At 33.0% G+C, this 144,179-nt stretch overlaps 1 protein-coding gene across 1 annotated transcript; it reads left to right on the top strand.

The window, feature by feature from the left end:
• Positions 1-46,519: 46,519 nt before the first annotated feature.
• On the top strand, positions 46,520-99,764 carry LOC129005682 (superoxide dismutase [Cu-Zn]-like). Its single transcript, XM_054434649.1, has 6 exons — positions 46,520-46,603; positions 63,828-63,852; positions 87,611-87,686; positions 89,889-90,092; positions 95,583-95,833; positions 99,388-99,764. Exons 3-6 carry the CDS (start codon positions 87,621-87,623, stop codon positions 99,488-99,490), a joined length of 624 nt encoding a protein of 207 aa, XP_054290624.1. The 5' UTR covers positions 46,520-46,603; positions 63,828-63,852; positions 87,611-87,620; the 3' UTR covers positions 99,491-99,764.
• The last annotated feature ends 44,415 nt before the right edge of the window (positions 99,765-144,179 follow it).

The raw sequence follows: 144,179 nt of genomic DNA, 5'->3' as shown, positions 1-144,179 counted from the left end.
ATGTTTACTTAATATCTTTTTTAAAATCTAACTTTTTGGAAAAAGGTAAAAAAACAGATTTCAGTTATTTAAATGTAGGTACCCAAACCATTGTGCTCATATTATTATGCATTACGCTAGAAACATTCATTTACATTGATGACGTGGGAGTGAAAACATGGAACATGGAACAATATCGAATGTTCATAACAATATTGTTTGATTTCCATATTCCGTTTAGAACTGATGATTGTAGCGCTCCGATGAACATTTGGAGGAATCAAAATACAATGACAATAACCAGAGTATTGGAACTAGCTTGAAGACTACGTTGTAACAAAAGCTAATATGTACCATTGAAAGCAACAGCATAGTACATTGTAACAACAATGAATATCTTCACAAACAGGATTATAATGTGTACTACGAATAAAATTGAAACTCTGTCCAAATCAATAAAGAATATTACCATATTACAAAGTAGAACAATTCATTAACATGTTATGTTTATATGTTTAGTAGCTTAGTATTTAAATGCCATGAGAAAAACCACAATATCTGTATCTAATTGGAGTAAATTTTGTAAAGAACCTTTTAGCGACCTATCTAATGAAAAAAAAAAAAAAAAAACAATATACAGCTCATTTTACTTAATCTTACCTTAGTACTACAGTAACATTGGTTCCACACTGAAACCACAGCCAAAACCGCAGTTTGGCTCACCTCGAATCGCGATTTGTTGTTTACCCATTCGATGGCAATCCACATACTGCTGCATTTTATAGTAAGGCCCATGAGGTAGCATATTCGTCAATAAGCAATAAAACGTACACTGTTACATTATTTAAACAGTAAATTCCACATGGACCTAACATTCATTTTACAAACATTTGTTATAAAATAATTTGTTGCTAAAGAATTTTAAACTATCCAAATACAAGATTATCTAGCTGAATAGAAAGGATAAAATGTCATTTATTACATACATTTCCGGGAGTACTTCAATACAATATAAGTAACTTTTCATCCCTAGCCAAGATAATATCACGTTAGTTATAAACTATAGGAGAGATGAGAACGTTCAAAAGGTTTTTCTGTTACTTAGCTACATACTTTGATTTTGTAGGCCTGGATAATGAAGCCCCAATCTGAGAATGCAACAATTAATTGTAAATATGTCAAAAGAGCAAAACATCATCATAAACATTCTGAGCTACAATGTTTTAAACAGTTCTTCTGATAAAATTGAAAATAGAATAATTATTGTTTGTTCAGCGCAGGTACTCATACATTTTGAATTAATTCCTAGAGATTTTAAAACTTCATTTCTTCCATTAAATTAGTTAACCACGCGCATTATACTCTTGCACCCCTAAGCTCTAATTATGTTCATGTATAGGCAATGGCGGTTGACAGTTAGTTGAAGGTACGGTGTAATCTATTTCACAAAAGCTGCTTACTCTAATTGACATAATCAATACACATTGCTTATAGGGGTGCTAGGCTAATTAATGGCGTGCATTAGGCAAAACAAACTTTGCCTCAACAGCACAATTATCCGCGTTAATGTGGCGTTGTTAATTATTCTTATTCAATTACATCCCATTATATCGAGCTAATAATCAACCTACTAATTTTCTTTGTGTTTACATAGATTGTATCAGCGTTTTTCATGCTTTTGTTAGCTTTTGTAGAGCACTAATTATTTTTAATGATTCGACGTTATACTATTAATAGATTTTTATTATTGTTAAGGGCAGTTTCATATTAAATGTTCCCTACCACGTAGATCGGTCCACTGAGAGACCATAAAATGTTTACAGTCGGTGACTTGCTTATCACAGGACGTCCACGTCCAAACACCGCTAAAACACGAGACGACTCTCATTTTGGCGGTCGTTGGAATCAGTATTTTACCTGCTCTTGTTGTGTTCTCACGCTCGCTGACAAATTTATACGATGACGTACCACTTAATCCTTCTTTAACTCAGAGCTGTAAAGTTGATTGTCTTATACAGTTAGTTTTACAATTTTAACTCGTACAATGGTAAAAAAAAGGTAGCAAAACTAACTGTCACTGAAACGAAGTGTTGAATTTAATATTACTTTGAAACACTCCAATATTTTATCCACGTCGCTGTACATAGGGTTTCGTCTATGTTTTTTTTTTGCAATAAAACAATATCAACTACAAACTGAGATGCGTCTTTGGTTGAATTATAAAAACAGTAATTTACTGACGTTATTTAAAAACTATTTTGGAGTAATTTTTACCCTACTCATTCTCCTGATTATAATAGCTATTAAAAAAAAAAAAAAAAAAAAAAAAAAAAAAAAAAACTAAAACTAAAAGATAGGTCTGCAGAAGCACAGGGTTTACGTCTGTTTTTTCTAAACAATGAGATATTTCTAAGCTCGTAGTTCTTGATATTAAGCTTTGTATGATTTTTCTGTTGGATTAGAATAAAATAATTTTATCATCGAAACGAAAGGACGGCGATTGAAAGTCATGCCAAGTTTAGAACTATTCTAACAACAATACACCTCTCTTCTCGCTGTTGCGGTTGCCCGTGCTCTTGAGTAAGATGCTTGTGTCAACAACAACAAAGGTACCGGCAATTTAATATAATTTAAGTTTTTGAACCTGGTATAGGCCTATACAAGAAAAATCCCATCTCTCACTTCACTGATCCAACTCGTCAGGTCCAGTAAAAATATACGAGATCTCTAGAGTGAAATTGTTTTAAATGGTATTCACCTTATCTATAAAAGTGTCCCGGTGGATAAGTGGATTCAGATCATTAGGCCTCAGATCAAACGACGCGTGTAGTTTGAGGGGCGAGCTTTAATTAAGCGTAAAATAATGAACGGATGGATAATCGATGATATTCTATAAGCTTTGGACAGGCCCGGTGTGTGTGTGTGTGTGTAGGTCACTCATACTAACGCCCACCTATACTCGTCAGTTAGCCTCTATACTTTGTAATTCGCAATCACTTTTCCAAGCCGCTTCGAACAGTCTGTATTCAAATGCATCTCAGATCCAACACTTATCTTTGCCTCTTGTCGGCTGTTTGCATAGTATAAACATAAACAGAGGTGGTGTTTCCAGTTCAGGTGCTGTAATTTGATGTTAAACAGCCTTCGCTTCCGACACTGGGTGTCGTCCGCGACTCGTCAACCTAGTCTGAATCCTATCTTATGATTATTTGTATCATTTTAAACAGAACTCATAGCCGAAACGTCATTCTTCCATGATTGTTTCCAAAACTTCAATATGTAACAAACTAAAATGCATTTTGTCATAGCTTGCCTCAATTGAACAGTGTTATGTTATTCTGATTCCGGGCTAAAAAGTTAATAAATCTCTCTTTATCGAATAAATAGCACAAATCTACAACAAACGGAAAACCCTATTTAATGTCTATTGTATGTAGCCGTTCGTATTTTTATTTTTATTTATAAGGTTGAGATTTACTCTGAATTTTTTGAAGCATCCGTGAACTATGTACTGAAAAAGTTCCCATTAACCATTACCCATTATTAATCTAGCACAATAAAAAAATAACAGCCATTAGATAAAATGATGACAGCATTTTACGCTTTTAAGCTGGAAGCAGGTTATCAGAAGTAATGCAAGTATAAAAGTCTGGAGATATCCTAACTTGATAAGTAGCAGGTGAGATATGAGCTCTCTGGTACTACGTCTCTCAGTCAGAGCTCAAGTCTCTCTTGTTATTCCATCTTCACAGATTTGCATAGTAATTTCATTTTGCAAACTTTCTTAAATTAAAACTTTAATGTCAACAACAAAATGAAACAAAGTAAAAGCCAGTGAGTATAGTTTTTATTGATCGGTTTCGCATATAAATTACGTCTATTGTTTTATTGAAACGAAAAGAAGAGAGAGGAAAACTAGCTTTTTATGCACGTAGCTATAATAGTTTTAGGTAGAAAAGGATAAACTTCTGTACCAATTGATATGCGGTAAATTGTCATTTACAATATTCTTGGGGAATTAGCATAACATTGTATATTGAGAAATATGAAACAATTTAAATATCACCTTTCATCAGTGTATGTATGTATTGAAAGATTATTATACTACTCACTCAGACTAGTTAACTCTTAATAACTCTTAATAACTCTTTATAACTATTAGTAAATCTCTTAAATATAGTTTTTTTTCCATTTTATTAAAATTTTTGTTTTAAACCAAGGTGTATTTAATTTATCAAGGAAAATACTGTTAATAAGTTATGTTATTTTGTAAGCTAATTAATCCATAGTTCATTTGTTGGCTCATAAAATAACTCTTGACAAATGAATCACAAGGAGAGGAGCAAGCTGGTCTAGTGGTAGAGATTTTATCTAAGTAATAAAGCTGCGACCCCTTTAACCTAGCCTGAAGTAATATGGAAAACATTTCCAGGCTAGAACCAAGAGGATTAAAATAGAATCATTATAGATGCATATATTCACACTGTATAATGGGAGTTCAAACGCATCATTTGGACAAAAGCATTGTCATAACCCTGCATTATCCGTACAAATCCATCTTTGACAGCAATGTGCATGTGGTTCAATTGAACAATATTAATTAACCCTATGAGAATATTCAAAATAGACGTAACAATAAACAGTTTGTCACAGCCGGAGTAAAGGGTTTTCACCAATACTGACGCAGGTATAATTATAATATACAGTTTACATGTTAAAGATACTATTTCTCGTTATACCAATTTCCACATGCCTTTGAAGTTTAACCAGTTTGATGTATAATAAGGGACCAACAGACCATGGATAGATCTCACTCTGAGAAAACAATACAGGATTTATGTGTTTGTATTTTTGTTCCCTTAAGAAAATATAAGTAGACAGACACACTAAGCTATAAAGCGAACACAGTACCTTTTATACTAACCCTGTATCCACATAAGTAGAATAAAGCTGTTTCTATGCTAAAGTAGATTATAACGTTTCATTATTAATCAAATTTTAAAATATACTTTAATTGTAACACTTATTAAAATATTTATGCTTTGTCAATTATTCATACTACAGTACATTAATAGAATGTGAACGATAGTTTTGTTATTTTCTATACATCCTTGTTTTGGTATTAAGACATGTAACCGCAACTATATTAAAACAACGACATAGTTTTGACTTCACTTTAGACTTAGCAAGTGTCATAGTACTAAAAGTAAGGAAACCGCAATTCTAGCAGAATTTTTTACTTTCGTAATGTTTAAGACAATTCAAACGGTACCTTTATTGTTATTAAATTCAATCGCATGTATTAAAACGTGCGGGGATTTATTCAACGATTCTGTTTAGTTTCTTCTGTTGAAAGAAAGTTATTTTTAAGAGAAAGGGAATGTCAGAACCATAATTGGTATTGTGGTTTTCAGCAAGTTAGATATTAACTTTATATTTTTTTTAGTCTAGCATTCGCTGCTTACATTTAAAATTTGATTTACTATTTAGTTCAAGTAACAGCAGCAAACATTTGGCATAAGTTGGGTTTTCTTTTCCAAGTAAAGGCTCTTTTATTCTACAAGACCGATTTTCATAATTTTTGTCTTAAATTTAAGGTATTACTCGACCAAAAAACATAAATAAGATTTTTACAAATTCTAACTTCAATTAATAAACCATTTCTATTTATATAAGAACCTTCAGTGAAATACCAGCTTTCATTTGAACTATCGATTATTAAGATCGAACGTACCTGAAGCAAGCTGCTGAATCACGAATCAACAATAATTATAATTATTTTAGGACTTATCTGCAATCCATGATACGTAACTCAATTTCTATTTTATTTATTTTATATGTCTTGGTTTTTGAATACTCCTAGAAATAAAGGTTCTTATTTGAGATATTGGTAATTTGAATCAGTTAAGTTCAAGGTACTGCACGACATAAAAAAAAAAAACACATTTCAGCTCTGCGGAGCAGCACAGGGTTCTCTAGTTTATTCTGAAATTGTGTCCTTAATTATAGGAAATGATGGAGATTCGATCACCGTTGCCGTATCAACCTAGGCTCATCCCCTGACTTTTGAAAGTTAATTTCTTTTGGTAACTTTGATTTATAATTTGTATAGGCTTTATTAAGACATAGACGTTTTTCAAAACCAAGATTTTCATGTACACGTTTTTTTAACAAGATATGCACGCACATGTTTTAAAATTTCACATGAGATAATAACTACAAACTTTGCTAATTACGCTTGGCTATCCAATTTACCGATCACAATTTTCAATTACTACTACAAGAATTAATGTTTTAGAGGTATCTACTTCTAAATCATTCTGCGTTGATATTGCAAGTACACTTTCCTATTGTAAAATACGATGACATTCATTAAGTGACATAATAATCATCATCAATCTACTAATACTTAAGTTTTTATGTAAACTCAAAAATTGACACAACAGAAACGGATATTGAACATTTCAGTAAATTAATTGGTTTAGATAATTTGGGACACTAAACTATGAAGCAGTGTAGAGAACGTTTTAGTGAGAAATTCCAATCCAGTTCATACTTCGCAAAGAATGAACTCTAACACCGATCAAGTATACCACTTTGTGATGCTACGAGCCGTCTAATATACGAGCTTATGATTGATTATAACTCACACCACACGGATATCGGTTGATTGGATTAAGTCGTGATTACTAATTAACATAATTGTATTACTCTACTAATTGCCATTCAAGAGTGGTGAGTGAGTGGTTAGCATTATTAATAGAGAGCGATTTCATATAAGCTTTAAAATTAAGTAACGTTGGTTGTAACTGCTTTTTAAAATATAGTAGCTGTTAGGTTACTAAAAACTTTCTTAAAATAGGGTACCATTTTAGGTAAAATGCAACCTTTCTTCCGATACGTTTTTCACTGAAGAAATGTATTAAACTGGTAAAATTACTATCCTTTACGCTTGTTACAATATCAACAATGCTTGCAAATATGATAAATCTTTTTGCTAAAATTTCTTAAATCAAATTATAACGATTAGGCTACAGATCTTAACTAAAACGTAGTTTCGTGACCAGCTAATTTAAGCAAAACACATTTTAATTATATAATCATATCAATGTACTAAGAAAGTTCGTTTGGTGTGAATCCTAGAATAAAGGTGCACGCACTGGGAACAAGGTGTTCTTTTGCAAAGAAATAATACAACAAAAAGCCAAATTTATAACTTTTATAATGTTCATATTTTTAAATCAATATAAACTTAATTTAATATTTTAACTTATTCAGTATGAAAGCTATACTGCGCCATTTTATTTCCAAGAATAAACCCGATGCTCGTCTGTTTGAGCAGTTTTACTCCAGTGTTTGCAATAACTGTGTTTTTACAAAAGAGGATAACTCCCTAGACCCTGTTGCTTGGTTACAGACCTTTAAATACGTGAATAAAGGTCCAAAAACTATTTAGTATTCATTCTATTAATGGGAGAAATAAAATAAAATGACCCTAGCAAAAAATCGTTCATGCATTGAAATGGAATACAATGCATAGAATCTACCTAGTTTAGATTTCCTTGGTCCTCATCCCTCGAGGTTATCTCAAACCAAGTTTAGGACTAATTTTGATAAAGCCGAGAACCATGTAAACACAGCCATATTTCTACAAAGTTGTGAAAGGAGAAGAGCAATGTCCGCCTTAGGACCGCGCCTTGTTTCTAACTTCAGAAGGTCTAAAGGGATCAACAGAAGCACTTAATTTATTAATACTGTATATAGTTTTGATACTAGCGTGTACAAAATTATTTATAAGAAAATATTATTATTGTAAAATTTGATAACTTAACTTAAGGTTTTCCCAGTTTTAAACTTGAAGATAAGTATCTTAGTTCAAATAAAAAGTTTAAGTTGAATAAAGAATTGAACAATAGATAAGAAATAATAAATCGAAAGAGAAGAAGTATAAGCTAAATGAACGGTGAGGGTTTTGGTGTTATGCAATTTATTGTAATGTTTTTGATAAAAATACAACGAAACTTAGTATATTGTTTGCACACTCAGTACGTATAATCGTTCTACTATCACGAAAAGCTAACAAATAGAATACACTCTACTTGTAAGATTGGTGTTTATATATTTAAAGTATAATTATTTGAAATCCGAAGTAAGTGATATTATACAATACTATCTCCTACGAATAAAGTGAAAATAAAAAATAATGTTAAACCTACAATAAGATGTCAAAAACGGCTGTTATGCATATCTTATAGATATGCATACTTCCATGTTGTATAACATAGTACAAATTTGCATAAATAAGGGTATTGGACAATATTTAGTTGAATAAAAATCGCAGAATCCTTGAAATCATGAAGTAGTTTGCTTCATTGCCCTTTTAAACTAAAACAACAAAGCCTAATTTAATGCATAAATGCCGAGCCATTATTGTAGTTTTTGGGAGCTTTTTGAATGCAAACAATAACGGGAATCTGCGTGTGAATGCTGCAATCGGCATTACAGTTATTGTGGCCGACCTGAGTATTTGGGGATGATTGTAAAAGCGACTGGTGGAAGTAAATGAACGGCGCCCCTGGGGTTTAAACATATTGTTTTATCAGAGTTTTGGAATGAGTTTACAATTATAGGATATGTGTGTCGAAATCAAATTGAATATTTATACTGACATTAATCATAGTGCATGGTTTAAAAGCGTTTGATTTAGCATAGCTGTACTAATTTAAAGTTATAATGTGTAGTAAGCCTAAAAAGTAGAATATTTAGTAATTGGAACACAAAAATAGCTACAGTATTATTAAAGTAAGTCAGTTAAAATCTTAGTGTTGAAGTCTTAACGTTAATTGTAGTTCACATTCACCCAAACCTCAAATGATTGTATAAATATCATTCGTGTTTCAATGCTAAGATCGATTCATTCCACTTCTGTATCACGAAGGTGTCGTATAAAACCAAAATGTAAAGATCGTAAGGCCAATCACAGAGTATGCACTGCACTAATGCGGTAATAAAAACCGAGTTAGTGAAAGTAAAGAATTTGTTGTAACATTCTTACTACTTTTATTTAACGAGTTTCATTAAATTTTACTTTACTTTTGATATTCCTAGTTTTAAATGCTGTTTACAAAACACTCATTTGGTTTTAAACGTCATTATGAGAGTATGAACCGTAGGTGAGGGACTAGATGAGGGACTAGACCACCACGACCACGACCACGGATTGATCGGTCTTGTAACCAACCACAATGTAGTTACGAATGAGTGGTGGTGGCAGACGAACATTAAAATAATCACTGACTATAAAGTCAATATATCACATAGACCTACTACGCTTTCTAACAATGTAAATGATCACTTTCGCCACAAAGTAGAGTTATGTTTGACAAACCACTACACATGGAATTTATTTAAATCTACTTACTCGATTTTATGTTTTTATGTTTACTCTAGGCTATTTATAATTATTATTTTCTGGATATTTATACAGTTTTATTCATTTGGCACAAACAAAGGGATGATCTTAGGAGCACAGAACAATTCGTTACGTTCAGTTAATTGGACTTAAGTTTGACTTTAAGATATATAACCTTGTAGAGTTTTATACTTGATTTGATTATAATTTTCTAGGTATAGTCTTAACGTTTGATCTAGCTTAATTGAGGGGATTAATTAATTAAGGGGATTAGTGCGCATGATTCCGAAACAACACGAATAATGCAATACCCATTTGTTTTATTATATTTTAATATTATAAGATAATTTTGCGATTGTGTCACAAAACAGCAGCCTTATGTTTGCTGCTGAGAGCACTATGTTGAGTCCACTAAACACCGTAACATTTTATACTCACCATCGAGAGAATATCATTAATGGGCTTCGACTAAAAGGGGAAATTATGTGTCACTTAAGGGCACCAATCTTATTAGTGCGTGGTTATCAACCTTAACAAAAACGATGAAGATTTAAATTTTTATTTGCAAATATAGACGAATCGATAGTATTTACATTTTCAAACTTGACTAGTTCAACCCTGATTTTAATATGAACACAATCCTGCATTTTACATAGCGTTACTCCCCGTGGGGCGATATTGTTACACAATAATTATTTATTACCAGACCTAATTAACATACACCAACTATAACATGAGCACGAGGCCTTGGGCTGATCTCCAGGGATGGACGTGTTGCGTGCTCTCCACTAAGTTAAATCTTGTACTTAACAATATAAATAAAATCTATTATTAATCAATGTCATATTACCTAAATATGACCTATATATTACCTTAATTATTTGATTTTATCCTCTTAAACCTGTAGCTTATTTAGTAAATTTCACATTCAGCAAAAAGAAAAATTATTCTTATTTCTCCCACCCATCGGTTATAAAATATAGCCCTATTGTTAATTACTACAATAATTTCATCAACGTAAATATTTTACCGAAAAATAACATACAACCAGCAGGTTTTAATATGGTAGCTTTTATAAAAATTACCACTTCACCCATTCCATAGTTCAAGACCTTTACACTCTTACCATTCGTTATTATAAAAAAAACCCAAAAGTAAAATACACAGCAAAACATTTACCATTGATTTTAGAAACAAATGGCATAACCATTGGGTAGCAATACACGACCATTTAATTATTAGAAACGTACTAAAAGATAATGTAATTATGCCTTAGATTCAACAATAGGAAGTGAATTGTAGAAAATACCCAGGGATAGTGCCTAAACACTAGATAGCATATAGCTTACTATTCTAAATTCTTTCTTCTTATTCTATCTCAAATTCTTTCTCTAAAATAACGGTGCATTCCTTGAAAAAAACATTTCCTCGTAAGAAAGTGTGGATAACATGTAGTTTTTGTTCAATTATGGTTTCAAAATATGTAAACTAACATTGCGCTCAAAACCAGCCCCATCCGACTTTAGAAAAAGGATTTTGCTCAATTTTTGTTTACCTCCATTAAATTCTAAAAATGATACCAAACTTTTCCATTACTATCCAAATAATCACGATTAGGCATATTAAACGTCTAATTTATACAGTTTTGTAAATCATTCATAATTCCACAACTACATGTTAGGTTTGGTCAAATACTGTATGCTACTATGAATAGGCTATATGTTATGTATGGGTTTAATTTTATACCTCTTACACAATTTTTCATCTATAGAAAAGTCAGTACAGTAAAAAAATAATAAATACCGTAGTGGTTAACTGATAAGCAACGCTAAGTTAAATATGTTTGAAAAGTAGAAGAATGACATAATAAAAAAATTACTGAATGCATTATTCTCATTTTAACACTTTCATTTTGAGAAGGCTTACGAAATTCATACAAGTAGAAAAGCCTGGTGAGCGTACAACTTGATTTGTTGATAAGGCGTCGCGCCGGTGAGAAATATGAGATTTGTGCGGCCCTGCTCTATTTCAGCCGACCCTGATTACAGCGATGTCTCTGCTTTGCATATTTTAAAAATAGAATCGACTTTTAAATAATATTTATAATATTTCGTACAGTCCCATGTTTAGTTGTAACTGTTGTAAGACTACTTGCGTAGAATGTAAAACATTGTCCTTCATTAACTTTCGCATACGGTCTTCCTGTACCGACTGTTTCTCTAAAGTGAAGAAGCTATTGCTGTAGTTCACACGTAAATACCAAGACACGGGTCCCAGAGGCTAAAACACTATCCTTTCAAACGTTTATACTTGTACATAAATAAACTAATAAAAATCAAACCAAATGTAGAAAAACAAAGACCTGAGGGAGGATCTTAAAAATAACTTTCTTTAGTTCAGAAGAAAGCTTAATTATCAGTCATTTGCACTGTATATAATTCGTATTGTAAATGTTGTGAAGATTGAAATAATTACCTTTATTTTAACAATAAATGTCATTCTTATATAGTAATATACCTTTTCATAAAACTACAATTGTTAAACATACATCTTAAGTTTTATTTTATCCTCATACTGTGGGAGTTGGAAACCTAAAATAGTCATTATTTAATCACCATCATATATTTATCGTGTAGTATGAAAGATAATTTTATTAAACACTTGGACACCCTTTAAATATATAAATATGTGTGTGTCAGTAAACACGACAACTGAAGTAATTTGGGTCCGATTTTAATGAAATTCAGCATGAATGTGTAGAGCTGAATTAAACCTGATTGAGTTCACGAACCAGCAAGATCAGGTAATGGGAAAGGGTGTTTTTGGGGTTTTGGAAAGTAATTAGGGTTCTTAAATGCTAACCCCTAAAACATGAAAATCTCCCATTTCCATTACAACTATTACAGCTGTTGTGAAGATAAACAAGTTTGCATATTGAACCATGTAAGATTAAGGTAACGGAGAAAATTCTAAAAATACTGTGCATTTACCATTTCGATGTCATTTTATAAAGAGGAAAGAAAAGTAGTTTGCTAGTCTACTGATATATTTTGATGCAATTTGCCAAATGTGTTTATTTCATCTTATACTACGGAACTAACATGTATTAAAAAACACGGTTCCTCTTCCCCGTAGCAGCAAACCTCATTCTCGTCAAAGCTAATGCGTTTTTAGGGAATACGTACGACTAATTGTTTGTGAAAATATTGTAGCTAAAATCCAATCAGAAAAATTCAAGTTTGCTTAGTTCACAGGTTTGCTGCGGCGAGGGTATTTTTATATTGTTACTGTATGAGCCCTGTGCATTGTGTATTTATACATGTAATATAGTGTTTGAAAGTTCTACTAACCTGTTTAAAAATGTTATCTCAAGCTTCGTGGCAAGATATTTCGTTTGAACCGCCTGTTTAAATCATAAATTCGCAAATTTTACAATACAATTAAGATATATATATATATATATATATTTCGTTTATTAGGCTTTTTTGTTGCTTGACAAGTTTTCTAAATTATTTCATTTTAAAGCAAGGAAATTTTGAGAAATAACGTACGAAAAATACAAGTGACAACTGTACACTGAATTACTTAATTGATTGTACCTTTATTGTAATAATATACCTATAATACATCTATAAAAAGTTACTATTTAATGTTTTTTAAATATTTATTTTACCCAAGGAAACTAAGTTTAAACAAGTTAATGCAAATAAGCGTTAACAGCTACTTAGATATGCGTGAACTAACAAGTAACTTAGGAAAGCTAGTGTAAGTAACTTTGTTGTTTACTTGTATGAAGTTGTACAATTGTAAGTGAACCTTCATCAAACAATTCATGACAACTGAGTTCAAAACAACGTTACAGACTTGAGTCTCGTCACTGACTAGAGCAAACTTGATTTCAAGTTTAGACTTGCTTACTTAGGCCTACATGTAAAATACCTCACGGTGCGGCGCCAAGTTAATCAGTGTTTTTTTAACTGGAGCTTTTAGGTCAAAGATATACTTAATACTTTTATTTATAATGATAAACTAGACATATTATTAGTAAAGAAGTAGATGTCCAGGTCTTAACTTAGCAATCCTAGTATTGTCGATCCGATCTCATTTTTGAACCCGAAGGTTCATCTTCAGTCGGGATCTAGGTCAATGTTAAACTTCCATTGTAAATCAATGGTTCTAAACCGATATTTGTACTAGAATTTAACGAAGAAAATCGTGAGTAATACATAGCATATGTAAACAAGTTGTATTTGTTTATTGATGCAGCTTAGTCAGGAAAACCTGTTTGCCTCCCAACATAATGGCTTATACAATTTGTTATTTTTTCTACTCTGTAATAAAAAAAGAAAACACTCTTATTCAGTTTCTAAAGATATGTGAACCCTGTCGAGTTATTTAGGAGGGTGTGAAGAAACTTTGTCTATCATCGCTCCAAACCCTGGGAATAACACTGGACCCCTAGTGTCGTACTCACTGTGTCAAATGATATATTACCCACCAAATACTGACAGACACTTATTAAACAGCTGTTTTTGATTACTCAAACCCCTTTATATCCTGTTACCGAGAGCAGATATAAACAATAAAAACACATGACATAATCATTATAAGACTGCAAAGTTTTCTTTATATATTTTTCATGAATACATGAATTAATGAAAGTGGATCTAGCTTTTGAAGGTTTAAACATTTTAAGTATAATAAATTTTAATGATATAGCCTATAATGGTTTTTATGTTATATTATGTGAAAAAAGCATATAAAAATTAGTAAAATAAAATTAAGATTAATTAGAATTATTAAAAGGTACTTTTGTGTTATACGGAGGCCACTCTTATACGTTACGTTGCTTATGTTATGTTGTGTTATCATACATTTTTTATGTCTCATCTGGTGTCGTATGATTCATAACGAAACTAGAAAAGTGATAACCCAACCTAGCATAACTGTAACATAGCTGTAAAATAAGTGGCCTCCGTATAATACGAAAGGGCCTATTAAAATATAATCTAAATATATCTAGTAAACCTTAACCAGATATAAAGGTTTGAAAATCCTAATTGACGTACATTTTAGCGAATTTCCCATATTACTATAATGTCTCGGGGTAAAACCTGGTCTCAGGATCGATGTACTTTTTTAATATTCCCTGTCCCTAGTTGCTAAATCTTCCATGCATTCAAATTCATGACACTCTTCCTAAAGTAAAAAAACCGTCTAGACCACCAGAATAAGATTTATAAATCTATAAAATCTGATGACATATGATAATATATCATCCGATTTTGATACAATTTTGTACAAACGTGTATACCTACTTTTATACGGACGAGTTCGCGAACCAGCATGATCAGACTACGGGTTCATGGGGGTGAAATGATCTTTCTACATTTTCCCCCCTCAAAACATAAAATTTTACGAATTCTATGAAACTAAAGTTTAGAGCTTAGAAAGCCAATAATATTAAATATTGATGCGTCGTTGTGCACCTTATGGTCACTGAATAAATTCCAATAATTATTTGGGGAAATCTTTTTTATCAAGTTCGAATGCGGCAAATTTATTTATTTCCCACTAAGTTTTAATTAAATTAATAAATCGCACTTTACTACCTTCCTTGGAGCAGCAAATCTAGGTACTCGTTATAACCAATTATTTTATATGAAGAAAATTTACAAGTATAAGGAAATTATAAAATTTTAGTGACAAGCGACGACGGAGATTCGCATAGCCTGCAGGTTTGCTGCGGCGGGGGTATTTGTGTGTAGTTTAATAAAGTTGAAACAAGGGATTAAATGCAAAAGGGATAATGGTGTCGCCGTATCAAAGAAATAACGAGCAAATGTTTGAACTGGACATTCAATTTTCATGTAATTACAATTTCAGTGTTTGTATTTAAAGGACTTGGTCTCCTTCAACATTTGTCATAAAATAATGGTTATTTGTAAAAGCATTATTAATTGTTACAACATTTGTTTGTTTATAATCAAATATCTTGTCATAATGTTACATATAGTATGATGTTGTTAGATTAACTAAGCTAATTAGAAAAACCTAGATCTCACCATAAATCACTACACCACAGTCATAATGGCATTGTCTTTTAAAATGACAAAATAAGGACTTTGTTCCTGTTTACATCATACAAATTGAACCTTTAGTATCTTGAAAACTGTTTATTCAAGAAAATAACACGCAACGAAATAACCGTGGTAGTCAATTGTTGTGGTAGTAAATATTAGGTAGTCAATTGCTATTTATGTTTTAATAAAGTCTTGGTATTACCGCCATTTTAAAATAGCTCTTTATTTACCAATTTTTTTGTATAGTTGAGTTGACTTAAATCAATACCAACCCCAAAATTAATGGAAGCTAAGTAAAATAAAACAAAGCTAAACAAGTATTAACAAACGAGTAGTAGATAGCATAATCATTTGATAATGATGGGTTTATATAAGTTAAATTGTGTACTTCTGAAATTACCTTATTATTAAAGTTGTGGAACTAGGAAACTATGGACTGCTGGAAAGGATGTATGTTTTTGAACGTATAACAATAAAATATGGGTGTGTAGCATTTGTGTAGGGATACCGTAGAGAAAAGCTTTCAAGCTTTCAAGATGGACTCAATGGTTTGAGTGAGATTGATTGTTATTCAAATATTGAAGGGGAATAAAATCCTCGGTCTGTGATTTATTACTTTGGAATACATGTATGAAGTATAATCCAGCGGATTCATTTCAAAATCACAGAAAAACAACATTCCGATCTTAGGACAGTCTCATAACATAGCCAAGCTACAAAACAAAATATAACTACTCATTGTTATAAAATTAATTTTAAAACACGTTTAAAAAGTTATAAGCACATTTTAACTGCTTATCAATTCTTGGGGGGTAAATGTTTTATTTACATATATCAATGATCCATCTGGGTCAATGCATTTATAACATTGCTATTTTGTTATAAGTAATTGCGCCATAGTTTGCTTCAATAAATTTCATGGCTACTTGCAATAAAACACTATCATAATTACATTAGGCTATGTAAAGATTTCAGTGTTGTATAATTGAGCGAAGCGAACGAAGCTCTTATACGTCGACTCTTATGCATTTCGTAATACGCAAACTCCTCCTAGACGGCTGAATCAATCGTTTTCAAATTTGGCATGGTGATAAAGACCATATCGGTGAGTACCAACATCTATATGGCATTAAAAAAGTCTCTCAGGAATCTGCCCCACTGGGTCTCAAAGTTTCAACGTAATCCTTATATATGCAGTATTTGTGACATAAACAAAGACATATGATCAGCTGTTGACTTTTGAATGCAGTAGATAAAGAAATAGCTGATAGCATTATTCCAATGATATTAGAACAGAAACGGTTTGGATCATAAATACAGGGTGAGTTTCTACTGACCGTGTTAACTTCGCCAGTGGGTTCTACTCACTAAAAGGAACAAAACAGTTCCTATAAACCCATGTCCGATTTTCGACCGTTTGGCTGTTTTGGGGGATTTTGTGTTTTTCTTATTTTATTAGACTTTGCTCCACAATTTATGTAACAAAAACTTAACCAATTACTTTAGAGAGTTATAGTTAAAATCATTGGAAAAAACATTAAATTTGCTATAAATCAAAGGTTTCATTCAACAATTATACCATTACATAGTCCACGTTATAACCAAAATAAAGTAAAAATGTCATTAAATTAATTAATTACGATAATTTTCATGGGCCTCCTTTGATACATAAACCTGCATTTATGCAATGTTGAAATGCATAAAAAACTTGGCATTTTAATAATCTTTCAAATGATATGCTATTCAATACTATTATTGATATAAACCAGTGAGAAATTACTAATAAACTACAATAAAACACGGTTTACAGATTTTGTTTTTGCACAGTTTTACTGTTAATAATAATTACTGTATACTCCATGATGTATTTTATTGAACTATCTGATAAAATTTGTACATTATTTTAACTTTTAAATATTTATTAAAATTATCTGAATTAATAAAATGTATAAACTCTAGGTTTTTCACATTTTCAAAGATGTAGTGTGTTTGATTCTTAAATGTTGTGTAATTAGTTTTACCTTGAGCTTGATTAAGTCAGCTTTTATTGATTTGTCATCTAGGGAACTCAGCTGCTTGACCATACCTTGTTGAGTAGAAGGGTTAAAATATGGAGCCTTTTACCAATCAAGATTATGCCAACATGATGAATACAGTAATTATTATTAACAGTAAAACTGTGCAAAAACAAAATCTGTAAACCGTGTTTTATTGTAGTTTATTAGTAATTTCTCACTGGTTTATATCAATAATAGTATTGAATAGCATATCATTTGAAAGATTATTAAAATGCCAAGTTTTTTATGCATTTCAACATTGCATAAATGCAGGTTTATGTATCAAAGGAGGCCCATGAAAATTATCGTAATTAATTAATTTAACCCTTCAAAGCCCAAGTTTTTTTGAAAATTTTATTTTTTTGTTTTTCTTATAAAAAAGTTTAAGTTGGTTGCTTTTATGATGTTTACAACCAAAATAAAGTATTATTCTTAGTTAGAACACTATAAATATGAAAAAAAAACGTTACCATATGGTTACGCTGGGCCTATGTGTTGGGAATATTGGGTGTTGAAGGGATTTGCTATAAATCAAAGGTTTCATTCAACAATTATACCATTACATAGTCCACGTTATAACCAAAATAAAGTAAAAATGTCATTAATGTTCTTTCGAATGATTTTAACTATAACTCTCTAAAGTAATTGGTTAAGTTTTTATTACATAAATCGTGCAAAGTCTAATAAAATAAGAAAAACACAAAATCCCCCAAAACAGCCAAACGGTCGAAAATCGGACATGGGTTTATAGGAACTTTTTTGTTCCTTTTAGTGAGTAGAACCCACTGGCGAAGTTAACACGGTCAGTTGAAACTCACCCTATATAATCAAATGACGACACTAGCTTGAGGTCCGTGATGTAGGAAGTGGTGAAGGAAGTAGTAAAGGTGAGCAGTCTGGAGTGTTGAAACTGTTTATGACGATTAGATTAAGGTATCTGCATTCCTAAAATCCCATGGGAAGGGAGGAAAACAGGTCCGCGTCGTAGGAAGTGGCGAAGGAAGTAGTCAAGGCGAGCTGTACGGAGTGTGGGAACTGTTTATGACGATTACATTAAGGTATATCTGGCATCTGCACTCCTAAAATGCTGTTGGATGGGAAGAAAACAGGTCCGTGACGTAGAAAGTGGTGAAGGAAGTAGTAAAGGCAAACAGTCCGGACTGTGGGAACTGTTTGTGACGATTAGATTAAGGTATCTGCAATCCTAAAATGCTCTGGGAAGGGAGAATAACAGGTCCACGACGTAGGAAGTGGCAAAGGAAGTAGTCAAGGCGAGCTGTCTGGAGTGTGGAAACTGTTTATGACGAATAGATTAAGGTATCTACAATCCTAAAATGCTATGGGAAGGGAGGAAAATAGGTCCGCGATGTAGGAAGAGGTAAAGGGAGTAGTAAATGCAAGCAGTGTGGAGTGTGGGAACTGGAAACCGTTTGTAGCAGTTAGATTAATGTATCTGCAATGCTGAAATGCTAAGTGAAGAGAGGGAACCAGGTCCACGACGTAGGAAGTGGTGAAGGAAGTAGTAAAGGTGAGCAGTGTTGAATGTGGGAATGGATTATTGTTGTTGCAATGCTAAAATGCTATGGGAAGAGACTGTATACTGTAGGTTAAAATTATTACGAAGCCCGAATCGATACATATTTTCGAAATATGCAATTGTTTATACAATCGAAATTTACAACTGAGTTGACAACAGCTGATTTTTACTCCATAGAGGCTAAAAACGATTTTTACTCCCTAAAGAGTAAAAATTCTACTTTAGACCCACAACGCATGCATTAAAAACGACTGTTTTTACTGCAGAATGGCAATAACAATAAACCCTTGATGACTCCGCTCAATTTTGTGGGTGCCTCTGCGAACGCCACCTAGTTATAATAATTATAGTTATAATTGCTTACGCAGTATTTAAGTAGTATTTAGTAGCTTACAGCATGTTAATTCATTTGAACTTTAAACGGAAGATTTATTATCATTAACTATACATTGCATTAAAGAATGCGTTATCAAATGCTTCTAAAATTTATATATATTTCAGTAAGTTATACAATCGAGTGGTTTTTAAGAGTGGCTTTCTTATGTTATTTATTTATTTATTTATTTGTATACGGCAAACACCATTTTACATTTAACATTGCAATTTGTAGTACAGATGGCCAAAAAAAGATTACATAATAATACATGCGACCATTACAACTATCTCCCATACCTACACACTCAATTAACAAAACACAGTTTGAGAAAATAAATATATGATAAATAATATCACAGCAAGTGGCAATAAAAACTAGTTAACATGCAGGAACAATAATACTATAAATAATAACGAAGTAGAGACTAAATATAAGCAAACCCAAAAATATGAAAAACTACAAAATAAATACATAGTATGGCGGCAAAAACAGCAAATTTACAGAAGCGAACAAATAAAACATACAATTGTTCGCATAAGTTTTAAGTAGTGGGTGTTTATAAAACCCACTACTTATTTCATTGCAATTTTGATGAAAATATTTTTATGTTTTGTTACAGGTATTTCCTTGGGCTCATATTCCTCCATTCTAAGGTACACTACCAACTAATCGATTTTAATCTAGGCCTACTGATTACCAATTAAAGCAGTTCTTTACAGAATCACTAAAACATAAATTTGTAATACTACATGGGTTATGGCAATAAAGTTGTCATAATAATGTTCAATATATAGGATTCAAACAATATTCCGTATTATTTATTGAATTTAATTTTAGCAGTACTCTGAATTTTATATTCTTTCTTTGAGAACCAATTTTTCCCTTAGTTTCTCTTTAATTCGCTTTTGAAGAATTACGTTAGCACATAATTACGAAGGTTAAAGTAGCAATACACATTAATGTTTTAATGGATATATTCGTTTTTGCGCTTTTAAACAACCAAATACTGTATTACATTTCAATAAAAATTCCAGCAATAGAGTCGATGGTTGGATTGTGATTGATTGTTATTCAAATATTGAAGGGGAGAAAATGTAGATCTTGCAGCAAGTGATTTATTACATTGGAATATATTTCGTTACCTGAATGAATAGAAACCTTTGAATCACTTTCAAGAGAGAACCAACGATCGTTACAGACAACTAATGGACTCCTTCTTTATGCATTCTGCCTCAATTTTATGATTTAATTTAACCAAAATAATATTTTATCTGAATATAATTAATACATTTATTTTTATAAATACACATTTATTCTTAGAGTATGACAATAACCATGACCTATTAAGATTTTAGACTTATTTTAATCCGAATATGAACAAGGGTTGTGTGTTGAATCATTGACTATTGGATACCGAAGCAGATATCCCGTCTATATAATTTTAACATTGGAATGAAATGTCTTGTTTGGAGCAAGATGCATTTTGTAGCCTTTTTACTGACGATCAGCTGTTGATTGAGCCAGGTAAATCTATAAAAAGTCAAGGACATCTGAGTCCAGTTTCGATCTATCAATAAGCTACAGGATCGAACCGACGGCCTTCTGATTGCCATACAATCACTTGGCTATTTAGCTGTGCTATTTCGATAACTTATTTAGCTCTTTAAGAATATTAGCTAATTGGGCAATACCTGACGTTAGGGTTAGCTGGATTCGTTGATCTGTAAATAACAAAACTTAAATAACAACAAAAATTACAGTTATGTGATAGAGTGTTAGCTTTGATCCTATGCTCATTGCGTCAAGCTCCATAATACTTTGCTACGTACGTACTTAAGGGTTTTTAAGTTGCGGCGGCAAATGCGGCAACACGCGTACTGCGTCGTCTGGGTTTGTCGTTTTTACACAGCTGATTCCGATTGGCAGGAATTGTAATGGCGAATGCCATCGAAGTTAACTACCCTCATCAAAACGAGCCCAGAACGTGACGCGGGCTAATGCGATGCAAACCGTCGAGCGGCGCTCGGCGTCCAGTGGTGGAGATTTATCGCTGCGGCCACGACGAGGCGAGGAAAGTGATTGCAAATTACAAGGGAACTGAACTGACCCGACGAGACTGAGAGAGAGGTGCATACGGGGTCATTAGGGACGGTGACCTCGTACACGCACGCGCATACACGAGCACGCTCGCACTCGGACAGGTGCTGGAAACTATGGGTAAAGAGTATCGAGTAAAGTTAAACACAGGTTAGCTGATTTTGAAACTATCAATAGCATTGCTAAACAATTTTTTGTATAGTTTTAAGTTCTAGTATCCACAACCTCTATACAATGCAATTGGTTGACATTGGCACCAGATAGAAAATGTAGGTTCTAGGGAAGAAAGAAAAACCGGTGTTGCTTAGTAGCCTTTAACATTTGTTCGATATGTGATGCAGTTTTATTTATTGAAGAGTTGTTATCAATTTTGAGAATATCCTTAAATAAAACAAGCCAGTTATATTGTTGGTGTGTAATAAAACTCTGAATTGAATACAGTATGAATAACGATGATATTTCATTTCAAAATCCTTACTTTATTGACGGAGTCACTGAAGACTACATGGCTGTCTATTCTTTACTCCCGCCGCGTTAATTATTTCTAACCATAAGATCATGTCATTGTTTACTAATCAGACAAGAACGCTTGTAATTGATTTCCTCGACCCCCTGAGAGTGTCGTTGTGGGGGAGGGGGGAGTGTCTCTCGTCTCAGCTGGTGGTGACTGATGGCTAGAGTCGAGGTCAGAGGTCAACCCCTGCAGTCTCACACGTCCCATATGGTAAAGTAGACCACTCACTGTTCACCCTCACTGCACAATCAAGTGAATTAATACAGCCAAACTCCTAGGCCATCCTTTTTGTTTGAATTTTATTGTTAGAACCTTGAAACTTTCATTTGTGGTGTGGTTTATTGAATTAATCAGATGTATACAAAACATGATACGTAGGTAGTGTGATAACTTTCCTAACAACTTCATGGTAAAACTGAGGGAAGGGTTAGTGTCAGTCGACGATATTAAAACGTTGTTAATAATTAATTTAAAACAATCGTAGAGTTGACGCCCTAAGGTATAATGAAAGAGAGTCTTGGATAGATATTTGTAAAATAAATATATATTTTCATGTATGGTAATTGTGACGAGCTTTGTTGCATTATCTGCAATGGGTTCAAACCGTTTCCAAAACGTCAATAGGGCCCTATACTGCTAGAGCGTGTTAACTACCTCCTTATACAATGGCAACGAGTGTTAACGACCTCTATATTGGTAGTGATCGTGTTCAAAAGAAGTCACTTTTTATAAGAAGTGTTGCTAATTCAGTTATTGATGTGACATACAAGTCGTTGTACCCGTGTGAGCCTCGGACGCCCATCTCACAGATTGGTCACGCTGTACATTGTACCTCGCACTGGTAGTCTACACGTTCCTCACTTCCATACGTACAATAGTTGTAAGTGGAGCTTGCAACGTAAATAGACAATCCCTTACGATATCATTGACATTCAACTCATACTTTATCTGTGCTATAACACCCAAACGTGCTATGAAAAGTCATTCCACTGATATTGTAAATAGATAACAGTCAAAAAAGTTTGTATTACATTGGTTCGTATATTTCTGCGCACATGAAACACATGTGATACTACAGTTCAACATGTAGTGTTATTTATTATACAGCTCAATAGGGATATTCTAGGTTATACGATATTGCATTTGTGTGTCAACCAGTCGTTGTATCTGTCTGCTCAGGGATCGCAACAGTTGTATGAACTTAATTCTGTTGTTTATCTTCTTGCTAACAATTACATTTAAACTGTATTTATTTTGGGTTTATAGTTTTTTGGTAGTATTTTTTTATCTACCAGAGTATTAACTATCATATATGTCCAAAGGCAGGCTAACAGAAATCGTTTACTATTTTGTAAACATCATTTATTATATTCGTTAATAAGCTTAAATAATCGTTGACTTGTATATTAAATTTTTCTACACCTACGGCTAGGGCCCTACTACCATAGAATAAGAAAACAAAAGTCCTTTTGTTTCTTTAGTATATGCTACTACCGATATGGTATGATTTTGATAATCCAAAAAATAAAATTGTTCATAATATACATCTTAAATGTTTACCTGTGAACTATCTATTTATTTAAACATGTCCTAAAATATTGAAAACTCGTGGAGTTAGTATTGGCTCATATCAAACAAAAAAAAACCTTAAGTTTACGAAATGTAATTCAAAAGGCTGAGAAGCGATTACATATAAGACAAAAAGTAAGCTGTTTAAGGTAAGTGGCATGCCAATTCATAACTTTATTCAACCCAAAACGTAATCCTTGACATTGGCAACTACATGATGTTTTTTAAACGCAACACAAATTACAAGTTACGCAAGACTCTTTTTAATGACAACACAAGCTGACATGTTAGTATCCCTGTTTTCTTACTTCATTGTCATTCAGCTGGTATACATTGTTGCATAGTTATCTATGACTTGTTATGGTTATTCGAGGGTTATAGGGAATTTATTGTGAATAAGACTCATGGTGTTTTCGCAAGCTAAAAGAATTGTACCATATTATGCGACACATTAAAAAAAGGGTTGAAATTAAATTTCTAGGTGTGATTCCAGTACCTAAAATTAAACTGTTTATAGAATGGTTAAAACTTAACGAAGCTGGATCTGTAAAAAACTTAAAAAGTATACAATGTTCTCTATACTTTAATTACAATAAATGATCAATAACACTATACCTTCCAGATCTATATGAGAATGCATAATAGCATATCGGCAATGAAGTAATTTAATTGCATATAGCACATGCTTAATTGCATTGCCTCCAAAAATGTCTGCCAGGATATCTTTCAACTTAATCAAACTAATTTTTATTTTTATTTTTTACTGAGAGTGACGTGTTAGAAGGGGGAAATATGCTTTGTCATGGAAAGGGGGTGTTAATAAGGGGTCATAGTCCTGTTAGGCCTACACCCTTCTTAAGCTGGGTTTTCCTAGACGCGGAGTCGGCCAGCGGAGAGCGGACAACGGAGAGCGGAATTGAAATTAACATGGCATTCCGCTCCGCTGCTAGGAAAACAGTAACATTAAATTGCCTAAGACCAGCTGAGTCCGCTCTCCGCGTTCCTCTCTCCGCTGGCCGATTCCGCTGCTAGGAAAACCCAGCTTTAATGTAATTTTGTTTTGATATTATGAACTGGAAAATATAAATTTCACAAGGGAAAATTCGGAATGGCATCCAAGGAAACTAATAATTTGTGATATAGCCTCGTAAAAAGGCTCTATGGCCGGTAATTATGCATACAATAAGTTCAATAAATTGCAAATATCTTTTTATTCGTGATTCTCTATTCTTTTTAAATAGGTAGGCTGAGACATTATTTTAACATTAAATCTTAGGTTTTATACACTTTGCTAGATACAGAAGAAGGAAGTAAAGGCTGTCTACCATTGTATAATTCATCCGCACCGATACGTAAGTTGCGTCATCAGATTTCCAATTATCGGACGATGGTTCGTTTGCAGCCTTTGACATCATCCCTGTGACCCATTCTTTGTTTTGGAATAGAAATGTCTGATCCTTTACTTTGTAGATTATGTTAAACTAACAAAGCACTAGGACAAAGTAGTTTAAACGGTAGTTTTGCAACTAAAAACTAGACAAATAAAATGGCAAACAGATATATAAATTATCAATTCGTATGAGACATCGGCGCACATTCGGATGCGTATTTTGGGCTAAATATGAATGCAAACTCGAGTTTTGGAAATCAATTCATAGATTACTACCATTACAAATAATTTAGTTTATATGGTAATAGCATTAGTGAGTATACCACTTATATCTTAATTTAGTCTATAACCAGTTTTAACTACGTGTATGAATAGTAAACATTGCCAGGAAATACTTTGATAATTGTGGAACAATCAGAATAATTTGTAATAGTAATCACTTGCCATAGAGTTTACTATGGCTTACAAGGTAGATATTAGGGGTTATATCTGCCACCACGGCACCAAGCTCCTGGCCGGGTAAACCGATCTGCTATGAAAATTACAATTCATACGTAATAATAGTATATGATCACAACAATATATTATATATATATATAATAATATATATGAACAATATATGCAGTCAAAAGTATCAATAAAGTCTGTTCTGGGATTTACAAAAAATAAACATGTTAGTAAAAAGAAAAAAAAAGTTGCTAAGGGATGAATATACAAATATTATAATCCCAGGTAACAAAAAATATTAAATAATACTGTTGGTAAAAATTACAAAAAGTTTGCTTTGAGGATCATTAGGACTTAAATGGTACCTACATATAACTACCGTACTCAACATTCTTAACAATTTTGGGAAATACAGTACAACAATTAAAGTACTGTGCTAACTCCGCTTTGTAAATAATCAACCAACGTTTCAGAGATTAGGCCTATAGCTCAACGGAGTATAGTGACTGAGTAAAATGTAGAACATTATTATATAGAATAAAAAGGGGTAATTAAAATAGTGAAGCAATAATCAAAATTATTTTTGAAATCATATTTACTTCGCTATTTCTATTACCTGGATAGTAGGACTTAAAGCTAATGCCTTTAGAATTTGGCAACTGGACCACGTATTGCAATTTATATTAAATAGTTTAATTTTAAATGCTTTGTTTCTTCAAATCAATTCGAAATCTTGAAATCAATTTTCAACCCCGATTACAATTTTGTTTTCTTTCAGCTCAAACTTATGACTTTTAAAGTCTTGTGTCATTACCAAAGTCTTGGAACTATGGTGCTTTGTCAGTTTTAAATCTCAGTGAAGCATTGGGAAGTTCCCTATTAAAGACAAGTTTGATGTATAGAAGAGAATTATAAATTGCCAAATATTACATGTATTCGGCATTATACTAGATATACGTATTTTGAGTAATATTTTTGTTGCTTATAATTACTATTTAATGAAACATTAATCTTATAATTTTTTTAAACATTTGTTACCGATAATAGTTCATATCATATAACTTTTGGTGTGCAAAGTTACAGTTTTAAAGTAAAATTTAATTTGTACCTTTTTAATAAAATATTATGACAAATTTTGTTTTCTTTTAGTAAACTATTGACAGTTTTTCAATAGTTAATAATTCCCCTTTAAATTTGTGTAGGGAATAAAAATATATCAGTTGTGTGATGCAATAGTAATAGAAATACAGTATAAAATAACTTGTTAGGGTTGATCATTACAGTCATTATATAACATTATGCGACTTTTTTACTACCTGTTGGTTAGTTCGAGGAAAACGAGCATGTCGAATCTGTGTTAAAAATGTTTATTAAGAAGCTGTTTAGACTACCGTATAATACCCCGAATTATGTCCTGTATTTAGAAACAAATATCGAAAAATTATTCTTTCATACTGTGTCTTCACACATTAATTACATCCAAAAAGTTCTTTCATTATCTAACTATCGCCTACCTTACATTCTAGCTCTAGCTAAACTAATCATAAAATACCCCCGCCGCAGCAAACCTGCAGACTAAGCGAATTTCAACTTGTCTGATTACATTTTTACTAAAATATTTCCATAAATAAGACATATTTATTCACTATTTAAATAACATTAGATTTAACGAGTGCTTAGGTTTGCTGCTACGGAGAAGGTAAAAAGTGTTTTTTGACCATACGTCAATAGTATAGGATGAAATAAATAAATTTGCCAAATTTTATCAATATATATCCATAAACAAGTAAACTACAACAATTTTCATTTTCTCCATAAGAATAACATGGGAATTTTAAATTACACTATTTTTGAATTTTCTCCGTGACCGTTAGGCATACAACAGCGCTTCAATATACTAAATTATTTCTTTTTTTAAGCTCTACAAAACGGTTTAGAAAGAAATTGCAACATTTTTTGTTTTTAGGGTCAAAAATGAGAAAACCCCATTTTTACCCCATAAAACCCCCCACAAACCCCCGTTCCCATGGTCCGATTATGCTGGATCGCAAACTCGTTCGAATAAACGTAGGTTTACACGTTTGTACCAAATTTCATCAAAATCGGATCATTTTTGCTCGAGTTATCGCGCTAACGGACACACACACATATATATATATATATAAAAATAAAATAATTACTAAAAGGGTACTTTGTTATATATGTTTTAATTTTAATATATAAATATATATATATATATGAATTTGAACGGATGGTGTTTTTGGCCTCTAGGGACCTCAAAATGAAAAATAAAATCGGTCCCGGGTCCAGGTCTTACCATGAGTACTACGGTAATAGCTTATTCCCTATATGGGAAATTCGCTAAAAAGACATTTACTGGAGCCGCGAATGGAAATTAATGGCTAAAAAATGTGAGTTAAATATCAATTTGAATTTGGATCCCGTGGATATTAAAGTTATAGGAGAGGAATTGACAAGTGTAAAGGAACACTTAAAAGCCGTATGGTGGGGAGATTGTGTAGGAAGGGCTCGTACGTCTTTGTACCACAGTCAGTTGCTGTCCCTTGACCTTGAGCTTGGCGACAGGAGTCCACTCTGTGATAACAATGTTGACGTTATCTCTTGGGCCATAAAAGCTAGAGCCGAACTTATCGATTTAAACTATAAGCCTTGGTTACAACGAAATTATTTATGTTCGTTATGCAACCTTCAGGAAAATGAAACAACATTTCACTTCATAGCAAAATGTCCTGTCTTTCACCATTTAAGAAAACAGTTTTTTGGGGAACAAACTTTAAGTCCAATGAATTATGAATTATATTTAAATGGGATGAATTGGCGGATACTTGCTAAATATTTGAAAGCCGCTTGGAAATATCGATGGGCATTGATAAACGAATTTAACTTTGACTAGAGCATTGTATAATTAGATATAGTTTTTTTGTACTTTTGTTCATTCCTCGTTTTAGGTATTTCATATTAATTGTGTTTAGTTGACTGTATGTAACAAATTGTCTGTCTCTCATCCTCATGCTCAGAGTACTTAATTTTGGATGTATTTTCAAGTAGCTTTTTATTTTTATACTTTAGAGATTGTTATTATTTTGACTAAAAGAATATTGTTTTGTGCCAACCACAACAGACGGTTTTATAACCATTGTTGATTTATGCTTTTATGTGATGTAGTCAATGTTTTTTTTTGTGAAAAATAAAGCATGTTTCTTCTTCTTCTTCTTCTTCTTCTACTACCTGTTGGTTTTTTAGTGAGTAGTCTGTGATAAACTCAGGAGTCTCACACTACAGGCTGGCTACCTGTGTGCGTAAAAGCATTTTCCCTCCTCACCCTTAAAAAAAAAAAAAAAAAAAAAAAAAAAAAAAAACTACCTGTTGGTTGTAAAACTTGATGGTACCTTGGAACAGTTACAGAAAGCCATTTAAAACCAGAACTTAGTTTTGACTTACATTCTTCTAATGAATACTCGTCGGCCTTAAATAAGTCAACATACAGTTATTCTGAAACCTAAATTAACATTAATATATCTAATGGAAAAATTTATAATCTAGAGTTTAAACTTAAATCATACAATCCCTTAGGTTTTGTGAGTTCTAAGGTTTGCTGCTAAAGGAATAAATAAAGGTTTTCTTATGAAATGATTCTTTCAAAGTAAAAAATATTATCTAAGCCTATTTTTTTTATATCCATAAACAAGTGACCAGCAAAAGATTAATTATTGTCTTTAAGAAAAACGTGGTATTTTAAATTTAAAGATGTTAAACTTTTGTACGTAGCCATTTAGCGTACGGTATTTCACAACTCCAATATACTAAATTGTTTGTTTTTAAGCTTTACTAAATGTTTAGTAAAGAAATTGAAAGGCTTTATGTTTTGAAAGTCAGAATGGAAAACCCCAGTTTTGACGCTACTGTATAAACCCCGTTCCCAAATTCCGATTATGCTAGTTAGCGAACTCGTTTGAATTTCCTTATGTTATATTTTTACGTTTATACCAAATTTTATACAGATCAGATCATTTTTACTCGAGTTGAGTAAACTGACACATATAGACACTGTAGATATTAATTTGGACTAGAGGTCACCCCGAGAAACATGTGATGATTTTTTCGCAGTTTTCGATTTGTTTTTATTTTCTGTTTATTTATCGTTGTTATTTCGTCACCAGCATTGCAACCTAAAAGAACCATGTTATTTTTTATTTTAAATTCATTATGTGCTTATTTTTGAGCCTATTTTAATTTATAAAAGGATTCTGCACATCTACAGTAAAATATATTTCTAACAGTATGCGTAGATTTTACATACGATGCACAAGAGCTAATAAAAAAAGGTTTTAAAGAAACATGCTTGCCTATTAATTTAAAGATAGATGGTGTTTTTGGATGGTGTGTTTGAGGACCTCATAAAGAAAAAGTAAATTAGTCCCGGGCTATAGGGCCTACAACGAGACCTACAGTAATACATTTTTTCCAATATTGGAAATTGGTTTGATAATTTACTGTAGACCCTAAAAATTGATGAATAAATAAGTCACAGTTCATAATTATAATTCCTGACCTCAATGAAACTTACAGCATATTAAAGTGTAAAACTAAATGTATTTTATGTACTTGTCATTCGCACAGCACTTTTTCATCAAATAAAGTGATAACGATTAATTGTATGTAAAGTCTTTTTTAAATTCTCACTTTTGGTTTACAGAAACAATTAACAATGTTACACTTAACCTTTCTGCAAATATATTATGTTATGAGCAAAACTGGAAAGTAGGACATTTTGCTGTGTCATGGGAAAAGGGATATTTACAATTTAAGTGATTGTCACCACCCCCCTACCTATCATACTTCCCCCCACCCACTGTAATGGGTCTATGGGGATGTGTTCTCATCATGGGGACGCGGCTGTTTACGCCAAGGGAAGGTGAAAGCTTCATGCATAAATACGTACATAACACTTTATAAGGGTAGCAGAATAGTGATTCTAGTAAGTGTTGGGGATGATGGCCATAGTTTAATCTTTAATTTTAAAAGATTTGTGAATTTACGGCGAGGAAAGCAGTTATTTTTCGGTTCTGTATGGTAACAACCATTTTTATTGTGGACGAGAGGGTAAATGTAACTTTAGCGACTATCCTTACAGGGCAGTGTGTACTACCGATAGAGACACGGTAGTAGACCTGAGATGGATTTAATTTTTCCTTTTTGTGCGAGGTCAATACACTATTTTTGTTAAAATTGTTATAAGTATATACATATAATATTTGTATGTACGTGAACACGATAATTTGAGTTTTGGTCAGATTTTGATTAAAATTTGGCATGAATGTGTAGGGCAGGATATACTTGTCCAATAATAAATCATTGATTAGAATAAGTAGCTGAATCCTAACAATTCGTATATTTTTATTTCTCCTCTAAATAACATTTATATGAGGAATAGTTTATTTATGGTATTGGTAATTATGGTATGTTTGAACCTTGTGTAAGCTACTGAAATTAATTAACTTTTTATATGGTGCATCTTGTGATGTATCTTATATAGTATAATGTATATAGTGTGATAGCTATGAGAGTCACAACGTCAATTAATGTCTTAACTGTATTTAGAGTAAACTAATTATTTAATGTCATTTAATATTAATTTTTCATACAAACACTCACTACAAAAAGTTTAGAAGTGTGTACAGTATTGTCTTCTTTTTAAATATGGTAGACTTGAAGTACAGTATATAGTATTAAAACATGTCGCTTTCTTTTATTTTATTTACTGGTAATGACAACGCTTTATTTGTTTAATATATTATGTTTACCATAGCCCCATGCACAAGCTATTGCTAAGCTATATGAACGTTTCTAATGGCAGTATTGGTGGAAGAGGGATAAATTTGCTGTGTCATGGGAGGGGAGTTGACGTATAATGAAGCGTCATCTCCTTCTATTCTCTTCAATAATAAAAAAATTAAAAATAACAGATTCAATGCAACAACTAATAAATATTGTGTTATTGCATGTTTATTTTTATGATAATAATTTGAATGTTTATTCAGTAGTAACATACTTATAAAGAAAGTTAAACATAGATGGTTTACAAATGAAATAATATTTTCATTTAGTTTCAACGTAAAACCGTGCATTGTTAAGTTGTCATCATTACCAAGACTGGTTGTAAAGCTGGACCTGAGGCACTTCGTTTGTGTTAAATCTCAGCAAAGAGCTTTAGAGTATATTACGGATGTTAGGATTAAAAGGAAAATATAACATTTCCTACAGTTAAGCTATGACGTTAACATATTTAATAAAGATCTGTCCATTGACAAGCATTTTACAATGTACAGTGTTGAGCACTTCCAAACCAACGGTACAGTAACCAGTAGGTCTGAAATGAAAATGTATCGTACTAAATTGTTGGCGTTTTAAAACTGTTTCATATAGCATAAAAACATGTTTTAATATTCAAAGGGTTTAAAAAAAAATATTTGCAGGTACCAAACTTGTCTGTCTGTATATTCTACACTTTGTTCATTTAGTACAATATTATTCACACTTTTCCATTTTTGCTTTTTAAAACTATAATTCAAATATTATTTTGATCTCTTAATAAAAATCATCATTAATATTTTTTTATATATTATTTTTATCATCATAATTTTTTTTAAGAAGCTGCAGAAATACATATTTATTCCTGTTATATTTTATCGTAGAAAATACGTTTACTGGAAAAAAATATCCATCGCTGAATACAATAACGAAAGGCTTAATGTTGCTACTTTGCATGTTCTATCAATGTTACCTCTGACTGTACTCTTAGGCGTGGTCAATTAGATAATGTATTGCAAGTCAAAACAAAGCTAATCATTGTAGCAATCCTCTTATCCATTAGACAATATTACTAAGCTTTTTAAGTGATTGATTATGCGCATTTCATTTGTGATGTTTGTAAAACATGTTTTCGTTTTGAAAGTACCTAGGCTATGGACTACATTCTAAAGCAAAAACGGTTAAACATAAAACAAATTAAAAAAAACATAATAATAAAATAAAATAGAGATTTATATAGTTTTCTTGACAGATAAATTAACTTTTCCACGTTTCGATATATTTATGATGCACAGTTTCAACATAGTCCAATGTTGAATGTATAGCATATTGTTGCGAGTTATGCTTGTAAGAGAAATATTAGTATGATACTAAACATTCAATATCTTATCATGGGAAACCGGCTTATTATATTATATAGTATATATTTAGTATATTTATAGTATATATATAGTATATATATAGTATATTTATAGTATATATATATAGTATATTTATAGTATATATATATAGTATATGTTATAGTATATAATGATATACATATATATAGTAAACATGTTATTATTACTGTATACGTCTAATATAGTTTGTTTCTAAAATCATAGCATTTTTAAAATTTGTTAGGGCTTTTTAAAGTACTAAAAACCAGTTGCGAGTCCTTCACTTTATCTAAAAACATATCTCGAGGTAAATATGGCTACATTGTGGATAAAAAGGTACTACAAAAAGAGATGTAATACGTTTCTGATATCTGGTTATAATTGAACAACTGTTATCTGGATTTGGAGCGCACGCTATAATATGCGTTGCTGCAGCGGTCTATTGTCATCATAACAGAAGGTACCAGAACCACGGGTAACACAATCCCTTGTACATGTATATCGGAATATACAGCTTGTGAATATTTGTTTTGCCGTTGAAGCTTCCCATAGTTGAGATATTGTATATTCATTAATATCTTCGATGTTCGTATAAATAATTTTTGCAAAGAGTTAAAATAACACTACAATAGCACGGAATAATGAATTGAAACTTTGTAAAATTAAATGCAATCATCATTTATTTACAGCTAGCTGCTGTACCCGTGCTTCGTAACGGGAAGATGTACTATACCACCTAATCCAAATACTTGTAAGTTATTAAAATTAATAGACAAACAGCCACAAATTATTATAACCTACCTACATTTTAATTGTCCTGCTGTTTACATGAAAATATATCAATAACATTATTTTCATAGCTTTGACACTTTAATAAATAGGACCGAGCCTGGGTTGAGATAGCAATGGATAAAGAATATTTTTTTTATTTCCCTAGTCAATGAAATAGTTTTAGAATAAAAAATCTATGAAAAAGTTTTTGGGTAAATAAATTTACCACAATTATATTTAATTTGTTTTTATCAGTTGTCTGAAATTGTGAAGTAAGCATTTGGCAGTTCTGCTTGTTTACATTGAAATGTCAACGCCAAGGTAAACATTGTGAGTTTTCTCATGCTTCTATGGAAACCAATCAATCAATATTTACTTTTTAAAACATCACCTTAAACCTTTGGCATCCAAGAGGCGAAGCCTGAGAGGAACTCAGGGAGGTAAACAGGCCTAAGACTTTCATAGATATGTGGACTATCTTTGTGCTTAATTTTGGCTGTATCGGTTTAGTATTTTAGTCGTGACTGCTGCTCAGACAACTAGACAGACACCACCACATCAATTTTATAATAGTATGAATAGACAGATACTGTACCTGATTTTATATGAATAACCACTATATCATCAAGTGTAATTTCTTCATTTTGTAGGGCCCTGTTTCATAAAGATACTAGTCTAGTAATTACTAGTCTAGTAAATACTAGTCCCGTATTTACCTGTCCTACTAATTTGTGTTTCATAAACGTTTTTATACCGCTAGTAAATACAAGTGTATTTTACTAGTCACGTGACCAAAAATACTAGTCACGTGACCAACTTTACAAGTGAACTGTCAACACTAATTTCTAACCTCAATCACGGGTTTTCTGGCGCTTTATAAAGGGTTTAAATTTTGTTTTCATTTGATACAAAAAGTAAATAGTTGTAGAAACGCAGTGTTTTCTTTTAATTAATAACTATATAGACACATAAGTAAAACAATCACATATTATTTATCAAAACGCTATTATTTATGTTCATCAATGAGCAATGAGCCCGCCGACGCGCCGGCGCGGCGCGGCGTCGCGTCGCTGCAATCAACACGGTGATTGTAGTAGCCGGTTGTAGGCCTAGTTGCGGCCAACGATGTATAATAATAATAACTATCGATGGTTGCGGCACTCAACAGTTGGGTGGAAATTGATCTGTTGCTGCCGCATTCGCTGTGATTTGTATAGTTTTTGTTTTATTCTGACATATAAAATTAAGCTTGCTACGAGTAAAGAAAAGAAGGCTCAAATTTTGAATGTATCGTCTAAGGACATTTTGTTAGGAACGTTTTCAAGTACCCTAACCTATGTTTTCAAATATTCGAATGCATAAGAATATTTGGGTTAAAAACCATTCTGTGATATTCTAATTTTGAGTCCACAAACCATGAACAATAAGCCTAAACGTTTATTGATATCACAATAATTGCAACGCCGTTACAAGCAATGGAGAAGTAGGTTTTCAAGTTTAGTAAAACATGGTAAATGCGCTATTGCAGGGCGTAGCTCAGAGGTAGAGTTTTCGCTTCTCATGTGGTGGGTCCCTGGTTCAAATCCGCACCACTCACTATACTTTAGTTCCATTAATTAAACTTTTACATGTTTTACATTAAAATAACAGCTCTAATCAACATCTAATTTTTTTATTACTTTGAACAACAAATTCAGAATACCAATATTGATTAAAAGTAATGTTTTTATGGTAAGCAGTTCAGTCCAACGGCCAAAAATCAAATATAGGCCTACAAAATTGTTAGTACATCACAGGGTTTTAGCTATTTAGGGAAACAAATAATAAGCACCTAAAAAAATACAATGCAACTCCTCTTTAAAATTGTCTTACTATAATTTCCTATTAAAATTTCTTGAAACAAAACCTCTTTAAAAATAACCTTGGGTGTAAAATAATCTGATTAATGTTGCAATGTTAAGATACGTTTTTGTACATCTTTGTATGCAATACGGTATGCGGTTTTAATTTGGTTTCTCTCAAAGCTTAAAAATCTTTTCTCTGTGATAGCTAAATAGTTGATATAACCATAAAATTTAACTCAAGTAAAATTAGACTAAAATTTCACAGAAATTGATAACTTGTAATTATAATTAATTCTAATAGGGCGATTGTACATACATTATAAAATTAAATTTCACTCGTTTTGTACTACGCCACATTTATTGATTGTAATTTATATATAATAATAATTATCATTTTGGAACTCACAGATCTATTTTTATCTTAAATTGCAAACGTGAGCCAATTCGCACTTACAAAAAGAACTTAATAATTCATTTTTTTTTAAATGATGTGAGTAATGAAATAACTCTCTTTCCAAAAATAATAGTCTACTTCAAATAATACGGGCGTAGAGAGGTTGTTAGAAAATGGCAAGTATTTACCAGTGTAATTTACAAGAGTAAAACTTTATGAAACACATTGCTGTCTACACTAGTAAAAACCACTAGTAATACTAGTCCCTACACTAGTAACTAGTATTTTACACTAGTAGGTTTTTGAAACGTAGACTTATAAAATACACTAGTATTACTAGTCCATGGACTAGTAAATACTAGACTAGTAGTTTTATGAAACAGGCCCCAGATGCATTCCAGTTGTACCTGTATCACAGAACCCTTGTATCAACCTCAGACACTAAGTGATCAGTTGTGACAATATGAGGGAGTACAGTAGTCGCATCTCATATATGTGTTCTTGCCTTATTTCCATGTCTTTCAATCTCCCTCTTGCATATTTTCTTCTGTGCACTTTACTCTATGCCATGAAGAAAGCTTTTAAAGTAATTTCTCTTTATTCAGTCGTATTACAACTCACAGTTTTTAGGCTAGGCTTTATGTACAATTTGCATACACGGTCATGTTTCAGGCTCTTGATTGCTCAATCCCACGATAAACAAAATATTTAATAATAAACAGAAGAAGTATTTATGTAAAGCAAACCGATTTTCCATACTTTTTTATTTTTTTGCAAAATAAGTGACGAGATTATAATAACTATATGACCTGATGTAAACCTTATGTAAGATCTTTTAGCCTAGACATTTATTAACACTTTAAGTTAACAAACATTTCGCCCTCTTTTATATTGTTATCGTTTTCATTTTTTTAAGTATAATATCTTGATGTCTCGTCTTGTCGCTCACCAGTTTCTAGGTGCAGATTTTAGATTACTTCCGTTCGTCCATTCTGGCGAGGTAAGAGTGTTATTTGCCTTTCACTATAACTCTCTACAGTTTAGCCCTCCTTCAACATTTTCAACTGTTGTTTTTTAACGTTTACATATTTTTAGCTGATACCAACTAATATTTATAAATTAATTGATAATTAATTTAAACTATAGTAAAATAATTCAACGCTGTTAAAACAAAAGTTTGCCTAAATTTATAAAATCACTTTCTTTTCTACAACGTGTAATTTTTATTCAGGAATTTTGACGAAGTAGTATTTATAATCAATATGAGGTTTTCAACGAGGTGAATCTAGAATGAGCGAAGAGTAATCAGATTAAATTAATCCTATAAAAGCGATCAATTATAAAGCCAATGTCAATTACAGTTGATCCGAATGCATTATAATTGAAGGTTTTGACAGAACGAATAATACGATATTCATTTTCGTATTTTATTTAATTATTAATTTAAATTACAAAATAAATTATTACTATTTTTCAACCTACTATTTTCACTAAAATGTGTATTACAGCCTTACTTGATTACAGTATGGTTCATTTCATAGCTTTCAGGTGTACGTATGTGTTAATGCTTATACCTACTAATTTATTTGGTGAGTCGGTAGCGAAACGGGCTTTGAGTCCAACGTAGCGATGTCGTGGGTTCGGAACCTGGTACCTACTACTACTACTATCAGTACAGTTATTCAACTTTGCGCTGTGTCGGCTCACCCCTTGCTTTGCTGGATACCTGGCCCTAGGCCTGTATGAAAGGGCAAATGCAAGGTTGAAAGAGACAGCCAATCTCAAAAAAATAATATCAACTATGATCCGACTTTGACAAAGACCATTGTGTAACTACTTCATCTAATAATACTAAATTTTGGGGGCCGATCTGGTCTAGTGGTAGAGGGCATAACTCTGGTCCCTGAGGTTTTGGGTTCAAATCTCACCAACTCGCCAATGAATTTTAGCTAAGTGATAATGTCGCAACCTTGAGGCTAGACCTGAAGTGATCTGAAAAATGTTCTAGGGATGAAACCTATTCAATTGAAAAAGAAAATAATATAATACCATCCTCTGTACAGACAACGAAAGACTAGAACAAATTTTTGTATGCTAAAATGATCAGCTTTACAAATAGTTAGCCGTGAGAATAAGTATCTCAATTAAATTTTACATGTTTCCATTACCTACTCGTAATTAAATTTGACTTTTTCTTTCTAAATTTGTTTTCACCAACGTTATTCTTTGAAACTATGAAAATACATAGAGAGCAATAATTCATTAACCGAAAACCTTTATTGACATCCAATATATAAGTATTCCTGATGGTGAATCGAACTAGGATTAGTTATACACTAAATTGTCTATAAAACTAAGTATACGTAAAATATATTTCTTTAAGACATTTTATTTACATTATTTAAATACTAACCAATCATAATATAAATGTTTAGGTCACAACAAATAAAATAAATACATAAAATGTAACATGTAAATTGTAAATTGTAGAATTAAATAATGTTAAGGTCTTTGTAAATATTACTATTCCAAGTTATAGTTCCCAGCTGCATTCAATCTTGTTCCCTAACTGACTGTAAGATGACAACTGAGGAGGTTGTCAATAGTAATCAGTATTGATGGCTGTTTTGCATGCCTTGTCAGTTGAACCTATAGATAACAACGTAGGCGTGGTCCATTAGCAAATGAACTCCTGCAAGTCTATCAAGACAAGCTGCATCCAATCTTGTTCCTTTACTGACTGTAAGATGTGTAAGATGACAACTGAGGAGGTTGTCAATAGTAATCAGTAATGATGTCTGTTTTGCATGTCTTGTCAGTTGAACCTATAGATGACAACGTAGGCATGGTCCATTAGCAAATGAACACCTGCAAGTCTATCAAGACAAGCTGCATTCAATCTTGTTCCTTTACTGACTGTAAGATGACAACTGAGGAGGTTGTCAATAGTAATCAGTATTGATGGCTGTTTTGCATGCCTTGTCAGTTGAACCTATAGATGACAACGTAGGCATGGTCCATTAGCAAATGAACACCTGCAAGTCTATCAAGACAAGCTGCATTCAATCTTGTTCCTTTACTGACTGTAAGATGACAACTGAGGAGGTTGTCAATAGTAATCAGTATTGATGTCTGTTTTGCATGCCTTGTCTGTTGAACCTATAGATGACATTGTAGGCGTGGTCCATTAGCAAATGAACACCTGCAAGTCTATCAAGACAAGCTGCATTCAATCTTGTTCCTTTACTGACTGTAAGATGACAACTGAGGAGGTTGTCAATAGTAATCAGTATTGATGGCTGTTTTGCATGCCTTGTCAGTTGAACCTATAGATGACATTGTAGGCGTGGTCCATTAGCAAATGAACACCTGCAAGTCTATCAAGACAAGCTGCATTCAATCTTGTTCCTTAACTGACTGTAAGATGACAACTGAGGAGGTTGTCAATAGTAATCAGTATTGATGTCTGTTTTGCATGCCTTGTCAGTTGAACCTATAGATGACAACGTAGGCGTGGTCCATTAACAAATGAACACCTGCAAGTCTATCAAGACAAGCTGCATTCAATCTTGTTCCTTAACTGACTCTAAGATGACAACTGAGGAGGTTGTCAATAGTAATCAGTATTGATGTCTGTTTTGCATGCCTTGTCAGTTGAACCTATAGATGACAACGTAGGCTTGGTCCATTAGCAAATGAACACCTGCAAGTCTATCAAGACAAGCTGCATTCAATCTTGTTCCTTTACTGACTGTAAGATGACAACTGAGGAGGTTGTCAATAGTAATCAGTATTGATGTCTGTTTTGCATGCCTTGTCAGTTGAACCTATAGATGACAACGTAGGCGTGGTCCGTTAGCAAATGAACACCTGCAAGTCTATCAAGACAAGCTGCATTCAATCTTGTTCCTATGACTGACTGTAAGATGACAACTGAGGAGGTTGTCAATAGTAATCAGTATTGATGTCTGTTTTGCATGCCTTGTCAGTTGAACCTATAGATGACAACGTAGGCTTGGTCCATTAGCAAATGAACACCCGCAAGTCTATCAAGACAAGCTGCATTCAATCTTGTTCCTTTACTGACTGTAAGATGACAACTGAGGAGGTTGTCAATAGTAATCAGTATTGATGTCTGTTTTGCATGCCTTGTCAGTTGAACCTATAGATGACAACGTAGGCGTGGTCCGTTAGCAAATGAACACCTGCAAGTCTATCAAGACAAGCTGCATTCAATCTTGTTCCTTTACTGACTGTAAGATGACAACTGAGGAGGTTGTCAATAGTAATCAGTATTGATGTCTGTTTTGCATGCCTTGTCAGTTGAACCTATAGATGAAAACGTAGGCGTGGTCCGTTAGCAAATGAACACCTGCAAGTCTATCAAGACAAGCTGCATTCAATCTTGTTCCTATGACTGTAAGATGACAACTGAGGAGGTTGTCAATAGTAATCAGTATTGATGTCTGTTTTGCATGCCTTGTCAGTTGAAACTATAGATGACAACGTAGGCGTGGTCCATTAGCAAATGAACACCTGCAAGTCTATCAAGACAAGCTGTATTCTGGGTTGAGATGAAACAAATTACCTAATTGTACAGTTCCCTTTCTAATGCCGTTTTATTTATACACAATTGTACATAATGATGTTCTTGATAATCAAGAGGGTTATTTTGTTTTCTTTATCTTATTTTGATATTGTGAATGTATTTATATACTGTACATGTGATTACTGTTTGAATATGAATTGTTTCAGCATTTAGGCTAGATTTATACCTTCTTTCCGCTCTGTACTCCACGTGCAAATGATTGGATTACCAAAAATCATGTTTCAACAATACTAATATTGTTGAAACAAGATTTTTAACTCAGTATTCAGTTTAACTCAGTACGCTGTTTTATTTACTTAAAGATCAATAGAACATGCAAAACATATTCTATTGATATAACATATTGTCTTCCCAAAGCCCCTTTCTGCTAAGATGATAACTAATCGAATTTAAGCTCTTAACTCTTGTGGAAATATCTTCTTAAAAATTGTAGTTTAGCTCAATACTTACATATTTTAGTAAGAGTGAATATGTTATGACCAGAAATATTCCCACCATTCTCAAAGAGGATGTAAATAAAATAAAAAAAATATTATTGAATTAAAATTATACAGTTACAACAATGACCATTTTAAGACATGCATAGAAGACTACACAAAAGTCCTAGGACCTAGAGGTGTCAAATGGCATCAGATGTTTTACTTTATCCGTACTATTGACAGCTCTTATTGCCATCAATGTTTACTAAGAAACGTGTCATTGCATGAAATACACTAATTACACTAGTTTGAGGCACTTACGGTGTATTAATAACATGTGCATTGAATTTCATGGAGCAAAAAGCTTTTGATAACACTAGCAAAAATATCAATGAGTATCAAAATATATAAAAAAGTAAATTAGTAAACATAGTATGATAATAATAATAGTATGTTAATATGATTAAACAACAAATATTCACTCAAAAACGACGTAACATTTTTGTTTAGCTGTTTTTCACTGTGTTCATTGCTTTCAAAGCTCTCGACCATAATCGTTTTGGTGACAATTAGTAGATACAGCTCATTAACCGTTCCACTTAGTCAAATGTTACTCAGAAAAACCATTTTAAATAAATTTTTTCTAAAATCATCGTAAACTACTTCCATAAGAAACATTGCATTTGTCGGTCATTTTAGAAAATGGCGGCTACATTTTAAAACTTCAAACCATCACAAAAAATGTCTTAAAAATAAAGTGGAGTGCTTCGTAAGAAGTTGGCTGTCAGACTTATAATAAAAAAGTAAGCTATTTGTTTACTTTAGGTGAGACACCTTGTCTAGCTTTGAGTAAAGACTATGGTCATAAAATGACACTTATTTCCCCTCTAAACGTGCATTCAAGAATTACTACTGTTAATATTCAAGCACTTAACAAAAACCTCAACATTAACTAGGAATCACAATGTCAAAAAACAGAAACCAAAATTTTTTTAAAATGTGCAACATTTTAAAGTTTAGTCTATCATCGTATAAGAGGTCAAAATAAATGTGTTAGTTTGTTTTACGTTAGTTCTTAATTTGGATATTACGATAGAAATTTGACATTTTACGTTAATTTATTTTAAGTAACAGTGTTCTCTCGAACATGTTGGATATATGGTAAATATGGCGAGGAGAGGAAAGAAATAAGGCTTGCAAATATATCGCGCAGATTGATTCCGAGCTGGAGTTGATTTATCGCCAGAGTCAGGTAGGAAACCCCGTCTGTTTGCGTTTTTCGTATGACAAAATTTGATTTAATACCTAATCACTCGTTCCATTCATTGAAAACTGATACGTAAAACCACTTAACCGTAAATAACATATGCTGTTTGCACTTGCAACATCAATAACCAGCAATTATTTCTACTCTACGTTATGTTACATTATTTTTGATACACTGTATTTACTTCAAGTATTGATAGGGTTTTAAAAGTGAATACACTTTGAGAGAAACGTTTCTTTTTACAATAATAGTATTTTCACATACGCATTAGTGCCACTTACACACCATGCTAGGTGTTAAGGAATTTAAACCCTTCACCTAAATTAATAGAAAAGGATTTTATACAACTAACTGGTAAGTTACCGGTACTAAAATAAATTATGAATGTACAAGTATTTCGCAGGACAGATCTAAAACCCACGTTATTCTTCTTTACGTTCCATACCCGATACGAATTATTGCTATAGCAGCTAGGGTATAAAATATAAAGTACTGAAGTGGAAGCAGTTCTTGCAATTTATTTACAAATGTCTTTTTTACCAAGAAAATCACTCAGTTATTATGTTTACACTTTATAGAACGAATAATTTATGTTGCTGAACACACATACTGTGATCAAAACATTAATAATACCTAGATACCAAAACTTTAAGTCTTGATTTACCTCAATAAAAATTGCTACAATGGTTCATTTACTAAGTTAGTACTGTAGCGAAATAGTAAGGCATCTCATAAAATTAAGTTTAGTCAAAATTATTAATGGTAAGTTATGTCTTTACTTTAAATAATGACAACGCATTTTCCTATTCTCTTTCAAAGAGAATTTTTAGATTTTTGTGCTTTATACAAAAAAATGTTAATCGTTGAGTTTGTTTGTAAGAAACCAATAAACCCCATCTGTACAGTGTACAGTGAAGTGACGCGGACAGATTCCTAGATATTACGTACCGAGACGTCTTGCAGTAGTCTTTGATTAAATTATTTGTTTCGATTGACCCAAATTAAAAGTGTAACTACTTGATGCAGTTAGTATACGACTAAGTATTGTGTTGTGTTCTGCACTTTGGTAATAGAAAAATTACTCATTAGTAAGTCTTAGCTTCGTATGAAACAACTTTAACATTATTTAAATTATCTTTATTAAATTATTTAGAAACTAAATAGCTAATTAATATCAAATAAAATACAAATGCATGATTGTGGATGTTTTATTCGTCTTTTGGGCAAAATAGGAGTAGCTTTTGCCAAATTTACTTCTCTTACACCTATCAAAACATGCAGTAAAAGTAAATTTAATATTTTAAACTAGTTCATTTTCACAAAGTGTTTTTATATTGCCAGCAAATGGTGTGATCACAACTGCATCACACATTTTATCTGTAGGATCATACCTCCTCCTCAATAATGCAACTCATTTCTGTTCGCTCATTTGAACATTGTCTATGGATCATTTATTGTTCAATCAGACATCCAAACTACTTGTATTGCTTTTAAGTCGCAATAATTCGAAAATGCATTTAAAACACGAGCCGTCCTCAGTCCTCAGTTTTCAACTAGATAGTTCATAGATCGTTCTGTATCCCAAAGAGTCATTTTAGATTAGTTTACTACATATTTATATTTTATTTATTTATTGGATCATTTCCTTACCACAACAAAAACGAAAAACCAATGACCTTAAACACTCTAAATAAATAAATACTGTAAATATAATTTAATTATACATCAAACACTTTATGATAGTAGTTTTCAATACATCCTTTGGTAGACTAAACGACAAGAATGTCACTCTCGTCCAACTAAAGTGATGTTTCCAAGCATTGCAGATGTGATAGTCAAAACACTTCCGGTAAAAGGGCGAACGAGGGGGAGAAAGGAAATTTGGAGGGAATGCGTTTACAAATGTAAATCTGTATGATTGATCGCAGGGGTCGGGCGATGCGTTGGCGGGAAGGTGTAACCACTTGTAACTCATCTCCACCTGCTGGGAGTCTCATGTGTTCACTTATAACATATACAGTATGTATCGTATTGTATTGAGTACTCATGTTGCACGGTTATGTTGACTAATATAAGATCAAGCGTATTGAAATTGTAAAATTTTCTTCAAAGAAATAATGATTCTTCCAATCTTGAGCATTGAAAATCCTTATATATAATACGTGAAGGCGATTTCTACAAAACACTACTCCTCCGTTAATAATGGACCGATTTTTACAAACGACGTGTCAAAATAAGGTATTTTTTGTGTAGACGCCCCCTTTCACCAATTCCTGTAATGAAAATCCTCGGGCTTTGCCCCACAGGGCATCAAAGTTGGAGTTTCTCCCTTAAGATTGACATAGGAGAATCCAAATATTTAATTGTCCCCACTTATATGAGAGAACGGCTGGGCGTAGAAACTTGGTAGAGGTGTCCAAAGAAAGGTCTTGGTCTGTAGATGAGTTATCAAAAGGAAAACTAATCAAAATCCCTTAGGACTCTGCCCCAGAAGCCTTTAAAGATCCCTTTACAGAGTTGTTTACATTTTGGCCATGTGAATAATACTTTTTAATGAAACAGCTGTTCATTTTTAAATTGTATTTCAAACAACACACATTTATTGGGAGTTACTGAATTCTACCAAATAAGTATTTGCAATGCTATTTTCTGATTGTAAAATAGATTTTCTTCTTTATCATGTCATGCTTTGCAATATAACGTTCGATTACGTAAGTAGTGGAAAATTCTTTTATAACAGCAATTCTTAAATTATTTCTTATTGAACATCAATTATCTATTGTACGGGTTGGTGTCTGCTTTTTTCACCACTTTTGCCTACATTTTATCATATTATTCAACACATATGAAATATTTATGAAGAAATATCTGCTCTTATCGTGTTTAATAAAATCCAAACATAGAAACTTTGTCTAAAATGGTACCCATCTTGACAAATTATTTGCACCTGCCTATATTACGGACTTTGGCACGGTTTGGTAACGTTATTGAAAATAACACGACATTTTGGCTGTAAAATATGGTACAGAGAGAAAATACGTTTTAAGCAGCTACTGTCAAGACAGAAAGGTCATATTCCTTCTAAACTAGATCACATAATTCTTTATACGATACGTTGATTAACCATATGTAAACGTCAATATATACGTAACAGCCAATTTACAGTATTTTTGCTTTTTGGAAATGTCCCATTGCTATGTCATTTGCATTATTTGTTGCCTATGAAGCCGCACGAACATATAAACGAGGAGGCCCCTAACAGTACAAGAATAAAAGCCAACTTCACTTCAAGTATTCCACTACATCAAACATTCCGTAGAGAGATTATATTGACAACTTTATGTTATTTATAAGGCTGAGACAACTAACTGACATCCCCCATGTCAAGGAATTCCAGCTTTAACAGTAACCCCACAATCAATAATTTCTCAAAACTATGCTAGAGCTCATCATACATGTGCTAGGGTTCATTCATTGGCACAGAAGTACGATATGAACTGACGCGACGTGACGAAGGAAAAATCAAACTAACGCTGTAACGGATATACCTCCATTTGAAGTTAGAATATGTCTTCCCAAAAAAAGTTTTCTTTTGAAATATAATCATATTACACTTATAAAATCACGAAAGTGTTTAACTACAAAAAATCCATCAATACGATTTTAATACTATTTAAACGTTCTTCCAAAGGAAGATATACCATATAACATACTAATAATAACTCCGATGACGTACGGTATGGGGAATATTTTATTCATTGAATGATCAACCAACGCAATTAATGTCATTATTGTTTTTACACTTATTGCTAAATGTTCAAAATATGTATATTTCACCCAATGTATCGCAATTATGAATTAACGTAAGCCTTGACAGTAACCGTCGATTTCGACGGGTTTCACCTTGTATTATTATTGTCTGTATTACGTAAAAAAATTAAATGAACAATGGATTATAGATTTTGAATATAAGGATGTAACTCATAATTGGGTGGCAAACTGAAAAGTTGCCAGTCATAAACTTTTTAATCAAACAAGTAAACATACATTACAAGCAGTTTTCCTAATGGGTCCTCAGTCATAATTCTTCTTTTGATACGTACACAGAACGAGAACGAACTGTTCGCAAAAAAACTAGAGAGTGGTTTCTAAACATGCACAAGTAAACTGGAGTTCACATGTTTTTATTGTTTAAAACTAAAGGCATTAGTGTCAGGGTGATCTTTTATAGATGATGATGGAACGTACATTCTAAAAATAATTTGTAATAGTTTTATACAAAACAATTGATAAAAAATATTATTATCAGTTTATTAACTTTGTAAATTCTGTAATTTTTGCTAAGTTAACAAATACTTGAAATTAAAATAATGTGTTTAATTCTTAGTTTAAAAAAATAAGTTTACGATGTAGTTAGAGGTACAGTAATATGACAGTTTGGTCCCTCGCCGCTGGCCGTGGTGTAGCGCTAGTGTCTCCCGCCCACTGTATTATTGCAAGTGTCGTCTGCTCGCTTCGTGTATCGTCTCTCCAGTCTCCGCGGCTCAGTCGCTGCCTAGCCGCGCCGCCGTCGATAGCTTGTGCACTGCCGTTTCACCTTTAGCGAACTTTACTCTCGTAAACCAAGGTAATTTTTCTTTAAATAAAATGTTTAGCTTGATTGTATCCGACCTTATTATTTTTGATGAAAATTACGTGTGTTTAGACAGAGTTTTAATATTCAATTATTACAAAATTAATTTTACAACATTTTAATAAATATCTTGATAACAATACATACTCCACTGGCCTGAAATGTGTCATGTTGTAAATATACTTACTACCGTATTCAATTTTTAAATACATTGTTATTATCCATGCACATACACTTTATTTATGTTATTTTGGTGCATAAGACATGCGCTTGCTGTTGAAAGTGTTTTATTGTAACATATTGACCAACATCACAACTGTGTATTTTGTTGATTGTTGTAATATGGCATTGTTAAATTACTGACTAGTTTATTTATCGTAAATGCAAAGATTACAGGAGAGATTTTAAAAATAGGTGTTAAAAATATAGTGTCATGTATTTATAACTATTGCAGGGTTTTAATTGTAAATATAAATACCTACAATACAATATTGTTCATAGGAAAACCACATTTTGAGAAGTGTTCACGAAGAATTAATCATTTAAGGTTCAGAGATAAGGTAAATGCTCATAGTTGTCATAATACGCGACAACTTTACTAAATCACGCGTAGACGAGCTCACCACCGTGTAGTTGGATGGCTAAGTTGCATTAGCCTTGACTTACGTTTTACAATCTTGATCATTTTGTACATTGTGACATATTGCATAAGTCACACCCAAAACAGAAATAAGAAATTTTGTCTCTCATCTCAATATTTTTGCATTACCCTAGAAGCTGAAATGTATCCAACGTAGTGGTTGAGATTTAATGGTTTATATTAAATTTACTTATTTTGAACAATTTGCAAAGCTATCATTCTTGTTAATATAAATTTTCCCTATCCTTTAAATAATTATTACTATCCAATATTGCTGAATCTGATGTAAATCATAAACGAGGGGTTTATTAAATTTACAATCACCCTTACTTTGTTTTATTTTAGGTTTCAAACTTAACCATTTAACTTTTATATGTAATAATTAAATTGATCTTTTAATCAATTGATCTTGTAATCTTTTACTTTTCTATCGATTCCATCTAAATAATTCTTGGAACTATACAGTTCTAACCACTTTGTTCCTACATACGAGATTAAACGAATGTTATAATACATTCCAGAATTCCACAAAATCATCAACTGTGTCACATCACGTTAAGCTGAATTAAAGCGTAATATGGAATTCCACGTTTTCATTATCTGTGAAATTCTCTTTATGTTTCGTTTAATCAACAAAACATGACTTTTAATATGTGTGAAAATGCGAACAATGTCATGCTGGTTTCCACAAAGCGTCACTGATTGTGTTGATATAATCTCTAACCTTTATCCTCAGTCAAGCCACGAATTATTCTCAGTGCTCTCCTCAATTATGCCTGGTTGATGATGTTTTGTTTAACCACAACGTTCCTTTCATTTTGTGTATTTGTGTAAACTATAGGTAAATATCAATATGTTGCAGATAAGCTAAATGCTACTTGACGTAAATAAATATGTTTTGGCAAGGGTCAAACATAAAATTAATGGAAGTTCTTTAAAATCCAGAAAGCTAACTCATGAAATAGTCTTCTACTTTACATACACTATTTAAATTCAATTCACATCCTAGGTTTTTTGAATGATTAATAATATTACATATTTGGTTTTGCAGTCTCAATACTCAGCTCTTCATGAACTACTCGTAAAATAGAGAAAATATTGTGAGTTGTATTAACGAACAATATTAGCTTAGTGACAATCTTTAAACTTTATTTATCACTATTACGCTATTACTAATTGAGATGGAGACGCCCCCTAGGCTCCTTTAACCCAAATATGAGTAAAGGAGGTGTGTAGAATCATTGTGGAATTTGGTGTAATGATCAGTGTAAAATTGTACTGACTAAGATCAGTTGTTTCTTCAGTCAGGATCATTTATTTACAGCCCGATGACCAGGAACAGCTGAGTACTACAGTTTCAAGCCTTCAAAAAGCTACTGACTTGTTCACCATGCAATAAATATCGTTTTCCAATTAAATATTTTTTACTAAATGTAGTCCTTTACACAAAGCTTTCCTGACTGAATGCCTTAAAAGAAATGGCATAATTCTGGGTTTTTATCTGTCCCATTTGTGTAAAGCATTGCCAACTAAAACATCAAAGAAAGATTTCTAAGAGATAAAAACCCAAAGGTGCTAGACCAAGGTGGATAAAACATTAATGTTGAATAAGGTAGATGGGTGAATTACAATGTGTAAAGAGTTTTATCTTTTTGTAATTACAAACTAAATTTAAGTTACGGTGACGTCAAACGTGTGTTACGTGTTTAAAAGCGAGCGAAACATCTCGACGGCAGAAGTTCATAGAAATCTCATGAATTGAGTTTTTGTTAAAGAAAGAAGAAAAGTTTATCTCTGAGAGAGGCGTATGTTGCGACTTCTCAGTAGCGCAGTAAAGTAGAAGACTTGTGGAGATTCAACGCATACAAATGTGGAGGCAACACGCAGAGTTGGAAATTAAACGTCACATTGTAAATGAAAAACAGTTGATTGTAACGCAAATTAAATTTCTATTCAATATAACTGCAAAATTATAATTTTATTTTCTTGATGTAGACTTCGAATCATAATTTTTTACTATGGAACAAATAACTAAATGTGTTACACATAACAGAACATCAAACGAATTGTCTAGAAATGACTAAGAAGGCAATAACGTCCAATGCAATTTAAGCGTTACCTTAAAAATATATTATTTTAATTACTTCTAATATTTGAGATCTTGATCGTCGTTGAAGTTTAAAAAGAATACAAGAGTATACTCACAGAATAATAAGGTGAGTATACTCACGGAATAATTCTTCTCTGTGGTATTCTATAGTAAAAATAAAGTAGTATCCTGGTGTTAAACAGTATGTAGCTTATAATAGTCTATGAGTAAGGTTAAGGTAATATTTCATCAATGTGGGATTTTTAGGGAGAAGGAAAACCCCCGTCGCCCGTCACATAACCCCCCCCCCCCCCACTTCTCCCCCTTATGTCGGGACAGTTTACGAGTCCTGTGGGACTGATCAAATCTTCCTTTGGCGCCACATATTTCTCTCGTTAGATATTTTTAGGTCTCTGATTTAGAAATCATTACTATAAGTAGATAAGTTGTTTGTTGGTGTTTTGTAACTCGCAGTGGATCTGGGCACCCACTTCAAGTTCCTTTGTACCTTTTAGGTTAATTTAACCCTATTGATTCAATTTACACTATCGAATAAAGTTTAAGAGATCCATGTGCTATCGTTTAATAAAGGTATCCGTATAGAAAATTGATACTACATTTAAAAAAAGTCACAAGGATTGGTTTTCATACAATAAACCTTCTCAGTTTTTCAATGAGTGGAGAATGTATAAGAAATAACAATTTAAAATGTTTTGCATGCAACTTCCATTAAGCGACATTAACATAATTTCGTACTATTTGTCTTTCAATTTTAGTAATACGAGCTGTTAGCCCGTCCTACGTACGGGAATTCAGTAGTCAGTTAAAACCGTGTACAATTCAGATCAGCTAGTTTACACATATAAAGACAAAGTTTCTTGCAGTTTTAATGTGACAAATCATCTTGTAAACAAATGTTGTGTGACCAAATATGTTTTTATTCCATCATATGATATGCATTTTAAATCCGATAATTTTACAATAAAACAGCAATTCTGCAAATTTTACGATGTGAAAAGCGTTGAAGTGAGATTTGCAGTCGATTCGCACAGACGCACACTGATTATAAGTAGACTACAGTAGAGAGAGTAATAGTCAATTGAGAAGTGTATAGACCTAGTCAACGATACCACCTTCCATAGCATACCTGCCTCTTCCATAATTATTATCACCACAATACCAACTACTATACACAATTTCCAGTAGGTCTGAATAGAAACGACCCAAAATAAAACGATAATATCCAATAAAATTCACAGTACACATAATTTAACGTCACACCTATCCTTTATATCAATTTCATTGCCTTAATTAATTGCTAAATAAATAAGTGTAAACAAAGAAAAGTAAAAACAATAACAGTTTGTTTTGAAACAGCTGTTTGGTTCAAATAACATTCATTTGAAAAAAGAACTGGTCACATAGTAGCAGGAATATAAAAAGCAAACACGCTAGTAAAGCTAATGACGTAATTGTCAATGTTTATAATCCATACCGTTATCAGTTCTATCCTTGATAATTACCCACCCTCATTGAATAAATGTACATCGTAATTTCCCATATTAGTTAATTTAAACTACAATATATTCATAGTTGAAATAAAATTGACATTTTCACGTTTGGGGGCGCTGATATAGGCACCCCCAAACGTAACCACAACTGAACACGATTTTATAAAAGGATGGTTTGTCTAATTGCAGTATCCTAGGTCAATGTTGACGTTGTGTTCAATCTATGGCATCCATATTTTTATCTTTGTATAAAACCCGGCTGAGGTTGTGGTGGTCATTTAAAATCGTGATTCCTGATTATTCTTGATCCTCTTTTTGACATCAATATTTCCGGGCCTAATCCAAACAAAGTTAAAGGAGACAAACATAATTGTAAACAAAAAACTACCATGAAGAATTAAAACATGTAAACATTGTTATTTTTCTAATCTTTCCTTGAAAAGTGGAGCAGTAAAATAATTTGCATTTATCCTTTTTTATTAAGATTCGTGTACAGAGCCTCAATTTGTACTGTGGTTTAATTAATTTTGGTCTAAACTATTTTAAACTGTGGTCTAATTATCTCTACTAATCTTACTTATTTCCTATAATTAATGACAAAATAAGAGTAAATAAAATAACGTCATAGTTCCATAGTTTATATTTAACCAGCTGTTAACTTCTTTTAATCTATGCTGTTAGTTAAAACAAATTATATTGTTCTAAAACAAATCGAAGAATACAAAAGATAGCTTTAAAAAATCATTTTAACATCCTAGTATTTTACTTTGTATATTTAATTAATCTGTCATCCTCTTACAGAAGAATTGAACGTATCAATGATTAGCATTACACATAGTATAAATAAGTCAACCCTAAGAATGCTGAATTTGTGACACAATAGCTGAATGTTTACAGCTGTTATGTTAAGCAAATTATTTTATGCCAAAAGGTAGTTTAGAATCTTAGCGTCGGCTGCTAGACTTTTCAAAAATTAAAACTTAATTTAAAAAAAAAACTGGGACCCTAAACTAAAATTATGGCTTCGAAATTCCCTAGTTCTCAAAATTATCTTTCTTTCAACACAAAAATCATGAAAATCCGTCGAGTGGTTGATTCAGAATCGTGAAATAAAAAACACTGTTTCGTTTTAATATTATAGATTGCACAATTAGGACATCATGAACATTCCCTATTATACAGGGTGTCCCGGAACTCTCTACCAATATTTTAGGGCATTGCTCGTGGGTAAGAAACATACCTAAATATCATATTTAAATTGTCCGGAAGTCCTTAGTTACTCACACAGCCGCCATTTTGTTTTTTTAGTTATTAATTTTTTTCTAAAGAACGGTTAAACATATGAAATTGAAACTTTGCACAAACATTTATGACAACTGGACAAAGCTACAAAAAAATTATGACGATTTTTTAAATTCATAAAACAAAATGGCGGCCATTTAAAATTTTTATAAAATCAACGGTTTTTGAGCTATTTAAGGAACAAAATTTTAAATGGCCGCCATTTTGTTTTATGAATATGAAAAATCGTCATAATTTTTTTGTTGCTTTGTCGAGTTGTCATAAATGTTTGTGCAAAGTTTCCATTTTGTATGTTTAACCATTCTTAAGAAAAAAATTAATAACTGAAAAAAACAAAATGGCGGCTGTGTGAGTAACTAAGGACTTCCGGACAATTTAAATATGATATTTAGGTATGTTTCTTACCCAGGAGCAATGCCCTAAAATATTGGTAGAGAGTTCCGGGACACCCTGTATAAACTAAAATGGTATTTACGTTAGTAACATCAATCAACGTTGCACTCTCTTCGCATTTTTTGGGGGTTTGTGTTGACTATTAGTATCGATATGTTGGGTTGGATTGATTGACTAAATTTATCTGAAGGGAGAATTTGAGATGGATTTGATGCATAGACACTAATGAGAGTTTCATAGCTGTTCTGTTTAACCTAGCTTACACTGAGAGTGGTTATGTAATATGAATCCTTCTTTGGCTGCAGTTTTGCTCGGTCAAGTGAGGTCTGGGAGGGAGCGACGGTCATGATGAGTTTGGGTACTTTACCGTTTACCGCCCATAAAAGTAACGTCTCGCCGACAGCGATGTTGTGGCTTCGCTGCCCGCTATGACACAGGCAGGGGGGTTTAACAAGAAATGCCCCTATCAAATCTTGATTACTACAAGAATAAGGGGGTAGGCTAAATGTTGAAGCCTATATACCTTAACACATTTATTATCCAAATTAATAATAGAACACAATAAATCTTAACGGGTTTTACTTTAATAATTTATTTCCTAGTAGAAACGCCCTTTTATTTATAGTTTTTTGTAAACGTATTTTTTCTCCAAACCCTGTAACATGTACATGGGTAAAAGAGAGGTGCGTTAACCCCTCTACCCAGAAGAGAGGTGTTGGTGAAGTTCAAAGACCACCGATACGGAGGGGAAGTTGTACAATGGGTTCGAACGTCTTTGTTTAAGCTAATCACAAAAGCTCATTAAACACACATGAGGTTCCCATGAGTCGTGAGCGGGTTTGTGAGTGTTCAGAGAGGTGAGAACCCTAAAACTTATGGAAAAGTTTGTCTTTTAATAGTTGCATACATAATGAGCATTAGTAATCCCTTCAATAAATACAAATACCAATTAAGGTGCAAATGTTAATATCACGATTTTATGTCCATCGAACAAAAAACATTATAACATTTAGAGTTATAAGAAAATCCTACTACCTTATTTGAAAATTGCCAGAACGATAATTGATTACCAATTAAATAATAAATTCCTTTGATTATCACAAGTTCATTCATAATGGTTTATATTAGCAGCTAATGCCTGGCAAAACATGAAAATGTTTTAAATCGTTAAAATTAATTGCAGACTTGTAAAGGTAAACTCGGGCGTAGGTAATCTAATATTTCGTCGTTGGTTCTCTTCCGAAATAGATTGTAACTCGATAGATTCCTGCAATATGTCAAACAATCGCTGCTTCATTTATTGTCACGACAAATGTTAATGCATTTGTTAGATTTATACTCAACTCCAAATTACTATATTAATTTTTTCCAAAAGTATTTGATAGTTCGTAAACTATTCATAAAGTATGCACATGTATCTAATTCGTCTCCAGGAAACGTATAGCAGTAGGCAACGAAGTTAGCCCTTATATAAAAGATGCGCCTCTGATAATTCCACTTGATATTCGAGGCCTCACTACTGGTGGTTATCTTCCTTCTTGCTAAAAATTACCTTTTTTCTTTTAAGTTTTAATATTGTTTTATGATTGATGGAAATACCTTATTTTTTCATCAAGTAATACTATGACGCAGTTCCTTTCAGATTTGAGGAATTTGCTTAAATAGAAGGTCGTTTCTTTACATAGTGAAATTTACTACATATTTGCCTGATTCATAATAATATTTATTATCGATCGTACACAATTATGTACTACTATTTATACAATCGATTGTGCTATATTGTTATGGTTTGGAATGTAAAATACATCAAAACCAATCGTTTTTATACGTAATGACTTTTATTAATCAATATTTTAGTAATCAATATTTACTCTTGATTGCTCCCTAAGAGTTAGATTTGATAATTCTGTTCAGTAACTGAAGATATTTAATTCGCAGTTTAACTTTGAATGTTTTGTGTCTGAAAACTATCGTATGTGGTGCCCTTTTCGAAAAGTTACGTTTTACAATGATAAATAAAGAAATATATAGAATCCCCACCCAATGTTATTCCTACAGGTGCATCGGTCTAAATCACGTTTACCCACTTATAGATTAGCTAAAGGTCTGAAATTTTGCTCGATTGTAGATCTTGTGCCCTGTCCCCCGTGGCTCATTTACCCCCAACCAAAAAAGGGGGCCAGCCCCCAGCGAGCCAACGGCGAGTATACATCTATACAACACATCTATGTTACATCTAATATAACATATGTTACTATGATCACTATCACCTGCCTGCCATCTGAGGATGTTTTATGAATTGTTATGATCTGTTTTTATTACTGGTTTACATTTTATGAGTTCTTTATTAACTGTGTTAATTAAACTGTCACTTGTATTGTTTATCTTTCTTATTGAGTAAAATCTAATTAATATTATCAATATTTTTTGATAATAACAGTAAATATAATGCTAATGCAATTTTATTTTAATACTTAATACTTTTAGTATTACTTATGTTATTATTTTCTAAATACTTTATGTTTGTAGTACATCCAAAACTCCATTTTTAATTAATTTTTGAATTGCATTATGTTCTTCATAATCTTAATAATGCTATGTTCGAAAGCAAATACAATAGTATGTACTAGAGTAAAAAACCCTAATAATAATTTTCTCAGAAGATTGTTTTAAAGAGGAGAGGCAAACAAACTTTTTCACTTAACACAGAAGGTGATTGGGTAAGAGGCACTTATCAACCCTCGGGGAATTGTTTGTTTTTCGTGGCGTTATCTCGCTCCTCATCGCGCATTGTTTGGTTTTCGTGTCTTTAAAAGGAAGTATTTTTATCAGCTAAAGACAATTGATTGATTTTTTTACATTTCTGTTATCATAAACGTGTGTTATTAGGTATAAGCAAGCAATGTTTTGGATGGTTTTCCAATAATAGATAAATTGATAATTGTGGATAGGTTCTTATGCAAGGTACTGGAAATGGCCTTATGGGGTCCCAGGTCGGACATAGACTTAAATGTCCATCCATCTTGGATGGATTCCGAGATTTGTTCTTACTAAAGTGGTTTAAAGCAAAAGTCCGGAAACCTAGAGCCACAGATTCATGATTACAATTTACACACATTGGTCTATATTTAGATTATTTAAATTTCATAACTAAGATGTAGGTATTAACCTTTTATTGAGGGCCAGCATGGTCCGGGGCAAAGTCAAAGGATTTGAATGCACAACAAAATCACATTTGTTTGTTATTATTAACTGTTATTTAGCATTCATTTACTAAACAGACGTTAAAAATCGTATTTTAAGCTTTAAGTACAAATATGCTTTCTTTGAACATGGTACGCTTGTACGTGCTTCATAGTGTACATAGGCATAACTTTATGACAGAAAAACGTTAGGAAACTGGTTCATTTTCATAGATTCAAATACCTTTTACGTTCCAAAAATATATGACGAAATGTAGACATAAAGATTTTAACAACTATGCTGATTTTAGTTTTAAGTCGAAGGTTTTACTTTAGGTATATACCGGGTGGCACAAAGGAACCGGACGTTTTTTACAGCTGTTCCATTGTTGTCGCACGTGGCAGGAAGATTGAGGTAATGTTATTACCTTCAATGAGGCTTGCCATCTTTGTTGGAATGGCTCAGTGGACCGTAGACTATCACGTTTTTGCATACGATACTTTGTCCAAAATAGTGAATCCGTTGTCAAAACCCGGCAGGAATTTCGTCGATATTTTAAAATTAAACGCAATGGAACGGTGTCAAGCCAAAATACGCTATTAAGCAGGCCTTCAGGGTTCCGAACAACTGGGAATATAACAAGAAAGAAACCACTAGGCCTTGTTAGAACTTCGAGAGCACCCGAAAAAATCACCAGATTGAGAGCAGCATTGATAAGGAGTCCAATCAGGTGTGCGCGAAAACATGCTCAAGAGCTGAACATGAACCGCGAATCAGTAAGAAGCATTCTTCGGAAAGATCTTAAGTTTCATCCTTATAAAATACAGGTAGTGCAGGAACTAAAGTGACTGACTATAATAAACGAGTAAACTATGCATCGCGAATTCAAAGATTGCTTAAAAACGAGCCGAACATGATATTGTTAATCAGTGACGAAGCCCACTTCCACCTTACTGGCTCGGCCCACATAAAAGAATTATTCATGAAAATATATTAAGAATATATTTCAATATATAAAAATTTCTCAAAATATAGTTAATATATATAGTTGTACAAATATATAATTCCATTCTATATTCCTAATATAGTATAAATATATAAAGAAAATAGTTGGCATTATGTATAAAGTTTATACTTTGGAACATATATTAGAATGTATTTTAAATATAAATCGAATATAAGTTTATTATAAATTAATCATATTTCTCATAATATTTATTAAAATATATTTAAAGTGCATATTTTATGTTATATTTATAATATATCTTTGTAAATATATTTCATATACTATTTAAATATATTTTAAATATAGTTTAAGATTATTTTTACACTTATATTTTAAATGTATTTGTTCAATATATTAAAAATATATTTTAACATTTACATTTCTAATACAAAATAGATTTATATTATAAATATATTCCACATATATATGCGGCCATATTGATTTAATTATGTTCAGTTGAGCAGTGTTGTGCCGGCGAAAGGTGGGTGTAGGACTGCGTCCGTAGGTTATATGTTGTGGACTTAACAGATATATGCGTATCTACAGGATTTTTGCTGAAGAAATAAGAAAGAGTATGCATGAAAGTGTCTTGTGTTTAAATGTGTGTGTGATTATTAGGCCAGGCAACAAAAATTAGTGCTAATTTGGACCTAACCTCAAAAAATGAGTGTTGGTCATTCAGGTTACGGCCTAGTTTCACGATTCTAGTTTAAGGCAATATGCCTAATATGCGTATCTGTAGAATGTTTGCTGAAGAAACAAAAAAGAGTATAAGTGAAATTGTCTAGTGTTTAAATATGTGTAATTATTAGGCTAGGCAATAAAAATGAGTGCTAATTTGGACCTAACCTCAAAACATGAGTGTTAGTAATTTGGATACGGCCTAGTTGCACGATTTTATGGTAAGTGGATCAATTGTTTATAAATTAGAATATATACGGTACATTTACCAATAAAAATGTACGATATTCAATCTATTTTTACAAACAACATTCTAGCCTATTTTGTAAATATGTGCGCGAGTCTGAATTTTTACTACTATAGTAGTGATATCAGGCCGGCCTACATCCCGAATGAAGCAAATCTGTGTAATTAGTAAACCTAAAATACTACGATAATATATTTGGATAAAGCTTCTCTCAATTAAAAGCATAACATTTGTCCATAAAAGAGCTGACTAAGTAGTCCTAAATTATAGGCCTGGTTTTGTTTAGCACGCCGAATGTTAAGCGTCGTAAAAACGACTCATAACACACCACCGTGGTGTTATGCGTCACTTTTGCGACTCACAAACACTGTTTAAACAGCTTTATATATTATTTATATATTTGAAATACATTATATTAAATATAATTTTAATATACTAGCTCTTTTCCATATTTAAAATATATTATAAGAACACATTTGAAATATATAACTTATATATAAATACAACAAATGAAATATAACTAAATATATTGCTCGGTCCCATAATTTGCATATTTAAAATATATTGACAATATATATTAGCAAATATATAGCTTTATATTTCAAATATATTTTTTTTATATATTTTCTATGTGGGGGTAAACAAACAAAACTTCCATTACTGATCTAGTCAGAATCCCCGTAACATTCATAAAAAAACCTTTACACTCTCCCAAGGTTACAGTTTGGTGTGTGGTATCTCATCCCTGTGTTATTGGGTCGTATTTTGTTTAGGGAAATGATGTAACAGTGACAGTAAACTCTCAACGCAATTTTCACATGTTGAACACATTTCTCCGTCTAGAACTTTGCAGACGTCAAATAAACCGAATAAAGGTTTATTTTTTAACAGCACGGTGCTACAGCCCAGAGCCCACACTGCAGACCTATCAATGAGAGTATTTGAGGCAAATGTTTCCTAACAAGGCGATTTCTCGCTTTGGTGACATACCGTGGCCGCCAAGGTCACCTGACTTGTCCAGCTGTGATTACTCCCTTTGGGGGTTTCTTAAGGAGCGTGTTTATGCTCACAAACCACGCACTCTAGAGGATTTGATGTTGGCAATCACATGTGAGATCAATGGCATTGAACAAGACCTCCTGACCTGAGTTTTAGATGATTTTCAGACCAGAATGAATATTTCTAAAGAAGTACATGGCCGTCATATATGCGTGACGTCATTTAAAAAAATGACTGTTTGGTAACAAATGGCAAATGTTTACCTAATAGTAAAACCATTTTATTCCTTTTAACTACCGTGTACTACTTATTTAAAAAAGGTCAGGTTCCTATGTGTCACCCTGTATATATATTTTATTATATATGTTTTATATATTCTTAAGATATTCCTCTACTTAAACTTTAGGGTGCAAGTTGTGTAAAAACTGAAAATAATATAATACAAAAGAAGAAAAGATATGCTATGACAAAGATATTATCGTGATGTAAATTCTTCTTGAAGTGTTACGATACGTTTTTAAGAACGGTATAGTTTTTGTAAATAATATATTATGTAACATGCTTCGCAGCCAAGTAAAAGCGTTTGGAAATAAGAATGTAAAATGTTTTTGCTCTCAGAACATAATATTGAGAGCTAATGGCCAAAGTTGCGAATTTTAAAAACACTCTTTACATAATGTAAATTGTTGCTGAATATTGAAGTAAGTCACCAAAGACATCCAAACTGTATAATAAGCACGAACTTTAACTCGAACTTTAAAAGAGTTGTTTGCATTTACTGACAGACCTTTATACTGAAAGTGTTCTTTCGGGGTTGAAAACTTTATAAAACTTGGATTATTTAAAAATACAGTTTTTAATATATTTTAACCAGAGTTAAATTGTATTAATTATAAATTTAAATACTTTTATTTTGGTTGATTAACATAATATAATGCAAATTGATAAAACGACGTTAATAATTGAATAATACCTGCGTCGCCGCTTACAGTTGTATAGTTACAGCGTGTACAAGCAGTCACCACGCTGACTGCAATAACATGTTATCTTAGGAAAGTTAATTTTTAAAACTGCGCAGGTCAATTGAAAAAATCAATAACATTTTATGTATTTGTCCCAATGGTTCATTTTAATTATTTTGGGAGTTTATAAAGTAAACATAATAGTTTTCAAAATTAGCAATGGTAATGAATTAACAAATTATTTTCAGTAATCACAACATAGTAAACTTTCAGATCCTTAAAGAATTAGGAAAAAGGGATAGCTATGTTCCTGCCTAGCCACAACTGCATAACTGTATTCATGTGCATATTTTGTTTACGTAATTGTGTCACTATCACAAATGCATAGGAGAGATGTGCATACAAACAAGATGCACACTAACGAGGTATAAACTACATGCAAACTGTATTTAGGTTATATTTAAATAAAGCCAAAAATATAAGTACCTGTTGCCTTACAACTGTCTGGCTGTTCTTAACAACATGGTTTTTATTGGATCATAGAGAATTGTAATGCAAAATGTTTTTCTCCTTCTTCACTAACACACCCTCCGTGCTATATTCAATCATCCGTGTATGATAGTTCACAATAAGCAACACAAGTTTCAACGTCGATATTGGAAATTAGATGAGTGTACTTTTCATTATTTTGCCTTGACAATCATCCATGTAAGCGGGGCACAAAAGCATGTTTGCGCCTTCTCAGGGAATCTTCAATTATTAAGTATTACATTTAAGGTTAAAATGAGTATTTCTGTCTTTAAAATAAATAAACTACAATTAAACGTAACGTACATTCGTGCGTTAACAGTTCTGACATTTAAAGTAATTTACTTAAAGTTAACAAATCAATTATTTTTCTACTCATTATGAGAAGTAGAGACTCAAAGTCCGTTATTTTATTTTTTCAATTAAATATTTAGGTTGTTCATTATGGTTAAATCATCTATTTGGGCAATAATTAATCGGTCCCTTAGCCCTGGCTTCAATAACACCATTCCCCTCTCCAACCAATAGTTTTCATAATTGTAATACTAATGGTTGAGTTATTGTATAATTTGGCCATTGACTGAGTTCATTTTTAAACCTTTAAAGATTATTTGAAGAAATTTCTCTAGTTCAATTCAACTTACAAGTAACGTAATGTTGATTACTGATTATTGAAGTTAAAGTTTATTCAAACAAATCGTGTGAAATATACTTTTTGCCATATTTAGCTGTACGTTAATCACCCTTTCATCGTACCTTTTACCTTCTGTCGTGAACTTTTACCAGAGAAGACTGGATTGTTCATGTCAATAAAAAATTAAAACATCACTTCATACATACAATTGAATATGAAAACATTTAACTATCATTAATATTTACAGAGTACAAATGGCGAGCAGGGAGGAGAGTGAATCGGCAAAAAACTCGTCAATTGAGTAAAAAGCCATGTTCTTTAGCCACCGCACCAAGACACGTTCAAAGCGGTTTTTCTCAAGCAGTCTAATAATCGTACGTTCATCAAATACCCTCCTAAAATACAAAAAAAAACTGTATTAGTGTAAACATTATCTAATTATGAGATAAAACTAAATCCTTTAAGGCCCGGTTTCCCCAACTCATTTAAACTTAGTTTTAAGTTAAACGGCGATTTAAACTTAGTTTAACTTTAATTTGTGTTTCCCCAAATTTAAACTAGGTATTAATCTAAGTTCAAACTAAACCACCTCTCGACTTGGTTTAACTACTGGGGATAAAATAAACTGAGTTCAAATTAGTAAGTTACAACAGTAACATAACCTTAAATCAAAATAAAAAGTAGGTGTTAAATCAATAATAATTGAAGCAACTACAAAATTCATTTGGACGAAAATAGGCTTGGTTTAGGGTTAGCTTAGAGAGGGCCTACTAAAATAAGGGACAGAATTGACCATTTCAATAAATGGAATGAATCTGAATTTGACAACAACTTATAATAACTTGATAACATAACCTTAAACAGTGATGTTATTTTAGCTGCATTCGCTTCGCACATTGATGTATGCTCTACTGAGTTAGTTGTAGCGTAGCGTTGTGGTGGTTGTAGGAAACACTAGCCCAAAGCCCACGGAAGATTCTTTACAAATACACATTCAGGATTGCCAACCGCTCGAATTGCCGTTTATCTTAAACGAAGCCAGTAAAATGTTGGAGAAACCGAACACACATTTTAAACGGAGTTTAAAAATAAACTAGTTTATTATAAACTAGTTTATTATAAACTAGTTTATTATAAACGTAGTTTACACCATTTTGGGGAAACAGGGCCTAAATTTCCTGATCATACTCATTTCCGGTCTGTCCTTTAAAGAGTCTTCAACTTATTGTACCAACATGCTTGGTGATTACTATTGTAACGTAATACTGTTTTATATCATACGTTAAACTTTTTTAAAACTTGACTTAATTTACTTGAAGTTAAAGAAATTAATAATCCACTCAAAATGAGGTGTGGAGAATGAACGTCCATAGTTCGAGTATTGCAATTAAATATGTGGATAGTTAATTTTGGTGAACAATAAACCATAGATAAAACATACTCCCTTGTGTTGCTTAGTCTATTTTTAAACTAATTTTCCTGTTATGGGGTTGGTTTTGTGGGGAGAAGTACATTTCATTAATGTGGGACCAACAGTTTGACTGAAATCAAAAGTGGACACCTAACTTGATTAACCCTGTATACATCAAAACGTATTCCCTATATGGGACATTCGCTATAGTTATTTGTGTAACTAGTGGTGAAAGTGGCACTTTGCTGCACACGAGAGCAATGTTTACGCACGAGCCGCAGGCGAGTGCGGAATGATCTCGAGTGCAGCAAAGGCCTTTTTCACTCGTGTTACACATTATATTTTTCCTACAGTCACTATAAAGCATATAAATAATTAGTCTTTCAAACACTATACGACACGTTTTTAGGTTCAGCTGGCAACACAAATGGTGCCTTAGAGAAAGTAGTACCCGCGGTCCGTATCACTCCGCTATTTTTCCTCGGCAAGAAATGTGCTCCGCGTTTTGAGAATATAGTTCCGTATGTTTTTGTAATTTGAAGTGGTTTCCGCACCTAAAAAAATGCTTTAAAAGTATTTTCTTGTTTATTAAGATCGTAGGAATGTTTTAAAAACATTTAAAAGAAAAAGTCCAGAAAGTTCAGAAATACCGAAACTATAAACACGAAATGACAGGTTAAATCGTAGTTATAATAGTCAATCAGCTGCTCATAGTATTATTATCTTTAAGTGATACCAACCTATTTCCAAGCGTACACGGATTACGAGCATAATAGAACCACGCTGTTTTGTGTTGTTTCGTTGGAATCCTGATGTGCGGCAAAGTATAAACCGTACGGCAAAGTATAAACCGTACGGCAAAGTATAAACCGTACGGCAAAGTATAAATATGCAACAATTAGCAGCTTTCTGTACTATAAACAGTACAAGGAAGCCAACTTTGTCGGGTGACTGTAGGAAAAAGATTTTTTGATTCACTTACTATCTCCAAATCTGTAGATATTGTTTACGAATGTTACGGTGAGCTGCCGATTTCGTAATGCAGAGATATTAACAACAAAATTGCAGCTTATTTATAATTTACTGCCACTAATGAGAAACTTTACCAAACGTATATGTAAGACCACAACTTAAATACTAAACAATTAGTGTTTGAACTGCATGTTGCGAGGATAATTTATATGTTTTATTTATGAGGTTTGGTAAACTCGTCCTACATAAATTATTTATTTAAAAAGAATGGAGTAATTGTGTGAAAACGTTCGCTTGTTTGCCCCGTTGATTGATAGCAGAGATAACGAGATGTCCGTGGCTAGAACGGTGATAGCCACAAGACGGATGGTCGAGTAGAAAAAAGACTCTTAGAAAATACAGAGCTAAAGTATACGCTGAGGAAAATAGCGTTGAACACACATTCAACAACCGAAACATCCTTAAAGCTATCAATAATGTTACGACTTGTCAGGTCGAATAATGTGTCGACTTTACAGTACTTTTATAGGGTTATATGAAGGCGATTACAGCAGTTTCGGTGTAGCCATAGACAAACGCTAAAATTTTTTTATAACGATTTATATGATAAGTTTATAAACTGTTTAATAAACATTCTAATCACTGTTTTTATCGTTTCAGGTCTTCCCAAGTTCTTCTTTAACAGGTAGGCACAAATAACGTCAATAAATCAGGAAATAATAAATGCTCTTGTATATCTAAAACTAATTATCTCTGTTATGTTTTAACTTAATGTGTTGTATTAGGAATACAGTTTATTGCCAAGTAGGTTAACTTAGATTAATTTAAAGGGTCTAAGTAAAAGGCTTAAGCATCCTAAGTTCGTAAAGTTAACTTAGCTATTAAGTATGGGTGACATTTCAGAAAAAAATATTACAAGTATTAAAGTATTACTTTTTTATTATTTAATAACAAATATCACTGTTAATAAGCAAACAATCTTATTATTAACTTATTATTTTGTTAGTTACTTTCACGTTATAAACGTAGTACTATTCCATTGGTACAGGTAACATAGTCGTGTGTTTAACTGGGCATCTATATTACCATAGAATGAACATTACTAACTGAACATTGTAACATCGAACAGATTTACAGCTGCTGGATATGGTGTATATTACGACAGTATTGTGGTTTATTACCCAATAGTGTAGGGGCATTTTTAAAGGAAGGTTTGTGGGATTTTGAATTAAGCTATTGTAAGATTGGTGGTGATTGGTAGTTAATTACATGTAGAATCGTGTGCTACCAGGTGTTTTTTTCTGAAAGTGTGGCATAGCTGGTGATTTCGGCCGCCATCTGGGATCCTCCATATTGGATATTAATATTTTTTTTTTATGTAATGTTGTGACACATAATTATAAACTAGATTTCTAGGCTTATTTCAATGCCCAAACCGTTTTAAAATATCTTTTTCCGTTTGGAAGATATATTCAAATGACAACTCCCCCCATACATTTCTTAAGGACGTTTCGTGATTTGACAAGTTTTTTAAGATCATTTTTCTTATATCTCCAGTTCTTATTAACGATAGCAATTCGTTCTAGCCTTAAAATATTTTGTGATTTAAGGGCTTTCATTTGAGCTATTGATAATTAAAATCGGACGAGTTAAAGTCGTGCTACGAACTCCAACACAATATTAAATTTTACTTTTACAAATCGGTTGTTATTAAAAGTTTTATATCTCGGGTTTTAATACGTCAATAAGTTATTTCTGGTCTCAAATTACTCAGTAAATGTTTGGTTTACAATTGAATGAAGTAATTGTATAATACAATTGCTTCATTAAAAATACCACGAAATTACATATGCCCCACAACTACAAGAAACTGTGCAGACCAATGTAAAATTTATAATATATCTTTTTTTTATTTTCATGATAAACATATTTTTTTATTTAGCGCGTAGCCTATCTAAAATGTTGTGGTACACTCCTACTTTTTACATTGTCCGTGAAACAAAAAACATACATAAAAAGCTAGTAGGCCTAAAAATGATGACCATATCAATAATTTTGTATAACACGATTCAAACCACAAAAAATAGTACCACGGTTTTTGTATTTTGGTTGGAGCTAAGTTGAGATGGTAGCATAGCTAAATATATTTGTCATCTTAATAGAAATTGGTCATGTTTACTGTCAATATTGTATCGCAAACTGCATTATGTTAGAAGTTTTATTTATGTAACTTTTCTGGGATTTGATTTTATCCATCCAGCTTTGAACTGAATTAGGTAGCTAGCACAGGTGTTACATAGCCATGAAGCGATACAGACTAAAACAGACCTAATGCTTAAATTGATTTAAATTTCAACTATTGTAGTAGATAGTTTCCAATTGGTCGGTATTGAGTTAAAACCTTGTATACAAATCCAACCGATGGCTATGAATGTTGTTTTATCGAATGTGCAGTAGTAACAAGTGTTTCTGATGGGTCTGAACAGTTTTGAATACCAGCTGCCGGCGTGGCAGGTAAAGCACGTCACGCTGAATTCAGCCTTGCTGCTGTTTACTTTACCTTCCCTGTCAGGAATTATCTCCCTTTCATCAGACTTTGGGTTTTATTAAAGCACTTCAGAATAAATTGCCTTTTGTTTATGTACTATTACGAAGTACACAGCTTGATCGTTGGACTATTAATTAACACATTAAAACAATCAAAATATATCAGAGAAAAGTATATTTAGTATTTAATTTGTTTGGATATGAATAGTTATTAATTCATTAAAATGCAAAGGAGACCCATAGGGTAAATTTTTTTTTAAAATCAATTTTTTAAATTTAAATTTTATTTGATAGCTGGATTCTTTCTGAACATTTTGATATATGATACCTTATATTTTGAGACGGTAAAAGTGGAAAAATAAATTATTTCTTAAATTAATGCACTGAGAAACATTTTTATAAATGGAATGTGTTGGCCTGCTGACTTGTTATAGTATACATTGTAGTTTTTCAATGGACTTTTATTCTATGTGATTGGCAGCACTGTAAGGTTCATTGCCTAATCACGTTGTCTTAAATTATTTAACATTGTATGTTGGTGTCATTAAACCTCACAATCAACCTTTCTGCAGACACAAAAAAACTGAACACAAAAAATTATTAGACAGAGAAAAATATGTTAGACTAATTACGTCAAAATAATCATTTGTGATTTGTGATATGACCAAATGGTGTAAAAAAAAAAAACTGTGCCTTCACATAAGGACTCAAATAATCCGTTGTCTGGGTACCTGTGTGGCTATATTGCTAGCAATAAGCAATCATATCTAAAGTATGAATAATAAAACCCCTGCCGCAGTAAACCTGCTGACAGAGAAAATTTAAATTTGCCTGATTCCATTTTTATTTTAATATTTCCTTAAACTATTTAAATTCATTCGCTTTAAAATAACATTAGGTTTAACGAGTACTTAGGTTTACTGCAACGGCGAACCTAAAATCATTATTTTTAGTGAAGTGTGAATAACTAGGTGTGCAATGAATAAATTAGAAAATTTGATTGATCAAGAATAAAATATATATTGTTTAGGGGGGGGATAAACAAGTAAACTTAGGTACACAATTTACTAATTCCAATAGGAATTTCATAAGAAATTTCAAATTTCAATAAAATATCCCATAACCATCAAGCGTACAGCAACGCCTTTAAAATGGCACACAGCTGGGCACAATAGAGCTTAGGCGTCAGAGTAAATGTACGACAAAATACACTTGAGTATTGTGAGCGTTGTAAATGTCGACGTACTGGACAACATTAGCTACAGTGGCACACAGATGAGCACAATAGAGCTTAGGCGTCAGAGTAAATGTACGACAAAATACACTTGAGTATTGTGAGCGTTGTAAATGTCGACGTATTGGACAATATTAGCTACAGTGGCACACAGCTGAGCACAATAGAGCTTAGGCGTCAGAGGAAATGTACGACAAAATACACTTGAGTATTGTGAGCGTTGTAAATGTCGACGTATTGGACAATATTAGCTACAGCGGCACACATCTGAGCACAATAGAGCTTAGGCGTCAGAGTAAATGTACGACAAAATACACTTGAGTATTGTGAGCGTTGTAAATGTCGACGTATTGGACAATATTAGCTACAGTGGCACACAGATGAGCACAATAGAGCTTAGGCGTCAGAGTAAATGTACGACAAAATACACTTGAGTATTGTGAGCGTTGTAAATGTCGACGTATTGGACAACATTAGCTACAGCGGCACACAGATGAGCACAATAGAGCTTAGGCGTCAGAGTAAATGTACGACAAAATACACTTGAGTATTGTGAGCGTTGTAAATGTCGACGTATTGGACAACATTAGCTACAGTGGCACACAGCTGAGCACAATAGAGCTTAGGCGTCAGAGGAAATGTACGACAAAATACACCCGAGTATTGTGAGCGTTGTAAATGTCGACGTATTGGACAACATTAGCTACAGCGGAACAGCTGAGCACAATAGAGCTTAGGCGTCAGAGTAAATGTACGACAAAACACACCCGAGTATTGTGTGCGTTGTAAATGTCGACGTATTGGACAACATTAGCTACAGCGGCACACATCTGAGCACAATAGAGCTTAGGCGTCAGAGTAAATGTACGACAAAACACACCCGAGTATTGTGTGCGTTGTAAATGTCGACGTATTGGACAACATTAGCTACAGCGGCACACATCTGAGCACAATAGAGCTTAGGCGTCAGAGTAAATGTACGACAAAACACACCCGAGTATTGTGAGCGTTGTAAATGTCGACGTATTGGACAACATTAGCTACAGCGGCACACATCTGAGCACAATAGAGCTTAGGCGTCAGAGTAAATGTACGACAAAACACACCCGAGTAAAGTCTTAGTTTATCACAAAAATATAGGAGTATGTTAGTTTCACTACAATGTTGAATGTGATTTTACTAACGTAGGAATATAATACTGGTATATCATTATAGATGTGTACATCCTAGACATAACTATTTAACTAATGACACTGAAAATTAATTTGTGGAAAGCATTATAGTAGTAGAGTATTTAACAGAAACAATAATTCGAGCCACAAAACATAAAGTTTACAACAATATTATGTTTATTAATTGAATCATTATGACTTTCTGTCACAGAACAATAAATTTAAAATATTTACTCAATAGATGTATAACACACATTGTGTTTTAAAAATTTATATTTACATTGACAATAGTTGGAATATAAACTAAAGCAATCTCACATCTTAAAAAACAAGGTGGATAAAATCACATTTATTCAATTTGTAAGAGATGTTCAACATATATCTTAAAGCATTGTTGAAATACTTATCTGGCTCCGCTGTACTTCAGTTGCTTTGTCAAAATGCAAAGTTTGACAGATATTTCGTATTAGAAGGTTAAATTCTTACTTAAATATAAGTTAAGGTGCAATTTTGAACGAGAGTTTTTCTATGTTGGTTTAACATTCGTATCAAACTGACAAAACTTAAAATTCCTTAAGTTTCTCAAGTTCCTTACTTGAATCTAAGGGGAAACAGTTGCTTTAAACTACTGTAATTAATTAAATAGTAGTTTTAAAACTGAAAGACATTCCAACCTGTTAGGATAGTTATTTGCACTGTAAAATATCGCTACCCGTGACTGTTTGTTCAAGCATATCTAGGTAATTCACGAAGTGAGTACCATTGACACAACGCGTCTAACGTACCTATGTTGTGAAGTTTTAAATGATCACAGTGATTAACTCCATTACCATTTATTCACCTATGGCCTTGCAATGAACCAGCAAACGTGTAATCGAATGAAGCAATGTGTCACAGTTATAATAATTTATTTAAATCTCATAAATTTGTGAGTAACCACAAGATCAAAGACCGCCGACGCGCGACGCGGAGACAAGGTTTTTAGCGGTCTTTGTTTTGACCAGTCACAGGAAATCACGATTCTCCGAGACTGGTGTCTAGAGAAATATAAATGTGTAGCCCAAGGAGTGCATAATGGTAATCTTTTGTGCCTAACACTATTCCCAACAATTGTATCTTTGCCTCCTATCTATTAGTATCTACAATGCATATTTAAATTTTCAAATAAATTATATTTTTTTACAAAAGTTAATAAAGTCTATTGTATTAATTATTTCTATTTATGGTTTCCAACCATACAAAATAGCTTTTGCAATACTCTGAATGGGTTTTTACAAAATGTTACGTATTGTGTTATGTAATAGCATTTGCTTCAGGGAAACTGTAATATTGACGCTGCAGTATTTGTTTTGTTTGATTGGTTTTTAACGTCCAAACAATAGTAAAATAAAGTGTTTGCTTCTGGTAGGAGTAATTATGTGGGTTTGCAGTTTAAAACCAGCCGAAAGTTAACTGATCACATAAAATATGTTTAACAGTAATTGTTTGGCCATAAGCAAGCCCTAACGTTCAAATATGGTCTGTGCCAACTTATCAGACCTAATTAGATGTATTGACAAAAATAGGGCCTATGTGCTAATGTTGTTAAAAGAATGCGGTACTAATTTGTGATAAGTTTTTGTTTCTTATTGATATTTTATAAAAGTTACATTAAGCTCATTCTAATATCTTGTTTGTTAGTCAATTTATCACATATAACATTTACTAACGGGCATTTACTAACCCCCCCCCCCCCCCCCAGATTTAAGTCAGTTTCCTTTGAACGCAAAGTTAGTTTGTTGTTTATGAGAAACATATTCTGTTGACGGAAATGTAGTTTAAACCACAGCTATCAGTATAAACCTTTGAAGTGAATATTACATTTTAGCTGTCATTTATCCACTACGAAACGGAAGGATAAAAAATTGATAAATTTTTACGTTTAATTTGCTTTATGAAACAAAATCCTTAAACTTAATTCTCAGGAAAATTAAATTTAAAGCATAGAGACAGTATCTCCACTGTTATTTCTAGCTAAGTAGAAAACTAACTAAATATCCCACCAAAGCCTTTATAGGTTATTTTCTGATAGGCACAGTCCATTAATTTGTTTGGAAACGTTTAGAAACCTTCCACTCAGAGGGGAAAGTTTCCCAAGTTCTCAAAATATTTGCTGAAACTCCCCTCCCTGTGTAGCCACGCCACTCCTGTAAAACCCTTTATTTGTCTTCTGCCCTTATCTGGGCAATAGCGGCCTTTCTTCTGATTTGACAATTACAGTATTTCGTCTTTGTAGAAAGACATTTTGCAGCTAGTTAAAATTTTGTTAAATCCAGATTATGGGATTAATGAAATTAGGTTGGTTAATTTCCTTAAAATCCACGGGTACTCAATGGAATTAAAAAAGAATTGCAGTATCTCAAGTGGATCAAAGGGATGTAAAATCATATGTAAGAGAATTCGTGTGATTTAAAATAATTAGGTTTAAAAGTAATAGTATTAAGGTTAGTTTTTCAGAAAATAAAATTTTAATGTAGCAAAAATGTGTATATTTCATCATTTAACAACGACAAGTTAACAACAACAAGTTAACGATTTATATATCTTCAACCCTAAAGACATTCTGGACAAACTACTTTATACACTTGCTCGTGATACGTTTTGTAATTTTTGAATAAGTGAAAATATTACAGGTTAATGGATGATAAATAAAATAATCTCGACGTTTTACTGGCAAAATGTAAATTCCAGTTTAAAAATTTGGACGGATCAAATATGACTCAGAAGTATGCACAGCCAGACCTGGCGAAAATGGCTTTATTCAAGGTATAAAGCATCTTTTTAGCAATGCAAATCAACGCGCGAATCACAAAATCTTTTTACAGAGAAGTGTAGAATCACAGAAAATGTGTTTTGCACAGTAATTTTCATGCATAATTAATTTCACGCTTTACCTTGTTGAATTCATTTTGAAACTCATATTTATCATGTCTGTAATGTATCAAGTTATATATATGTTCAGTTCTATACTCTTTGGTGTTTGTTAGATTTATGAGGCCGTGGTCCCCACCACTACTACTGTAACTTAACTTACGATGAATAAACCCTTCTATGTTGAACCATCACAAGCACAAGATGCACATCTTCTTATTATTTTACCTAGCCTACCATCTTTAAGAAGTGTCTTCAAGGTATTAATTATGTAAGGTATATAAAGGAAATATACTATGGTGTAGCCTATAAAAGAAATAGGCATACACAACAATGTCTATTGGTGTACGTTTTGGGAGCTTTGGGGTTTCGTTTTGTTTTTATAAATTAAAATTGCAATCTCGTAATTAAGGTTCTTGCAAATTTAGGATTTTTTACAACGGGTAACCATACCTATCTAAATACAATTTGATTTCTATGAAATACAATACCTGGTAACCAACCCCTAGAGAATTAGTTGTTTTTTAACCGAACGATAAAATCATCCTGTATAAAAAAATAGGCCAAATATGAAAAAGCTGAAAGTGTGTGTGTTTTTTAGCTTGTAAGTTTGTTTATTTGGGACTCTATCACGCATTTACTTCTAGTCGTATTTGGCTGAAATATAGCATGATGATAGCTCGTATTCTCCATTAACGTATAGACCTATCCTTATCTCAAACCTCCTTTCGGGCTCCGCCCCAGTGGCTCTGGAGTTTCCCATGTTTACCTTATTGGTATTGTCGGTGTTCGTACTTCAAAAAATAAAAAAATCAAATCAAAATCAGAATTAAAAAATCTCGACAGCTGTTGCAATAATTTGGTTCTTTGATGTTTAATAGCATTACAAAGTTACAACGTGAAACAACAGAGTGCAGCACTATTATTTTTGTAAAAAAAAAAATTATATAACACCTATTTCTATTCAAAAAGTAATAAAAAAGATTTGTTATACAATAAGAACTGTCAACCTAGGATTGTTTACAGTTACACGTTTAAGTAAAAAAAAAAAAAAATGATTTGCGATATTGTGGGAATATGACGTTTTTATTTCTAAGTGCATAATTTATCAACTTAACTACTTTCCTTTTTCATAATGTTTTTAAAATGTGTGACGGAGTAGCCTGTTATTATTTTTAGTGCTTTACTGATCAAGTCGATGACTTTATAGAAGGAACTAATACAGTATTATAAATGTGAAAGTGTATAATATTACTTACTTTTTAACTACTTAATCGATTGAGCAGATTTTTTCCCCTGAAAAGAGTCAATATAGCTCAGGCCTAATGTACATACCCATTTTATATTTTAATACTCTCCTAGGGCTCTGCCGTGACAGCTTCTAAAGTGTCTATGTTTTTTCTCATTAATACACTTAATATTATAATTGCCTAATTGATTTAAAACAGGTGTTTGAGTATCATTTTGTTGGCGCTTTATGAAAGCTGAGGAAAATAATTTGCTGATAACTATTTTATGCAGCTGATCTATGGAACATAATTTTTCTCCTTTAGCGTTCTCCTCCCGTTGCGAAGCACGGATATGGTGGGTGGTACCTGCTCTGGGACAGGATAAGAGAGCCAGCTTTAAATCAAAAGTTTAAGTGTTCCGAAAGCGCATTTTGTTCTTATATAAAGTGCAGTAGTAGAGTCATTTTTACCATTTTTTGTAGTTTAAATATTTTTTGCCATCTTATTGCCTTTTTGTTGTAGTATTGCTACTTTGTATGTAGTATTGCTACTTTTTTGTTGTGATTCATAAGACTAAGTATTCTTATTAAGTATAATCTCTACTAAGCATCCTAGCTCTACAGTGAGCAGAGATAATTACAAGAAGCGGTGAGCTGGTAAAGGCTAAATAATGCCGGGACATAACTTATCCAAGTGATACATTAGTTTTGTGACATACAAGTCAATAACATTCATTCATCCTGTCCCAATGTTTACACTATAATATTGTAATATTATCTATTGTAAAATCATTTTTATATTTACATAAATCAAAAGTCTTATAATACAAAGCTACTACCAACATGTTTAATGGATTCTAAAACTGATGTGATACTGAGTTACTCCATTAATAATATAAACTGTAGTTTCTATATAGTCGGTTATGCCAAGTTGTTTGATGTTTTGGTTTTGAATGGTATATCTTGTGTATAAATATCAAGCCAGAATATGCTTTAACTCTTTCCAAGTGAAAAGTTTCTAATATGGTGATGAATTCAAACGGCGCGGCGCTTTGCGCTTTCAAAGTTTCTACAAGCGTCGCATCTCTCCCAGGCCGAGCTTCTCCATGTGTCTTCATTTGGTTTATTACGTGTTTATTATAAAGTTCAGGACTATCATTCTGAAGTAGCTTGTGTGTATAAAAACTATAATACGATGAACTTCAACTTTTTCTTCACATGGTGGAACTGTGAACTAGTTATATAATAGTTCTTGGCATAATTATTAAGCACTGGCATCATTTGTTACTGATCTAATTCTAAACAGTCTTACTAAGAAAAATATTAATCATTACTATAAAAGTCGTTTGTTGCTTTATGTTTAAGGATTAGATTAGTTATAAACGTCGAATGTTGACTAACAATAAAGGGATCCACTGAGATGCAGGAGTTGAAATTAATTAATCTTGTAAATTTATTTCTTATTGAAAAATAATTTAATACGGAATTGGTTTTAAATAGTTATGGTTCCCACAAGGGCATAACTTATAGGTTCTCAAAGTAAACGTAACTGCAAACCGAACCTAGCAAAAAAAACCTAAGGCGTTGAAACCAACAAAACAGTCTAGGTAAGATAAAGTAGCCTAATAGATATCGTATTCTGTTCATTTGTTCAATGGTGTAAGTGCAATTTTTTACCTTTAATTCGGAATTTTTTTTATAGATAAAATTATGAGAGAAGTATATTTTGATGTTGTATTTTGCTAAGTCCTCATGCACCAGTGTACTGACTTACAATTCGATAAAAATCATGATTGTCCAAAGTAAAACCCGTGACCTCTTTAGAACCATACGTTTTTTGACCCTATAACCCAGACGTACTCACGTCTCTTTATTAGCTGAGACAAAGGCGTTGAGATGTATTGTATAACCGCCCCTGTCGGTGGTCTTTGAAGTTGTACACCACGCCTAGCTAGGATCACACAGACTGTAGGGGTGGATGTGTATTGTGTGTGCGAAAAATTAGCTGCGATCCATCCACAGATTGGCACCATTAGCCTATTGCATACTCTGCACCTTTTGTCTGAATGTGTTCTATGACCTGTATTAAACGCTTCAAACTCATTACTTACCCACCTGTGTAATTAAGTAAAATTAAAATCCGGATATTTTATTTGTTACTAGCTGGCCCGACAAACGTCGTCCTGTCCTAATGTGGTTTTATGTCAATGCTCGTTCATTTTCAAGATGAGCTCGTTCGCATGGCTCAATCACGTCCTGTTAGAAGTTCGTCCGCTACGCTCACTCACCTTTTGGTTGCAAATTAGCTGTTTTCATAAATTTAAATAATTTTTGGGCTGCACCCTGTTGGTAAACCTATTAACTTCTTAATGCTATTGAACATCACAGAATCAAATTGTTTAGTTGAACCAGCTGTTAAGAAACTCCAGAGCCACTGGGGCAGAGCCCTTTTGACGGATCTGCACCAAACTTCACACAAACCATCCTTAAATAATGCTTAATAATTCCTCAAAGTTTCATTACAATCTGTCGAGTGGTTTCGGAGTCCATAAAGGACAAACAAACAAACAAACATACATTGGATTTATGTGATTTTGTGTTTATGTATTTAGCGTTCGTGGTTATTTTCACGTTTTCTATAAGATAAACTGTACAAACCATGGTTAAAAATAATCCTTTCATCATATCTTTGACCTTTAGTATGATAACATTAATAACAACAGCCCAGTGGGAAATTACTTCTATTATTGAGCATTAATCTCCCATCAGATGGAACCAGACCTTAATAGGGTAGGCGCTATAATTCCTATGCTACCCGTACAACTTAGACTTTGCAGTTGCAATAAAAAAAAGGAAAATATACGCATCAAGAGGAACTTTATTAATTGAAGCGATGTTTCATTTAAAGAATGTGCTACTGTCTATAAAATATTTGTCATTCAAATATTTTTTAATCAGAAATGGGATGTAAACTGATTTCTAATGGATAAATCTGATAACACGTGACGTTATACTTCAGACTGACTTGATATGGAGACGAACTGTAGTAGCTCAGTATCCATTAGTCACTGGTGATGGCTATAGCCCGCCGGTGTGCAGCAGGGCTACTGATATACTGGGTGTGCACTGTGCAGTGCTCTACCAGTGACGTCACCAGACTACAGCCGTAGGCCTACTGTATGGCTTCAGAACGAGGCTTCATCTTGTTCACTTTTCGCTACACATTATCCACTATTTTTAACAGACAAATGGTACAACATTTAAATAATCTTTATGCTTTTTAAAAGCATCTAGGCTAAATATGTGTCAAAGATGTAACTCTAAATACTATTCTATGCATAGTCAGACGAGCTATCATGTGATCGTTATATTTTGAATGAGTTAAATTCAATCGTATTATTAAAGAAAGGAGAAAAACTATTTACTTTTTTATACAAATACCTGTTGATAATTATTTTAGTATAGATTAAAAAACTTCACAAAGTCTCTCTAGGCAAGACAAAATCACCGCAGTTTAGTTACAGTACGAACTGGAGATTACTGTTTAGCAAACTCCTATTCGGGAAAATAAACGGTTATTACACATTATGCTATTTATTTAAGTTCACCGTTATTTTCTTTGATTTTAAATATTTTTTTTACTTCAATATATCTTGTCACAGCAGTAATAAGTAGTGTATACTTGTTTTATGTATACATTACTTACCTAAGCTGTACTTACAGTGTTTGTGTTGTATGTTATGTACGGTATATACAACACAAGATCAAATTTTAAAATCAAATCTTTATTTACAAAGAAATGTCTTGTACTCGAGTGAAAGTCACTTTTACGACGGATAATAACAATCGTAAGGCTTGTTAAGGAAGTGAGAATACACAGTTATCAGTGAGGTCACACTTTATCACTCGGAGCTGTTGTAAAGTTAAACTTTATCGTAAATTAAGACTAATTAAGAGTGACGAGGTGACTGTGAGATTTTGAGGTTAAGTAAGCTTAAACAAACAAAATACCAAATTAGGATGAAACCAATTAAAGCTACGATAATTCAACATTTTTGCTGTATAGGGCCTATGTGGAAACATAAAAAATTTAGCTGAACGTATGTTTAAGTATTTACAGTAACGTAATTATATTGTTTAAATGTATTTACATGAACGTGTATAGGCGTACATTTTGACGCTCTGACAAATCCAGTAGTATTAGAAACATCATGAGCTACACCCCACACACGTACAACAATGTCGCTGTCGACACATCGCAGCTACATACAATGATGTGTGATGAGCGGCCATGTAGCAGGGCTGCATGGCTCTGGGGATTGTTCTCGATCGCTGCTTGATCCCTTGATCCCAGTTATTCCCTGGGGTTCTGTTCCGCGGCAACAATACAATGTTTTGGTTCTCTATCTCATGTTGTAACGGTCTCCAGCTTCTCATCACAGTTTACTGAGATTGCAGCGTCGGTTCTGTTGTGTAACACAAGTTGTGTCCACCCAATCCGTATATTACACCAGTTTACTATTTGTTATAGAATTTGAGGGGTTTAATTTTCTTTCTTAATAACCTATCTCGAATTTTATTTAGAATGTTATTTTTTTGTGGCATAAGACTGTCAATTTGGCTAAATACAATTTTGGGTGGCTAGAGCGTAGATTCAAGCGTCTCAATCTTCGGTGAGAGGAGACCGGTTCGATCCACACCATATCCAAACATTTTGAGGGATCTGACCCTCCTCCCTTATATGCGTTCAATTATTCCATCCAAAAACACTGGGACAGGCCCCGACCGTAAAATATACTGTATAAACGTCAAAGTGGAACTGTGGGTCTAAAAATAAAGAAAGATCTAGAACTATTTCATTTGAGGATTATTAAAATATTAAATATAGTAATGAGTTTTTAACAAAGAATCAAATTCAACCTTATTTCATTATAAAAGCTACTTTAAATACATGCTGTTTAAAGCGTAGTTTTTTTATACGCTTTAAAACAACAACGCAGACATGTTTTGACGTGTCTGAAGCTAACGTAATTTAACTATGACGACAACTCATGTCATCGACCGGCGATGATATACGAGGATTAAACACGAACGGCGAAAGATCACGAGATGAGCTCACTGGACGCAGGAAACAGGATCAGGTTGCCTTTGTTCAGCCACTCGCCACCTGCAGCGCTAGTGTGGGGCTTCTCTGTCTGCGCCGGGTCTGTCAGTCTCGTCTCGCCATCGATGTGGTTTTTGTGGATAATTGATGTTTAACGAACTGTACGAACCATCGAATCATGGTTTCTATCTGGTGGGAGTTTAGTGCAAAAAACTACTGTAAGCCTCGCCCATGTACTCGCCTCGCTGTAGTGTATGTAGCTGCGTGGCATGTTCTTGTAGCCACTTGTAGTTATATGATGTTTCATACAGAGCAAAGCAGCTATTTTCTTACGACTTCTTTGTGTATCCTGAACTATGCTACTTAAATGACTACCTATTGATATATTATAAGACATTTGGTGTCCATATTTCAGAGGTGGCTAGCTTGGAGTAAATTGGTGAAGTAGGGTTGGGCCACCGTCAGAGTGAGATCATGCTAATTATTGATTTATGTCAAATCCTCAACTTTTTAAGCAAGCAAAGCACTTAACCTAAACCACAACATCAATTTGTCCCAAAAATAAATATTCTATAAGTGAGTCTAATAATTATGAGATAAAAATAGAGACAATATCAAAATTTGAGCATTGTGTCAGTGATTGCATTTCTATTTGAATAAACAACTGGCTACAGATGGATGTACATTGGATGTCCACTTCAGTATCTAGTCCCATGATTTGACCTAACGGTATTACTGTACTTATTTCAGCGAAAGAGTCTTTGGAAATGTGCATTATAATTCGAAATTATAGTGCATTATAGTGCATTATAATTATAGTGCGTATATTGGATAATGTTATTAATTGTAAAACTGTTGCATGTACCTTTCTTCATATCCCCTCTTTACTAGCCTATAGCTTTCCTTATAAGGTGTTTTAAATATGTAACTATTCAGTAAAAAACTAATGTAAAATAAAAAAATAAAACACAGTCATAACAAACGAATTGCTCAGCTCATTCAAAGGTTTATATTATTCCCCAATCCCCAAACCCCCATCAAAGTATGTTACGCACTATACTTTAAGAAGTGCATTTGAGAAAGCAATACTACGCTTTTAGCCTGCGAGTTTTTCACTCCTTTTCGTGGGTTTTCCCAGATATTTTCTGTTATAAAACAATGTACACAGTTAATTCAGTTTCAAGAATGATCCAGAAGATATTGGGAGGAATGGCACCGTATAACGAGGGCCGCTGCCGCCTTATCATTGTTATTGCTGCTCGTTCTGGGCCAGATAAATAAGTGGAGCCGAAGGGAAACATTCCAAATGTAAAAAGAGGAAATGCTGTACATTTTCTAAATATTATTTCGAGAGGGGCAATTTTCTAAATAAGGAATTATATAATAGTCACTTTAGTTACTTAAGAGAATGAAAAAAATTCAAACTGTTGTTCTACGTGGTTTAATTCAAGGTTACTGACAACTGATTTGTATAAAGATCATGAACGTTCCTTAACTAGTACTTATCGATTTTTATATTGTATGCGACACTAAAATGCTCCCTTATAATGGGATTTCACAGATTTTATGATCGTGTGAATTGTTTTGTAAAATAACCTCTAACTTTATCAATATTTCTAAAACTTGTCAAGCTTTACACAAAACTGTTTTGTTTTGTTTTGCTAATTAATTGTTATGGATATTTAATGAGAACCTGTGTCAGTTCCGATAGTCATATTCCCAATTCCCTGTCGCTCTAAAATGTAAATTAAGGGTTTAGGAATGGCATTATTGATACATTCATCAGTATTATATTTAATTAATAATTATGGATCCACGCTACTGATCAACATTACTATTTTTTGGCTGAATTCCAGCTATCAAATTTAACTATTTTATTGTATTCTAAGAGGACAAAATTAATTCTACTTTGTAAAACTTAGGAATGTTTTAATTGTATTGATAGCACATCAAGGCTTGGTTTGATCTAAAAGTGCAAGCATTATTTCCTGACCGTGACTTTCCATTTTAATTGTATTAAAAGATTATTTAAAAATATTATTGCGTATAAAATGTTCTTGTATGAAAGACCATTACAAATAGGTGGTGTAATAAGTACATGCGAATGTTATATGTGAACAACATAAATATTTATCATTCTATTCTTTTTTAACAACTGTGTACAAATCTATACGTGTCATATCTAGACTATTAGCGAAATAATTATCAAACTTTTGGTTTACTCTTATCAATAGGTTTGTTAAACTTCCTCACATAACTCGTAAGTTATTAATTTTCGTGATATAAACAATTTTAACACTAATCAAGAGGTATCAAAACAATCGTTATCTTGATTTTTGTTTTAAAATTAAATAACGGAAGCGATTTGCAACAGTCACGAGTGAAGACTCTCAGGAAGTCGTCAATATAGTTGGAACTCTTCCAACTCCTCTCTTTAGCGGCCACTGATTGTGCATAATATTAGTTTTATATGTGATTGTATTGTATGAAAGACCACGATACAATATTACTGTACTTGAGGAGAGATATAAAATCGGGTATAATCCCAAAAAATCAGTATTTCATAATTTTCAATAGCAATAAAACTATATACATATATTGATAACGATAATCTTTCTGGTGGATCAACGCAGCGTTCAAAACGAGACTTAGAAACATACTGAAGACTTTTATCTTGAACCATCAATGACCCTCAATTATATTTAATTTATTAATAACTATATTTAATTATACCTAATAAAGGAAAATGGCCAAAACATTTCAAAGTCTATAGTGCAAAAATCCGGGTATAGTACATTTTAACTTACCTAGAGATAAAAAAATACTGTTAACGAAAACGTTGGTTAATTAGCGTAATAAAGTTACTACAGGATTTAAAGTAAAATGGAGAGAAAACAATTTAGAATTCCCTCGTGATTTAAACGCATTTTAATCCCTATAAATCGCGCACCGTTAAAGATTAATATTTTACTTAGTTTAATCATCAATATTATTCTCTTTAAAACGTCTTTCTGCAGTTGAAACGTTATGAATGCCATTTTCCGAAACAGGCAAATTTCACACGATAAATTAATCTTACGTGGTCTGAATATAAAGCGGTGGAACAGTGTAGAAGAGAGGAATGCACAAACTGTAAAAAAATAATAACAACTGTACATTGTTATAACAAACGACAATACAACAAAAGTTCCTTAATCAAAATTAAAAGATTTTCCACTTTATGTTTGGGGCATCATCTTTTAATCTTTTTAAGTAGTATACATAATGTGTATTGCCTTAATATTATCATTAGGTGTACCACAAAATTGGCTTTCCTTGAGTAAGAGAAAAAGCGTATTTTTTCATTCTAGTTTTACTTAGGTGCATATAGTGCCATGTTGTGTGAGTTTGGCTTATTACAGTAAAATAAGATAATTACAGGCGTATTACATATAATTATATCTCGTATCTTGTACATTTTAAAATACTCAGACATATTGCATGCACTGGGATAATTGCAGGTTCCAATTTCCTCTGACGTTGACGTTACTTGGGGAAGCTGATAGAAAGAAGATTGCTCTTCCGATCTTTTAGTCGAGGGGTTTTGGAGACGAGCTGATTAGAATTTTATCTGTTATGAGAACGGAAATAAGATTTCGATACTACTTAGAAGATTAGTAAAATTTATTTTGAATCAATTTCATTCAATAAAAAAATGTCTCTACATCTCTAAAAAAAGTTTATCGTTCACCTCGCTCTATTATTGTAACTGAATAAAACACGAGGGACTTGAATGTCATGTTCACGAAAATACAAGTGTCATGATTTCTGAATAGCGAGTACTTATTATATCTTTTTAAATACATTTTAGGAAAATAATTTCTCAAATAGTTCTAGGAAAATATCTACTAATTTAGTAATGATTAATCATGATTTCGTAAAATAATACTAATGCGTATTCTACATTTTAACTTGCAAAATAACGAGGTATTGAGGTTTTGTTAAAATATCCGAATATATTTTTTACAACTAGGCCAACAATGTATGCTTCAGTCCAACGCATTACTGTCTCATTACTGTCCAACGGTTAGGTCTTAAAAAAGATCATTGGTATTCAAGTGGCATTACTCAGTACTACATGTGTAAAGTCAGGTACTATACTAGACAAGTTACCTTGGAGACAATCAATAATTTTAATTTTAACAGCCGTTTGACAATGCAATTTGAAACAAACGTGTAAACCTACGTTTATTCGTACGAGTTTGCGAACCAGCGTGATCGGACCATTAAAACGGGATTTTATAGGGCTAAAAATAGTTTTTTTTCTCATTTTTAACAAAAAAAAATCCTAAGTATAAAATATATTTAAGTATATATAAGTTTAATTAAATGACATTCAATAAAGAAAATGAATAAGTTGATCGAAACATAATTAATCAACGTACACATTTGGCTATGTAACGCCAGTTGTTCTACTTTACTAGGGAACAGAATGCCTATTGTACACATCCTGTAAAAGTGTGATGAGCGCTTTCTATTTTATTGCCAGACATCCTTGACTTTACTATACTCATACACAAACAACTTTGACACGTTAGAAAAAATGTCATCATTTTAAAGCTGTACTCTGTTTACTCATATTCAATTGTAATTTAGTTATTTAAACTCCCTCTCAAAAGAGAGAGAGAGGCAATGCAGTTCGTGTGTAGTAGTTGCGTCACTCTCTGTACATTACATGTATATGACGCTCATCACGTTGATGTACTAGAGGTGCAGGCTGTCTACTCACTCTCAAGAGGCTCTTGTATGCAGTTCGTGTGTACCGGTAGTAGTTGCGTCACTCTCTGTACATTACATGTATATGACGCTCATCACGTTGATGTACTAGAGGTGCAGGCTGTCTACTCACTCTCAAGAGGCTCTTGTATGCAGTTCGTGTGTACCGGTAGTAGTTGCGTCACTCTCTGTACATTACATGTATGACGCTCGTCACGTTGATGTACTAGAGGACGGTGGTGCAGGCTGTCTACTCACTCTCAAGAGGCAGTTGTATGCAGTTCGTGTGTAGTAGTTGCGTCACTCTCCGTACATTAGGTGTATGACGCTCGTCACGCTGATGTACTAGAGGACGGTCGCAGGCTGTCTACTCACTCTCAAGAGGCAGTTGTATGCAGTTTGTGTGTAGTACTTGCGTCACTCTCTGTACATTACATGTATATGACGCTCGTCACGTTGATGTACTAGAGGACGGTCGCAGGCTGTCTACTCACTCTCCAGAGGCAGTTGTATGCAGTTTGTGTGTAGTAGTTGCGTCACTCTCTGTACATTACATGTATGACGCTCGTCACGTTGATGTACTAGAGGACGGTCGCAGGCTGTCTACTCACTCTTAAGAGGCAGTTGTATGCAGTTCGTGTGTAGTAGTTGCGTCACTCTCTGTACATTACATGTATATGACGCTCATCACGTTGATGTACTAGAGGTGCAGGCTGTCTACTCACTCTCAAGAGGCTCTTGTATGCAGTTCGTGTGTACCGGTAGTAGTTGCGTCACTCTCTGTACATTACATGTATATGACGCTCGTCACGCTGATGTACTAGAGGACGGTCGCAGGCTGTCTACTCACTCTCAAGAGGCAGTTGTATGCAGTTTGTGTGTAGTAGTTGCGTCACTCTCTGTACATTACATGTATATGCCGCTCGTCACGTTGATGTACTAGAGGACGGTCGCAGGCTGTCTACTCACTCTCAAGAGACAGTTGTATGCAGTTCATGTGTTGTAGTTGCGTCACTCTCCGTACATTACATGTACGACGCTCGTCACGTTGATGTACTAGAGGACGGTCGCAGGCTGTCTACCCACTCTCAAGAGGCAGTTGTATGCAGTTCGTGTGTAGTAGTTACGTCACTCTCCGTACATTACATGTATGACGCTCGTCACGTTGATGTACTAGAGGACGGTGGTGCAGGCTGTCTACTCACTCTCAAGAGGCAGTTGTATGCAGTTCGTGTGTAGTAGTTGCGTGTCTCTCCGTACATTAGATGTATGACGCTCGTCACGTTGATGTACTAGAGGACGGTGGTGCAGGCTGTCTACCCACTCTCAAGAGGCAGTTGTATGCAGTTTGTGTGTAGTAGTTGCGTGTCTCTCCGTACATTAGATGTATGACGCTCGTCACGTTGATGTACTAGAGGACGGTGGTGCAGGCTGTCTACCCACTCTCAAGAGGCAGTTGTATGCAGTTTGTGTGTAGTAGTTGCGTGTCTCTCCGTACATTAGATGTATGACGCTCGTCACGTTGATGTACTAGAGGACGGTGGTGCAGGCTGTCTACTCACTCTCAAGAGGCAGTTGTATGCAGTTTGTGTGTAGTAGTTGCGTGTCTCTCCGTACATTAGATGTATGACGCTCGTCACGTTGATGTACTAGAGGTGCAGGCTGTCTACTCACTCTCAAGAGGCAGTTGTATGCAGTTTGTGTGTAGTAGTTGCGTGTCTCTCCGTACATTAGATGTATGACGCTCGTCACGTTGGTGTACTAGAGGACGGTGGTGCAGGCTGTCTACCCACTCTCAAGAGGCAGTTGTATGCAGTTCGTGTGTAGTAGTTACGTCACTCTCCGTACATTACATGTATGACGCTCGTCACGTTGATGTACTAGAGGACGGTGGTGCAGGCTGTCTACTCACTCTCAAGAGGCAGTTGTATGCAGTTCGTGTGTAGTAGTTACGTCACTCTCCGTACATTAGATGTATGACGCTCGTCACGTTGATGTACTAGAGGACGGTCGCAGGCTGTCTACTCACTCTCAAGAGGCAGATGTATGCAGTTTGTGTGTAGTAGTTGCGTCACTCTCTGTACATTACATGTATATGACGCTCGTCACGTTGACGTACTAGAGGTGCAGGCTGTCTACTCACTCTCAAGAGGCTCTTGTATGCAGTTCGTGTGTACCGGTAGTAGTTGCGTCACTCTCTGTACATTACATGTATATGACGCTAGTCATGTTGATGTACTAGAGGACGGTGGTGCAGGCTGTCTACTCACTCTCAAGAGGCTCTTGTATGCAGTTTGTGTGTAGTTGTTGCGTCACTCTCTGTACATTACATGTATATGACGCTCGTCACGCTGATGTACTAGAGGACGGTCGCAGGCTGTCTACTCACTCTCAAGAGGCAGTTGTATGCAGTTCGTGTGTAGTAGTTGCGTCACTCTCCGTACATTACATGTATGACGCTCGTCACGTTGATGTACTAGAGGACGGTCGCAGGCTGTCTACTCACTCTCAAGAGGCAGTTGTATGCAGTTCGTGTGTAGTAGTTGCGTCACTCTCCGTACATTACATGTAAATGACGCTCGTCACGTTGATGTACTAGAGGTGCAGGCTGTCTACTCACTCTCAAGAGGCAGTTGTATGCAGTTCGTGTGTAATAGCAGCGTCGCTCTCCCTCGACTATTGTCTCATGTAGGGGATCAAGTACACTAAGGGGTACTTTTATACCTGAGGCTAATGAAAGGACGTGTTGCTCTCAGGATCAGCAGTAATGAAGAAAGCGAGCGTGTATCCCCTCGTCGCATTCTGATCTTAGAAACTTCAGTTGAGGATTCTTTAACAGACTTTTAAAAGTGTGTGTACTTTATAGATATCTTTCACGAATATTGACTTCCTTTTATAAAGGTAGCTTCCAGTTGTTCAATTCTATTCAGTACCGACACACATGATCTTGTTGAAGAAACACTATTGTTTATTATATGGTTCAAACTATCACAATAGTTATTTGTTTAACTAGTGGTGAAAGTGGCACTTTGCTGCACACGAGAGAATTGTTTACGCACGAGCCGCAGGCGAGTGCGGAATGATCTCGAGTGCAGCAAAGGCCTTTTTCACTCGTGTTACACATTATATTTTTCCTACAGTCACTATAATAAAGCATATAAATAATTAGTCTTTAAAACACTATACAACACGTTTTTAGGTTCAGCTGGCAACACAAATGGTGCCCTAGAGAAAGTAGTACCCGCGGTCCGTATCACTCCGCTATTTTTCCTCGGCAAGAAATGTGCTCCGCGTTTTGAGAATATAGTTCCGTATGTTTTTGTAATTTGAAGTGGTTTCCACGCCTAAAAAAATGCTTTAAAGGTATTTTCTTGTTTGTTAAGATCGTAGGAATGTTTTAAAAACGTTTAAAAGAAAAGTCTAGAAAGTTCAGAAATACCGAAACTATAAACACGAAATGACAGGTTAAATCGTAGTTAAAATAGTCAATCAGCTTATTATCTTTAAGTGTTGCCAACCTATTTCCAAGCGTACACAGATTACGTGCATAAAAGAACCACGTTGTTTTGTGTTGTTTCGTTGGAATCCTGATGTGCGGCAAAGTATAAACCGTACGACAAAGTATAAACCGTACGGCAAAGTATAAATATGCAGCAATTAGCAGCTTTCTGTAGTATAAACAGTACAAGGAAGCCAACTTTGTCGGGTGACTGTAGGAAAAATATTTTACGAGTAAAATAAAAATAATAGTTTACGCACATCAGCAATAAATAAGTTGAGAAGCCATTCTCATTGGTCATATCTCATCAGAGATTTTGTAGAGGGAATAATCTGTTTACCTTTGTGGGGCTTCCAGACCTGAATATAAGGTCAACAAGCAGTCAGCCACCCTTTCACTGCTGAGGTTGTCACGAACGTGTAAACAATATAGATAATGTCAGTGTCGTAAACAGCACAGGTTTAATGGTCTTAAAATTAATTAGTTTTAACGTTTTTAAGAAAGTAAAACTTTGTTTTAAACAACGTTCACAAGCCATTTAACATAACAGTTATAAGTTATCTGAGTAACATAGAACAATATTAACCTTCTTGTTTTTCTAACAAATACTGCTTTATATTTCAAGCATAAAATGTACCAATGGTCAAATTTGTTTATCATAATTTCATTTAATCGATGCTTATTTTTAGCTGTATAAACTGTCAAAATTTGATTGTTGCAAGTAGGCTATAGGGGTAAATTCTGCGGAGATTATACAGGAAGGAAACTTGAAAATAGTTTTTAAAAGCTCAAAAACTTTATTAATAAACTTCTCATGTGGACTATGGGTACGGGGTTTCAGGTTAAAAATGTCTTTTCTTGAAATGTGAACCTCATAACATGGAATTTTTCAATTACTCTTTGGACCATTGGGTGGAGCTTGAAAAACAATGAGTTAAGTATCCTGAAGAGATTTTGTATGGTCTTTAGTTACGGAGAAATTAAAAAAAGCTTTAAACAAAAAACTCCTATGTTATTCTAATGAGGAATAAGTTAACTGTAATAGTTTTCTCATATCATTGGATATATTTTGTTTAAGCCCGGCAAATTTATTTATTTTATACTAAGCTATTATATCATAAAAAACTTACTTTTGTAGACACCCAGTAACAGCAAAACTTTCTACTCGTTAAACTTAATGCTATTTTAATAGGGGAAAAAGCTGATGGTTGTGGAAATATTTAAGTGAAAATCTAATCTTGCATATGGAAATTCGCCTAGTCTGCAGGTTTACTATGGCAAGAGTATATTTTTACTACTAGAGACGAATTTAAGCTACACACAATATTATGTCTCTGTTATGTAGATCTTAACGATCTGGATTAAGTATTTCTACATGTCAAAACAAATTAACGTTGACCAACTTAATCAACCACAACGATAGAATTGAAATTGTTATTATCCACTAAAAGGAATTTTAAGAAGCAATAATCAAAATGTGGATTATACTATAATTAATTGGTAGGTATATGTAGTTTCAAGGACGACCAAATCGTCTTCTCCTATTCGCCGCGTACACTTCATGGCCGTCTATACATTTTCGTCTTGCATGAGTTGTGTACTCAATGATTTAAGTGTATTATGTAAACTACAATATAAAATCTTTTACTTTATAACAGTTATTGGGAATCCTGTATTCCAATCTGTCATCATTATAGACAGGACAACATGAATTGAATTATATAACTCGGTCATTTCACAATATTGTTTGCCAGTCTTCAGTCTCGTTTGAACCTGTTTTAATCCGATCAAAATCAGGTGGAAAATTTGCGGCCATTGCGTGTACGTGTGCAGACTGAAGTCCTCAGTGACTGAAGACTACCTTGTCGTTGTCGTTGTACTTGTACTTGTACCTTGCCGGTGGCTGTAGGCCGAGGCCACTACGTCACGACCAGTCCTACCAACCTGCACACTACACACTCACAACTTTGTCTTCATTCGTCTCTCTGTTGCAGATCAGTCAACATGGTCTACAGGTTCTGCGTCGTCGTGCTGCTCGCGCCTGCGCTTCTCTCCCTCGTCTGCGCCGAGGTAAACAACTACTGTACACTTATACCACAATCCTTTTTTAATCAATTATTTATGTGTAAAAGACATTTTATCCATTTGTCAATATTTATTAACAAGAATTAGAGATATGATAAGTTTTGTTCCGGCCAAAACAATACTTTACAATCCCCGTAGCTTATTTTAGGGTACAATAGTTTTAAAATCGATGATGATCCTTAGACAGATTTTGTGAAAGAACAGTTCATATAATAATGATTGAAGAGTATTCATGTAACACTCAGAAAACACATCAACTAGATATAATCAATTAAATGCTAGTGAGTTCAAATTATATTTATGTGTAAAAGAAAATACAGTCTCAATTTACATTCATATTTCCTAATAATAGGCTATATAACAATATTTCTTTGTAAAACAGAGTTTTAACAATGGAAATGTAACCTTGAATTATTAAAACATCACATTATCAATACTGCAAATAAAAACAACTATGCGCTTGTTGTGGTCTATTAAAAAAAATATTTTGTTTGGATTTACAACAGTAGACTACAGCCAGTGCATCGCTATGCAAGCCTTGTGTGTTACGTAATAGGACTTGGTGCCGGCGACCGGCGAGCGCATCATCTTCCACCACCTCTAGCCACTAGCAAGCTTATATAACATTCGTCAACAAACAACGGACAAGCATAACATAACTATTGTACACTATAGGCTACAGTGTATACCTACATTACGGCAGGCTTCACATTTGCATTCGTAAACTAAATATTTTCTCTAATTACAATTAATTACAATTGTCCTTTTGTTATGTCATTTGTATTAGAATACTAGTTTTTAATCTGTTAATCGAAAACGAATATATTTTGCTCCCATGGACATTGAGTTTCCAACTACCACATGCAATTAACTAAAATATTACGATTCCTTACAGAGACGTACACAATTTCTAAGGTAATATTACATATTATACAAACTACCTGTATAATTTTTCCAATTAGTAAATTTATTGATTTGACGGATTCAAAAATTCCATTCATTAGAACTGTCAGTGTTGTGCAATACATTTAGGGAATAAGCTTGTTCAAAATTTATGTACAAAGTTTCCTTGTAAGTCAGGTTTTAGTAGAGCAACACCTGCCAAGATTTGCGATCTACTCCAGTTCACTAATCATCGAAATTAAATTCAAAACCAATCGATAATAATTATCAGTTATCCTCCTTTCACTGCTGACCTGGCCAAGCATTGATTGTACATAATTAAAGACTCGAATATACTTTTTTATAATAGAAATTACGGTAGAAGTGTTTGTGAAAATTGCAAACTCTCTTGCTGGATTATTAAACAATAAATTCTCCACCTGAAAACATACATTTATTAACAACCACAAATAAATAAGTCTTATAGTTTGATGATTCAATTTCATCACGCTGTTTAATTGTTATTGTTATAATATTAATAGGAATATTAGACAGGTTGCAGACGATGAACTTTATATCCATACAAATATCATAGTTTTAATTTTAAAACCCCTTGCTACGTTTGACCTTTTGCTGCATACCGTTAAAAAGACAACCCTCGAGCAAAGTAAATATTGCGAGACAAAGACAAATAAAAGGTTTTCGACAAAGTGGAGTGTTTTAGAAACCTTTGAACAGTTGTACAAACAACATCCGTGGGAAGACAAAAGCCCTTTAGTCTTACTTCAGACTATAGACATTACAGAATCAAAATATAGAGCTAGTTCTGATGCGATAGAGATACAAAAGTTATAATCAGCATACCTAAACGTAAAGATGGACCACTTCAGACCATTGTATAAGGGGTATGGTAATGTAAAAACGAAAATGCAATACTACTTTATCATCCACCGTACTTTACTAATTAATAAAATAATAAGCCTAAAGTTATACTGTAGTTGATTAATTACTGTAGTTTTTAAGTTAAATAGATTTTAAAAGCTATTTAATCCTCATACTCATGTTTTTTCTTTCAAAGAGAAATGGTTGTGGTTCTTTCTTCAATATGATATATTCCATTTCACTAATAGAGAGTTAATTATTTCCTTCTGTTTTCATAACATAGGTTTAAAAAATACATATACTGGATTTTATGTTAATTATTGTCTGAGACGCTATCCACTATACTAGCAACCCACCCTTGAATGCATTATTTTCTGTCAGCTACACATCATGTAACAGTCCATTTTGTAATTTACTGTGCAGGAGAGGAGAGCTATCGTGATCCTCAAGGGAGACCCCGGTGTGTCTGGCAATGTCACCTTCTCACAGATGGAGGACGACGGTCCTGTCACCATCAGAGGCACCATCAGTGGCCTGTCAAAGGGCAAGCATGGCTTCCACATCCACGAGAAGGGGGATCTGACATCAGGGTGCAAGAGCACCGAAGGTCACTTCAACCCCGACAAGGTAAATATCTACAACCCCAGTGGACAAGTCACCAGGTGGTAGTAACTGTGGTCCACCTTCGACCGGACTGGTTTGGACTGACCTTCTACCCGTCTTGAGCCAGTTTGGTGGTTTACTTTGAGCTTCAAAGGGGCCCAATTATGGTTGATTACCATATGTTAAAAGTCGACAATTGATCTCTCAAACACCTACAATTGTATTTTTCGTTTGTTATGCACACCAATATGTGACATTTTACTGCGCATTACATTTATTTTCGTTGGGGCGAGCTTTGTACTACTCCTTGACCAAGATAGCAAGTAAAAACTACCTACTTCATTAAAATTCAATATTGAGGTTGTAAAAGTAAATCATGCACTGGACTAGCTACTGTGCTTTATCCACTTACAGTACCTATTATCGTCAACTTAAACAATTAACTGTCTTGAAACAAAAACATAGTATCCCAAGCGATGGTTTGTCTCGATGGAGGGGTGGAGAGTTGTGTTGGGGACACTACTGTGCTCTTGTTGATTAAACCAATAAACCATCTCTGTGATGACCCCGTTTCGTTTATAGCATCCATCTTCTTTCAATCCATATTTGTTGCAATTTTCAATGAGGCGTTTCCTCTTACTTTTATTAAATGAAATTATTCATCGTGTTTAAAGTTTTCTTTGGAAAGGGGAATCATCTATTTAATTTATTGTTGTCAATCCGTGCATAGCATCCAATTATTAGTAATACAAATAAACTTAATATTACTGGAGCAAAACAAGGGAAGAATTGTTTCCTGCGTAGTTTCTTTGACGATGAAAGTAAAATCATTAGATGGTCTAACCATTCACTGTGGATTGTCCGGTTTTTTAAAGTTAATTATGGTCTCAAGAACTATTATTATCACCTCAAGACAAACTAAAAAATGGCCTCATATTAACTAATTTCAGAAGTTTTTATCTTTACACATAGGTTGTTGCCCTAATCTCATAAGATAGTGTGCATATTAATGACATGTATCGTTGTTTATTTTGTGTTTAAAGTACTATTTCTATACCAGATATTTGAATGCCTTTTTACCAAAATCCTTTCCGGGACAAATTAATCAAACACTTAGGCCTAACTATCCATTTAAAAATACATTCAGACTGCGTTACAAATAATGCATAGATAGGTTCTAGAAGGGTAAAAATGTAGTAGTATATCCTGAAATCCCAAATCAACGCTTTTGAATGTTAAAATGAACAGAATGAGCACAACGTCAGAATGCGTATGTTGTATTAAGTCTACAGCACATGTCGAGGTTAAATGTCCATAGCCCTTGACTGGATGGGTCTAGATTAAAATGAAACAGGTGACAGGAGATAAGTGACTAGGCCCTGCCTGTTCCGTTTACCAACTGGTGTTCCAAGCCTCGCCTTGGGTAAGGTATACTGTCCTTGTCAACCGATCTCTGAAGAGAAAATCTAAACCTGTTTATTATTTACTGTGAGATGATGTTAAATGCTAGAACTGGCAATTTAAGCTCTATTCTGTTTGGTGGAAAATATGTCTAATTTGAATTGATTACTATTAATTTATTTTACACATGGATCAATGCAATAATACAATTGCCTCCTCCCAAGCGTCTTAACTCAATAGTCAATATCAGTAGTATAATCATCATTGAATATAACAGTACCATTCCTGTCAGCATCTCATCTCATTACCTTAATTAATCTGTATGTCATTACCTTAATTACTTTGGCCACGTCTATCATTAGTGAGTAGAAGGGTACACATGACCGATTGTGTTGAGTAATTAGAAAATATCTAACTTTTTATCGTAGAATAAAAATATTGGCATTTTCAAAATAGACTAGGCCCGTTTTCAAAAAAAGGCAATGCAAGAAGCATTTCATGTAACAATTGGGGAAACAACGTTTTTAGGGTATTTCGACCTTGCTGAGTACGAATCTGCCTGTTGCCAACGCGAAATTTGAACCGGAAGTGTGTTATCCAAGATGGCAGCCAAAACTCTGTTTGCCTCATATCTCCCTTGTTAGTTGGCCTAAAATAATGGTTTAAACGTGTATATAGGGGGTTTTCAGATGCTAAGCACATTAAAACACTCAAAATTTACATAAATTAAGTTTTAAGGGCATATCTTCCAAAATGGCGCCCAAGATGGCCGCCAAAAACTCTAATTTCCGCATATCTCCCTTGTTTTTTGGCTTAAAATAATTATTTAGACGTCTGTATAGGGGTTTTCTCGGATGCCAAACACATTGCAACACCCAAAATTTACTTACATTAAGTTATGGAGGCATATATTCCAAGATGTCATTCCAAGATGGCACCCGAGATGGCCACCAAAAACTCTTATTTCCGTATATACAGGGTGTATAAAATAAAAGTCATGCACGGGCTTAATTTTTTCTAAACGACAACAGATAAATCAGTAAGATTTGGTACATCAACACCAAACCTAAAAATCTACTTTTACAAGGAACTATGTATTTTCTGTCATATCATGAGGACAAAAGGAGTCAGAAGGAAATCTTAAATAGGAGCATAGGTCAATATGCACATCAAATTAAAGGTCCTTTTTAGTAGAATACAATGCCGCAAACCTCACTTCAAAAGGTTGATCCTGCGCAAAATGACAGTTGTTCAAAGATTCATTTAATTTACATTGCTATTATACGCTTACTCCTCAGGGGGCACAGCCCTAGGAATCGGAAGAAAATTGTTAACGTAAGCATAGGTCGATATGCACATCAAATTAAAGGTCTTCACTAGTAGATTACAATGCCGTAAATTCAAGCTCAAAAGAACGCCTGAGTAAAAAATGCAGTAGTTCAAAAATTCAAAATGGCAGATTCAAGAAATCTTTGAACGGCTGCCATTTTGCACAGGATCAACCTTTTGAAGTGCAATTTGCGGCATTGTATTCTACTAAAAAGACCTTTCATTTGATGTGCATATTGACCTATGCTTCCTTTTAAGATTTTCTTCCAACTCCTTGTAGGACGTCCCCATGATATGACAGAAAATTGATAGTTCCTTGAAAAAGTAGATTTTTAGGTGTGGTGTTGATGTACCAAATCTTATTGATTTACCTGTTGTTGTTTAGAAAATATTAAGCCCGTGCGGGACTTTATATACACCCTGTATATATCCCTTGTTTGTTGTTTTAAATTAATTATTTAAACGTCTACAAAGGTTAATCATGTTATGTTATGTTATGTGATGTTAATCACATTGCAACACTCATTATTTACTTCCTTTGAGTTTAAATTACATATGTTTCTAAGATGGCAATAAAAACTGTATTGTGCTTACGTGAGCTCCGTGCGTATTATTGTATTTTGTGTTTAAAACCAGTCATATATATATTAGTGGCTGAATATTTGCTACTATTTTTTAAATAAAAATTGAAATTTTGCAATGTTAAAGTTAGAAGGCAAATTATTTAATGTACTCTGGTGGCACCGTAGATAACGCGTAGTATAACAGAACCTATAATTGAGTAATTGTAGAATTAATTGTGTATGATGTTGACGAATTTATCACTTATTTAAGGTGTCCAGTTATGTAAATAGATATTTATTGTAAAATATGACGATGCCATACGTATGTTTTGTATGTTTTACGGCAATAAATAATTTGATTTGATTTGATGTTATTTGAACATTTAGTTCAACAGAACCTGTAAAAATTATTAACAATCACGGCAAACGCAATACGTTATTTTCACATTTAATAAACGAGAAAACATAACGAATAGCGTTTACCGTGATTATTAACGAATGGTTCAAATACTCCCTATTGCTAATTTTGAATAAACTAAGGATTTAATACAAATTGTACTTACCTCAAATAATTATTTCTTATAAATGTACAAATGTTTACTTTCTTTTTACAAACAAACTTTTATAGGCGGTTGGAAAACAAAAGATGTTACCTTATTAACATTTATTTTGTACACATGTATACAACTGTTTACTTTCTCTTCATAAACTAACTTTTATAGACGGTTGGCCAACATAAGATATTAAAAAGAATAAGAGTTGTTTGCTGATTAATGTTGATCAGTGCAGCCAACACAATGCTGCCTTTAAAAAAACCTTTAAAATTTTTTTTTCATCCAAAAATAATTTGTACAGGTTCTGTTGGACTAAACGTTCAAATTTCATCAAATCAAATAAAATTATTTATTGCCGTAAAACATACAAAACATACGTATGGCATCGTCATATTTTACAATAAATATCTATTTACATAACTGGACACCTTAAATAAGTGATAAATTCGTCAACATCATACACAATTAATTCTACAATTACTTAAATATAGGTTCTGTTATACTACGCGTTATCTACGGTGCCAACAGAGTACATTAAACAATTTGCCTTCTACCTTTAACATTGCAAACTTTCAATTGGTATTTCAAAAATAGTATCAAATATTCAGCCACTAATATATACAATACAACGCACATAATAATACATAATAATACAATAATACGCACGGAGCTCACGTAAGCACAATACAGTTTTTATTGCCATCTTAGAAACATATGTAATCTAAACTCAAAGGAAGTAAATAATGAGTGTTGCAATGTGATTAACATCCGAGAAAATACCTTTATAGACGTTTAAATAATTAATTTAAACAAACAAACAAGCGATATATATTTACGGAAATAAGAGTGTTTGGCGGACATCTCGGGTGCCATCTTGGAATATATGCCCCCATAACTTAATGTAAGTAAATTTTGGGTGTTGCAATGTGTTTGGCATCCGAGAAAACCCATATGCAGATTTCTAAATAATTATTTTAAGCCAAAAAACAAGGGAGATATGCGGAAATTACAGTTTTTGGCGGCCATCTTGGGCGCCATTTTGGAATATATGCCCTCAAAACTTAATTTTTGTAAATTTTGAGTGTTTTAATGTGCTTGGCATCTGAAAACCCCCTATATACACGTTTAAACCATTATTTTAGGCCAACTAACAAGGGAGATATGGGGCAAACAGAGTTTTGGCCGCCATCTTGGATACCGCACTTCCGGTTCAAATTTCGCGTTGGCAACAGGCAGATTCGTACTCAGCAGGGTCGAAATACCCTAAAAACGTTGTTTCCCCAATTGTTACATGAAATGCTTCTTGCACCTTATAGAGAGGGATTTTTTAATTATGGGCCTGCTCTAAAAGCGTGCCTAGTACATTATTAAAAAAAAACTGCTATAGGTTTCATTAGAGGAAAATTTAAGACACATGGGTTCAGTATGATAAACCGTTGATAATGTGCACCTGTTTCCCACTGCAACCTTTAATACCTAACATACATTTTACTAAAATAATGTTTACACAACTTCTTACGAGCTCATAAAGGGGTAGTGTTGAAACGCCACACCTAATACTGAAATGAATCACAAACTACCTAACGTGTATAAGACAAATATTTTAGCTGCCTTAGTGAATGTCACCAATCCATTGAACCTTTCCTAATAAATATGAACTTTTGTAGAAAAACCACGGAGGCCCGAACGATGAGGTGCGTCATGCCGGAGACCTGGGTAACATCTTCGCTGAGGACAACGGTGTGGCCGACGTGGTGATCACAGACAAGATCATCTCTCTGGTGGGCAAATACAGCATCCTGGGCCGTGCCGTGGTCGTCCACAGCGACGCCGACGATCTGGGCCGTGGGGGCTTCAGTGACAGTCTGACCACTGGACATGCCGGCACTAGAGTCGCCTGCGGGGTCATCGGCATCCAGTAATGCTCTTTACACTATTGCACGAGATCAAAAATTTCATGTATTATTTAACACAAGTTCATGTAAATTAGGACTTTTCATTTTGTATTGATTTCACCATCCTAAAAACGTATACATCCAGCTATTTCATTACAAAACTGTTTCTAAGCCTATAGATAAAGACCAATGTGTAAGATATACACATTACCTGCATCATAACACTCCAAACATCATTTTATGTATAACACTCATTTTCATATCATCATGTAATCAATTATGTAATGTGTTGTTTGTTACTTGTCTTAGTCATTTGTTTTGCATTTTAGTGTTATTCTGTTTGTTTGATATATGTCTAGCTTTCTTTGTTATTGCTGTTATTTTCAAAGAATGTGTTTTGTAAAAAATAAACGCTCCTAAAATATTACATAGTTATCTCCCATACCCTGACCTTGTTGTTGTGTGGTTGTTTATGTTGTATTTTTGTTTTGTGGCTTTTGGGATCACCTCGCTAATTAATATTTTTAGACTTCGAATCAGAAAACTAAGTTTACGAGTTTAGTGTAATAATATTGAAAGAAACTTCTTCAGATGACGATGTTATGGTGTAAACATGAGTTAAAAAGTAAAGTGTGATATTTTCACTAGACATTACAAACATCACTCACAAATATTCATTGCTCATCCAACCGTTAATATTTTTTGATAACTACTCATTGTTATTCAACCCAAAGAAGTACTTTCTTTAATCATGAAATCTTCCAACATTTTCCTCAAATACATTTCATTAGAGTATTTGACTGTTTTCATTATTCATTATATTTGCTACAGTATACAGTCTAATCGGGTAATTTATATTGCAAGACAAGGTAAAAATTACAACGTGCTACAAGAAATTTGCACATGTAAATTTTAAATCCAATCTATCACTATGATCTTCATATTGAGGCAAAACATGCCTAAAGGTAAGACCACAGAGAAATTGGAAAACACTATGACAATGAATCGACAAAGAAAGCTTTAAGTAAATAATATGTTATCTCGATTCAGAAAAAGTACAGTTTTGGTTGTTACCAAGCTGCAGATTATGTACTATTTTACCTCACTTCTATTAATTTTGCATACTATTTGTTGAAATGAAGCCTCTTTACATGTATGTTTAGCTTAAAAATCTAAAGTTCAACATCATAAAACGCTCACCAGAGATAAAATGTAATAAATCAACGCCAATCAAAATATTGAACATAATTATCTAAAGTTTGCAGGAATGATTACATTTAAAGGTATATTAAAATTCAATGGTCGTAACGTATATTTCATTGTTCACATAAGAAGACTATCAACTTATAAATACGTTTGTACAACGTACTTATAAATTTGTATTACAAATTCGTAATACAGACTACATGTGTAACTCAGTTTTAAATACTGATTTATAATAATTAATTAGTGTAAAATTGTGACATTGAATTGAAATTTGAAAACAATTTGGAAATAGAAGTTCCAAACCCACAGTATTTTGATTTGAATAAACTTCGTTCCTGTGTTGTAATACAGAGACCGTATTGAACCTTTCGATAGACGGATTAGCTTTGTATCGTAATATTTAATACGATCTCATATCTTGTGTCCTTCACAAAATGTTGAAATCCATACGAACACTTAACTAGATAAAGCATAGGGCAATCAAAAATGAACTAAGGACTACTACTAAAGACGTAATTTTCTAAATAACTATTACATATTTTTACTTTAGATTAGAAACAAATCGTTACTAGCTGGAATACTTTGGCACCCTGAAAATGGTTTGTAGTTGATATATTTTACAACACGTTATTCTGTGAGAACGATAACACTAGGTATACAAGGTACTACAATAGCTGAGACCCTACACTCACACTGTCTATACTTTACGTATCATATTGTATGTTAACATACGAATAAGTATCTTTATGCCTAGCTTTATGCCTAGTCATTCATGATTGGTTCCATTCGTACTCTTCACTATACCTTCACTTCATCAGCTGCACTTATCATATGTTCATGTTAACATATTGTTTTCCTGTCTACAGACACTCGTCAGATCTTTGGTTCCAAGGCGCTTCTTCAGCATCTTTTCACTTCGTCAGCACGGTCACTCTAGGAGCTGCTCTACTAGCTAGGGTGCTTGCTAGGGGAGACTCTATACTCTACAGGGTGAGTTTTAATTGCCCCCCCCCCCCCCAACTTTTTTCTACATTTTTTCAAATATCAATCCCAGACCACTTCCAAACATTGTTGGGTAGTAAGTACTTCATTTTGACAAGGTGGTCATTTCCGGCCGCCATCTTGGATCCGCCATATTGGATGCAAAATATTTTTTTCAAATGTAAAGGTGGGGTTGTGACCCATTATTTCGAACAAGATTTTTACCCTCATTACAATGCCACAAACCGTTTTTAAAAATCTTGATCCATTCTAAAGTTATGAGGCCTTTTTAAAACTTTATTTTTAGCCCATTTTAACATTGTGCATTTACAAACTAAGACCATAATCTCAAAATGGTGGTAGATAAAGATAAGTATACACTACCAGTCATTGTCGACCTATTTTCACTTGGTTATGACAGATGTATTTTTTTCATCCGCCATCTTGGATCTGCCATTTTGAAATGTGATAAATTATTTTAAATATGAAGGGGGTGTTGTGACCCATCATTTCGAACTACTTTTTTAAGCTAAACTCAATGCCGAAATCCATTTTTTGTTATTAAGTTTTATTTATGAACTGTTGCATTTATTTTGTTAAAAATGTCAATATTTCAAAATCAAAATATGAAAATGAAAAACGGATCATGGAATTGAGTTCAGCTTAAAAAAGTAGTTCGAAATGATGGGTCACAACACCCCCTTCATATTTAAAATAACTTATCACATTTCAAAATGGCGGATCCAAGATGGCGGACGAAAAAAATACATCTGTCATAACCAAGTGAAAATAGGTCGACAATGACTGGTAGTGTATACTTATCTTTATCTACCACTATTTTGAGATTATGGTCTTAGTTTGTAAATGCACAATGTTAAAATGGGCTAAAAATAAAGTTTTAAAAAGGCCTCATAACTTTAGAATGAATCAAGATTTTTAAAAACGGTTTGTGGCATTGTAATGAGGTAAAAAATCTAGTTCGAAAAAATGGGTCACAACCCCACCTTTACATTTGAAAAAAATATTTTGCATCCAATATGGTGGATCCAAGATGGCGGCCGGAAATGAATACCTTGTCAAAATGAAGTACTTACTACCCAACAATGTTTGGAAGTGGTCTGGGATTGATATTTGAAAAAGTGTAGAAAAAAGTTGGGGGGGGGACAATTAAAACTCACCCTGTATGTATCATATGTTTATGTTAACACATTGTTGTCCTGTCTACAGACACCCGTCAGATCCTTGGTTCCAAGGCGCGTCTTCAGCATCTTTTCACTTCGTCAGCACGGTCACTCTAGGAGCTGCTCTACTAGCTAGGGTGCTTGCTAGGGGAGACTCTATACTCTATGTATCATAAGTTTATGTTAACATATTGTTGTCCTGTCTACAGACACCCGTCAGATCCTTGGTTCCAAGGCGCTTCTTCAGCATCTTTTCACTTCGTCAGCACGGTCACTCTAGGAGCTGCTCTACTAGCTAGGGTGCTACACTGAGACTCTATCTATTTCGTTGAATCTGTGATGTGGACAAATCAAAATTACCAATCTAGTGTTTAACTTAAAGCTAATACTACGTATTAGACCTTTATTTATCCATATGTGGAACCTGTATTTAATATTCTATTTATTATTAAGTGTACAAAAGTAATATTTTTCATTGATTTTTATATGTACTACGAAACGTTGTATAAATTATTTCTAGTTGTGACGAGTAAACATTGTTATGGTTAGTATAAGTGTGATTTGCAAATAAACGTTTGTAAGTTTTCGTTGTTTTAGTCTGCCTTTTCAGCCAAATCTCTGAAGTTTATTTTGGTAATGTGTAAAGTAATAATGACAAACCAGGAACAATACGAGTGATATCGCATTTAAAAGTTGAGTAATTTGTCTTCAAACAATATGACGTATAATCCTAACTTACTCCATCAGCGGTTCAACTTTTCACAACTTGGCATTAGATGACGGTTATCTACAGTCGGTCGTGATGTAACACTAATTAGGCATATTAAATGCAACTGGTCTTCGTTCACAATGAAAACATAATAATTTCTTATTGATATTAATATTCATTATATAATATACTATGAACTTTATATTGATATATGTTTTAACGTTTTCCAAAAATATAAGTGAAAACTCCCAGTTAAGTCATTAGAAATAAAAAAATAATAAAAACACAAATAAGATGGAAATCTATTATGGTGGTAAACGTTTAAAACGAACTCTGTTTACCCCAGGTTTAGCATTCACAAAAACAATGACCAATTTGCAAGTGAAAACATTATGTCCGACCAACAAGGTATTATTGTTTCCTTAATAGGACGCGGTTGAAAACATTTATAAAATGCAAATTAATTTATGGCCCCTTTACAAACAATGCTTCAAAAACTGAGGTTTTTGTTTCATGTTCATTTTTAAGTTGTATTTTGATCAGGAATCTTATCATTGATGTAGTTAATGCTAAATTACATGTTCTTAATTTTATGAATGTATTCAAACTCGTGAATAATGAATGATTATTTAAATTCGTTTTCTTTGTTACTCAATAACATTTTTATTTTTTCCATTTTTTCCTTCTTATTTAATGGATTTTTCTTTAATGTCATCGCATTAAAGTGATCTGTTGGGTTTATTTGTGGATACATTATTTCACTTTCTTAATATTAAATGAGCTAAATAAAAGCATTACGGAGCTGCTGAGAAGTAAACGACCATTTTTTTTCTTTTCTAAAATGTTATGTAGCTCATACTTGTGCATCGATGGTTAAACGGTAAACCTGTGACTTGTTTAAAAACGAATCTAGTTTTATAGGAAAAGGTATTAAATTTGATCTATTTCAATATATACCTAAAACGTAGGAATTTTAGTATTAAAAGGTATTTCATATTATAACAGTTAGTATGTAAATACATACAAGATTGATTTAGCTATTTGTTAATTCACTAACGCGTTTTCTATTTTTAGTTTATTTGTGAATATATACAACAACTTCAGGTATATATAAGGAAGTAAACCTGCTCAAGTAAGTTCAACAGGAATCTTTATAAAAATGTTTATTTAAATTGAGCTATGAAGTGCTAATGTTTATAAATCCGCTAGTGAGTGCATATGGTGGGGATAGCACGCAGCACCTGCTTTTCTTTTTTTTTACATTAGGATAGAGGACAGCAACACGGATTTTTCTTTCTTTGCGTACGAATAAATTAAAACTTACGTCAGGTACAGAATCAAGTAAACCTGCTCGACAAAGTTTTAAGGGAATCTTTATAAAAGTAGTTACATTTAATTTGGACCAGTACGTGTGTTATATTACATTTACGTAAATTTGCTTTATATGTGGTTCAAATTTGGTTTTATTAATTTGTTACTGTACCCGATAATATTATTTTAATACTATAATGCATTAGTTTTTATAATTATTTATTCTTATTATCGTCAGCTACATTGCGGCCACATAGAAATATTATAATTATCAAAATAAAATGGTAAATTTAATAAGTTTACTGAAAGTTATATAAATTATTTATCAAATTAAATTGATCATTTGTTACGAACAATTCAATTGGAGAGTGTTTATAGTTTAGGAAATTGTGGCAAAAAACTGTTAAAATAATTTAATTCAATTGCCATATGAATGTAAACCAGTGAAATTATCAGAGATAATTTACAAAAAGAAACAAAATTAAGTGTTCTTTTTTCTTACTAAAATGGGCAAAGTTATGATAGCAATGATGCGCTTAAACCCTTTGTAAAGGATTGTCTGTGAAACGTTACTGATTCAACGTAAACGCTTTAAAGAGGACCTGACAAAGGTCCTGTTTAAATGTACAATACGCTTGGAGCTGTACAAGGTAGGGAAATGTGAACCAGAACCCAACTTTGAAACCGAAAAACAAAGTCATGCTTTGTAGAAATTTAATTAAATGCTTAAAACCCAATGATCAAGGATGGAAAAATCTAGTTTCAACCCATAAAAAGGCAACTGACTTCACCAGGATCAATTTATTTACATTGAGTTTAAAAGTGCAGTATAAACCAAGAATGTACATAAAAAATTATTGCAATTATGCTAGAGAAATAAATATTTTATTTATAAAATGGTGTTTATAAATCGGCATATAATGTCTTAAAGTATGAAATTTCATTTTTATTAATGTGTCCTAAAATATAAACAAAACATTTAATTTGTTTAACAGATTAATAATGACCAACATTCTACATTCACAAACATACAGTTCTTACTACAAAATATATCAATCTATTTTCAGTTGAAAGAGACAAATTTTGAAATTACACAATAATCAAGCTAAAACGGGCCGTCATCTACAAATGTTTACTTCTACAAGAAGAGAGAGTCCTGAGTTAGTTAAGTATGTAAAGATGTTGTAACCACCCGATTAGAATTGATAACTAACAGTAGAATGTTATAATAATCTATGTAAAAATGTAGTGTTCTCCATAAAGTATATTTGTTTGCATAACCAATACTAGAATGTATTTTTATTATTACGAAACGCAACTTATCTTTTTATACTTTTCTTATCGATTTGTATAAATGATTAAACCATACTTCGTTACACTTGACACAATATGCCACACAGAGTGTATATAAAACTCTCTGTTGTATATTCTAGGCAGATTAAAAAATATGGATCCGCTCAAAACAAAATTCAAAATTGCTAATATTACTGTCTGAACATCTCATAGCTGACAATCTCAGTGTCACAAACTGTATAATATCTCAAGATTTATTTTATTATAAGATATTTTGGTAAGTATTTTTTCAGTCATTTCCTAAACAACTGAAAACAATTAATTGGTTGAGTCTCTGTATATGGTACTTTAAAATTATGACTGTATAACAATTCCATATAAAAATTGAAAACAACTAGTCTACAAAAAACAAAACAACTGCGATGAAAACCTTGTTACAAAATATGATTACCTGACTAGGTTACGTGCAAATAAGAAATGGGATATACAATAGCCTGTTTAGAGTCAATATGTTAAGTTATACTTATACATAGTTTATAAAGAGTTATCGTTTATGAATGGGTGCGACGGTTTGTCTATGGGGTTGGAAGTTTGTGGTGGAGACAACAATAGTTCGTGGACAACCAGCCAAGTTGAGCTGTTGTCGATAAGACCAACAAACCATCGTTCTGGTGACGATCACCTCTTTCGTTAAAAAGAATTCCATACTAGTTTCGGCCATGAAATATCATAGTGGGTATACTTAGTTTATGTTTAATGGTTCAGTTAGAACGTTAAATCACCAATGTGAAATCCCCACCTTTTAAGTTGTGTAAACATTATTTATCTGTAACAAGGATTATCTTATTGTTTTCTTTTCATTGCATGATACAGTATATCTCCTGGTAATTTTATAACGCAATGCACATATTAAAAACCTTAGTGTATTAGTTTTTGGAGTGTAATAAATCAAAGAAGTTATAAATTATAAATGACCCACAATAACTGAAAAATAAGTGTGTCAATTAGTGTTGCTGTAGATCCCATAGCGTCTTAGGTTCTGTAGCATTAGATTTTCACAAAACCATTACTTAAATTGATAAGTAATGTATTAGTAACTATTATATTATACTCATATTATATAATTACTAGCTGTACCCGCGGGCTTTGCCCCGTTTTACTTCATAAGTGAGCTCGTTCGCATGGCTCAAACACGTCCTGGTTGAAGTTCGCTCGCTACGCTCACTCACCTTTAGGATGGAGCTCTTTCGCTGCACTCACTTGCCTTCAGGTTAGCTCGTTCGCTACGCTAACTCGCCTCCAGGTTGAAGTTTGTTCGCTACGCTCACTCAGCTGTACCCGTGGGCTTTGCCCCGTTTTACTTCATAAGTGAGCTCGTTCGCATGGCTCAATCACGTCCTGGTTGAAGTTCGTTCGCTACGCTCACTCACCTTTAGGTTGGAGCTCGTTCGCTGCGCTCACTTGCCTTCAGGTTAGCTCGTTCACTACGCTAACTCACCTCCAGGATGAAGTTCGTTCGCTACGCTCACTCACCTTTTGGTTGCAAAATAGCTGTTGTCATAGATAAAAAAAAAATAATAGTGCTGCACCTGTTAATAATCCTTGTAAGTTTTTAATGCTTTTGCATATCATAGAATCAACTTTTTAGTTGAAACAGCTGACTAAATTATTTAATTCCCTTCTAATATGAATACTCATAAGGTTAACATGAGGAACTATAGAGCCACTGGGGCGGAGCCCGAAAGGGTTTTTGAGATAAGAATATTTCTATATGTTAATCGGGAATGTGAGCTATCATCATGCCAAATTTCAGCAAAATCCGTCCAGTGGTTAATGCGTTCACTTGTCACAAACATACATCCATACATACATCCATACATCCAAACTTTCTCATTTATAATATTAGTAGGATACTCATGACTTGATGATCTTAATTGGGGTCAGAGCCTAGGTTGACACAGCAACGGTTATAGGATCTTACTTATTTCTAAAATCAATTACACAATCTTAGGATAAGCCTAAAAAAAACTCGAACAAAAGATTATACTTAAGTAGTTTGAATCAGCTGTGTGGAGTTGTGAAATAAAGCTTAAGTGAATCAGGCAGCTCTGCCGGTTTACATTTAAATATCGAAGCAAACGTAAACCTTGTGAGTTATCCCAATGTTACCATGGATACCAATCGATATTTACTTTCAAAACTCTCGCATCAGCACGTTGAAAGCCTACGGAGCAGAGATCTAGGTCTAAAGTAGCCCTATTTGAAGACTAACGTATTCCCATCAGTCTACTCTGGGTCATCGGTTCGTTCCACAACATCCCCTCGCCCGACTGTTGTAATAACTCTTAGCCCAACCTGAATTACAGGCGATGTGATCACGAATCGAATCATTGATATTCAATTTGCAGTTTTTATTAATTTTATGTATATTAACTGTAACATTATGTATGTATACGAACAAGTATATTTTCATAATCTACCTGCATAGACAAAATAGTAAATACATGAATAATAATCAATTATGTTTATTTCTTATTGGTAAAAATACGATAATGATTTATTGAAATTAAACAACAGATCTCAACTGAGAAAATAAAAAAAAATAACATTCCAAAATATAACAAAATAACCGATATTATTGAGCGGAGCGAGCGAAGCGAGCGAAGCTCTTATACGTTGACTCTTGTGCATTTCGTAATACGCAAACTCCTCCTAGACGGCTGAATCAATCGTTTTCAAATTTTGCATGGTGATAAAGACCATATCTGTGAGTGCTAACATCTATAAGGCGTTAAAAATGTCTCTCAGGAATCCGCCCCACTGGGTCTCAAAGTTTCAATGTAAACCTTATGGAAGCAGTATTTGACACATAAACAAAGACATATGATCAGCTGTTGACTTTTAAATGCAGTAGATATAGAAATAGCTGATAGCATTATTCCACAAATATTAGAACAGAAACGGAATGGATCATAAATATAATCAAAGGACGACAATAGCTTGAGGTCCGTGACGTAGGAAGTGGTGAAGGAAGTACTAAAGTTCAGCAGTCTGGAGTGTGGAAACTGTTTATGGCGGTTAGATTTAGGTATATGCATTCCTAAAATTTTATGGGAAGGGAGGAAAACGGGTCCGCGACGTAGGAAGTGGTGAAGGAAATAGTCAAGGCGAGCAGTCCGGAGTGTGGGAACTGTTTATGACGATTAGATTAAGGGATTTGGAATCCTAAAATGCTATGAGAAGAGAGGGAAACAGGTCCACGACGTAGGGGGTGGTGAAGGAAGTAGTAAAGGTGAGCAGTGTTGAGTTTGGGAATAGATTATCTGCAATGCTAAAACGCTATGGGAAGAGACTGTAGACTGTAGGTTAAAATGATTACGAAGCACGAATCGATACATATTTCGATAAATGCAATTGTTTACAATAGAAATTTACAACTGAGTTGACAACAGCTGATTTTTACTCCATAGAGGCTCAAAACGACTTTTGCTCCCTAAAGAGTAAAAATGCTACTTTAGATCCACAACGCATGCATTAAAAACGACTGTTTTTACTGCAGAATGACAAAAACAATATAATATTAACCCTTGGTGACTCCGCTCAATTTTGTGGATGCCTCTGCGAACGCCACCTAGTATAAATTTTCTTTATAAAAGTAAATTAAAACGATAAACAGGACAGCTGTAGTTTAAAGTACCTCAATATGTAGACCATTAATTTATTGCCACTCTGCTGTATCTAAACAACAGTTTTCAGAGAAATTACTGTACTAGAGCTTTGCAAAGTCTGGTTAAAATGTATACAAAGTTTAAACTCTTATAAAGCTACAATTTGAAAGTCTGGACCATTCTGAGATTCTCAATCGTCTAATATAATCTTTTAACTTATTTCCACAGAATGTGCAGAGGATTGGTTTGTCAATAGTAATAAACAACAGTACATGAAACAGCTGAAAAGTTATTGCATTTGTGGGATTTGCTCCGTCTTTTGTTGATCCCAGATGTAGCATTGGTCAGAGCTGTGGTCGCGTCTCAAATAACTCTTTCATGTTGGGTTTTTATAAATTCATAAACTTTAAAATCTACCAAAAGCGTTGTAATTAAAGCTGCACTAAAATCATATGTTTTAAAAAGCTTTCAAATGTATAGAATAGTTAAAGTTATAGTTAAAATTCTCTCAATGCAAAAAGAAATAACTGATTTTCATAGTAAACAACTGAAAACTACTAGAATTTATGTCTTAATCCCTGTATCTTAAATAACATTATACCCAATATACTGATGTTCGACTCAACGAGCAAAACTTGAATGTATTTGTTGGTTGTATTTAGCACCCTACCCTAATAACTTAGCTAAATTTTATGAATACGTTTTTATAACGAAGCATTTTACAATCACCTGTTTACTCTCCGTAAAGACAATATAAGTGTTGAATTTAGTACTTAATATATTTTGGTAACTTTTAGGTGAGAAAAGTATTATAATTCACAAAACTGTGTGGATAAAGTAAATTAGATGAGTAGTAAAAATATATAGATCTTTCAAGAAGAAAGATCTTGTATTAAACACCATTAACAAAAATATATGGGTAAAAATTCTTTAAAAACGCCTTTTCTCATGGATGAATGGGCTAATTGACTCTTTTACTATTAGACGCTGACTTTAGGGTTTTATACGAAGTTAATTGAAATAAAGTTCATAAAACCTTCTGACCCATCAGTATTTTGAATCATAAAATTTTGTTAGTTTGCCTGTTGGGACAAAATAAACAGTTCACGCACGTACATAAACAGACCCAACCACGAAAATAATTTAATAGCTAGAATAATAATAGCACTTACCTACAATGAATAAGGCCCATACAGGGTTGGACAAAAGTATGGAAACCCCCTCACTTTATGCTCACCCTATCAACTTTTAATGCGTAATCCAGGGAAACCAAACTCTGCACACAGGCACTGCATGGCTCCACGCAAAATGTGATATCTGAGGAGTAGTCCAAAAGTTATATGTGCAAAGCTCCATAAAGTGACACCTCATTTGAAAAACCATCAGTTAAAAATAATATCGTAAAAAACTAGAGGTCTCAACCAATGACATCCATTTTTATTTCTCATCAGCCTATGAAGCCTCACTTAAAAATAGAGATCAATATCCACTAATAAAATTTTATCGTGTTGTACAGGTTAGTTGGTATCACAATTTCACATGAAAACCATAAATGGGGCATTTTGGAGGCAGTTATTTTTTATTTCAAACAAATGAAAACTAAAAACTGCCGTAATAGGTACCTCTAGTTTTTGATTATAATCTTTTTATCTTAAGGCCTTTTAAATTAGATACCAATTGATGTGGCATTATGTTTAAAAATTTTGAGCTTCTAAAAAAACATTTTGGGGTCCCGGACAATGGTGTCATGCTAACAAAAATGAACTTTTTAGTTTCATGGTAATACTGACATTATTTTTCTTGGTACAAGTAATTTAAAAGTTAATAGGCGATTTTGAAGTTTATTTTTATTCAGGCTGATGGAAAACAAAAATGCCTGTCTTTTTGTATTGAGTTGAGAAGAGACGTTGTTCTCGCCAATATTCTTTTTGACTAATCCATAATATTATAAAATTGAGGTGGCGTCTGTCCGTCTGTTTGTCTGTTCGGCAGCCACGACTAAAATACTAAACCGATACAGCTCAAATTAAGCACAAAGTTGGTCCACATATCTAGGAATCTCATAGGCCTATTCACTTCCCCGAGTTCCTCTCGGGCTACGCCCCTTGGATTTCTAAAGTTTTAAGGCGAGGTTTTCTAAAGTAAATATTAAATGGTTTCCATGGTAGGATGGAAAATTTACAATATTTGTTTACCTTTGCGTTGACATTTTAATGTAAACAGTCACAACTGCTAATTGCTTATTTCACAATTTCAGACAACTGATAAAAAAAAATTGAATAAAATATTTTACATCATAATACACAGAAATAGGTACCTTTCTTATTTTTACTATATAAGTATAGTATATATTTAAATATATACTTATATTTAACAATATAAGTAGTATTGATAGGCTGGAAATGTTGTCCTTTACCGAGCCTAAACACGAAAATGTAACGTTATGTATTTTTACCGTGCACTGAACGGTTAAGGACTTTTTATCGTGCGCTTAGTCAGCGGACGAAATAAACAGCTAACTACAAAAGCCTATTTTATTTTCTGTAATATAAAAATATTATAATTTATGTCATGTCCTAAATAAATTGTGATATTCGTTTAAAATGTACTAATTATTCTGTGTATTATGATGTAAAGTATCGTACGTTACTCGCCCGGTAAGCTGTAACGTACTCGCATGGTAAAACACCACTTATCGGGCTAGTAGTCTTTAAATTGTGGTAGGCCTATCACTTGATGGTGCTGTAAATTCAATATTTTTGAGCTACCCCCAAAATACCCCCATTTTGGTGTTCCTGACAAAAATAAAATACTAACAAAAAGGTGTACTTTTGTAACATGTGTGCAGAGTTTGATTATCCTGATATAGCCCTTAATAAGGGGTGTCTAAACTATTGCGCACAATGTATATAATGCTTATGACGTTTACGTACAGAGCTAATATTGAACAGAGGTATAACAAATAGAAAGATCAACTAGACATAAAGTAGACAAGTCGTGTTGGCAATCACAAGGTAAGGTTTAAATATATAAGCCAAGAGGTCACAGTCAAGTATAGTTATTTTATTCAAGTACGTTTATCTTTATTCGTATGACGATTATATTAAAATATTTTGAATTTATTAAATTCATTAATCAGCATTATAACTCAGAAAACGTGAAACCCTTCAGCAGATAATCAAGTCTGTGTATCTAGGTCGCCCATGAATATTATGATCCTGCTCTGGTTTATATTCTTGCAATATTTATCACAGTGACATATTATTAATATTATTTGACAATGCGTCAAATTCAGAATCAGAATCATTTATTTGTCATTGGAAATTACAAAAATACATTAACAATTGACATGCACATAGCATGGCTACAGTCAGGCTAGACATTACAGATAACAGGTCTAATATGTTCATTTATGAGGTGTAATCACTGCGGATTACCTAACAGTATGGAATGTGATTTAACAATCAATATATTTTACAAATAAATAATATGATAATTTAACAAAGAATAAATTATATAAACCAGCAACAATATACTGATAACAGAAATTAAGATAAAACAATTGCTACAAACGTTGATGGACAAATAAAGGATTAATAAAAACAATAAACTAGGCATTCTTGGTTCTGTGTACACAGTATAATAATATAAATATAATAACATGTTGATAATGGTGCTATTGAAATACAAAATGTCTAAAATGCCTAAAATATAAGAAAGTATATGGATGTAATATAAACAGAATATTATAAGTAAAAATTACGAGATGAAATAATCCATGTTTTAATTAATTGTAATGACAATTAATTCAATCAAGAAAATTGTATATTATAAATTTCTCAATTAAAGATGAATGTAGAGGAATCATTTAATATTAAACACGTCAGCATAGGCATAGAGTAAATAAATAGGATAAGTTCGGCATTCTATGGCATAAGTATGTTTTTTATGTAAAATATAAGAATTTAAATGTTGAAATATATTTTACCTACGACCGTTTTTTAAAGTAGCCATTTCAGTCCAGTTCTTAGAATTGAAAAGTTTCACTTTACAGCTGTTTACTTTCATATCCGCATAGTTTCATTTCATATCCGCATAGTTTTCTCATATCCACACAGGTAACGGACCAATGAGGTTCAAGTATTGAGAGAAAAGAATTAAAATTGTAATGCTTCGAACGTCAACTCAGCTGATCAGCTGATCAGTTGACCAATTTAATTGTTGATCCGACTTGTTCATGTTGATACTCGCGTATTCTTAATTAAGTTGGTGGAAGTCCAAAAATAAATGAAATATTTGCCGAATTGTACCTGATACAATATTATTTATGGTAAGAATGCTGCTAGCAATGTAATATTTAACGAAGTTTAACAAACACGTAATTACAGGAAATCAGCTGATTATACAACAAGTCGTTGCATCACTTTCAGTGGCAATGACAATACACAAAAACATAACCTCTCTAAAAGTTATCAGTAGTGATTGTTAGTAATTAAATCCAGATTGATAGTAATTAAAAAACGGTCGTAGGTAAAGTAGTGTACGCAACTCGCGTTAATAGTCTTTACGACACTCGTAGAAGTTTTTAAGGCACGAGCCTTCCACTCGTGTCGTAAAGACTCACTTAACGCAATCGTTGCGTAAACTACTATTGCATTATAAACTGTGAGAGTCGATAATAGCTAAGTTACTAAGAACTTATAGTGATGTTTAATCTGTATGAAATAATTGCACCACTATATGAACGAATATTTTGATAACGTTTTATTTAAAAATGAATGAAGAAGTGTGCTAAATCATAATATTGTCAAAACATAACATTTTAGCAATCTAGCAACAGTTGTTACATAATAAATATAAAAAAATAAAGTAAACACCAAAGGCATCACAGCTCTGGCTAAGTCGACGCCACAAACTCATTTAATTGAACTGTGTGTCACCTAATAAAATCAATTTCTTTATCATAATTCGAATCTAAAATATTCTACAAATTCTAAAACAAAACTCAAATAAATTCGTTTGGTCTTATTTGAATAAACCTCGTTGGTTGAGGAGATAATCTAACACAAGGTACATGACAAGGAACATAGGGTACATCGAGGCTTTGTAGTTCAATGTGTGTCAAATTTAAATGTCATTTGCATATAAAAATAGAGTTGTATAGCTTGCTTAAGAGATCATCATAGAGTGTAAAATGAGTCACTTTAAGTGTGTGATATTTTAACAACAACTGAAGGTTTAAAGGATAAAACTTTGTATTTAATATAAACGTAGATATTCGTTCTCCCACTGTCATTTAACGTTACATTAACACCAATTCCACAGGATTTACAAGAAATTTACCTTCGTTTTGGTCTTTTAAAATCCGATTTTGATTAAATTGAATGAAGCATTATCGGACTGTGATTGGATTTTTTGTGGTGGGGAGGGAGGTGTTATGGGGTAAAAGTTGGAAGTCTCAAATCTTTACCAGAAAAATATTTAATTTTGTAATTTTTTCCGTATCGTTTTGTAGAGCTTAAAGCAACAAACAATTTAATGTACTAAAGCGTTGTTTTACGTTAAACGGTTGTAGAGAAAATTCCATAAATAAAATTTAAAACTAAACCATTAAAAATTACCATGTTGTTCTTATGGGTAATAACAATTCTTATTACCCATAATTCTTATGGGTTTACAAGATTAAACCCTTGTAGTTTGCTTGTTTATTAATACTGTATACTGATCGAATTTGGCAAATTTATTATTTCATGCTATACTATTATTTCATTAATAACAGCCTGACCTTCCCAGTAGCAGCAAACCTAAGTACCCTTTATTACCCACTATTTTTTTATTTTGGGAATAAATCCGAGTAATTATGCTGTGAAAAACTAGCCAGGTAAATGGATATTCGCTTAGTCTGCAGACATGCTGCGGCGGGGGTATTTAATTTATTAACCGTCACATCAAAACCATTGTTTGGGGATTATTATTAAGCTAGTTAACTTGTCAATTATGACTGGGCGCTTTCCAAAGAGTTGGAAAAAATGGTTTTTCCTCTGCCAAAAACAAAGCAACCCCAATTTATGTCTCAATCAGGCCAATTTCTATTCTTCCGGCTGTATCCAAACTACTCCAAACTACCAATCCGGTTTTAGGCGAGGTTTTAGCACCACTTCAGCTTTGTTAAATATAATGGACCAACATTACAGAGCAAACGATGAAAGGCTTGATAGTGCTTTGGTGGCTTTGGACTTTTCCCAGGCATTTGATTCGGTCGACTTTGAGGTTCTGATGGTCAAGTTAAAATTTTATAGGTTTGGTGAAATAGCTCAAAGCTAGTCTCAATCTTACCCTGTAAATGGGAAGCAGATATAAGGTGGATGGTGTCTCTTCGAAACCACTCCCAAAGAACTGTGGAGTACCTCAAGGAAGTGTACTGGGGCCCCTGTTGTTCATTATTTACACTGCTGACATGGATAAAGAATTATCTCACTGCTCACTGTTTTCGTATGCAGATAATTCGCAACTTCTCTTCTCTTTCAAGCCCACAGATAGTTTGCAAGCACAACAGTTGATAAATCATTATTTGATGAAAGTTTCTCAGTGGTCTAAGAACCATGGGCTGGCTTTGAATGTTGAGAAGTGCTCTTTATTACATTTCACTAATTCTCGCAGCCTGCATTCTGTCTACTGAGACAATTTAAGTTCTTGGTCTCACAATTGACATGGAGTTAAAGTTTTCAAAACAACTAAAATCAATCGTCTAAAAGGTCATGACTTTGCTCAGGGTGTTCAATAGATTTAGGAAAATACTGACAGAAGATGTAAAACTACAAATAGTCTTTGGTAATGCCTGTCATTAATTATGCTGTCATTAATTATGCTTTGCCTGCCTTTGGTTTCAGCCTGTCAATTGAACATCCTAATTTGATCAATCGTTTTCAAAACAATGCTTTAAGATGTGTGTATGATTTGAGACAATTTGACTACATATCTTCCTTCAAAAGCAAAGTGGGATGTTGCCTGTGCAGACAGAATGTTTGTTGGAGACTGTGGCTATTGTTCACAGGGTCACCAACACTAGCAGACCCACTTATCTGAAAGAGATCATCATAGAGTGTAAAATGAGTCACTTTAAGTGTGTGATATTTTAACAACAACTGAAGGTTTAAAGGATAAAACTTTGTATTTAATATAAACGTGGATATTCGTTCTCCCACTGTCATTTAACGTTACATTAACACCAATTCCACTGGATTTACAAGAAATCTACATGTTATAGGTTTGGTGAAATAGCTCAAAGCTGGTCTCAATCTTACCTTGTAAATGGGTTATTTCTGAGGAGCTAAAATAAATGGGCAGTGTAAATAATGAACAACAGGGGCCCCAGTACACTTCCTTGAGGTACTCCACAGTTCTTTGGGAGTGGTTTCGAAGAGACACCATCCACCTTATATCTGCTTCCCATTTACAAGGTAAGATTGAGACCAGCTTTGATCTACATAACGAAACTAGGAGAGAGAGAGAGAGAGAGGAGTACAAGACAGGATGGCCTGCTGCACTTGCCTCGGGTTCAGTTAGAACATTGAAAAAAGGGCTTTTCTTTTTTTTGCTCCTCAGAAATACAACCAACTGCCAGAAAATGTAAAAAAAAACTTAGTTATAAAGCGCGTGGATCTATGTAACGTTAATGTTATTGATGATAGTTGTATAACACTTGATCAATATAAATATAAAAAAATGTCTACTTACAATATACGCTTTATTAAATACTACCCGTCGGCTTTGCCCGACATGCCTTTGAGTTGTATTATGAACCGGCTGAAGTTGTTACTTTACTCCGGGATAACATGACCTTTCACATTATTTTTACTTATAGTAACAGTTATTTAGGGTTAAATCTATTATTATAGCCTAATCTACTAAGCTAATTAGACATATAGGACATTTTTTGGACAAAACGAAGTGAGGGATTCTTCATTTTAAAATTTAACTGCCTTTATACCAAGAGCTTCGAACTGCTCTCTTTGGAACAAAATCATTATGTTTTTTACCAAATGCTAATCCAGTTCTATCTCCTTTTACTTATAGTTGTACCCTTAAATCAAATTCAGTAAAGATTAGTTTTCTCATAACTTTATTGAACATTGTTAGATTGTATCTTAAAGTAGGATTAAGTAACATAAAAACTTCAATTTTGTGACAAAATTTTCTCTGATATATGATCAAATTCGACTTGATGTTAGAAAGATAAATAGTTAGAAAAGTTTGTTTTGAAAGTGGGAAACATTTAAACATGACATCCTGTTACCTGTCATGATGTTATCTCTTTCTTGATCTAAATCTGTTGGGAATTGGGTGAGTAGCAGGTTTGCTTTATGTTAACGCTGTATTAATTTGTTTAGCGAAAACTATCACTATTTTACGTTAGGTTGGCTAGTGGTAACAGCTAGAAAAATAAAGGTTTAGAGTATGAAATATGCAATGTTTTTGATTAAATTAAGGGTTTTATTCTTTCTAGCTGCTGTTTCCGTAATTTGCAACGAGAACAAAAATAAAGTGCTGCACTCTGTTGTTAAAACTTGTAACTTTTAATGTTATTTAACATCATATAACCCAATTTATTAGTTTATTATATGAAACGGCTGTAAAAATGCATATATTCTCTACATGAATTCACATGAGGTAAACATGGGAAATTCCAGAGCCACTGGTGCAGAGCTCCAAGGGAGTTCAAGAATGGGACAGAAACCTTCCCGGAAGTAAATAGAACAACTTCCTAAAGTTTCATCACGACACACAAATGACAAACGACTAACGACGAACTAACATACATCGGATTATATATATATATATATACGTGTGTGTGTGTGTGTGTGGGTGTGTGTGTGTGTGTGTATGGATTAATAATGTATAGATTACTCTATTAAAATGAAACCATGTATACCCAATGTATGTATCCAACCTTGAATTCGTGTTCGTTAAATTTCCATTCTGGTAAAGGCTCGCCATGATCAGATGCAAAGCTCCCACTAAGTGTATTAATCCTCTCTACTAGCTACAGACGGAGTTTACAGATTACACGAATATGCATTGCAAATAGAAGTTTTATTGTACCTTTGAAATCAATCAATACACTTACAATAGGGTTATTAAAATTATATTCATCATTTCAAGCGTATAAGTATATAATGCTTATTGCAGTTTTTGTCACTGCTTGGTTCAAATTATCTGTTGTCATAAATTAAAAAAGAATTAAAAGTGCTGCATCCTGTTGGCAAACCATGGCAACCATGTTGGAACCATGTTGGCAAACCATGGCAAACCTTTTAAGCTATTGAATAACATAGAAACAACTTGTGTAGTTGAAAAAGCTCCTCTTTGATGAATTACAAGAAACAAATCACAGGGAAATGTCCGAAGATCTCAGAGGCCAATTAATTCGTTAGCATCTCTCAGGCAGCACGTTGTTATGTTCAACCCTAACATCCAAGTGGTAATGTGGAGGTGTGCCATCCAATTGCAAAATTAAATTTCCATAATCTTGTTCTTATTGCTGAAGAATGCCATTTTAGATTGGTTTATGTGACAATCCAACACACAAAAAGCTCTCCTATTTTCAAATTTAGCCATTACACAACACTTACAACAATTGACTTGACAAACAGCTGATATGAAACCAAACTTATGTAAATGAAACTTAATGAGTTGTTCTTTACAATGGTACCAACCAAAATAGTCTTAAAACAACTAACCCAATAATACTAATACCAATTCAATACCAAATACATTGATACAGGTTATTAAATTTTTTTTATTTAGTGCCACTTAAGTGTGCCTTTTTGGGTATTTTAAAGAAATACATAGTACTTAGTTTGAAGGAAATTATATTCTCTTTCAGAATATCACCTTCTACTTTGCTCGATTTCCCGACCATTTAAAAGTTATTTGCAAAATAGCTAAGCAAACCTCCGAATTAATACAGTAGGGAGAAAATACTGAGTTAGAGATATTTTTGTTAAACTTTGTAGAATTGAATCTACACTTCTACTTGAAAGATCTTATTAAATAATAGGCCAATGGAAAGCTTCATCCATGTAGATTTGCAAATAATTATGAAAGTTAGATTTGTTTAAAGATTTATGGCAGTAATGGGTTTGCCTGTATGCATCATATTATTTTTGAAACATGTGTTGTACTGATTTTTGTATTGTATTGTTATTTCATTAATTTTCCTTTGTTTGCATGTTGTTCACAATTTGAATTTGTAATTAAAGTGTGTTTCTTATGTTATGTGTTTGTTTCCAGAGTTATGTGCTTAATCTGTACATTAATTAGTGATCAAAGTGGTGCATGTATTTCAAAGCTGTTATTTTCCTAGAGACTAATTAGCCACAACGGGCTCTGTTGCTAGTTTAATATAAAGCAAATTGCAGAAAAATGTTTTATGTAGCTGTAATAATTTGATTTAATTTAATTCTTTACATGTTAAAAGGAACATCCCAATTTAAAGTTACATTTTCAGTAGAAAAATTCCCTTTTTGCGAATTTTCCATTATGGACAAAGCGCTATTACAGTAGGTCTAATAGTGAGACCTGGGCCCGGCTCCGATTATTTTTTTAGTTTGGGATTCCCTGAGGCCTTATCTTATTGTTTGGATCTATGTATACCAGCTATGTCCAGCTTCGACTAGTAAAAACTTTACCAGAGTATTCGTGAGGTCAAAACAAGTAAAAAGTTCGATACAACACGTGTCCTATCTCAAACCGTTTAGCGTCTGTCTGTCTGGATGTGCTTTTTACAAATGTTTGAGCTATAGCGTTCAAATTCAGCAAATATGTTTATCGCTTTACCTACTTTGTGTAAAATATGAATAACAAAAATATAACTGTTTCATAATGGTGGCTATATGTTGTTATATATTAAGCTACATACATTTATTAGCTAATTTGTTATATATTAGCTTTGAAAACAAACAAAAAAACAGTCCCTATTTTGAACCAGCTATAAGTTTTTTACTCATATTTCACTCAAAGGTAACAAAACGATAAACATATTTGCTGAATTTCAACGTTATAGCTCAAACCGTTAAGGAGTTATGAATGTTTTTGTTAACAGCACACACAGACAGACAGACGCTAAACAGTTTGAGATATGACACTTGTTGTATTGCATTTTTTGCATGTTTTTACCTCTCTAATAATCTGCTAAAGTTTGTCCTAGTCATAGCTGGACACCCTGTATATATATCCGTCAGCTCGACAACTTAGGCATAAACTATTTTCTTACCATCTCTCTAACAGCAGACCTAAGTTAAGTACTTTTCCAACTAATGTTATTTACAATACAATAATATGTATTGTAAAGGAGATAATTGTGTAAAAATCCAGTCACCTCAAGAGAAAGTTGCTTAGTGTGCAGGTTTGTTGCTGTGGGGGTATTGCATTTTTATTACCTGAGCAAAATATAATAAGTTATCGGAAATTGTATATTTTCTTTCTACGTTAAGTTTATTTATTACAATGGAACTAAACAAAAATACACAAAGAAGGCTTGGACGCAGGTGGCCGTAGGTGGACACTTTGAGGTCTACTTATGTGGCTATTTATTTTTGTAACTTTAGGCCTACTGCAAAAATACAAAGCGAACAGTAAAATATCTGGTAAAATAAGACAGAGCTATAAATGAACAATTTATTAACAATACAGCTCATGACTATTGTTAAATTCGTGTTAAAATTATTCCATGATTTTATTTTTATATAGTCATTTTTAATTGATAAATTGATTTGAATTAAAATATGGCAATAACGAACATAAAACTCAAAACTACTATGTTTTATGTGATAATAGATAACGGTGAGTATTTTCTTTTGTAACAGCTCTTTTGTAGCATCACTTTGGAAAAATGTTGACACAATTTAGGTTGGAACAAAAACATGAAACAACAGTGTTGTGTTGGTCTAGCAGCCTGTGTTGGTAGGTGCTCGTTGTGTGTAGAGGACCAAACTGCAACACAAACAACTGTCCTAAGTAAACGTTACAGGCAGGAGAAATTGCGGATGAATCTTTAACTCAGGTGCCAGACAGTAACTTGTGCAAAGGATCATACTGCTTATTATGAGGGCCCATAGACGGTCAATATTATTGTGCAATATTATGGAACATGTATGGGTTATATTGAAGCCTCATGGAGACCGTCCGTTACGGTTTTAAATAAGGCATATTTATAGATTGACAAATAAACTTTTAAGATCGTGGAACCTTCTAAAAATATTCTTGTTTTAGATTTTATTCCATGATTAATAAAAGGAATGATTGGAAATTCATGAAATTTTAACTACAGTAAAGTTATATGAAAACTCGTTATTTTACTATATGAATGATAAAACGACAACTGCTAAGGTAAATATTGTAAGAGCTTTGTTACAACCGAAGAAAACATTTGAGTCAAAGTGGAGTGTTTTGGAAACCTTTGAACAGTTGTACAAACATCATCCGTGGAAAGACAAAAGCCCTTTAGTCTTACTTAATAATGCACAATGTTCAAAAACAGGGCAAGGCCTGACCTTTGGTTTGTCAGCAAATCTATAAAAGAAGACAACAAATAAGAACTTAACGGTTTTTTGTAAGCAGATAATAAAATGTTGGTGTTTGTATGTTTCAATTTCATTTCTGACTTCACAATATACATTTGAGGAAAGTAATTTAAGATGATATTCCTGAAATTACCGCAATCAAGTTCAAAATAAATACAGTTTTTTATAATATGTAAACCAATAATATATGTAAACGATGAAGGTGTGTAAGCATGGTAGGTTCAACACTCTGGTAGCTAGCTAATGAAGCATCACTGTGAACTTAAGTATTTTAGTAAGTATTCTTGAAGTATTTATCAATCTAGGAAATTTATTGTATTAATTTATTATGTTATTAAATTGTTATATTAAATTATTAGTTATTTATGTTATTATTAAAGGATACATTACATATCTGTAAACCAATACCATGTCTTTTGAAATATTTAGAACCCAGAAATATCTGTCGTTACGTGTTAGTCTTAAACAATTATATATCAACGAGTGAAATGTAGAATTTCTGCTGATTCATTGGTTTTGATTACTTTAGCGACAAGAGCACGTTACGTTAAGTTTACAGAGTAGTTTCACGCAAAGGTTTTACCGGATTCCCTCGAAATGTTTAAGTCGCTTTTTGTCCACTCAAACATAAAGTTAACCCTCATATGATGTATTGTTAAGTATAACTCAACATGTATGTTATGATGTATTGTTAGGAAAACTCACAGGATCACTTTTGTGATCTATTTCAATTTGTATCCTGAACGCTATTTCTACGTACTGTAAATAGTTGTACTTTGGAATATTTTGTGGTAATGACAGTAAGTATCTTGTCTCTTTTGCCACTTAATGACTGAAGAATAACGCTTTTAGAAACTTTTTCAAGTTGAAAATTAACCACGATCAGAAATCCTAGTTTTCTGAATAACCTATTTTTGTGTGTAATAAACAGGTTATACATAAATATGTAAAGATAAATACAGTTTAGGTTTTGTATTCATTGGTTATAGTGACCAAGGAAAAGTTTACAAATTATTAAATAATTTAGACGTCTTCCTGATGCACGAGCATAATGCACAAGTTAAGTTTGTGAAATTTTACGTAGCAGTTTAATATTTAGCTGAAGCTTAAACACACTTCAACATTCCTCATATATTTATACTTAGGACAATAAAATGTACATTAAATTAAACCTACGACCAGTTAATTAAATATACCAATACAGCTTCATCATACAAGCATTAGAATGGAACTTTTTATCATCTCTACGCGCGGCACCAGTGGAATTTTTCAGAAGAGATGAAAAAGAGAGACTTATTTAAATGTGTTTTTGGTAAAGCGGACCATACCCATACGTTTTGTGGATATGCCGGGTATCGAGCCCTTACCTTCCACACCTAGGCTACACACCTAATGTTTTAAAGGTAATATGGGACTTTTAAGGAAAGATTTTGCCTTAACCGGTAAGAGGAGTAAAGCCAATAATTTAATACCATAATATATGGTGGCTTTTGTAAAATTTGTATAGTTTTTTTTTTAGCTTTTATTACATTTTATGAATGTATAGCTGCAGTCATCCATTAAAGCTAATAATTATTTCAACTGTTTAAATAATTGCTTTTGTAATAAAAACTAAAAGGAATTATACAATGTTTACAGAATCTCATCTTGAGGGCTTGTCTCACCGTAATAATGACATAACACATTAAAAGACAAGTATAGCACATTTAACAATGAGAACTTTAACAAAATATACGATTCAAAAACACCGGGAGCTGTATTATATTATACATGTAACAATTTGGTGAGTTGGGCCCAAGGCAGCAGTGTCGTGGGTTCGGATCCTGGTCACTGCCACAAACTTTTATCAGTACAGTTCACCTTTGTACTGTACCGGTTCACCCCTTGCTTTGCTGGATACGTTCCACGCACAGATCTGTAGTCTATGTGGACGGGCAAATGCAAGGTTAAAAGAGGCCGCCAGCCTCTTAAAAAATAAAAAATAAAAATAAATAATTCACTAAACAATAACATTGTTTACACAAAACCTTGTTCAAAGGAGTTAATGATAAGGATATAAATTCTGCAATATGAGATGTTACTTTTGATATATTAAACAAAATTACAGTACTAACGTTTGATATTTAGACCAAGTGCTTATATTATACCCAGGGCCAGATATAGGGTTTTAAGGGTTTACCCATAACCAGTTATAATCTAATAAAGTGTTGAATTTTGTAAAACTAAAAATTTGTTTAACAACACGAAAATACTAATTAACAATTACAAATTGTAAAATGCAAAATGTTAATACATTTTTATTATTCTACTAGCCTTTTGTTTCGTTATCTTTATTAATACAACTATTTAGGGACAGCATATTTGTAAATGCTAAAAAGATTATCGAAAAGTTTGTTTACCGGTAGTTTGGTCTGTTTATTGATATTAGAGGCATAGAGGTAATTGAAAGTTAATTTATATTTTTTCTAAGTTAAATAATTAATTGTGTTGATAATGAAAGGTTACCTGATCTGGAAGAAAAACCAAGAGTACTAAAAACTAGCAAGCACGAAAAAATTACGCTTAAATATTTACATCAATTTTTAAAATGTAAAAAAGTAAGCAAGTTTTTAGCCTTGAACTAATATCGTTCTACTTAAGTAATATTAGTTATACATGAACTGTTTAAACTTTTTTTCTGGAGATGAATACCAATTATTGTTTGTTTCACATAAACTAAATACGTTAACAGACCCAATTTCAGAACTCTTAATAAAGCAATAAAGGGATTTTGAAAAAAAGGCTTCATTCAAACAATTGATTCATTACAGTACTTATTGTTATTAAAAACGGTTTACGATGATTACAACCAGATTAACTTTGATATTGGATCTGTAAAAGCTGCGACGACTCCAGCATCCTATACTTTAGTCAATTCTTATGTATTTGGACCTAAAACATTCCATTTGAAACTTGTTCACCTCAAATACATATTCTCAAACTCTAAGTATAATCTTTGACTATTAATGTATCCAATAGTCAATGGTATAATCCTATTCTCTAATCCGAACTATGTTTCTCTGTCTGTAAGTGTTGATGATTGTTTTGCGGTGGTAATGTTTGAGTGCGCTGTCGTCAACTCAATGTTTCACTCTTATTTTAGGGCAGTAGTGAGTCGGTGGCTCAGTCGGTAGCGTCGCGGACTTCGGGCCCATGGCAGCGATGTCGTGGGTTCGGATCCTGGTCACTGCCGATAACATTTTATCAGTACAGTTCACCTTTGTACTGTACCGGCTCACTCCTTGCTTTGCTCTAAACGATCCACGCACGGGCGCTTAGTCTATGTGGACGGGCACATACAAGGTTAAAAGAGGCCACCAACCTCTTTTTTTAAAAAAAAGAAAGAAGAAAGAAAGATTTTACAATAATTGTAAATAATTTTACGATACTAAATTATTTGTTCGTACTATTTTTTAAAGTTAACATAATTTGAACAGCTGTATTCAGTTGAATTTGTAATCAAGTTAAATGTATTACAATGCCCATTATAGTAAACAATGAAGAAACAAAAACTATTAAAATAATTATTCATCTACTGGATTAGGGGCACTCATTCTCAACAAAATAAAAAAAAGAATTTAAAAAACGGTTGTGTTTGAGCCAAGAAAAACTAGTTTGAAAATTCTCAAATTTCCCATGTACTCCTTCTCCTCCTTCTCCTTCTCCTTGAATGTTGGCGGACCTACAGCCCAAACCACTGGCTCAATTTTAATTTTTTTATGTTGTTTGAAAGCCATTACCGTGTAGATGTGCCTTTTGAGGGTCTCAAGTCGGTGCGTTGACCCATAAACCCTTGGCAAGCCCTCAAAGTACGATTTTGGCCCATTTAAATAACATTAGATTAAAATCAAAATAAAAGAAGGACCAGCTGCGATTAAATCTCAATTAATTTAAATGTTAGAGAAATTCATAGGATCAGCTGATAATTATTTTCAAACTTTTATAAAGTATCTTTTTCAGGTATACCGAATGATTTGAACTACTTACTATATAAAATTACTTAGAGCAGTGATATTCCCCGATACTTTCCATTGAAAAATGCAGTGTACCTAAATTTATTATTTATTTTAATTATTATAGAGAATAATTTTAGATGGGTGCAAACACATGTTGCTAAGAAAAAAGGTATTAAGTAAAAAAAAAGGTATACTGTAAGTAAAATATAGAGTTTTAAGAAAAGGGCAGGTTTATTTGCAGTATCAACTATCAGTCAATACTTCATCTGTTTCTCTTAAATGAGATCTCCACTTGCAGTATCATATGGTCAATGGTACATTCGGTTCTCATGAGCCTACTAGCAGTTTCCAAAGTCAATGGTACGTCATGTACACGTAAATGGAATGTCTACTTGCAGTATCCAAAGTCAATGGTATCTTTGGTTCACATAGATAGAATGCCTATTTTTGCAGTATCCAAAGTCAATGGTTTATTTGGTTCACATAAATTGAATGGCTATTTGGAGTACCTATCCAAAGTCGGTTCCTTAGCCTAATTCCGGCGACCATAATATTGGTTAGGTACCTATTCATTTTATAGTAAATTATGCTCAACGATATTAATCCGATTGTTCTTCCCTGACGTCCTGTATTATTTTGCAATGTGCTAGTTTAGATGATTCGTTGACTAACATATGCTACGGCTCTTTTGTTTGCCTTTTTATTTATCTTGCAAGAAATGTCATGGCGACCAATAAACCCATAAGATCCATGTTAAAAAAATGTAAATTCACGTAGAGAAAGTCCCTTTGGTCCGATGTGTTCCATTTCAGATGAATACTGTATACCTTCCCAAAGATGGTTACTATGACTGTGCTAAATTACGTGCATATCGCTTCAGCCGTTCAGGAGGAGTATTTGTAAAACAACAGCAGTGTTAACAGTAGGTTAAGAGTTTCGCACGCTCCGCTGAATTATAGGTTTTATATTATTTATATTTATATTTTATATTTATATTATTCTAGGATTGCGTTATAAGTTGTATGATATATAGTTTCTATATTCTAGATGATAAATCAAATATTATTTTTTTCTTTCTACAGTACCAAGATTGATTTAATAAAGTATCGTTTGCGTATTTAGAAGTGTTGTAATCCACAGAATCAGTTCCAATACCCTAAATCCCCGTCTGATTGTAAGACGCAACTGTACAAATCCAGGTATTAGTTTCTTGTTACCCAACTTTGTTAAAATACCTACCTATGTATCCTAGGGAAGAGATTTAATTATTTTAATCTATGTTGTTTTGTTACAAAAACATCATTGAAACGTCCTTCATATACGAGCATGCTGAAATGATAAAATTATTTTGAGCAATGGTGTTTGCTTATTGTTAGGGATTGATATTTAAATACTATGAAAGTTGCAGTTGCAGTTATGATCAGATAATCTATAAGTTTATTGGCCTCACAGAGTTTAATTAGTTAAATGAAAGAATTAATAACTGTAAATCATATCTAGAAGCCCAAGGAGCCTATCTTAACTGTTAACTACTTTAGTGAAATCTTCTACTTTTATGAAATCTTCGCTATTTCTGCTCATCCAAGTTATGTATTGTTTTTTTTTTTTATTTTAATTACGAAGACATTTTATTCCATACGTTATGTTGTGCTTATTTTGTAATAGTGTTTGTGATCAACGATACATCGGATGGAAAACGTTAACAGTTGTTAGTGTACGGTGTTTACGTTAAAATCCATCCAAATCCTAAACGATGAATCTACTAATACAAATGGTTAAGTACAAGTTATTATTTCATTAACGTATGTAGATATTTCCTTAGTTCTTTATTTTTGTTCTTTAAATTTTTAAAGTGGCGTTTGATATGTTGTGTGTTCAATATTTTAATTCAAAGCCCGTATATGTTTTCCATGCAGCCCTTCATTTACTCCGCAACGAAGTTTATACATAAAGATAACAATTTACATAATACAACATGATTACATCAGTCACATAGATTGGCTATATTGTTTGCTTTGTTCGGAATTATTCTTAATGACTTTGGCTTTGAAAGCTTAATAATTTTTATCTCTGGTAATCATCCAATTTACGTTTTAGGAATAAACTATGGCAATGGTTAACTATACAAATTTGTGCTATGTTACAGGTTTCCCTCGTGTGAATAATCTGAATATTTTAATTCAACATGAATGTGACAAATCAACTAATGTAAATACTGTAACCTTTAAATAACATCTTTAAAGCAAGTCAATACAGTAGCTGCAGATAGATCTCAGTGACAAGGACAGACGTAGGTTTTATTGCATTTTACAACCAAGAGTCGATTGGCACTGACAGTGAAGTGGCATACACTTGACAAGTTGAGAGTACACCGTGTAATGTGTACTGGGAAACATCTTTATAGCCTTTGAATGGACAATATCAAGATGAAATTGAAAATAGTTGTATTGGTAACTGAACTAAGAGACATTTCAAGTTGCTTCTGTTTTTATAATTTCAGAAAAAAACAAAAAAAACTTGTTATAAAATATCGTGAAACTGTTGTTATATCATCAACATTAGCTTACCGGAAACATTTACATACTATTATGTTACCAATATACTGCAGTAAAATTAGCAAAAAGTTTAAGTTACTCTCAAAAAGGTAAAACCTGCGTGTACTAATATTTCAAAATCTAGTAAACTTTATTAAAATGCATCCAACCTTTAATAATAACAATGTTATTGTTACAATATTCTTCGAAAGATAGCAAAAGTTAAATATAAATCTACGAGTGTAACTACAAAAATTTCTCTTCAATATAAAACATGAAATTGAATGTTTTTGCGGTATAGCAGTGTTGTTTGTTTAGGACAGTGTAAGCCGCAGCTAATTATTCGTCTGAGTCCTTACATCTATGTATGGAGCGTTTCAATATTACTCTGGCAGTTTATTGAAAATATCAATCTTTTTTTACATTATTGTTTGTAGATTCCCCAACAAAACACGTTTGCAAAATAGAACATTTTTTTCTGAGTTCATCGATTGAAAAGATGTTTCCTCACACGATGCATTTATTCAACTGTTGTTGGTGTAAACACTACACTTAAGTAACAACCGTATAATTGAACAAATATAAGGAACATACCTTTACGTCGACAGTTCAAATGTTGTAGTAAGTAAAACTCACGACATGTTTCGCCTATTCAGGCATCGTCTGGTGATTTCCTATCAAGAATGTTTCATGATAGAGTCGTCAAGAAACATTTAAATAAATACACAAACATAACGCACGAAAAACATCTAACATTTAAAGTAGGCCTACTATTTAACCGGTCGCGTAGAGTCTACCTCCGTACCGCGGCCGGTTAAAGGTCGATTCACACACATCAGTCCAGTCACAGTTCCGTTACAGTCCAGTTGCAGTCCAGTTACAGTCCAGTCACAGTTGCATCCGCAATTTCTCAGTCAATTGTCTGTCGTTTGGTTTCAGTCAGTCTTCCGTCTCTAAAATTCACAGTAATTTATAGTCAAAATTTTAAAGTTATAAACCTAAATTCTATCAAATTATCATTGTCCATATTGTTGATTGTTACAAACAGTACTCAAAATACAAATGCAACCATTTAAATAGCAATAACACTATTTTCTAACCTCAAACAGTTCCGTCAGGCGTCCGAACAATCTAAAAGTATCGTTGGAAAGAAATCTGAAATTGACTGACGGATGCCAGCAGAGTGACTGACGGGACTGCAACGTATGAGTGTAGATAGCGCAATAGAAAATCCATCAAAGAATATTTTTGTTAACTGTGACGTGCCTGAAGTGACTTCACTGTGACGTGCCGTAACTGATGTGTGTGAATCGACCTTAATAGTAAGGCCTATAACATTATTTTGGGCGTAACTGCAGATGTAACGACAGTCTATATAGCAGAAAGTTAAAGTCTGGTAAGAGATTGATTCATTCTCAAGTCACGACTCGGAGTTCCGGAAGTACTCCAGCTACCGGAAATAAAGCTATAATAGTGAAGTGACACCAGTAACGGCAATCACAGATATGTTCTCTGTTAGTAGTAGCATTGACTATACACCTCTACTTTGTAGAGGTGTATAGTCAATGGTAGTAGTAGTCCACCGTGAAAAAACATATACTAAAGTAACTTGAAACTTGCTTTAATTGTTTGCATACTTAGCTTTCTGTAGTTAACTATTATAAAGAGAGAGAAAAACAGATTCTTTGTAGCAGATACATACGTTGTTTTTAACCAACAGGTATATTTTGAAAAAAAACTATCTTTGCTGTACACGTTTTATATAAAAAAAAGGTAAATTAACACTGAACTGAAGTGTCTACATACAGAGTGTCCCGGAACTCTCTACCAATATTTTATGGCATTTTAAAAATAGTCCTGAGTAAGAAACATATCTAAATATCATATTTAAATTGTCCGGAAGTACTTAGTCTAATCAACTTGCCCGAGGAAGATATGGTAGTTTTTTAGTCGACTTGGAAAGCTTTTCTGCTAGGAAAATTAAAAGGGTAAAAGATTTCCTTTGTTAATTCTTTTTTAGTTGAATTGAAGCTCATCAAAGTAATTAACCTAAATATAAAAATAATTAACTTTATATTTCCAATAACGAAACATCACTGAAGCTTTCACCCTTTGCCAACTAAGCTTGAAAATTATAATCAATATTATACGTAGCATGAGCTATTATTAGTTCCAAATAAACAAGGTTAATAACGTATGAGACTTTAAATTTTAAAATAGCATCAAGAAGTCTAGGAAGATATTCGTGTGCCTACTGGGAAGAACAATTTCAATTATTCGAATTTATTAATTAACGACAACGAAGAAGTAAAAATTAATACCCCCACCACAGCAAACCTGCACACTAAGCGAGTTTCCATTTGCCTCACTTGATTTCCACTTAAATCTATTTAAATAACATCAGGTTTGACGAGTACATAGATTTGCTGCTTCAGGCAGGGTAACAAAGTCTGTATAAAAAATAATAATGGCTTAGAATAAAATGGATCAATTTGCCACATTTGATCAAAGTATATACTGTAAGAAAAAAAGCAAACAACAACAGTTAACTCATTATCCATAAATATAACATGGGAATACGTTAAAAGGGTGTTTTTGGCCTCTGGGGACCTAAAAACGAAAAGGTAAATTGGTCTCGAGTCCAGTTCTTACCATGAGACCTACGGCCATAGCTTATTTCCTTTATGAGAAATTCGCTAGTAATTTTCTAACCATAACTGAGAAAACAGCAAACAATAACGAACAAAGTAAAATGATTTTAAGCCAGTGTATTTGGCAAGAGTATAAAGTTACTGCTGGTAAACAAACATATGTCCACTCAGGTCCACTCTCGCATGATGTTCAGGGTGACCACCTGAGTCCTCCGCTTAAGTGGACGCTTCTGAATAAATCATTTAAACTGCAATTTAAAACACACTCTATGCATTACAGAGCTGATGAAAGTAGAGGAGTATGCTGCTTTCTTTGTCAATTTCATTCGACAAAAACACTTAAACTTTGTGGTCAAATTTAAAAATATATAAAAATATTAATCAATAATACGAATTATGCACCGAGAAAATGTACGATAAAACAATTATTTAATACTACTTCAACACTGTTAATCATATTAAATGTTGCGAAAGAATAGTAGAAAAGAACTTTAGGTCATATAAATCAGACAATTAGATTGGAGGACCCCTTATTTTAGTAACACCATTTCGCTTAGTAAGCATCGGACAATATTTGCAATGCATATTCATATAATCTGACAACGGTATTCGCGGCCTCCTAATCACACACGTATTAAGAGGCCACACACACAGGCAGATATTAAGACGGCTGCACATTAAGAGATTTTTGCATTTAATCGAAGTCCATGTGCAACAAAATGGCCGTAAATTATTCTTATGTTTATCAAAGTATTTCAACCAACTCAATACAACATGGGGAACATGGCCAACGAACACGAATCCGTCTAAAATAAAAGTGGTTGAATCACTGAAAAATCGCAGAATGTTAAATAGAAATCGAGTTTCTATTGAGATTTACTGAATGTTTATATCTTTTTGTCATGGTCTACTTAAATTAAATTTTTTTTAGGTCTCAGAATTCATCCTTGTCCTTTCTAACATAAATACACCAATAGACTGTCATAAGAGCAGAAAAACGTAAAGTGAATGCATCAATCATGTAGATTCACAACTTCGAGAGTTGGTTTTATCATAGTCAGATAACAAAGCAACCTTCATGATGATGAAACACAAGTCATCAGCATCAGTCCCAGCATTCAGCAGCGCAGAGACGGAGAATCACTGATTCAGCAATCACGAGGCTGAACAAATGTTTAGATGCAAGATTTATAATGTATTTTCTGTTGTTATGATCTAGGACGATAATTGCCTTTCGTGTAATTTGAGTAAATATATATTTATTTAGTTTGGTCCACGTGACTTAATTAAGTTCAAAAGTCTATTAATTCGGTCAAATATTGCACTGGTTGACACTACATAATGAAGGTTTTTCATGTGAATAAACTATATTTATAAAATAATGTATATATATATATATATATATATATATATATATATATATATAGATAAATATTATATTAACCTCCGACTTTACACGTGCTGATAAATGAATAAGTTGTGTGGAAATAGCTGTCCCTCAACAAATTTCACTAATGTAGTACCAAATCTAATAGGAGTAATAACATTTCTGAAAATCTCAAAAAAAAAAAAAAAAAAAATAAACATTTGGTATAAATTGTATCAACGAGGTTTTAATTTTTTTTTGTTTCATTGGTCGTTTATAAAAACACTAAAATATATAAGAAATCATTTTTGGTGTAATTCGATTCTTCAAATCTAAAATACAGGGTGAGTTTCTACTGACCGCGCTGACAAACTTCGCCAGTAGGTTCTACTCACTAAAAGGAACAAAAAAGTTCCTATAAACCCATGCCCGATATTCAACCGTTTGGCTGTAATAGGGGATTTTGTCTTGTTCTTATTTTATTAGACTTTGCTCCACAATTTATGTAATACAATTACTTTAGAGAGTTATAGTTAAAATCATTGGAAAGAATATTAAATTTGCTATAAATCAAAGGTTTAATTCAACAATTATACCATTACATAGTCCACGTTATATCCAAAATAAAGTAAAAATTGCATTAAATTAATTAAATACGATAATTTTCATGAGCCCACTTTAAAACATAAACCTTCATCTATGCAATGTTGAAATGCATAAAAACCTTGGTCATTTAATAATCTTTCAAATGATATGCTATTCAATACTATTATTGATATAAACCAGTGAGAAATTACTAATAAACTACAATAAAACACGGTTTACAGAATTTTTTTTGCACAGTTTTACTGTTAATAATAATTACTGTATACTCGATGTTGTATTTTATTAATCAATCTGATAAAATTTGTACATTATTTTAACTTTTAAAAATTTATTAAAATTATCTGAATTAATAAAATGTATAAACTCAAGGTTTTTCACATTTTCAAAGATGTAGTGAGTTTGATTCTTAAATGCTGTATAATTAGTTTTACCTTGTGCTTGATTAAGTCAGCTTTTATTGATTTGTCATCTATAGCTAGATAACTCAGCTGCTTGAACATACCTTTGTTGAGTAATTTGCTGTTTTAACTTTATATTTCCAAGTCAATTAAGAGTTTTTCAACATTTATTAAACTATGGAGCCTTTTACCAATCAAGAGTATGCCAACATGATGAATTAATTATTATTAACAGTAAAAACTGTGTAAAAAAAATTTGTAAACCTTGTTTTATTGTAGTTTATTAGTAATTTCTCACTGATTTAATATCAATAATAGTATTGAATAGCATATCATTTAAAGATTATTAAATGGCCAAGTTTTTTATGCATTTCAACATTGCATAGATGAAGGTTTATGTATCAAAGTGGGCTCATGAAAATTATCGTAATTAATTAATTTAATGGCATTTTTACTTTATTTTGGATATAACGTGGACTATGTAATGGTATAATTGTTGAATGAAGCCTTTGATTTATAGCAAATTTTATATTCTTTCCAATGATTTTAACTATAACTCTCTAAAGTAATTGGTTAAGTTTTTATTACATAAATTGTGAAGCAACGTCTAATAAAATAAGAAAAACACAAAATCCCCTATTACAGCCAAACGGTTGAAAATCGGACATGGGTTTATAGGAACTTTTTTGTTCCTTTTAGTGAGTAGAACCTACTGGCAAAGTTAACACGGTCAGTAGAAACTCACCCTGTATACGTATGATACAATTTATAAAAATTGAAAATAAAGAACACTAAGCCATAACATATTGAAAACTACGTCCGATGGTGTGTATAATGACTATTATAATTAGAGATGTGAATAAAAAATTGCCAAAGAATAGCCCAATGTATGAAAATAAGGAGCTAAAACATCGACTATATACTATACATTATATACACTATCAATGAATTGGGCTTTTAAATTTTAAAAAGGACAATCAACTGTATCAGGTTATTCATTCGCTGCTAAAGGCAAGGTACAAAGGCATGATGGAGTTTGTGACATTTGTCTTGGCACTGCTCGGGTTTATCGTAAGCAACAAAGCGACTTCACGATGACAAAGCACAAGCAATTAATCACATACAGTTTAAAGATGTTTCATCGTGTGTTTGCTTCAGTATTGTTGAGATATACATTGCACCTTTGTCAAGATTAATATGTTGTTATAGCACGTCAATTTAAAGCTATATTGATAAATTTATAATAAATCCAATGGTTACAGCGTGCATTTCATAATCGAATTTCATAGTCAATAGTTTTGCAGGATTTTTAGGGTTTAGACCACTCTCCCTGAAAAGAGTAATTTCTCACTAAAATTAATATAGCCTACGTAGACAATACAAAACATTACTTTTATTACTTAAATTGAATAAGAGGTAATATAATTTTAAATAGTAAAAGTAAGGCAGGGAATAGTGATAATAAATAAATATAATTAGCTAATAATTAAAGTAATTTTGAAGTATAATAATTAGGACGAGTTTAAGCGTTAGCCGGATTTAATGCAGCTAAACCATCTAAATTCACTTTAATATAGTAATGTAACTTGATGACCTTCATTAAACCAGGTTCTTTGTCCAATTTTCGGCTAATTTCATTGTGCTATATATTGACAAACATACAACCACTGATCAATCACTATGAGAGATTATGTAGTTTAGTTGGTACCACTGATCAGATTATACTGTACTGTTCTGCTCTTTCAGATGTCAAAACTTTGTTAGACGCATTTACAATTACTGATAGCACAAGTAAATCCATCATTAAGGAGTTTAAATTACTCATTTTACTGGTTATAACTGTGTATGTGAATGTAAGCAGAATGAAAGCAGTTCCTTCCTTTTCAGAATATGCAAACCCTTTTAAAACATTCGAAAAGAATTACAGTACTGTAATAATATTTTCCGTCCAACTACTTAACCAATTAAACCCATAAATAGGCCTACATTCAATACCTATTTTTCAAATAGGCCTACAAAACGGTCACTTTGCACCTACTATGTTGTATTTATGGACGACTTAGCTCAGTTTGTTTTCCCAAGCAAAGTTTAGAGAAAGCACCACTCAAGACACACGTATCATATTAAATTACAGCACATTTTGTATTCTCAAAGCACCACGGTCGGGGTTCCGTCATAAACTCAACTGCAGAGTTGCGTAATCACTTTGTCAGTATGTTAATATTTAATGCTTCGTGTTGACTTTTGACAGAGTAATACTGTCTTTATTCGTGATATTTATATTTTATAAATATCACGCAATTCAACAAATGGCACATTAACTTATTTGTGAATAATTCTTTTAGGTTTTTGCAGGTGTAGTAAATAATCCTAAATTGGTAGGTATAAACCAATTTGCCATAAACTCTCATCAGGTCATTATAAAATCTTAAGCTTTATTAAAGGTTCGTGTTCATTTTATGTACATCATGTCAGAATAAAATAAAGTTGGCTAGTCAACAATGACCTGTAGTTCTTAAATAATTTGTTCTACAGTCACCTGACAAAGTGGCTTAGGGTATGTGGATAAGTTTATCCTACCACCATCTGGACAACCATTTCAAGGTATTGGTAGTTTACTATATATACAACTTATTGTCAACCGAGGTGAGACATTGCAGTCACCTGACAAAGTGGCTTATGGTATGTGGATAAGTTTATCCTACCACCATCTGGACAACCATTTCAAGGTATTGGTAGTTTACTATACAACTTATTGTCAACCGAGGTGAGACATTGCAGTCACCTGACAAAGTGGCTTATGGTATGTGGATAAGTTTATCCTACCACCATCTGGACAACCATTTCAAGGTATTGGTAGTTTACTATACAACTTATTGTCAACCGAGGTGAGACATTGCAGTCACCTGACAAAGTGGCTTATGGTATGTGGATAAGTTTATCCTACCACCATCTGGACAACTATTTCAAGGTATTGGTAGTTTACTATACAACTTATCGTCAACCGAGGTGAGACATTGCAGTCAGCTGACACCGGTCCTGAATCGGAGCTTTATTTCCGGTAGTGAAGTACTTCCGCTGGGCATTCCAGTGACAAGATGAGTGACCACTTACTCACAAGTGGCTATTTGTTACGATAATCTTAAAACTAGAATATAAATAGATATGACTTTTCAACAAATATTTTATTTGAAATTGTCAAGATAAAATAAATGTCTCTGTTCCAAAATAGTTATATCGTAATCTACATTGAGTCAATAAATTAGAAACATAATCCAACTGTCTTCTAAAAACTCATGTTACATGGAAATGTCAATCATTGTATTCCATTATTCAATCATTTTATGTAAATTTGAATCTTTTCAACTCTGTTACAGTTCATTTTAGCAAGTTTATGAAGAGGACCGTTCTTCTTTGGAATTTATATTAACTATTAGTGTTAACAACGTATTTTGGGTAAACTGGATAGTTTTTAAATAAGTCACAAAAAAACACCATCAATTTTTCAGCCTTTTAACCCCCCAAACCACAAACCCGACGGTTGAATTTTTGTAACTTATACAATAAGCGGACTATATTAATCAGTTTGTTCTCAAATGTTAGCTTTTAGTTGGGATGTTGAGGTTATGATGTTTTATGGCTTATTGCATCGTACTATTTAAGAACTGAGATTTTTAGAAAATAATGGTTCACCAAGTTTCTCAGTATGACATTATGAATAACTAAACAATAAATTAAATCGACATATTCTTAGGAAATTCTACTATGTGAGCCGTGATCTCCAAAGTTCACAGATAGGCCAGTTTATGAAAGTGGACGTTTTAGGGTCCAGATCAAGAACAGTTTTTAATTTTTTAATTCAGTGTAAATCTCGCATTTTTAACAATAAGAAAATTTTAAAATGTTTTCACAGAAACTAAAACTTGTAGATTATCATATATTAGGCCTACTTGTGGGAGAATCAGATATTACTGGTGTACACAAGTAACTATTATAGCAAGTTTCTTTCACTTTTCTTGCCTGATGTAAAGTTTATTCACCTTTGCCAGTTACATTCGCTACTCCTGATTATGTCACACAAAGACCGCTACAGTGAAGCCGCTCGAGTGATGAGTCTTATTCTTATATCTTTTCCATTACAAATATTACCTTGCTTTGTAAACTACAGTGCGTACTGCAGACAGCTAAGAGGTAAATAAGCTTTTTATTTTGTTCAACCTCAAGCCAAAAGTCGTAAAATAGTCGGATTTGTAAATTTTATTTTTTAAAGCCATTTTTATAGAAACTTCCCTCCACCCCTATTTGTTTAACAGTATAAGTTAGAATGTTTTAACTCCGCACATCTTTGTTAGACCTAAATATCTGTTATTCATGGGATTATTTACTCTCCAGCTCCAATAGTCCAATGGTTCAAGAGTAAGCCAAGATCCTTAAATGTAAGCATAGGTTGGAATGTACATCAAATTAAAGGTCTTGCTGAACTAAAAACAATGCCACGAACTGGACCTCAAATGGACAATCGAGTCAAAAATTAAAGCTGTTCAAAGATTCATTTAATTTGCACTAGTGGAACCCCGTCGAAATCGACGGTTAATCTTGAGGTTTTATGTAAATTCAGCTAACTGCGATAGATAGAGTGAAGTCATTAAAATCTTAGTTAAATGAAAGGAGGATAAGCATAAAAATAAGTATGACGATTGTGTTCCCTAAAAAACGTGATTGTTGAATTCGTTTAACACAATATATTTCCTACCTTTTTATCGGCTTTAGGTTGCCCAAAAGGTTTTTTAGGAGTCTTTATAATTGTTTGTTCATGAGTTTGTTTCATGTCAAAGCCACTTTCACTATATGGGAGAATGAGTTCATATTATAATTAGTCTATCATGTTACGGAAAGAGTCAATATTTATTACTAACAACTAATTCCACCTGCTTTAGAAAAATCATTCAGATTGTATCCAGATTTATAAGTAAATCTTCATCTTTGGTCAAAAAAATACAGAATTTTATCAGCATTTAAATACGTTTTTTTGTATTTGATAAAAATATCTGATTCTCCAGATAACAGTAATAAGATAACTTCGATCTAAGCAATTTTAATTCCTTCTCTTGCCACATCGACCCATGTATTTAATAATCATGTTCTTACTTGACAATTCATTAACTTATGGGGTAGTTTTGCCTGGCCATATCGACCACATAAAGCTGTGCATGCTTTTCGTGGATGGAATGAACCATAATTGTAGGAAATTTGATCACAAATCTTGAACATTTGCGGAACCAAATTCATAACCTAGTCCAGCCTTGGTAACAAATTATGCAAATGCGATGAGATGTGATGACACTGTTGTGTTTCTGAATGTTTTGTATGTAGTGAGGTTTAGATGCGTTGTTCAACCTAGCTACATGTGAACAGCAAAGTAAAAACCCTGTAGGCCTACACATTTTTTTTAAATACCTGAATTGACATTAGTTCACCTACTTCACCAAAACCATAGATGAAACATACTCCGTAGTTAGTCTATTCCAAAACTTGAACACAGCTCTCATCCTCAACGTAAGTTACTCATCTATGACACAATTTTCAACCCGATTATCGAAATCTTTTTTTTATACCAATAAATAAATGTCTGGTGTTCTTTCTTGAATTAAAAAATAAATGGTGATTGAAAGTAGGAAAAAAGGCAAGTGCCAACCTTACAATATTATATAAGCTAACCCGATAAGGAATAATTATATGTTCCTTTGAAAATGATATGTCACACTTATTTCATAATTTAAAATTTTCTAAGAGCAATAAAACATAGATTTTTGAACAAAACATTTAAAACGTATCATAAATTCATCACTTTGTTGAAACTATATAAAACTTGCCATGCAGTGGAGAATCAATTTAAAATCATAAATAATAATGTAAACATTTAATTTTGACAGTTTCAGTAGACCTTTGAATATAATTTTAATATTAACAGCTTGTTCATTAAAAGTAGTGTAAAATTATCCATATGGTCATAATGTAAACAAAATTGCTGAGTGAACTTGGCCTCTGGGACAGAGCCCCAAGGAAATTTACCTCGTTTCTCTTTTGAGGGCGCACCTACAGACCAATACCTTTCTTTAGACACCCCTACCAAGTTTCTACACCCAGCCCTTCTCTCAAATTAGCTGTGACAAAAACCCGTTTTCCTCCATAAGAATAACATGGGATGTGACTTTAAAGGCCACTGGGGCAGAGCCCCGAGGGAATTTACCACGTTTCTCTTTTGAAGGCTCATCTACAGACCAAGACCTTTCTTTAGACACCCCTACCGAGTTTCTACGCCCAGCCGTTCTCTCAAAATAGCTATGACAAAGAAAAACCGTTTCAAATTAATATATAGATTGCTATTATACAGGCTACCTCCTTAGTATAGGTACTTAATAATTAGGTACCTAATATAGGTATATATAGTCAATGCTAATAATACTTGCCCGATATAAGACGGAAGAATACCATAAACGTTAGCATAGGTCGATATGCACATCAAATTGAAGGTCTTTATTAGTAGAATATATTGCCCAAAATTTAAGATCAAAAGAACAACTGAGTAAAAATGGCAGCCGTTTAAAGATTCAAAATGGCAGATTCAAGAAATCTTTGAACGTCTATCATTTTGGACTCGGTTGTCCATTTGAGGTCCGGTTTGTGGCATTGTATTCTCCTAGCAGATACGTTTTATTTGATGTACATGTCTACCCATGCTTATATTTAAGCAAGAATCATGGCTTACGTGGACCGCGAGAATTGGAGGTGGAGTTTAAACATTCCAACTTACTGTTTTAAAAATTAGGGGAAGAAGGAACTTTAAACTCACCCTATACATTGATACTAGACTAACCAAACAAAATAACCACTTCTACTGTTACTAACCTTAACAGCCTCTGTGAAAACGTATGTAGAAGTTTTTTTTTCTGTAATGTTTTTCAAAATCGACCTTTAAGAAGAGTAATCTAATACGAGATAATCCGACAAATCAACTCAAGATTATCATGTGTTTTTCAACTGCTGTAATTTCAAACAGCTGGGGATTTTGGGCTCATAGATCCCGTATACTCGGCTGTACATATTTACCAACCTTTGCCTTTATCATAGTTCATCAAAATATTCGTCCGCATTTGTGGTATTATATATGAATAATTTATGTAAATACAAGTAGTTTTTTCTTCCCAGTAAATAAGAATAATTTTAGAGTGCTATATTTTATGGTTTTTCTTTACCTCTATGTTAAAATCTACTCAACCTTTGAATGAGCAAGTAATTCAAATACTTCGAATATTTCAAATACTTTGAGTTAACGAGTATATGACAAACTAAGTTTAATCTCTAAGTTGACGCTAATGCAATCTTTGCACAACAAAAATAAAAACCAAGTCATTGAAGGTTAGTTTTAATTCCTAAAAAAATTCACAAAATATGGGTAGACAACTGCTGCATATGAAATGCTGCTAAAAGCGTCAAGTCATAGATGCAAATGAGAGGTAAACTAGCATTGGATTTGTTAAGCTTTAATTAGCACCCCTTTGTAAATTAATTGGTTGTCTGTACGTACGTTTGACTGACTCCACTTGCAGTTGCTGCAGCGTGAACGTGAATAGTCTAACACGGGGAGTCTTCATACCCTTTATACAGTACGAATATGTGCCGTCTAGAACTGGTAATCATAATGCAGTGCTTGCCGGCTCATGTTCAGCTGCATAAAACTTGACGTGTTTAATGCAATGCTACCTCTAAGTATTATGTGGATTTCTATTGCACGGAACTTCTATTGTTGCACGTTTTACATTTCGTTAATGTTTTCAAACGCAAGCATTACCCTTTTAACTGTGAACGCGTGAGTTAAAATCATAACAAATTGAAATTAACGATGTAGCCGTAGCGTATTAGTCTGTCCAAAATGTTGGTCTATCTCCTGTCATATAGTAAAAAATTATAACTATAATCATAAGGATACACAAACTTATATTAAAAATTGAACTTTTCTTTTATTTTGTCCAGGAAAATTAGGTTGCATCGTAGGAAATTCCGAACATGCATCTTTGTTATACACAGATAATAGCCACCTAAACCAAACTGTAAAATTCCATAAATTGCCAGATGGGTAACGGCCACTGTAATATTACCAAAAGAATGCTTAATCCATGTTTTAATTATAAATTAAGAATTTGTTGCACAGCCAAAAATAATTGTAAAACGAAGAGGTCTTATAATGCAGATATGGTAACATGTTTTAATATTGGGGGGTTCAATTCTGGGGAGGGGGGCTTAGTTTAGTATGTCTTTTTTTAGTTTTCATTGGCTATAACCGAAGACTAATACTTTTGAAAGATATGAAGTCCTAATCACAATGGAAGTTCTTTAAGAATTGTTTGGAGGAGGATGCATAATTTGTTGAGGGAGGGGGGTAAAAATTATATAATGCAAATTTCTTGTATATTTAGGGTATTAGTACGTCATCCTACTAGTTGTCAAGTATCTAGCACGTATGTGAATGAGTGACAATAGACCATTGCACAAGTAGTGCCCATATAAAACATTTTTGAACATTTTGTAAATCCGTCATTTTTAATTTTATTGAGGGGATGTAATTATTTAAATGTCACTTTTGGGAGTTTTCCTTCAGAGTTGAGATTGTTAGCAGTACAAATATATGTCTGAAAAGTAATTTACACATACGATGCGTGAAGGGTTTCTAAAGAGTGATATTATGAGTGCAAACAACTAATTAAAACATTTAACCGTAAGTATTGTAATGAAAATTCAAATCAGATTGTATGATACAAATAATTCAATTTGAGATGATCAAAGCCAACTTGTTAAGTATTAAAACCTGTTAACGGAACATTTTATTATTAAAATTTTAAAATAAAATCCTAAAACGTTCACATTCTTTACCTATAATATATATTTGGAGTTGACTGAGGGGAGTCAACGCACTTTAATAGAAATTAAACAGTGCAGCTTTATGCAATCTAATAACCATACATTCCTTTAGAAAAGCTCACTTAAAAGTTAATTAAATACATATTCTAAAATAAAATGTAAACAGAATATTTCGATAAATTTGAATAAGCTCCATCAGTTAAGTAGATAAGCTAACACAAGATACAAGACAAGCTTCTGACAAGGTACATAATGTACAACAAAAGCTTTGTGTTCAATGTTTGTCAAATTTGAGTCTCATTTGCATATGAAAATAAAGACTTCATAGCTTAAAGAGATATAGCTTAAAGGGATCATCGTAGAGTATAACCTAAGTAAAAAAGCTTCTTTGATTTTTGTAACATGTTGCCACTTGTTAAATGTAAAGATTATTTTCCAGTATTATCTAATACTGCAATGACAGCTTTTTCTAGTGATCCGGGTAAGTAAATTCAATTTCGTTTAATGTTTTTAAAACAACCGTCACAACACAACAAAACAATTCCATTCCCGTTATTTTGCTTACTTACCCAAGGCAAAGTGCACGGCAGAGGTAGAATATGTTAAGCTTGGATTCGCACAAGAAATTACTGTTTAAGCTTGACTCTGCAGAAACACACATTTACTACAGAACTAATGTGTTTACAAATCACTTCATAACTAATACCTCCCTCCCTGTATTGGTCTTTGGAGAGTAATTGGTTATGCCTATTTAAAATGTAATTTGAAAAGGTATATAACTTCCATCAATAACAACAAACTATATAGATCACCAATTTATGAATTTACTGCGTGATGTTCTTAAAAAACTAATGTGCTTATTGAAGTTTCAAGTTTCAATCGGTCTACTTCGATATAAAACTATAAAAATATACAATGCAAAAATCAGTGCGTTTTTTTTATTTCAAGTTTCAATTGGTCTACTTTGATATAAAACTATTAAAGTATACAATAAAGTGATCAACTTAAAAGTATACCTCATAAACTCTGAGCTTGTTGCTTGCAATATTATAAAATCCAATAAAATAATTTGATTTATTGATTATTTTACCTTTGTCATAATGTTTCACGCATTTCCATAATCATAATTCATTAAAATAAATCTAATTAACGGTATCAGCATTCTGACACATACTTTCTCCCATAAGTTTGCGGTGTAAATATACGGAAATGAGATTTGTACAATTGTGTTCAGAATTTAAGGACTATAACATACTCAATTTTTATCAAAATTATTCGGGCCATTTTTGGGAAAATCCGATTTTCCATTATTTTATGGGGGTTTTATGGGGAAAATAACATAATTTACAATAACTTTTGAATCGTAATTTTTACAGGAATGGGATTTGTACCATTTCGTTCAGAATATAAAGGACTATAACATACTAAATATTTATCAAAATCGTTTGGGCTATTTTTGGGAAAATCCTATTTTTCATTATTTTATGGGAAAAATCCCATTAAAAATCTAAGTTTATAAAAAATGAAAAAAACTATCAAAATTTTAAGTACCATAACATACTATGTTAAATCAAAACCGGATTTTTTTATAAAATCCTATTTTTTGTTGTTTTATTGGGTTTTATGGGAAAATAACATAATTTACAATAACTTTTAAACCGTAATTTTTACAGAAATGGGATTTGTACCATTTTGTTCAGAATTTAAAGGGCTACAACATACTAAATCGTTCGGGCCATTTTTAAGAAAATCTGATTTTCCGGTCTTTACGGGTTTTATGGAAAATCCCCATTAAAAATCCAAATTTAAAAAAAATGAAAAAAAAACGCCTGGAGATACCATGGATTAGAACCTACATACCAAATTTCTTCGAAATCGGACCTCAGGTGTAGTCCCTAGCTCTGTACATACAGACACACACACATACATCACTTCGAAAACCACTGTTTTGGGTCCAGGGGGACCCAAAACGAAAATATCCACTCAAAACTCAAACTCGAAAATTTTGACAAAAACAATACTTTCTCCTTATACTATGGTATAGGGAGAGAAAGTAAAAAGTAAATTGGCTCTGGGATTAGGTCCTACCATGAGATCTACAGTGGTATAGGGGGAGAATGTAAAAACAACCTACATACAAAATTAAGTAGCAATCAATCATGAAATATGAAAATATTCCAAATATTTTAATAAAATATGAACTACACCTAAACCATGGCTGCCTTTATCAAGTATATTTCTTTATTATAACCACTGAAAATTACATGTAAAAATACATCTGCTCACTTTATGGGCCTTATTTGACTTTTCCTTAGAACCTGTAAACAAGTTGTGAGAACCTCAAACCCTATATTGGTCCATTCTGCAACACACTCGCCATGATCAGATGCAAAGCTCCAACTAAGTGTATTAATCCTCTCTACACTAACCACTGATGGAGTTTACAGATTACACAAATATACATTGCAAATATGAATTTCGTTGGTTCTTTCAAAGTAATTATAAAACTGCATGGTATTATCTTTTATATAATGCTTAAATATAAGATTTACATTTTGGATGTAGGTATAAATAAAAACCTTATTTGTCGTTTTGGTATAGAAAGACTTTATTTACTACAGAAAATGTATGATTTATTTACATAGGACAGTTGTTCATTTAACGCTGAACTAAGTAAAGTACACACAATACATTAATACCATAGTAATATGTATACTAAGCTGGGACGTTGAACATGCCAATGTTGAATCGAGTTATTACCCTAATGATGTTTTGAAGAACTCTTACGTTAATTGTATTTGTTGATATTCACACTTTGTGTCCTCTGTCAAAATTTTAAATTTCAATTGATAACCGCCCAAACAGTTCTTTAACTCGATGAATTAAGAATCGCACTGCTAAAAGGGCAACTTTTAAAATTTTAGGATTTTTTTTCCAAAAGTTTCTACAATTTCTACAACAGTCCCTTTTATGGTGTTTACTGTGTTATACTGTGGTCTGTTTTTTTTTCGTTTGATTTGAGTCAATTGGTACTGATGTGTAATTGTACAGTGTGTACCTAAGTTAATGTTTATAGTTGATATTTTTTTATGTTTTTATTCATCATTGTTTTACATTTTTGTTATGTTTTTTTTTTTTATTTTATAGCTAAAAGGGGAAAACTTCTTGAAAAAATGTGTTTAGGGACAAAAGGAATGTTTGAATGTTCATCCGGAAAACTATGAATTGGTAAAAACTTTAGTTTCTTATTCACAAGTCTTGTTTCTATCCAAATAAATGTTCGCAAGAAAAGAAAAGGTCAGATGCCGTAGTTGGACACAGTGAGTGGCTAAATGTGACCATTCAATTTTGTACCTATAAGCCTACAGCCAATATTCTGATTTAAATAGTATGAATAAGGAAAATAACATAGTACTATTGATATTTCATTAAAAATTCTCAGATTTTTTAACTGACGCACTGATTTTAACTGATGGTTAAGTTTTACTATAAATGTGATATTTATTTATTTAATTATGTATTAACTATTTTATTTACAAAATTAGGCAGTTCAAGCAATTAAGTTAGTTCTTAAGCTAAGAGATCTTAATAAATATATAAATTAGGATATCTAGTAACATACTACATACATATCACATATTAAATAGTAATGAACTGTTTAAGTATCTATCTGATGGCATTATTACCCTTGAGTTTCTTTTAAATGCACAATAGTTTAAATGGGATTACAATAAGATATTCGTTTTAATCTTTTAAGTACCATATGAAGAAAATGGTTTTGTTACAATTATCTTTGGAAACATTCAATTAAACAACTCCTATACTGTTATGTAAATCATATGTAATATTCTTTTATGCTGTGTCACAAGTATACGAGTATAAAAAAAGAGTATAACTTTTTGTAAATTTTCACAAAGCTTACTATCCACAGTGTTAATACATTTTAAACTACATCGTAGAAGTAATGTCTAACTAACAATGGACTAGCAGCAATATCAGCTCTAAGCATTATGATCGTTTGCACAAGTTACTGTCTGGCACCTGAGTTAAAGATTCAGCCGCAATTTCTCCTGCCTGTAACGTTTACTTAGGACAGCTGTTTGTGTTGCAGTTTGGTCCTCCACACACAACGAGCACCTACCCACACAGGCTGCTAGACCAACACAACACTGTTGTTTCATGTTTTTGTTCTGTCGACAACCTAAATTGTGTAAACTTTTCTCCAAAGTGATGCTACGTAGCTGTTTCAAAAGATACCTTTAAAGACAAAAAATAAATATGTATTTTGTTTTTGTTTAGGAATCCATTCACACGATGGTATCTTTGATTTTTACTATTGACACAACTTTTAAGCTATCACAATTTTTAACACCTTCCATTGCATACTATGACTTACGCAGTACCTTATTTTTACATCAGACGCCACTGAATCCTTAAGAGGAGTTTGGCCTCCCATTCTCTTCTATCCCTCTATTGCTTCTTCTAATTCTGATCCCAGTCTGGAGAAGTCTTCTATTGTTTGGTCTTCCAAGTGATCTTACTTGTGGTACTCCTTGGAATTCATTGTTTAAGGTTTATGTATCTCCTCTCTTACACGCATAGGGTGTCCAAGCCTTTTACTTCTGGAAAGCACCCATATATCTGGGTGTTGAAATATTCCTCTTAGATCACTCTTCTTTCGTATCTCAACTACCATTATCTTTAAATGGACCTTATGATTCCCTGCACTCTATTTTCAAACCAATCAATCAGTTTTTTTTTTCGGTTCTTTGGTCATGGCTCAAGTTTCTAAGTCAAACTACTACTGGGGTAATATGGTATGGTAGGAATCGAATTTGGTTTCTATTCTATGACACCCTGCAGCTTATTGGACAGTAATAACAGATAGTTTGTTTTTAAACAGCTGTATGGTTAAAATAACATTCATTTGAAAAAATAACTTGTCGCCTGTAGAAGGAATTTAAAAA

The sequence above is a fragment of the Macrosteles quadrilineatus genome, unplaced genomic scaffold, assembly GCF_028750875.1.
Source record: "Macrosteles quadrilineatus isolate MER2022 unplaced genomic scaffold, UCM_ALF_1.0 Scaffold_1__1_contigs__length_201487025, whole genome shotgun sequence".
NCBI lineage: Eukaryota > Metazoa > Arthropoda > Insecta > Hemiptera > Cicadellidae > Macrosteles > Macrosteles quadrilineatus.
Note: the sequence above shows the minus strand (reverse complement) of the source record. Positions and strands in the feature narration are given on the sequence as shown.

Bases quoted from the DNA above. Each gene is read 5' to 3' on its own strand.
- LOC129005682 (XM_054434649.1), top strand. From the start codon at position 87,621: ATGGTCTACAGGTTCTGCGTCGTCGTGCTGCTCGCGCCTGCGCTTCTC. The intron at 87,687-89,888 runs GTAAACAACTAC...TTTACTGTGCAG, and splicing joins TCTCCCTCGTCTGCGCCGAG to GAGAGGAGAGCTATCGTGAT. The intron at 90,093-95,582 runs GTAAATATCTAC...GAACTTTTGTAG, and splicing joins GTCACTTCAACCCCGACAAG to AAAAACCACGGAGGCCCGAA.